This window comes from Syngnathus typhle, linkage group LG18, assembly GCF_033458585.1.
Source record: "Syngnathus typhle isolate RoL2023-S1 ecotype Sweden linkage group LG18, RoL_Styp_1.0, whole genome shotgun sequence".
In the NCBI taxonomy this organism is placed as follows: Eukaryota; Metazoa; Chordata; class Actinopteri; order Syngnathiformes; family Syngnathidae; genus Syngnathus; species Syngnathus typhle.
The window spans coordinates 9,394,529-9,526,083 of NC_083755.1; the positions used below are offsets into that span (position 1 = coordinate 9,394,529).

The 131,555-nt window shown below is 46.7% G+C and overlaps 18 protein-coding genes and 1 long non-coding RNA gene across 59 annotated transcripts; 13 read left to right on the forward strand and 6 right to left on the reverse strand.

Moving 5' to 3' along the window:
• The first annotated feature begins 11,722 nt into the window (after positions 1-11,722).
• LOC133143039 (uncharacterized) lies at positions 11,723-13,624 on the forward strand. The gene is made up of 4 exons (XM_061264778.1): positions 11,723-12,528; positions 12,595-12,651; positions 12,711-12,782; positions 13,121-13,624. Exons 1-4 carry the CDS (start codon positions 12,258-12,260, stop codon positions 13,567-13,569), a joined length of 849 nt encoding a protein of 282 aa, XP_061120762.1. The 5' UTR covers positions 11,723-12,257; the 3' UTR covers positions 13,570-13,624.
• Positions 13,625-14,294: 670 nt separating this feature from the next.
• Positions 14,295-19,168, forward strand: nploc4 (NPL4 homolog, ubiquitin recognition factor). The gene is made up of 16 exons (XM_061304825.1): positions 14,295-14,456; positions 15,287-15,367; positions 15,525-15,634; positions 15,716-15,919; positions 16,152-16,200; positions 16,317-16,411; positions 16,494-16,617; positions 16,796-16,975; positions 17,046-17,204; positions 17,296-17,422; positions 17,493-17,653; positions 17,713-17,784; positions 17,918-18,010; positions 18,110-18,226; positions 18,295-18,397; positions 18,624-19,168. The coding sequence occupies exons 1-16, from the start codon at positions 14,442-14,444 to the stop codon at positions 18,782-18,784; spliced, it is 1,851 nt and encodes a 616-aa protein (XP_061160809.1). The 5' UTR covers positions 14,295-14,441; the 3' UTR covers positions 18,785-19,168.
• Positions 19,169-19,663: 495 nt separating this feature from the next.
• LOC133171442 (phosphatidylinositol 3,4,5-trisphosphate 3-phosphatase and dual-specificity protein phosphatase PTEN-like) lies at positions 19,664-23,099 on the forward strand. Of its 2 annotated transcripts, XM_061304828.1 has the most exons (9): positions 19,666-20,202; positions 20,700-20,784; positions 20,860-20,904; positions 20,973-21,016; positions 21,202-21,440; positions 21,556-21,697; positions 21,764-21,930; positions 22,163-22,405; positions 22,545-23,099. In XM_061304828.1, exons 1-9 carry the CDS (start codon positions 20,124-20,126, stop codon positions 22,728-22,730), a joined length of 1,230 nt encoding a protein of 409 aa, XP_061160812.1. In that variant the 5' UTR covers positions 19,666-20,123; the 3' UTR covers positions 22,731-23,099. The 2 variants fall into 2 exon arrangements, with proteins under 2 accessions (XP_061160811.1, XP_061160812.1); XM_061304827.1 differs by having other exon boundaries at positions 19,664-20,202; positions 21,556-21,930.
• A 41-nt stretch (positions 23,100-23,140) lies between these two features.
• Positions 23,141-25,327, reverse strand: rnls (renalase, FAD-dependent amine oxidase). Its single transcript, XM_061304829.1, has 7 exons — positions 25,102-25,327; positions 24,452-24,557; positions 24,221-24,363; positions 23,979-24,137; positions 23,691-23,879; positions 23,454-23,632; positions 23,141-23,375 (listed from the first exon to the last, which is right to left on the reverse strand). The coding sequence occupies exons 1-7, from the start codon at positions 25,325-25,327 to the stop codon at positions 23,223-23,225; spliced, it is 1,155 nt and encodes a 384-aa protein (XP_061160813.1). The 3' UTR covers positions 23,141-23,222.
• A 71-nt stretch (positions 25,328-25,398) lies between these two features.
• Positions 25,399-28,876, forward strand: si:ch1073-416j23.1 (rac GTPase-activating protein 1). 8 transcript variants are annotated; one of them, XR_009718789.1, is made up of 16 exons: positions 25,511-25,630; positions 25,837-25,966; positions 26,058-26,260; positions 26,347-26,486; positions 26,549-26,621; positions 26,692-26,745; positions 26,870-26,962; positions 27,039-27,147; positions 27,251-27,327; positions 27,397-27,555; positions 27,619-27,714; positions 27,782-27,983; positions 28,046-28,151; positions 28,235-28,399; positions 28,479-28,696; positions 28,767-28,876. XR_009718789.1 is itself a non-coding variant. In XM_061304823.1 (16 exons), the coding sequence occupies exons 1-16, from the start codon at positions 25,562-25,564 to the stop codon at positions 28,813-28,815; spliced, it is 1,932 nt and encodes a 643-aa protein (XP_061160807.1). In that variant the 5' UTR covers positions 25,511-25,561; the 3' UTR covers positions 28,816-28,876. The 8 variants fall into 8 exon arrangements, 6 of the variants coding, with proteins under 6 accessions (XP_061160805.1, XP_061160808.1, XP_061160807.1 ...); XR_009718790.1 differs by having other exon boundaries at positions 28,770-28,876; XM_061304823.1 differs by having other exon boundaries at positions 28,490-28,696.
• Positions 28,877-29,197: 321 nt separating this feature from the next.
• LOC133171252 (transcription factor COE3-like) lies at positions 29,198-38,520 on the forward strand. Of its 9 annotated transcripts, none has more exons than XM_061304442.1 (18): positions 29,198-29,333; positions 31,855-31,943; positions 33,653-34,932; positions 35,105-35,261; positions 35,343-35,406; positions 35,473-35,528; positions 35,596-35,669; positions 35,735-35,803; positions 35,879-35,960; positions 36,073-36,190; positions 36,544-36,677; positions 36,744-36,870; positions 36,931-37,019; positions 37,107-37,172; positions 37,242-37,392; positions 37,457-37,624; positions 37,714-37,899; positions 38,101-38,520. In XM_061304442.1, the coding sequence occupies exons 3-18, from the start codon at positions 34,820-34,822 to the stop codon at positions 38,130-38,132; spliced, it is 1,686 nt and encodes a 561-aa protein (XP_061160426.1). In that variant the 5' UTR covers positions 29,198-29,333; positions 31,855-31,943; positions 33,653-34,819; the 3' UTR covers positions 38,133-38,520. The 9 variants fall into 9 exon arrangements, with proteins under 9 accessions (XP_061160426.1, XP_061160428.1, XP_061160427.1 ...); XM_061304444.1 differs by having other exon boundaries at positions 37,242-37,386; XM_061304443.1 differs by having other exon boundaries at positions 36,547-36,677.
• LOC133171249 (rho GTPase-activating protein SYDE1) lies at positions 29,446-33,378 on the reverse strand. Of its 6 annotated transcripts, XM_061304434.1 has the most exons (12): positions 33,177-33,370; positions 32,763-32,920; positions 32,090-32,705; positions 31,832-31,967; positions 31,514-31,758; positions 31,360-31,448; positions 31,151-31,288; positions 30,955-31,081; positions 30,724-30,887; positions 30,387-30,615; positions 30,077-30,325; positions 29,446-29,948 (listed from the first exon to the last, which is right to left on the reverse strand). In XM_061304434.1, exons 1-12 carry the CDS (start codon positions 33,259-33,261, stop codon positions 29,734-29,736), a joined length of 2,451 nt encoding a protein of 816 aa, XP_061160418.1. In that variant the 5' UTR covers positions 33,262-33,370; the 3' UTR covers positions 29,446-29,733. The 6 variants fall into 6 exon arrangements, with proteins under 6 accessions (XP_061160418.1, XP_061160416.1, XP_061160415.1 ...); XM_061304432.1 differs by having other exon boundaries at positions 30,387-30,887; positions 30,955-31,288; positions 32,090-32,329; positions 32,411-32,705; positions 33,177-33,377; XM_061304431.1 differs by having other exon boundaries at positions 30,387-30,887; positions 30,955-31,288; positions 32,090-32,332; positions 32,411-32,705; positions 33,177-33,377.
• A 2,109-nt stretch (positions 38,521-40,629) lies between the features above and the next one.
• Positions 40,630-44,850, forward strand: LOC133171256 (uncharacterized). Its single transcript, XR_009718695.1, has 2 exons — positions 40,630-40,927; positions 42,743-44,850. It is a non-coding gene; the product is annotated as an uncharacterized LOC133171256 (long non-coding RNA).
• On the reverse strand, positions 44,418-47,928 carry plaub (plasminogen activator, urokinase b). 5 transcript variants are annotated; one of them, XM_061304454.1, is made up of 11 exons: positions 47,707-47,928; positions 47,562-47,631; positions 47,365-47,466; positions 46,920-47,091; positions 46,703-46,794; positions 46,550-46,603; positions 46,440-46,472; positions 46,147-46,342; positions 45,887-46,035; positions 45,511-45,809; positions 44,666-45,073 (listed from the first exon to the last, which is right to left on the reverse strand). In XM_061304454.1, the coding sequence occupies exons 1-11, from the start codon at positions 47,785-47,787 to the stop codon at positions 44,915-44,917; spliced, it is 1,407 nt and encodes a 468-aa protein (XP_061160438.1). In that variant the 5' UTR covers positions 47,788-47,928; the 3' UTR covers positions 44,666-44,914. The 5 variants fall into 5 exon arrangements, with proteins under 5 accessions (XP_061160437.1, XP_061160438.1, XP_061160440.1 ...); XM_061304456.1 differs by lacking the exon at positions 46,440-46,472; XM_061304452.1 differs by having other exon boundaries at positions 46,147-46,603; positions 46,920-47,085.
• Positions 47,929-48,006: 78 nt separating this feature from the next.
• Positions 48,007-53,362, forward strand: LOC133171251 (protein HID1-like). Of its 3 annotated transcripts, none has more exons than XM_061304436.1 (20): positions 48,007-48,166; positions 48,354-48,524; positions 48,969-49,118; positions 49,220-49,384; positions 49,453-49,584; positions 49,885-49,991; positions 50,074-50,184; positions 50,318-50,492; positions 50,745-50,801; positions 50,896-51,036; positions 51,111-51,201; positions 51,289-51,440; positions 51,510-51,588; positions 51,697-51,861; positions 51,953-52,168; positions 52,305-52,405; positions 52,534-52,608; positions 52,688-52,779; positions 53,017-53,175; positions 53,248-53,362. In XM_061304436.1, exons 2-20 carry the CDS (start codon positions 48,459-48,461, stop codon positions 53,309-53,311), a joined length of 2,298 nt encoding a protein of 765 aa, XP_061160420.1. In that variant the 5' UTR covers positions 48,007-48,166; positions 48,354-48,458; the 3' UTR covers positions 53,312-53,362. The 3 variants fall into 3 exon arrangements, with proteins under 3 accessions (XP_061160420.1, XP_061160419.1, XP_061160421.1); XM_061304435.1 differs by having other exon boundaries at positions 48,379-48,524; XM_061304437.1 differs by lacking the exon at positions 48,007-48,166 and having other exon boundaries at positions 48,270-48,524; positions 52,305-52,390.
• A 235-nt stretch (positions 53,363-53,597) lies between these two features.
• On the forward strand, positions 53,598-56,471 carry trim16 (tripartite motif containing 16). 2 transcript variants are annotated; one of them, XM_061304450.1, is made up of 7 exons: positions 53,598-53,826; positions 54,098-54,457; positions 54,558-54,883; positions 54,947-55,118; positions 55,351-55,446; positions 55,537-55,911; positions 55,971-56,471. In XM_061304450.1, exons 1-7 carry the CDS (start codon positions 53,697-53,699, stop codon positions 56,192-56,194), a joined length of 1,683 nt encoding a protein of 560 aa, XP_061160434.1. In that variant the 5' UTR covers positions 53,598-53,696; the 3' UTR covers positions 56,195-56,471. The 2 variants fall into 2 exon arrangements, with proteins under 2 accessions (XP_061160434.1, XP_061160433.1); XM_061304449.1 differs by having other exon boundaries at positions 53,599-53,826; positions 54,095-54,457.
• Positions 56,472-57,703: 1,232 nt separating this feature from the next.
• tvp23b (trans-golgi network vesicle protein 23 homolog B (S. cerevisiae)) lies at positions 57,704-59,634 on the forward strand. 2 transcript variants are annotated; one of them, XM_061304343.1, is made up of 7 exons: positions 57,704-57,859; positions 58,262-58,344; positions 58,419-58,563; positions 58,674-58,763; positions 58,838-58,963; positions 59,174-59,302; positions 59,367-59,634. In XM_061304343.1, exons 1-7 carry the CDS (start codon positions 57,848-57,850, stop codon positions 59,391-59,393), a joined length of 612 nt encoding a protein of 203 aa, XP_061160327.1. In that variant the 5' UTR covers positions 57,704-57,847; the 3' UTR covers positions 59,394-59,634. The 2 variants fall into 2 exon arrangements, with proteins under 2 accessions (XP_061160327.1, XP_061160328.1); XM_061304344.1 differs by lacking the exon at positions 57,704-57,859 and adding an exon at positions 57,898-58,057.
• Positions 59,635-60,078: 444 nt separating this feature from the next.
• On the forward strand, positions 60,079-65,734 carry exoc7 (exocyst complex component 7). 4 transcript variants are annotated; one of them, XM_061304331.1, is made up of 20 exons: positions 60,079-60,301; positions 60,453-60,518; positions 60,615-60,799; positions 60,875-60,980; positions 61,069-61,294; positions 61,439-61,606; positions 62,079-62,171; positions 62,756-62,824; positions 63,339-63,484; positions 63,559-63,711; positions 63,797-63,895; positions 64,000-64,062; positions 64,131-64,197; positions 64,614-64,679; positions 64,750-64,870; positions 64,954-65,049; positions 65,135-65,198; positions 65,272-65,313; positions 65,372-65,505; positions 65,583-65,734. In XM_061304331.1, exons 1-20 carry the CDS (start codon positions 60,242-60,244, stop codon positions 65,683-65,685), a joined length of 2,127 nt encoding a protein of 708 aa, XP_061160315.1. In that variant the 5' UTR covers positions 60,079-60,241; the 3' UTR covers positions 65,686-65,734. The 4 variants fall into 4 exon arrangements, with proteins under 4 accessions (XP_061160315.1, XP_061160311.1, XP_061160312.1 ...); XM_061304327.1 differs by lacking the exon at positions 62,756-62,824; XM_061304328.1 differs by lacking the exon at positions 62,079-62,171.
• A 399-nt stretch (positions 65,735-66,133) lies between these two features.
• On the forward strand, positions 66,134-81,396 carry gprc5c (G protein-coupled receptor, class C, group 5, member C). Of its 6 annotated transcripts, XM_061304337.1 has the most exons (10): positions 66,134-66,602; positions 66,701-66,835; positions 67,158-67,307; positions 75,662-75,905; positions 76,013-76,155; positions 79,263-79,459; positions 79,565-80,535; positions 80,654-80,748; positions 80,831-80,905; positions 80,995-81,396. In XM_061304337.1, the coding sequence occupies exons 7-10, from the start codon at positions 79,578-79,580 to the stop codon at positions 81,028-81,030; spliced, it is 1,164 nt and encodes a 387-aa protein (XP_061160321.1). In that variant the 5' UTR covers positions 66,134-66,602; positions 66,701-66,835; positions 67,158-67,307; positions 75,662-75,905; positions 76,013-76,155; positions 79,263-79,459; positions 79,565-79,577; the 3' UTR covers positions 81,031-81,396. The 6 variants fall into 6 exon arrangements, with proteins under 6 accessions (XP_061160321.1, XP_061160320.1, XP_061160319.1 ...); XM_061304336.1 differs by lacking the exons at positions 66,134-66,602; positions 66,701-66,835; positions 67,158-67,307 and adding an exon at positions 73,432-73,567; XM_061304335.1 differs by lacking the exons at positions 66,134-66,602; positions 66,701-66,835; positions 67,158-67,307 and adding an exon at positions 74,342-74,459.
• LOC133171202 (inward rectifier potassium channel 2-like) lies at positions 69,026-70,661 on the reverse strand. Its single transcript, XM_061304334.1, has one exon. The coding sequence runs from the start codon at positions 70,659-70,661 to the stop codon at positions 69,432-69,434; it is 1,230 nt and encodes a 409-aa protein (XP_061160318.1). The 3' UTR covers positions 69,026-69,431.
• On the reverse strand, positions 72,122-74,492 carry kcnj16a (potassium inwardly rectifying channel subfamily J member 16a). Its single transcript, XM_061304342.1, has 2 exons — positions 74,371-74,492; positions 72,122-73,564 (listed from the first exon to the last, which is right to left on the reverse strand). Exon 2 carries the CDS (start codon positions 73,561-73,563, stop codon positions 72,520-72,522), a length of 1,044 nt encoding a protein of 347 aa, XP_061160326.1. The 5' UTR covers position 73,564; positions 74,371-74,492; the 3' UTR covers positions 72,122-72,519.
• btbd17a (BTB (POZ) domain containing 17a) lies at positions 76,166-78,508 on the reverse strand. 2 transcript variants are annotated; one of them, XM_061304333.1, is made up of 4 exons: positions 78,243-78,508; positions 77,551-77,836; positions 76,773-77,475; positions 76,166-76,689 (listed from the first exon to the last, which is right to left on the reverse strand). In XM_061304333.1, the coding sequence occupies exons 1-4, from the start codon at positions 78,319-78,321 to the stop codon at positions 76,309-76,311; spliced, it is 1,449 nt and encodes a 482-aa protein (XP_061160317.1). In that variant the 5' UTR covers positions 78,322-78,508; the 3' UTR covers positions 76,166-76,308. The 2 variants fall into 2 exon arrangements, with proteins under 2 accessions (XP_061160317.1, XP_061160316.1); XM_061304332.1 differs by having other exon boundaries at positions 77,551-78,508.
• Positions 81,397-81,648: 252 nt separating the features above from the next.
• oxld1 (oxidoreductase-like domain containing 1) lies at positions 81,649-83,405 on the forward strand. 2 transcript variants are annotated; one of them, XM_061304346.1, is made up of 3 exons: positions 81,649-81,790; positions 82,777-83,113; positions 83,220-83,405. In XM_061304346.1, exons 1-2 carry the CDS (start codon positions 81,749-81,751, stop codon positions 83,101-83,103), a joined length of 369 nt encoding a protein of 122 aa, XP_061160330.1. In that variant the 5' UTR covers positions 81,649-81,748; the 3' UTR covers positions 83,104-83,113; positions 83,220-83,405. The 2 variants fall into 2 exon arrangements, with proteins under 2 accessions (XP_061160330.1, XP_061160329.1); XM_061304345.1 differs by lacking the exon at positions 81,649-81,790 and adding an exon at positions 81,797-82,402.
• Positions 83,396-85,736, forward strand: pde6gb (phosphodiesterase 6G, cGMP-specific, rod, gamma, paralog b). Of its 2 annotated transcripts, none has more exons than XM_061304347.1 (4): positions 83,396-83,537; positions 84,781-84,948; positions 85,043-85,083; positions 85,172-85,736. In XM_061304347.1, exons 2-4 carry the CDS (start codon positions 84,803-84,805, stop codon positions 85,246-85,248), a joined length of 264 nt encoding a protein of 87 aa, XP_061160331.1. In that variant the 5' UTR covers positions 83,396-83,537; positions 84,781-84,802; the 3' UTR covers positions 85,249-85,736. The 2 variants fall into 2 exon arrangements, with proteins under 2 accessions (XP_061160331.1, XP_061160333.1); XM_061304349.1 differs by lacking the exon at positions 83,396-83,537 and adding an exon at positions 83,551-83,971.
• The last annotated feature ends 45,819 nt before the right edge of the window (positions 85,737-131,555 follow it).

Here is a 131,555-nt window from a genome sequence, read left to right on the forward strand (position 1 = left end):
GCCTTGAAGGATTTCTACCAGGTGAGTTTTATAACCATGACTTGTATGGTTGTGATAAGGAGTGTTTGATTTTTCAACAGATGAATCTCTTGGAGAGCTTAAAGAGGTGTTTGAACTGCTTCATTTTTTGGATTCTGAGTCAAGGCAACAAGCTAAAGATGGTAAGTGGGTGTTGCATTTCTCTGGATGGATTTCAAATGGAAACTATGCTTTGCAATGTATGTGTTACAGCTTTAATTCATTGCATCTGATGTGTTAATAGTTGTCATTTCCAATAGGCCAACAGGCAACTGACCAAATGGAAATGGCTGACATAGAAAGCAACCGCCAGCAGGTGAAAAATGTTACCTACATGACCATGGGCCACCAGAAGCACTCCAGCTACAACATGACCAAGGGCCACCAAAAGGATGACTCTGGCCACAACATGACCAAGGGCCACCAAGAGGATGACTCTGGCCATAACATGACCAAGGGTAGTCAGGAGGATGCCAGCTACAACATGACCAAGGGCAGCCAGGAGGATGCCAGCTACAACATGACCAAGGGCCACCAGGAGGACGACATCAGCTACAACATGACCAATGGCCACCAGGAGGACGACATCAGCTACAACATGACCAATGGCCACCAGGAGGACGACATCAGCTACAACATGACCAATGGCCACCAGGAGGACGACATCAGCTACAACATGACCAATGGCCACCAGGAGGATGCCGCCAGCTACAACATGACCAATGGCCACCAGGAGGACGCCGCCAGCTACAACATGACCAATGGCCACCAGGAGGATGCCGCCAGCTATAACATGACCAATGGCCACCAGGAGGACGACATCAACTACAACATGACCAATGGCCACCAGGAGGACGACATCAGCTACAACATGACCAATGGCCACCAGGAGGATGCCGCCAGCTATAACATGACCAATGGCCACCAGGAGGACGACATCAGCTACAACATGACCAATGGCCACCAGGAGGATGCCGCCAGCTACAACATTACCAATGGCCACCAGGAGGAAGCCGCCAGCTACAACATTACCAATGGCCACCAGGAGGATGCCGCCAGCTACAACATTACCAATGGCCACCAGGAGGACGCCGCCAGCTATAACATGACCAATGGCCTCCAGGAGTACGCCAGCTACAGCATGACCAAAGGCCACCAGGAAGATGACGCCAGCTACAACGTGACCAACGACGCCAGCTACAACGTGACCGAGGCCCACCAGAATGATGCCTCTAGATACAACATGACCAAGGGCCACCAGGGGGACGCCAGCTACAACATGACCAGGGGCCACATGGAGGATGCTGCCAGCAACATGACCGAGGGCTCCCAGAATGATGCCTCCAGCTACAACCTGACAAAGGGCCACCAGGAAGACGGCAACTACAACATGACCGAGGGCCACATGGAAGACGGCAGCTACAACATGACCGAGGGCCACATGGAAGACGGCAGCTACAACATGACCGAGGGCCACATGGAAGACGGCAGCTACAACATGACCGAGGGCCACATGGAAGACGGCAGCTACAACATGACTGAGGGCCACATGGAAGACGGCAGCTACAACATGACCAAGGGCCTCATGGAAGATGACGCCAGCTACAACATGACCAAGGGCCTCATGGAAGATGACGCCAGCTACAACATGACCAAGGGCCTCATGGAAGACGCCGCCAGCTACAACATGACCAAGGGCCTCATGGAAGACGACGCCAGCTACAACATGACCAAGGGCCTCATGGAAGATGCTGCCATCTACAACATGACCAAGGGCCTCATGGAAGACTCCAGCTACAACATGACCAAGGGCCTCATGGAAGATGCTGCCAGCTACAACATGACCAAGGGCCTCATGGAAGATGCCATCTACAACATGACCAAGGGCCTCATGGAAGATGCCATCTACAACATGACCAAGGGCCTCATGGAAGATGCTGCCAGCTACAACATGACCAAGGGCCTCATGGAAGATGCCATCTACAACATGACCAAGGGCCTCATGGAAGACGCCATCTACAACATGACCAAGGGCCTCATGGAAGATGCCAGCTACAACATGACCGAAGGCCTCGTGGAAGATGTTGCCAGCTACAACATGACCGAGGGCCTCGTGGAAGATTCAGCCAGCTACAGCATGAGTGAGGGGCTCCAGAGCGACATGGCTCTTGACTACATGAACCACAATGACGTGGACTACCAAAATGACGTGCGTTACATGAGCTACGACGACACAAGTGCCCTGAGCCTGGACTACATGAGCCACAGCCTCCAAGACATGAGTGGTGTTGTCTAGAACGAAGCCTTCAGCATTGACCAGTAGAGCTTCAGCAAGAGCAGTCGTTACCAGAATGATCACATGTATGTGTTGACATGTTGAGTATGAATCTCTAAAGTTGAAACATGATGGAAGAGCTCTACAAAAATAAATGCATGAAATCTATGACTTTGTCTGTCTTTTTTGAAATGTGGCCTTTTAAACATGCACAGGTGTATTACAAGGACTATTATGGAGCTCAAAGATGACATTGTGGATTGTACCTGAAAGGAGTAGGAAACCTTTTAACAATGGTTAACAGCTGTAACTCTGGGGGGGGAAAAAACAAACCCTCAATTGATTGTTCAGGATACATCAGTAAATAAGTTCTTCAGCTGAAATGGGTCGTTAACCTGTGCTACGTATGTTTGAAATGAAGTTGAATGCGGAGGAGTATCTATGTGCTCAAATGAAAACCACCACCTTCTGTTTAAGATAACATTAAGCAAGTCCATTTCAAGTATAGCCAATGGGTTCAACAAGTAGCTTGTTGCATAAGATCTACTGGCCAGTTTCACGTATAATGTTAGGAACCTTGTCTATTTGCTAGATAGCAGAGCTGCTACCTCAGTAGAAACATCCAAACTCCGATTTTCGGTGACAATTGAGGGCACTGTCCTGCAGCTCTTCATTTTCAATAGTCTTTTTCATTGCATTGTGTGTTGCAGCCTTGATGAAGTGGAAGGGGGGCTTTCCCATCTGTGTTCCCTTCTCAAGGTTTCTCATTTTGTTTTTTTTTCTGGAGTTTTTCCTTACCCTCCTGGGCGTTATGAATAATTGTCAACTTTACTCATGTAAAGCCCCTTAAGACTTGTCTGTGATCAAGGGCTATATAAATAAATTTGATTTTTAGTTTTTTGTTTTCCTTTCCATTGGATGTTCACTTCCCTACATACCAGAACCTGCTGAGTTCAGCCACTTGTCAAAGTGCATGATGTAATTCTATACGAATGACATTCTGCCCAAAACATTCAAATGGAACTTTGAGCTAAAGTGTGCATTTCAACTAAAAGGTTTTTGCTCAAATTCAAATGTATCTTAGTAAAGTAAGAATGTATTGGCTGTGTTCCAGCACATTGCAAGCTCCACACCAAGAGCAGTGGCCGGCATCTTGCTCCATATCATGCTGTGAGGTGGATATGCTAACCACAAGATGGTTGGTGCTGCCTCAATGATATTTCTTTTTTATTTCAATAGCTGAATCCAAGATGCATACAACATCCAAAAGGGCTTCATTTGAACAATTGTCGACTGACATTGCCATTTTTTTCTTTACGTTAGTGCTAATTGGAGCCAACAAACAGGTGTGGTCATTTTTTCCTGCTATAAAAGCTTGTAGTGTGTCCATTGCTCCCAATTGACATTGAAGCAATGGCTGCTGCTGCTTGGCTCGCGCTTGTTCTGCTGCATACTGTCTCGGTTGACAGAGGTACGTAGATTGTGTTGACCAACAATGATTTTGTTTCCAAAAGGTGAAATAACTTTGTGTTTGCAGGCTTTTGTGTTTCTGTTGGTGCTAAACAAGATGAGCTTCAAAAAGGTGAGAATATTGATGCTTCAAATGTTTGATTTGTCCAACATTATATTGATCTGCCACAGTATCTCCCAGCAATGAGTCCATCAAGAAGGTTTTGAAACTTCTCCAGTCTTTGGAGAACGTGTTAAAGCAGAAAAGGAAAGGTAAGAATATTTCAATACTACACAACACTGCTTATTGTTTAGAGCGATTTAGAGATCATTTCTCGTAAATGTGAATCTTTTTTTTTTTTTTTCTTTCTATTTTTAAATATACCCAAGTGGAACCTGACCAAGCAAACCCCAACATGAGCAACACCACGCAGGAAGAAAACATGGTCAACCAACAGCAAAGCTCAAACATGGGAAATGTCACCCAGAACACCCAAGAAGCCATGAACACCCAGCAGCTTGAGCACATGAGCAACGCTCAACAGCAAAGAGTCCTTCAACACAATGTGATACCCCAGCAGCGGGTCTCTTACCCGAGCAACACCCAGCAGCAGCAGCAGCAGGAGAAGGAGAAGGAGAAGGACGTCTACCAACAGCAGAGCTCCAACATGGCCAATGAGATTGTCATCCCACAGCAGCCGATCTCCAACATGAGCAACGGCCAGCAGCAGGAAAATGCGATGGTGAGCAATGTCCAACAGCAAAGCATCAGCAACCAGGAAGACAACCCAGTTGACTATGTCATGTCGGTAAATGTTTGATGGGTGCAGAATAAAAGCATGCAAAGCATAATCCTTTTTGGAAGTACTTCTGTCTGACATTTAACCTTCATGCATTTAAAAAAAAAAAAAAAGTAGAGTCCACTAAAATACATGGACAAGTCTGGGTTCAGGAAGTTGTTTTTTTTTTTGTTTTTTTTAAAGAAATGTTATCTGAGAGGGAAAGAGCAATACCCATTTATTTTAAGAGATTATGAGGGAAAAAGTACCCTTTTTTTGGGGGGGGGGGGTATGTCCCCCAGAGCTTCCTCTAGCACCACCAGTATTCCTGAAATTTGCTTGTTCAAGACACTAGCTGAAATACTTTAGCCACTTTGCTAGAAGTGGGATGTTTTTCTCTTGGAGAAAAATACCATCCAAGGCTAAAGTAGGAGGACCACCTTTATTTGCCAATTCTACCCCTCCCTCATGTCAACTTATTTTAGGTGTTAGCCAATAGACTTGACTAAGTGGTACATTCCAATGAGGAGCTTTGTAGTGAAGACCCTTTAGTGGGCAAACAGCCATGCACCATTATTTTCAGATGATTCTCATCCATAATGGCTTCTTTGAAGAATTGTATTATTTTAACATCCTTATACAATGCTGAACTTTGAGCCCTTTTAACCGGACAAGAAATGAAGCTGCTAATCCGAAGTTGGTTGCACTACAATCTTGTTTGTAAATATGGTGCTGATCATGGCTTCCAACCAGATTTGGGGCTTACCTTGTCAACTTGAGTCTCATTGTGCAATTTGGTTTTGCAGTAAATCGGATGACATTTTAGAGGATAGTGTGTAAATAGCCTTTGAAAGGAAGTGTATGCACAATTGCAATTTGTGTTTACCAAGGGAGGTAAGTTTTACACTACATTCCAATTGTTAAGTCACTTTAAGATTGGTAGTAACGTAAAACACTACAGACAAGTTGTAAAATTTGAAGCTCTTTAATGCTGCAGCAATAGAGACACAAGCACACTTTAAACATTAACTGTCAAAACATCTGTCAAGTCATCGTACAATTCGCCAGCCATGTCACCACTCTGGGGGGCCATGGTCATGTTGGAGCTGGAGGGCTTGTTCTGCAGGCCCGTGGTCATGTTGCTGGAGGAATCATTCTGATGGCCTTTGGTCATGTTGTAGCTGGCATAGTCCTCTTTGTGCACCTTGGTCATGTTGGAGCTGGAGGGCTTGTTCTGCAGGCCCTTGGTCATGTTGTAGCTGGAGGGCTTGTTCTGCAGGCCCTTGGTCATGTTGTAGCTGGAGGGCTTGTTCTGCAGGCCCGTGGTCATGTTGCTGGATGCATCATTGTGATGGCCTTCGGTCATGTTGTAGCTCGAGGCATCATTCTGGTGGCCTTCGGTCATGTTGTAGCTGGCGGCATCATTCTGGTGGCCTTCGGTCATGTTGTAGCTGGAGGCATCATTCTGGTGGCCTTCGGTCATGTTGTATCTGGCGGCATCTTCCATGTGGCCATTGGTCATGTTGTAGCCAGAGTCATCCTCTTGTTGGTCCTTGGTCATGTTGTAGCTGGAGACATTGCTCATGTTTTGGTCATCATTACTCATGTTGTAGTTGGCGATGTTCTGGTGGCCCTCAGTCATGTTGTAGCTGGCGGCATCCTCCATGAGGCCCTTGGTCATGTTGTAGCTGGCGTCATCTTCCTGGAGGTCCCTGGTCATGTTGTAGCTGGCGTCATTTTCCATGAGGCCCTTGGTCATGTTGTAGCTGGCGTTTTCCATGAGGCCCTTTGTCATGTTGTAGATGGCAGCATCTTCCATGTGGCCCTCGGTCATGTTGTAGATGGCAGCATCTTCCATGTGGCCCTCGGTCATGTTGTAGATGGCAGCATCTTCCATGTGGCCCTCGGTCATGTTGTAGATGGCAGCATCTTCCATGTGGCCCTCGGTCATGTTGTAGCTGGCGGCGTCCTCCTGGTGGCCCTCGGTCATGTTGTAGATGGCAGCATCTTCCATGTGGCCCTCGGTCATGTTGTAGCTGGCGGCGTCCTCCTGGTGGCCCTCGGTCATGTTGTAGATGGCAGCATCTTCCATGTGGCCCTCGGTCATGTTGTAGCTGGCGGCGTCCTCCTGGTGGCCCTCGGTCATGTTGTAGCTGGCGGCGTGCTCCTGGAGGTCCCTAGTCATGTTGTAGCTGGCGTCGTCCTCCTGGAGGTCCCTAGTCATGTTGTAGCTGGCGTCGTCCTCCTGGAGGTCCCTGGTGATATTGTAGCTGGCGTCGTCCTCCTGGAGGTCCCTAGTCATGTTGTAGCTGGCGTCGTCCTCCTGGAGGTCCCTGGTCATATTGTAGCTGGCGTCATCTTCCTGGAGGTCCCTGGTCATATTGTAGCTGGCGTCGTCCTCCTGGAGGTCCCTGGTCATATTGTAGCTGGCGTCATCTTCCTGGAGGTCCCTGGTCATGTTGTAGCTGGCGTCATCTTCCTGGAGGTCCCTGGTCATGTTGTAGCTGGCGTCGTCTTCCTGGAGGTCCCTGGTCATGTTGTAGCTGGCGTCATCTTCCTGGAGGTCCCTGGTCATGTTGTAGCTGGCGTCATCTTCCTGGAGGTCCCTGGTCATGTTGTAGCTGGCGTCATCTTCCTGGAGGTCCCTGGTCATGTTGTAGCTGGCGTCATCTTCCTGGAGGTCCCTGGTCATGTTGTAGCTGGCGTCATCTTCCTGGAGGTCCCTGGTCATGTTGTAGCTGGCGTCATCTTCCTGGAGGTCCCTGGTCATGTTGTAGCTGGCGTCATCTTCCTGGAGGTCCCTGGTCATGTTGTAGCTGGCGTCATCTTCCTGGAGGTCCCTGGTCATGTTGTAGCTGGCGTCATCTTCCTGGAGGTCCCTGGTCATGTTGTAGCTGGCGTCATCTTCCTGGAGGTCCCTGGTCATGTTGTAGCTGGCGTCATCTTCCTGGAGGTCCCTGGTCATGTTGTAGCTGGCGTCATCTTCCTGGAGGTCCCTGGTCATGTTGTAGCTGGCGTCATCTTCCTGGAGGTCCCTGGTCATGTTGTAGCTGGCGTCATCTTCCTGGAGGTCCCTGGTCATGTTGTAGCTGGCGTCATCTTCCTGGAGGTCCCTGGTCATGTTGTAGCTGGCGTCATCTTCCTGGAGGTCCCTGGTCATGTTGTAGCTGGCGTCATCTTCCTGGAGGTCCCTGGTCATGTTGTAGCTGGCGTCATCTTCCTGGAGGTCCCTGGTCATGTTGTAGCTGGCGTCATCTTCCTGGAGGTCCCTGGTCATGTTGTAGCTGGCGTCATCTTCCTGGAGGTCCCTGGTCATGTTGTAGCTGGCGTCATCTTCCTGGAGGTCCCTGGTCATGTTGTAGCTGGCGTCATCTTCCTGGAGGTCCCTGGTCATGTTGTAGCTGGCGTCATCTTCCTGGAGGTCCCTGGTCATGTTGTAGCTGGCGTCATCTTCCATGAGGCCCTTGGTCATGTTGTAGCTGGAGTCATCTTCCATGAGGCCCTTGGTCATGTTGTAGCTGGCGTCATCTTCCATGAGTCCCTTGGTCATGTTGTAGCTGGCGTCTTCCATGAGTCCCTCGGTCTTGTTGTAGATAGCGTCTTCCATGAGTCCCTCGGTCATGTTGTAGATGGCCGCATTTTCCATGTGGCCCTCGGTCATGTTGTAGCTGGCGTCCTCCTGGTGGCCCTTGGTCATGTTGTACTCATCATTGCTCATGTAGTTGGAGATGTTCTGCAGGCCCTTACTCATGTGGCTCTGCTGGTAATGGCTGAAGGAGCCGACTTCAGCATCAGTTTCCACTTTTGGGGGAGAAAAAAAAAGATCTACATTAGTTGCCAATTACAGAAAGCCAGCTGCAGACAGAATTGAATATCCTTTCACTGTGTTGCATTCAGTCCTTTGCCTGTGAGATTTTTAGTTGACACTCCGATTAGCTCACCTTTAGTTTGTTGCTTCAACATGGAATCCAAAGACTGGATAAGTTTCACAATCCTCTCCCGTGACACATCATTGGCAAACACATCTACAGCAATAAAAAAATGAATAAAGGCACAATTACAAACAATTCACCGTGTGGCACAGCATTGTTCAGCAGAAGTCGTCAACACCTTGCATAGCACCAACTACAAAGGAAAGATCTCCTTTCAGCATGCAGCCACACCAACATTACAGCGTGTTAACACAAGAACAAGTCACGAGCATTACCTCCGTGCATCAAGAGTGCCTGCACCAGAACCAGCAGCGAGAACCAAACAGCAGCCATGACTTCCGTAACACTTGTCCCTGATGAGCAGCCAGATGAGCTTTTAAAGCAGGTGACAGGTGACCACAACTATTGCTAATGGGCTCTAACGAGCCCATTAGGAGGTTGACGTTATGATTTCTTTTTTTTGGACTATTCTACCTAAGCAAGGCTCATGCAAATCAGCCCAATTAGCACCAGGTGTGGTCACTTGTCAGCTGCTATAAAAGCTCAGCTTGCAGGTTCTGTGGTATCTTTGCTCCTGACACGATGGCTCCTCTCTGGTTCCTGGCTCTGCTGCTGCATGCTGTTTCTGTGGACAGAGGTAGGTTAAGTAATGTCTTGTTTGTCACCCAAAGTGTTTGACCCCATTTGTGTGTGTGGGTCACTGTCTGCAGGTCTTTGTTCGCTCCCTGGATTGACCCAAAGTGAGTCCAATGCTTCGGATTTAGGTATGTTGGGTGTCATTCATTTGATTTGTTGCTAACCCTTGTGTTCTTTGAATAGATGATGCTTCACCAGGGTTGAAGGAACTTCTTGAGTCTTTAGATGGCATTCCGCGGCACTATGAACAAGGTGAGGAAAATGCTAACATTTGCTTTCAACTCTTTAGCTGAATGTTGGATGGGGGAAAAAGGAGCCAAATTAACTGCCTTGGCCTAAAAGTAAAGGCCTCTTTTGTTTGTTTGTTTGTTTGTTGGTGGATATAATCATAATGATCATAATACTGGCCTGGTGAAATCAAGTGGATTGTTTACTTCTAGCCTACAAATTGAACAAGTATAGAAATAGTTGTATTTTCAGTGGCATGCCATTAAAAAGTCCTCTGCATGTGTGTAGGACATCTGGCAGCAAAGGTTGACGGAGATGACCAGCCCAGCTTCAACATGACCAGGGGCCACATGGAGGATGACAGCTACAACATGACCAAGGGCCACCTGGAAAACTCCGCCAGCTACAACATGACAAAGGGCCAACTGGAAGATGCCGCCACCTACAACATAACCGAGGGCCACATGGAAGATGCCGCCAGCTACAATATGACCAGGGACCTCCAAGAAGATGACGCCAGCTACAACTTGACCGAGGGCCACATGGAAGATGCCGCCAGCTACAATATGACCAGGGACCTCCAAGAAGATGACGCCAGCTACAACATGACCAGGGACCTCCAGGAAGATTCCGCCAGCTACAATATGACCAGGGACCTCCAGGAAGATTCCGCCAGCTACAATATGACCAGGGACCTCCAGGAAGATCCCGCCAGCTACAATATGACCAGGGACCTCCAGGAAGATTCCACCATCTACAACATGACCAAGGGCCTCATGGAAGATGACACCAGCGACAACATGACCAAGGGCCTCATGGAAGATGCTGCCAGCTACAACATGACCAAGGGCCTCATGGAAGATGACGCCAGCTACAACATGACAAAGGACCTCCAGGAAGATGAAGCCAGCAACAACATGACCAGGGACCTCCAGGAAGACTCCGCCAGCTACAATATGACCAGGGACCTCCAGGAGGACGACTCCAGCTACAATATGACCAGGGACCTCCAGGAGGACGACGCCAGCTACAATATCACCAGGGACCTCCAGGAGGACGACGCCAGCTACAACATGACTAGGGACCTCCAGGAAGACGACGCCAGCTACAACATGCCCGAGGGCCACCAGGAGGACGCCGCCAGCTACAACATGACCGAGGGCCACATGGAAGATGCTGCCATCTACAACATGACAAAGGGCCTCATGGAAAACGCCAGCTACAACATGACCAAGGGCCTCATGGAAAATGACGCCAGCTACAACATGACCAGGGACCTCCAGGAAGATGACGCCAGCTACAACATGACCAAGAGCCTCATGGAAAATGACGCCAGCTACAACATGACCAGGGACCTCCAGGATGACGACGCCAGCTACAACATGACCAAGGGCCTCATGGAGGATGCCGCCAGCTACAACATGACTGAGGGCCACCAGGAGGACGCCGCCAGCTATAACATGACCGAGGGCCACATGGAAGCTGCTGCCATCTACAACATGACCAAGGGCCTCATGGAAGACTCCAGCTACAACCTGACCAAGGGCCTCATGGAAGACTCCAGCTACAACCTGACTGAGGGCCTCATGGAAGATGCCGCCAGCTACAATATGACCAAGGGCCTCATGGAAGATGCCGCCAGCTACAACATGACCAAGAGCCGCCAGGAGGATGTCACCACCTTCAACATGACCATGGGCCCTCAAAACATCACATCCAGCTATGCAAGGAGCCGCCATCACCAAAGTGATGCTAGTCATGAGAGCAGTGACCCGAGTTTTTTGTCAGCCTACCCGAATGAAGAAATTGATGTTGTGACTGTGAATGTATGATGTTGTGTTGTTGTCTTGGTTTCAGCATCAATAAAGCCATGGTAATGATCTACGTAATACTCTGATTTGTATCTTGCTTTAAAAAAAACAACTTGGTGTGGCATTAAACTATTTATACAAAATGTCCAGTTATAAAATCTAATTTCTTATAAAGTATAAGATTTGTTTTTCTATTTCAATACTAAAGCAATCCCATTACTGCAGAGCCTTCCTAGCGTTTGAAACACAAGGATTTGGGGCCAGTCAAAGAATCCGGTGAAGAATATCTAACAGGACATCTGTAATACGGCTGAATATTGCGAAGCACAAGAGCCACTGCTCAGTGTCATGGTATTAAAGTGTGAAGTTTTAAAGCCAAAAGCAGCCTGGGCTTCAACACCAACCATGGCTGATCATTTTGCTGACCACCACATTGATGGTAGTTCAGTGAAAAGGCGCTACAACCATTGAGTGCATATGAAGGTACTTAAGATACAGGTGGTATCATTGCAAATTCCAGAGGTCAAGTCACTCTGATTAAGGAATAAGTCTCCCAGGTGGCCATGCCATGCAGTGTTGCTAATGATTGACAATATTCACAACCCTGTCAATACAAAATGTTGGAATACGCCGTCCTCTCGACTGACTCAGTTGAATGAGCTACAAGTACTCCCCTGATCTGTTCATGGTTTATGCAGACCAAGTCAGGGACGGACGGTTCCATATGATGCTCAACAATTTGGCTATTTGTATGTTGCACCCAGGTTCAATCTCTTGCATTGCAGAGAATCTTGTCCATTTGTTTTAAAGACTGGGTAGACGTTACAAAGATCCGATCGACTCGATTGATATGGCAAATCATTTATTTCCATGCAAAATTGGCCATCGGTTGTAATGTCATCATTTGCAGATTGAGCAATGATGCTATTGATCAGATCAGATAAATGTAACATTTTAGCAAACGTATTCATTCCAGGGATGTTCTGTGCTGCCATCGTTGGGGCTTCCTCAGCATATACAATTAGTTTTTTTTCCCTTCAATTTGTATTTTTCTGAGGGATAATTAATCATTCATTTAATATGTTACTTGGAGGAGAGTTAAATTTGAGATCCTAACTATGAGGCAGATATGCTCACCACCCTACATCTATGCTTCCTTAACCACAACTTTCTTCCTATGTTTTTATCAAATGCAGAATACATTTTATTATTAATTTTTAAAAAAAATGTAGTTTGTCATGCAGCCGGTGCTAATTGGAGCCAATTAGCATCATCACTTGTCACCTGCTATAAGAGCTCATGTGGTCAGTTGTCTTCATTCACACCTGTAACAGAAGCAATGGCTGCTCTTTGGATCTCGGTTGCGCTGGTGCTTGCAGTTCTGATGAACGGAGGAGATGGTAAGTAACATTTAGGGGGCCCAAAACAGAATGGTTGTGTCCTCAAATGCGGCCCCTGTTTTCCAGCTGCAGCTGTTACACCAAATGTTAACAATACTGCGCTTCAAAAGGAAAGCGTGCAAGGTAAGAACATTGAGTCAAATCTCATTGCGTTATATTAACACTTGTTTTGTTTGCAACAGATGGGCGTTTGCTTGAGGAAGCTGTTAAACTCCTTCATGCTTTGGATTCTGTGTTGAAGCTGCAACGTAAAGGTAAGGCATTTCTTTTTATTTTTAGTTTCCCTCCCCAGTCTGGTAGTTTCACTGCCTTTTTTGAGCCTAGGCACACATTTGGCAATAGTGTTAAAAATGGTGCAGAACTGGCAAGATGATCAAATTCTGATTTCGCCGCTTGAAAAATAGAACCAGCACATGCTTTTCTTAAAGGTACAAATGGGTCATTTAATGATGAAATTAGTATTTCAGTAAATATAAACTAAAACTGCATGATTTGAGGCTTCTGCTAATTAGTAGAAGCACATGCTCTGCTAAAATGCTCAGTGTTTGGAAGTAAACTTTTTTTTTTTTTTTTTTTTTATTCCAACTGGCAGTCAGTGACAACTCCAGCCGTGACTACCAGAACATGAGCATGGCCCACCAAAAAGATTACTTCATGCAAGATGAGAGCTACAACATGGGTTATCGGAAACAGGACTCTGATCAGGATGAGCATCAGATGACCAAGGTCCACCAAAATGAAGTCCTGCAAAACTACCAGAACATGAGCAATGGTCACCAGAATGAAGCTGTGCAAAACTACCAGAACATGATCAAGATCTATCAGAATGAAACCATGCAAGACTACCAGAACATGACCAAGGGCTATCAGAATGAAACTATGCAAGACTACCAGAACATGACCAAGGTCTACCAGAAGGAAGCCATGCAAGACCAGAACCCCTTAAATAATAGTCGTCTGAACATGAGCAATGGTGACATGATGGAAAATCAGAATGACAGCATGGACGATGACTTGTACACAGTGTTTGTAAATGTTTGAAGTCCTTAATTGCAGTGAGTAACTACTGTGCGATGGAATAAAAACCTTTAAACAACTTCTGTAATTTCTTTTTGACAATATTCAGGTAATTCCATATTTAATTGTGGGGTAAATGTTTAGGAACGGAGAAATTCATATGGGTAATAACTACTGACAGAATTTTGGTATTTGACTATTTTTATTAAACCCATTAACAAATCGAATCTAACTGGCCAACGTAGCACATAATGACGACTGATGACCAGACATACAGGCAACATTTGGACTGTAGTTTATGAAGCGGTTCATGTAATGACGCCAGGTTACCACAAGACGGCAGTGCCCCCATTCACTTGCATGGAACCCAGCGTCAAATGAATATGTCCATTTCCTTTTCGTCATTGCTCTTTCCTTGAATGGAAATATAGGTTGGTGACCAGGCGTCCTTTTTCCCCCGGACATGTCCTACTTTTGAGCCTTAAAAAAACGTCTGGGGGGGGGGGAAAATGACCACGTATAGAGATTTTTGGGGGGGTAAAATAATGACCACATATATATTAAGGCTTTTTGGGAAAAAAAAAAATCTAAAGTAAGGGATTTATTTTGTTTGTTTTACAAGTGCATTGTGAGTCATTGAGTGCCCTACATTTATGCTCCCTGGATACATTCGGACTTGTCAAGTTTAGGATGGGACGGGAGTCACACTCCGGAACAGTAGGTGGCGGTAATGCGCCTCAAAGCTGGCGACAACCGCCTTAAAACAAATCACGAAGAAGAGGACGGGATGGAGTCTCGTTGACAAACACGGCGTCAAAGAGCGTTCAACTTTTCAGATTGGAGTAGGCAGGAGACTGACTAGACGACAACATCCAGCGGCCGGCTCGGGTGGCAGCATGGCGGAAACCATCGTAAGTTGAAAGCAACAAGGAAGCGAGACGTGTCTTCCTCGCTGGCTGTGGCCAAAGCGAGCTAGCTTAACCGGTTAGCAGCGATCAGCTAACGCCAGACAGACAGACGAACGTATAGTGATGAGGCAGCACAATTAGCTTGCTAGCCGGGCCGGCTCACCGGCGGCTAACGGCAGCTGAGTGTGGCTGCCAACGTTCGCCTTTGACTCCCCAACACAAATGTCAGTCAGGAGTTGGTTGGCCAAGTGGCATCGATGGACTAGTCCGGTGCTTGTGTGCTTCCTTGTGGCAATTTTGCTTTGGATTTGGTGGCATTAACCGCAATGGACGCCTCGTCAAAGGAGCTTGTTTGTATTATTATTATTTTTTGCGCAGTCGTCACTGCCATACAACTTTAGTGTTCAGGTATCTTTTTATTTGATTGTTTGTTGTGTATATTACAAATTGCCTTGATTTTTTTTTCCCCCTACGTGATTTCGTGCTGTTTTAAATCCAACCGTTTTACTAAGCAAGGTCGAGCGCATATGGAGCCTTTTGAATGCCGATTCCGATATTAAGCAATGAATCAGCAATGGACTGACGAAGACAACTTGGTCTTTTAATGCTTACATCAACAAAGAGACCAATTCCAGCCAGTCCATCTCACTAGAGATACAAGCAACAACAACAAAAGGCCATTATGACTATAAGGCATTGTTGACAGAAAGTTGGCTGTTAAAAGCTCTTCAATGTACGTCCCCTTTGGGCCAATATCTTGTCAGGAATTTTGGAAATGGATCAGATTATGGTCAAGCGCTTTTTTCTGACGGCTTTTGTGTTGTCGTTTGTAGATCATCCGGGTTCAGTCTCCAGATGGGATGAGGAAAATCGCTTCCACCAAGCGGGAGACTGCCGCGGCCTTTTTCAACAAGGTACTGGTGTTTCCTTTTCAAAGCACGCAACTTCAGCCACGTTCAATATCAGCGCGCTCGCTAAGCAGCTTTGCTCGTAATTTCCTTTGGCGGTGTGGTCAGCGCTTCGGCCGGCCGGCCCGCTGACCTTTGTTTGTGTTTCTGACGGCGTTGGCAGGTGGCCAAAGAGTTTGGCTTCAACTCCAACGGCTTTGCCGTTTACCTGAACCGCAACAAAACTGGAGAGATCCTCCCCCAGAACAAAAGCCTCAGCCTGCTGAAGATCAAGTGAGTGATGGACGGCCCGGCTCGGGCGGGCAGTCGCGACGGACCACGCGACGCTAAGCTGCCTTTCCTTATGTGCGCCAGGCACGGCGACATGCTCTTCTTGTTCCCCTCGGGCTCGCCGGCCGAGGTGATGGACACGGCCGCCCCGCACTCGTCCTCGTCGTTCCCTTCCTCGTCCTTTCCGACGCCCCGCCCCCAGTCGGCGCCGCCAGTCCAGGAGGACGACATCGACCGCTTCCTGACCAAGCAGGACGGCAAGATCTACAGGAGCCGAGACGCGCAGCTGTGAGGAGACGCGTGCGCGAGCGAGCGCTAGCTTTGCGCTAACGTGGCGTTGCGCAAGTTAGAGAACGTTGACGAGATCCTTCCCGCACCTGTACATTGGCGCTGCGTGGTGTCGACAACAAAAATGGCCATGCTTGGTTTGGGGCAGGGGCATCCTTGCCACTTTGATGGCAAATGGGGCCAAAGCGTTGCTTTTGTCTGAATTGAGCAAACTTGTCCCGTGTGGTCACAGATGTCGCCACGGCGCCCTGGGCAAGTGCGTGCACTGCGTACCCTTGGAGGTCAGAATGCCGACCGCCCGCCCGCCATTTTTATCTTTCCTTCTCTTTTATTTCTTCTCCTTTAATTCCTTCCCTTTGCCTCCACCTATTGGCGCGTCTCTCCTCTCCTCTGGCAGCCTTTTGACGAGGACTACCTGAACCACCTGGACCCGCCCGTCAAGCACATGTCGTTCCACGCGTACCTGCGAAAGCTGACCGGAGGCGCCGACAAGTGAGCGCCCGTCTCTCCTGGCCGTTTCTAACGGTGAGTCCACTAAAAGCAAGGCATCAACATGTTGATGCCTGCCGCACAGGGGCAAGTTTGCCGCCCTGGAGAACATCAGCTGTAAGATCAAGTCGGGCTGCGAAGGCCACGCCCCCTGGCCGGAGGGCATCTGCACCAAGTGCCAGCCCAGCGCCATCACACTCAACAGACAGGTCCGAGCCCGCCGTTCTTGCCGGCAAAAGCGAGCGGCTGGGCCAGCGGAGCAAAGTTGCCCGCTGTCGCTTTTGTTGCCGTCGCCCGCCGTTGCGTTTGACGCGGTCGCCCGCTGTCGCGTTTGCTGCCGTCGCCCACCCTCACGTTTGACGTGGCTGCTTTGTCTTTGCTGGGCAGAAATACCGCCACGTGGACAACATCATGTTTGAGAACCACACCATCGCCGACCGCTTCCTGGACTTCTGGCGGAAGACGGGCAGCCAGAGGATGGGCTACCTGTACGGCAGGTACACGGAGCACAAAGACATCCCGCTGGGCATCCGGGCCGAGGTGGCCGCCATCTACGAGCCTCCGCAGGTCAGCCGGCGCCGCCTCCCGCTCGGCCGGCCTAGACGGCTCCCCTCGGCTGACGTGCGCTTTGCTCCAGAGCGCCACCGCCAACAGTCTGCAGCTGCTGGATGACCCGCGGGCCGCCGCCGTGGACGAGATCGCCGCCAAGCTGGGCCTGCGCAAGGTGGGCTGGATTTTCTCGGACCTGCTCTCTGAGGACACCAGGATCGGGACGGTCCGCTTCACCAGAAACCAGGTGGGCTCCAGATTAGCGGCGAGAGAGAGCGACTCGAGAGAGGGAGCGACCCGAGCGAGCGAGCCTTTTCCGTTTTGCCCTTTCCCATCAGGACTCTCACTTCCTGAGCGCGGAGGAGTGCATCACGGCGGGCTTCTTCCAAAACCAACATTCCAACCCCTGCAAACTCTCTCGGGACGGACACTTTGGCTCCAAGTTTGTGACGGTGGTGGCCACAGGTGAGGTCGCACCGAAGGCACGGCTCCTCTGCTCGCTGTCGCCGACTGTCGCGGGCGTTGTTCCGTTCAGGCGGTCCGGACAACCAGGTGCACTTTGAGGGCTACCAGGTGTCCAATCAGTGCATGGCCCTGGTGAGGGACGAGTGCCTGCTGCCCTGCAAGGACGCCTCCGAGCTGGGCTACGCCAAAGAGTCCAGTCCCGAGCAATACGTGCCGGACGTCTTCTTCAAGGTAACGGCCTGGGGGCTGAGCGCTGGCAAACGGCGCTCAAGGACACATTCTGTCAACAGGACAAAGACAAGTTTGGAAACGACGTCACCTTCCTGGCGCGGCCTCTTCCCGTCGAGTATCTCCTCATTGACGTGAGTTCCTTAGCACCGTCGCCAGCGCTTTTCTGGACCTGCCTTTGCGGCTGGAGGGCAAAGGACGAGGCCGCTTTGTCAAAACGGTTGCCTCCATGTTGTCAAAACGTTGACCGCCTCCTCGGCATGGCAGATCACCACAACGTTCCCCAAGGACCCCCAGTTCACCTTCAGCTCCACTCAGCGCTTCCCCATCGAGAACCGAGAAATGCTCGGAGAAACGCAGGTAAGGGCGCCGCCTCGCCCTGCCCCACCCCACCCAGCCCTGCCTTTCTGTCTGGCGGCTCCAACGTGCGCCGGCTCCTTTCTCCTCTTCTCTCCTCAGAACTTCCACAGCCTGGCCACCTATTTGTCTCAGTGCACCTCCGCATCCTTCCTGGACACGGTGTCTGACTTTCATCTGCTCCTCTTCCTGGTCACCAACGAAGTCATGCCTCTGAGGGTGAGTGCGCCGAGAGCCCTCCCCCTGCCCAAGCACACACACACTCACCCCGGCACGCCTTCTTGCAGGACAGCATCGGCCTGCTACTGGACGCCGTCAAGACGTGCGACCGGGACCTCGCCGAGACCTGGAAGAAGTCAGAGCAGTGGGCCACCATCGAGCAGCTGTGCGGTAAGTTGGCGCCGGTGACGGAGAAGAAATAGGCAGCAACCCGCTTCCTACACAATTTGAGACTGAAATCGGGAAACGTGTCCCGTGGTGAGCCCGACCCGAGCAGACCCGTCCATTCAATGAGTGACAAATGGAGTGATATTTTGACCTTGCCCGAATCCATCACGAGAGCGCTGCCTTTGCCCGCCGTCATCAGAGTGACGTTTGTCTCCTTCTCCCCCCGCAGGCACGGTGGGGGGGCAGCCGTCGGCGTCGGTGGGGTTCGAGAACACGGGCGACCCGTCGGCCCCCCCGTCCTCCTCCGCCATGTGGTCGTGTGCGCACTGCACCTTCATGAACCAGCCCGGCACCGAGCACTGTGAAATGTGCAGGCTGCCCCGCACTTAGAAGCGCGCCTGCCCGCCCGCCCGACGGCCCCCCCCCCGCCGCCCTCTCGGGCCCTTCTGCCGGCAGCATTGAGCGCTTCCCGCTGGGATGGCTTGGGCCGCAAATGCGTACTGCAGCCCGTTTTGGCTCAACTGCGGCTCGGCCGCCGCTTCCTCGATTGGCCTTTTTGTTGTTTAGGTTGCCGTGACTATGGAATCTGAAAGGCTGCAAGGATTGGTTCTGGTGGCTTGAGATGCAGGTTGAAGTCCTTCCGTCATCTCCAATCAGTCAAACGAATGGAAATGGCGCTCATCTGTTCCAAACATATAATTGTTTCTTTTCCCCAACTGATCTCATTTTTGCCAGTTCTGCTATTTGGAAAAAAAATAAAATGACGATAACCAATTGATCGTCAGATGTCATTCAAAAAACACGATTACTTTTTAGGCCCTTTAATAATGGAACGATCTGAATTCCAGCAAAACATATGACTGATTTCCAACACATTGAGTATTTGTTTAGCTCGACAACTGAGAGAAAAGAAATGACAGAACAGATAGTAGTTCTTTCCAAATTGGCCTTTTTGTTTTGTTTTTTTCAAAAGAGGACCGCTTCATTGATTAGCATTTTGTCTGTGTTGTAATGTGTCCCTCCACAAGTGCAATCGAATTGAAGGGACTAATTGAATACTTAATTGTCTTTTCTGACATTTTGGACGGGGGACAAAAGCAGCTTCACTTGGCAACCATGCGAGCTCACACGCTTTTTCAGGTAGCGTCGTCAAGGTGCACGGGGCCACGTGATAACGGGAAATAACTCTCCATTTCCGTTTACAAAGCAAAAGCGTAACAACGCAAAAGAGCCGCGAGACCTTTATTGTGGAATTTCAGACAGGAAGCCTCTCTGGCATTGCTACCGCCACCTGGACTGGACTCGGTCGGCTTTGCTCGCTCGTCCGCCCGCCCGCCTGGCGTTTTGATCGCGGTCTCGTCCTGGTCTTGTCGTGCTCTGCTTAAATCACGGCGAGCGGGGCTGCCAACACTCGCTCCTTTTAACTTCGGATGTTGGGAACGTAAGAGGAGGAGGAGAGAGGAGGACCTGGAGGGCCAGGCTCCGAGTGCGAGCAGGCTGGAGGGCCGGACGCTATCCGGCGTTTCTGAGCCAGCAAAGAGCCGAGACGGCCGGGCCGCCGTCGGTCGGCTAGCGGGCCGGCTAGGTCGCGTCTTATCCTGCCGAGAGCCGGCGGGAACGGTCGGCGTCTGCTACTCTCTCCCACTTTGCCACGTTTGCTCGGCGACCGTCGGGCTTACGGTGGCCCGCGGCCGTCCCGCCGTCCTTCCCATTGCCATCCTTCGTCGCCATGGCAGCGCTCATCAAAGAGATCGTCAGCCGAAAAAAGAGACGGTACCAGGAGGACGGCTTCGACCTGGACCTCACGTGTATCCTTTGCCGTTGCATGCAACGTCTGCTTCCGGACAGGATGCTACCTGGCTAATGCTAGCAATGGCACTCACTCACTCACTCACTCACTCGGTTCGGCGGCTCATGTGCTAAGCTAACTGTAGCGCAAACAGGAAGATAAGATCGAACCGGAATCGAGGTGGAAAATGCTTTCTGGGCCACACCGAATCAAAAGATAGGCGTCCAGGGTAGGAGTCCAAATGACTGGACTGTTGGAAAATCAAACGTAGTAAGTGAAACTAAGAATGTCAAGAATGTCTTGCCTGCTCCCCTGCTCCCCTGCTCGCTCGTGTGCCTGCCGAATGGAACGCAGCAAGCGCTCATCAGCAACCATCCGGAGCTTTGGATTCGGGTGCGTTGCAGCAGGGAAGGAGGCAAGGCAGGGCAGGGCAGCGCAGGAGCGGACCGACCGCGGCCCCACTCTGTGGATGAACGGCTGGCAGCGCACAAACTTTGTCCTTAGCCGGCCCGACAGACATCTACCCCAACATCATCGCCATGGGTTTTCCCGCCGAGCGTCTGGAGGGCGTCTACAGGAACAACATTGACGACGTCGTGCGGTGAGGCTGCTCGCTTGTTTCGTTTTTTTCTCATCGTTCCCCCTCTCAACGTGTGGTGCCTGTGCGGCGGCGCAGGTTTCTGGACTCAAAGCACAAAAGCCACTACAAGATCTACAACCTGTAAGCGCAACACCCGCCGCCGGCGACGGCACGCACGCGGCTAATGACGCGTTGCTCCTCTTTGGCAGGTGCGCCGAGCGACATTACGACACGTCCAAATTCAACTGTCAAGGTGAGACGAGCCGTCACATGGCTTGCTTTCGCAAATGACGGGAAGAAGCCAGCTGGTGGTGGACGGGCGGCACCCTTGCGCTCGCTTGCCTTGCGTTTTTAAGTCACGGCGGGGTCTCCCGAACTTACGCCTTTGACCAACAAGCAAAGGACCAGCTCTGCGTGTGCGCTGTCCCCCCCCCCCAGTGGCCGAGTACCCGTTTGAGGACCACAACCCGCCGCAGCTGGAGCTCATCAAGCCCTTCTGCGAGGACCTGGACGCCTGGCTGAGCCGCGACGAGCGCCACGTCGCCGCCATCCACTGCAAGGCTGGCAAAGGCCGCACGGGCGTGATGATTTGCGCCTACCTGCTGCACCGCGGAAAGTTCCGCCAGGCTCGGGAGGCCCTGGACTTTTACGGCGAAGCCCGCACCAGGGACAAGAAGGTGGGAAAGCCTCTTGGTTTGTCGAAATTTGCCAGCGTTTTGGGAAGGAGGGCGAGCCGCTATGGACGCGACGTTTGACGTCTTGGCTGCGTGTGTGCGTGCGCCTTTGATTCAGGGCGTGACCATCCCCAGCCAACGGCGTTACGTGTGCTACTACAACACGCTGCTGAGGAGGAGACTTCACTACTCGCCCGTGGCGTTGCTCTTGCACAAGATGCTCTTTGAAACCATTCCCATGTTCACCGGGGGGACCTGCAGTGAGTCGGCGACCGCCCGCCCGCACCACCTTGTTCTGGCTCACACTGTGCTCTTCTGGCGCGCAGATCCCCTCTTTGTCATCTACCAGCTGAAGGTGAAGATCCACATGTCCAACCCGGCGTACACGCGGCGCGAAGACAAGCTGATGCTCTTTGAGTTCCCGCAGCCGCTGCCTGTGTGCGGTGACATCAAGGTGGAGTTCTTCCACAAGCAGAACAAGATGATGAAGAAGGTGAGGAGCGTACGGCATGGGCAACTTGCGCGGCGGTGGCCATTGTTCCAAAGGCGCCAAGATCCAGAATGAGGTTGAGGAGCGCTGGCAAAGCGACACTTGACCGGCGCCTGACGTGAGCGTTTGGGCTTGGATGGCGACGCCTTTTCCTTTGTGAAAACGTATTTTGAGTTTCCCCGGCACCCCTTGACCATTTGGACCGCTCTCTGTCCTTCCTCCTTTCGGCTCTCAGGACAAGATGTTCCACTTCTGGGTCAACACCTTCTTCATTCCCGGGCCGGAGGAGGGCCCGGAGAAGCTGGAGAACGGCCAAAGCGGAACCTCGCGGGACGCCGGATCCGACGGGCCCCGGCAGAGCCGGGAAGACGACGACGACGATGACTGCGGCGACTTCCTGATTCTGACGCTGCTGAAGAACGACCTGGACAAGGCCAACAAGGACAAAGCCAACAGGAACTTCTCGCCCAACTTTAAGGTCGGTACTCGATTCCGATCTTCCCTTGTTGTTGTTCATCACTGGACCTTTGGAGTGCAGGTGCCGTACGGTGGGCGGGCATCCTTCTGCGGGCTATTAAGCATGAACCCCCCCCCCCCCCCCCCCACCTGTCCTTCAGGTCAAACTGTTCTTCACCAAGACGGCGGAGGAAGGCGGCAGCGGTGGCAGCCAGGTGAACAGCGCGTCGGTGACGCCGGACGTCAGTGACAACGAACCCGATCACTACCGCTACTCGGACACCACCGACTCGGACACCGAAAACGAGCCCTTTGACGACGAGCGGGACCAGATCACCAAGGTGTGAGCAATCCGCTGGGGTAGCGGCCGCCCAAGACCCGGACGGTTGTCCCGTGATGGTGCCGTTTACCGGGGGGAGGCCTGCCTGCCTGCCTGCCTTCCTTCCTTCCTTCCTTCCTTCCTTCCTTCCTTCCTTCCTTCCTTCCTTCCGCCTTTCTCTCAGTCACAAACTTGAGCGCGTTTGATTGGACACTCTTGGACAGCAGCAGAGTCGCCGTCCCTCCGTCGGGGGCTCCCGAAGCCCACACGCGGCTCAGAGCCGAGCAAAAGATGATCTCAGGTTTGAGCCCAGCGGCTCGCCGCTCTTCGTTTGCATCTCGGGTTACCCCGAGGCAGCGAGCGCCGTCCGGTGAATAAAGCAAATATTTATAACGTGGACGGTGGGAGTGTTGCTTTGCGAGTGACACAGACAGGGAGTCAAAGGCCTTTGTTTTATTGACACGGTCCAGTACATGGACACACGCGGTTGCCCGGCAAGCCCTCAGAGCCGCGCTTGCGGTCACAAGAGGTCTTGGAAGGCACCGAGCGTGCTCAGCGCCGACACCAGGCAGCCGTCAAAGTTGGAGTGCGTGAAGGCGTCTCCGCCGCAAACCAGCAGGGGCCGCTCCGACAACGTCATGTGACCCGGGCAGCCTGCCACGGCGCTGGCCACCTGAGCGACACATCACCGGGCTTTTAATGCTGAAGGCTCAGCGCTCGCTCGCCAGGCCAGGCTAGGCTTTTGGCTCACCTGCGAGTACCTCCACTTGTGGCACTTGACGCCCGTTGGCTGAGGCAGCGCGGGGACCAGCCGCTCGATCTCGCGCAAGATGATGGGCCGCACTTCTTCGGCATCCCGCTCCAGGTGCCGCAGGCCAAAGGGCACGCCGGTGTGGACCACCAATGACGGCCCGGTGCCCGCATCCCCCTCTGGACACAAGCCACGGGTTATCGGCCGCCCGCCCGCCGGGCGGGGCGAGCGCCTCACCTGCACCGCGTTTGCGGGAGTCCACGGAAGCGTAGCAGATGACTTTGGCCTCGTCATCGTCGCCGTTGTTATAGTAGCGGACGGCCCAGGGCACGCCCACGTCGGCCCCGGGAGGGAAGAAGAGCGCCAAGGCGAAACGGGAGGAATACGTCACGCTGCGCAACAGCTCTCTCTGCTGGACAGATAAAACTGACGGCACAGGCGCAATCAAAGCCGGACGATTTTGGATATTTTCTATTCCCCATTGTGTGCCTGCCTGCCCGCCCAGATCGATTCAAGCGGGCTCACCGTCACCCAGGTCGCCTTCGAGCTGCAGAATTTGCGGAACGGGGATGGTCAAGAGCACAGAGTCAAAGTTGTGGCTCCCGCCTTGCTTCTTGCGGACCTCCCAGGAGGCGCCGTGGCGGTACAGACCGCTCACCTGATGCTCCAGGCATAAGTCGGCTCCTAGACAGCAAGGACGGACTAGTCAGGAGGTGCCGCTGTCCGGGTGGCCACGCAAAGAGCAGTGACGCCATTCATTCACCCACCCGACTGCTGCAGGAAGTGCTTAACCACGCTGCTCATGCCCAGCGGAGCCACGTAGTCCACGCGTCCGTCTTTGTGCCGCAAGCCCTCCACGGCGCAGTCGAGCGGGCGCAGGATGCCCGCCGCCAGCAGCTCCGAGTAGAAGCTGACAAGCGTGTTGGACTTTCCAAGAGCTTCCATTCCAAGTGAGACGGCTTTGGCGATACGAGTTTTGATTGTTGTGGACTGCTTACCTGTGGTGAGCGCGCGCATACTCGCGCGTGGTTGAGATATACTGGGCTCCGAGGTCGGCCGAATGGGACGACGGGTCGGGAGGGCGGAACGTTGACATCCTTCCACCTGTCGCGCGCGCGCACGCACACACACACGCGCTCAAGCACGTTTGCCTTGGGAACGTCAACGACACCAGTCGAGCACCATTCTTGGAGTGACAGTTAGTTTCATCGTTCGCTTTCTGTGGTTGCAGGCGCATGCAGCCTAGGGTCGTCACGTGATGTTTGTTGTTGACTCGGACTCACTGAGCGGCCAAGGTCGGCAAAAGTGCGTGCGCGCGTGCCACAAATGCCATTTTTCCGCCAAGGTGCATGGCAAGGACGTCTGCCAACAATCTTACTGGTTTCAAACGTCACTTTTCCTTGCGTTACACGTCTTAAAGAGAAACTGTTTGCACTCACGGAACCTCTTTGGGACTGAACGCCTTTGCAACTGTGACCAAAAACAACATTGGCTACGAGCTTGCTGCGAACTTTTGCTGCACACCGAGAATTCATCAGCCGTGCATTTCTCGCGCGCGCGGACGGAACCGGCCGGCGTGGGGGACAGAAAGAAAAAAGTGTACGTGCAAATGACAAGCGTGTGGGTCGCCGCGCGTGCATGTCCTGACCGACTCCGCGGGCTTTGTCCCAGACGACGATGTGGACTTTTTTGTGCTTGAGCTCCTTCCTGAGCAGGTAGGCGCACAGGCTGCCCGTCAGGCCTGCCCCCACCACCAGAACCCGACTGGACGCATCGAGCACCCGCGACGGAGACGACATGTTTCGATCCTTCCGCTCCGAGGAAGTAGCTCGGCGGCTACTGGAAGTGACGTCGAGACTGCGGTGGGGGCGCATATGTGGTCGGTTCCGCCGGCCGCGGCTCGGACGCAGGAAAGAAACATTTAACAGTCCATCAAGAATCACGCTGTTTTATGAAATGCATTCATCGGAATGATTTTCGGCGGTGCGCCAGTGTCAGACGTCACCTGCATAAATGACGTCACCGCCAAGGGGCCGTGATCACGTGTTCCCAACCGGAAATCCGCTTCACTTCCTGACCCGCCAAACGTGAGTTGTTTGATTGAGAGAATGCCATTGTTTGTCGTGTCAGAGTGTCCCTCGTCGTCGTCCAGCGTTCGGCTCCGATGGCGCAAGCAGGTACTCGCAAACGTCGACCGGAGGCGAGCTCGGGCGCACTCCTTCCCTCTGCTGTTTGTCGCAGCCTTTCCCGCATTCGAACTGCCTTTTTCAATTGAAGCGAACATTCGAATGAGCGTACTGTCGTCTTGAAGAGCGCTTTTTGCCTCCGTGCAACGCGTGCAGCACTTAATACTCAATACTTGTTGCGCACATTTTGGTGGAAGTTTTGGCGGCCCTGTCAAAGCGTGTCGCGTTGCAGAGGGATGGCCGAATCTCGAGGGATCGTGGAGGAGCTGCTCGCGCTCTGCATCCAGCGAATGACGATGGAGGAGAAAGCCATGAACACCGAGCTGGGTGAGTTCCGGCCGGCGCGCCCACCCAACCGCCCGCCCGCCCGATCATTGCCGCGGGGATCCCAGCCAAACCGAGCCCATGGCCTTGGCAGAGTTGATCGAGGTGGTGAAAAGCTTCGAGAGCGCCAGGAAGCAATGGCAGCGCGCCGAGACGGACCTCAAGAAGTACAAGGAGCTGCTGGTCAAGTCGGACGTGGCCAAAGCTGCGCTGGAGGTCAAACTCAAGCACGCCCGCAACCAGCTGGACGTGGAGATGAGGAAACGTTACAAGATGGAGGGCGATTATCAGTACCTGGTGAGGCGCACAGAGCGGCTGTTTTGCGGCGGGCGGGCGGCCATCTTTTCCTCACGGCCTTTGCCGTCCGTCCTTTGTGCCGACAGCAGAGGCAAATGCAGCTCATGTGCGACATCCTGGTAAACGACAGCAAATCCAGCGCCTGTCTCAACGAGGAGCAGAAGTCACTCCTGGCCGCCTTTGAGCACAAAGGCGCCAACAGGACCAGGCAGCGCGCCAGCAAACGGTAAAAGGGTCAAACGCCGGCCGGAGCGCCGGCGGCAGTAAAGCCACTCTCGCCCGTTTCAGCTTGTCGGCCATCGACGAGTCGTCCTTCTTCTCGCACTCGGACATCAGCTACGACCGCACGGACGATGACTTGGTGAGCCGGCCGGTCGATGCGCGGCGCGGCGGAAGCCGAGCCCGCTCACGTTGAGCTTTGGCGCTTTCAGGACCTGGACGCCTCCGCGCTCAAACCCCTGAGGTCACGGGCCCGAGAGCGGCGGGTAAGCCCGGGCGGGGGATGTCGGCAAAGCGCCCGTTTTTCTCCAGGAAAAGCCTTTGGCGGCGCTCCAGAGAAACGGCTCCCTCGGCCCATCTCCTTTTTCGACTTTGCGCCATCTCTCGTAGCGTTCGTCCATGCCGCTGACGGCGCCGGGAAAGCAAGGGCCAGGCGGGGGCGACCTTTCTGCTGAGCTGCTGGAACCCAAAAGCGTGGAGAAGGTGAGAAAGTCCAAGCGCGGGGAGCCAAGCCGAGGAAATGCCGAGAGAGCCCGACCCATTTGACTTTGCGCCTCAGGAGGTGGAGACGGCCGTGCGGGCGATAGTAAGGGACCCCGGCGCCAGGGCCCTCGTTGACGCGCCACCCATGCCGGAGCAGCCCGAAGAGGGCTTCGCCGGCGAGGGAGGTAAACGCAAGAGCGCCTTCCCTGCTCGTCCTCTGCTCTCCCGAATCTTCAGTTAAGCTCCAAATCAAAGCGCTTGATGAGCCGCGTCTTCTTGCTGGTGCAGAAGAAGCGCCTGAACCCGGCGGCCAGGCTGGAGTGCAGACGGAAGCGTGTCCCAAGCATGACTTTCTCTCCAAAACGGTGCCAGCCGAGCCGTGGGCGCACCCGAGTTGAAGCCAAAGCTTCACGCGCTCCTCCCCCGTCTGCTAGGTGATCCGGCCCGAGATGTGCTTGCCTTGCGGCAAGAGGATCCGCTTTGGCAGGATGGCGCTCAAGTGCAGAAGCTGTCGCCTGCTTTCTCATCCAGAGTGCAAAGCCAAGTGCATCCAGATGTGCGCTGCCCCCCGCCCGGCGGCGGCTGAGGCCACGGTCAGGATGACCTCCGTCCGAGGCCGGTCGGCCGCCGCCCGCGTTCACGTCTCTGCTCCTCAGGTCCCGCTGGAGGCGTTAGCTCCCAGCAAGCCTCCCAGGATTCCGCCGCTGCTCGTAGAGTGCGTGAAGGAGATCGAAAGGAGGGGCTTACAGGAGGTGAGCCGAGTCGGTCGGCAGGTCGGTCGGCCAGGTGCAGACTCCCGACTCCGCTTTCTGCCTCTAGCGAGGCCTCTACAGAGTTCCCGGCGGCGAGCGGCAGGTCAAGGACTTGCGCCAGCGCTTGACGACGGCTACAGCGCCGCCGCCGCGACTGAGCGAGGTGTCGGACATCCACGTGCTTTGCGGCGTCCTCAAAGACTTCCTGCGCAAGCTGAAGGAGCCGCTGCTCACCTTCAAGCTCCACCGCAACTTCACGGCAGCTTCAGGTGGGCCCGTCCCGTCCCATCGCTCGGCCCGTTTGCGTCCTAACTGCCGAGCTTTTGGCCAGAGATGAGCGACCAGCAAAAGAGCTCGGGCGCCATGTTTCGGGCCATCGCCGAGCTGCCCAAGCCCAACCGGGACACGCTGGCCTTCCTCATGCTCCATTTGCACAAGTGAGTCGGCTTGAGTGGCTGGCGCACGCACGCTAGTTTTTCTGCTTTGATTTGATTTTTTTAGTCTTGTCCTTGTGTCGCAGGGTGATGCGGAGTCCTCAGTGCCAGATGGACCGGAATAATTTAGCCCGGGTTTTCGGACCCACCCTGATGGGACACGCGCTGTCTGACCCGTCGCCGTCGACGATCGTGCGGGACACAAATATTCAGCCCAAGGTCAGCGAGCGAGCGATTGGCAGTAGACCCCAGTGAGCTGGCGCCCGCCCGACAGACACGTCATGTCGCCTTGTTCCTCAGGTCATCGCTCACTTCTTGTCCTTCCCCGAGGACTACTGGAGGCGTGTCCTCGTCGACCAGGCGGCCGCTTGCCATAAGCGCTCCAGCCGAGGCGAAGGAGGGGGTACGCCCGCCGCTCGCCCGACCACATCCGGCCTTGTCGGGGTTTCGGCTCGTTTCTTTGAGCCGCTGACGTCTCCCGAGCTGAACAAGCGCCGCGACGTGCCCGGCGAGACGCCCGCTCGAGGTCGCGCCGGCAACTTGGCAAAGTAAGCGACTCGCCCAACGCCATTCGGAGCCGTGCTTTGATTTCTCAAATGGGACGCTTGCTTCCCTTAGCAGCGGCAGCGCCGTGCCAGGACGGCGCTTTTTCACGTCACCCAGCTGACCCGCCGTCATCCAGCGTTACTCACAGTTGTAAGGAATGAAAAATAAATAGATGAAGAGCTGCTGCTGCTGTTGTTGTTGTTGTTGTTTGTGTTGCCCTGCGCATGCAGTCGCTGATGCTCGGTCGGATGCTTTTTAGTTGTCGTTACCCTGGGCCGCCAGTCTGTAGTTGTTATTTACTGAAACTGTTGGAATTTGAGAAAAGCTTCTTCTCGTTGAAATGTGAGAAAAGCTTCGTCTCGTCTTTGTTAAGCCAAAGTCAAATCGGCCGAGATGGTCGGGAGCGGAAACGCAAGCGTGCAAAGTCAGCTGCGTGTGCTTCATTGTGGTTCCTGAACACTAGGTGGCAACCGAGAGCTGATATACGCAAATGAGCCACAAAGAAGAGCGAGAAAGCGGAAGCGCACGCCGACGCCGATTTGGAAGACGACGTGAAATAATGAAGAAAAAGAGCCGAATCCGTGCTCCTTGGATTGGACTTTACCCTTGGTCACAATGGCTACCCGGATTCGGCTTAAGGTAACCCATTTCAAAGTTGAAAGTGAAAGTCCAGCCGGCCAGGCAGCCACCTGTTCGTTCAATAGTTGGGCAACGTATCGCGAGCATCCCAATCTTTGACGAACAGGTCAAATGTTGTGCATGAGTTTTATTTTGGGCCGTTTGCTTACAAGACCAAGTGCATAGTACAAAATGAAAGAATACTGCCTAGTACGTCAGCCGTCGTCCCACACTCGGTACCATCGTCGGTGAACAGCCTCCGTCAACTTGTTCGTACCCTGATTCATGTTCCGCATGAGTCGACTTCAATACTGAGACTCCAGTGACGCGGCGAGCGAGCGAGCGGCCAAGCCTTCCCAAAGGACTTCTTCATCGAGCCTGGTCGCCCAATCGGCCGGCCTCGCTCCTCCTCTGTCGGTATCTACGTGCAAATGTTGACGCGTTTGGCCAGCTCTCGGTCCAGGTCGTTAATCAGGCCGTCAAAGTCCTTCAGGCTGAGTCGGCAGTTAAACGGAGCATCAAAGTCCAGCAGGTCCTCGGCGCAGCAGCGTGGCGCTCGGCGGGCTCCCGAGCGCCACGGTTCTCCCCCGTCCTCCTCCTCCTCGTCGTCGTCGTCATCATCATCATCTTCGCCACCTGCAATCAAATAAGACGGGCACAACAATCCAAAAGTGCACGAGATGCCCTTTTGTCACAAGGAGAACCTTCACACTAAACCGGGACCTCAACCTGAACCTTCAAGACGTGGCAAAGTAAAACGTGACCTGGGTCGCTTTCGCTCCTCGCCACCTCGTCGTACTCGACGTCCCGACCGGGCGCGAGCCGCTGCCCGCTCCAGTCACCAGCGTAGCGGTTGGCGGGCGGCGGACTGTCCAAGCGGGCCACGGTGCCCCGGCCCCGGCGCCACACCGCTTCCAAAGCTCCGCCGTCTGGCCTCTGGCAGGTCGGCTTGGGCCGAGGAGCTGGGCAGATGTCGTCGTCGTCTGCTCCTGCTGGGATTCGGTGGGTCGGCACTGCGGAGGAAAGGCGAGGCCATCAAATTGTGCTGCGGGCGGGCGGGCGTTCTCCTCTTACCGGGCCAGAGCCGCAGCAGGTAATGCAAGGCCTCGATGTGAAGCTTGAAGTCGACGGCACGGGCCGAATCCCCCGACGCCTCCCCCCCTCCCGGCCCCCCTTTTGCCTCCGCCGCGCGTTTGAGCAGCACCGGGCCGAAGCAGACGGCCAGGTTTCGGTGCGTCATCCTGTTGCGAGGGCTGAAGTGGGCCACCAGGCTGAGATGGTCCAGCAGCAGAGTCAAAGTGGCCTGCAAGAGGAGAGAAGGCGGCCAACGCTCAGCAGGCAAAGGTGGCCTGGTCCGGCCCAGCCTGCCTTGGCCCAGCCCAGCCTGCCTGCCTTGGCCCAGCCGTCTCACCCTCTCCGGCACCGGCAGACATGAGAGCAGCTCCACCGTGGCCCAGCGGACGTCCGGGCTCGGCGGCGGGGCGGGCCGCCGGGTCATGGCTTCCCTCACCGCCTCGTACAAGGCGGCCGTGATGAGCGAAGACGGCAGCTCGCGCAGGAAGTCTTTGAGGATTCCTGCCCAGCCAAGAAGAGCGCGCTCTGGCCCGGGACCTTTCTCTTTTGCAACGGCTGACATCCTCACCCGTCAGGACGTTGACGTCGGGGTAGAGGTCCTCTCCGAGCCGGACGGCCGAGCCGTCTCTCTCGAAGCCATCCCTCAGCTGCTTCTTGACTGCGGCCGAGCCGCACAGTCGGTAGAGACCCACGGTCTGAAGGACCACGACGACGGTGGCAGGGGTCACGAGTCGTCTCTGGGACGGGGCGTTTCCGGGCCCTACCTTCAGTCCTCGCCGTTCGATCTCTGCCACCGTCTTCTGGACCAGCAATGGCACGCCGCCAACCGATCTTTCTTCCTCCAACAGCCGACGCAGTTCCACCCCGAAGACATGAGCGGGTCCGCTCGGGTTAGCGGCCCCCTGAAAAGAGCCCAAACGGAGACGGGTCGCTCACGTTTGTCGGTCGGTTGGTCGGTTGGTGCCGCTTCTACCTGGGCGTCTCGTCGCTCCTGCAGCGACACTTTGATGTCCAGACGGCCTTGGGGTTCCAGCTTGACGCTGAGCTGCCGAGCGCCACTTCCTGATATGGGCGCACGTCAGTCACCAGCGTCCGACTGACGCAGATGCGGTGGAGCCGTACTGCACCTTTGAAGAGCGGCGGCAGGGCCACGCCCCCCAGACAGCAAACCACGTTGCCCGGCCGAGCCGCTCGGTCAAAGCGAGCGGCGGGACTGAGCACCGCCACTCCGAGTCGACGCGCTCGCTCCAGCTCCAGGCGGAAGGTGTGGTCCAAAGGAACGGAGTGACCTCGCGGGCGAAGGAGGGAAGTCCTGGCTCGAGCCATTCCGTCAATCTGGATTGCCAGAAAAATTTCCCGGCTCTCGTCCCACCTGGAAAAAGACGAGGCGGAGACACAAATGCTCACACTGGAGGTTGGCACCTGGCCTGTGCTTTTCTGCTCACTCGTTTGTCTTTGTCCGCTCCAGGTCCAGAGCCAGAAGGTGAACGCTCAGCATGCCGCTCACTACGTGGCGGAAGGAGGCCGGGTGGCTTGGTTGCCGCGGCGACGCTTCAGGTGAGTCCCCGTCGCTGAGATAGCCTGGCGAGAGAACACGTCGGTCACGGCGAGGCGAAGGAGGAGTCGGCCAAGCCCGGGGCGAGGCGAAGGAGGAGTCGGCCAAACCATGGCGAGGCCTGGCCCGGCCCGAGCGAGCCCCTCACCTCCTTTAGTGGCGGAGCGCGCTGCGGGCGGGGCTGAGCTGTCCAGATGATATCGACTCAGGACGTCGGAGGCATTCCCGTCGCCGCCTCCCTGTCCCACCCGGGAGGAGCGGAGACTGATCTTGCGCCGGAGCTCCGGAAGTTTCCTCATCTTCAGGGAGAGTTTGCGCACGGCACCGGGAGACATCAGCCTGTCCATCACTCCCCCTTTCCTGGGCAGGGCGGGCCGAGGGTCCGCTCCTTCTGAGGAGCCGGGCGCCACCGCCGCCCTGTCAATTCTGTGCCCGACATGGAAAGACTTGACGGAAGGCCAGTCTTTACCTGCGCTCTCTGAGCTGGAGCAGCCCACGGCGCCGGCGGCGGCGGAAAGCGCCTCCTTCCCTCCCTGCGCTGGGTTGCCCGTCGTCTCCAGCCTGGCCCGCTCCTCCTCCGGGATGGGGTTGTACCAAATGTCGGTGGTGGCGCTTTGCGAGCCGCCCGCCTCGTCCGGCGCCGAGGACAGCACCCAGTCCCGACTGCTGCGCTCCAAGCTCTGCAGGTAGGCCCGCCTGCCGGGCAGCTCGTTGGCGGCGACGGCGGCCGTTGTCTTTGGATGAGTTGTTGCGCCGCCCGCTGGCTGGGAGGCCAAATACAGAGCTCAATGCTTTTTCAGACACTCTTCGGCGCCACTTACCTTGTCCTGCGCACACTCCGACTTTGCGCACACAGGGGCCGCTCCACGCCGAGCCCACGGCACGGCTAAGCGGCCCAGGGGAGGAGACCGGGGCCCCGCTGCCGCCGCCCCGGACGCACCAGAGTTGCGCGGCGTGACGTGGGGCTGCGCTGTGGCATCTGCGGCCCAGAGACGGGGAACGCTCACGGACGCGCTTGCTAACACGCCAGCGCTCGCATGTACGTGCGCGTCGGCGCTCTCGTTCTGGACAAGAATGGCTTTGTGCCAGCTCACAGTGTGTGTGAATGAAGGCTGCTCTGTTGCGTTCAGCTGACACACAGACCCCCCCCCCCTGGCCACACACAGGCAGTTGACACAGCCAGCGCGAGCTTGGCCGAGCCAGCTCATCTGTCCTGGAACGACCGGCATGCTCACCGTTGACTTGAGGCTCCGTCTTCCTGCGGGATCGGTTCTTGCCTCGCAGCCGGGAGAAAGTTCTCTTGAGCAGAGGCTGGGCCATGGCGCAGGCTCCCGCTTTCGGCTCTTTTGGACAGATTCTTTGGGCCTTCCTTCAGCCCTTCATGTTTCCTCGCTGCTGCAGAACAGGAAATGAATTCCAGGCATTCTTTCCCAAACTCCCCCTCCGCTTGAATTTCCTCCTCCCACTCCCAGCTGTGGCGGGGGGGGGGCGTTGTTGTGTTGGCTCATGATGGAGGCACGCTCATGGGAATTGCAGTCCAGTCACGAGTCACAGCGAGCTGTTGCCATGTGCGCACGTGCTGTATGGTGAAGGTCTGAAGTGAGGTCGCCTCATTTATTTGGATGACAACAAAAGTCCGTCTCAAAAGTGAAGAAGGGACATCGAGACGAGCGTTTGCCTTTGGTGATGTCATTCTCTTTTTGTCCGTTAGATGGCGCCAGAGTCCGCAGAGCAGAGGCTGAGTGAAGGCTTCAATCCGAGCCGGTGGCGGAAAGGTGCGAAAAGCCCGCTCGGTCGCAACTTTGGGCTGAGTCACTTAGAAGGGCCGACACGCTTGAGTCGTCCCCCGGGAGCCGCGCTCAGTCGTCCCCAGGAGCCGCGCTCAGAGTCATCCCCCGGACCCTCGCTCAGAGTCATCTCCCGGAGCCACGCTCCCTGTGTTCCCGCCTCGGCCGCATGAAGGCGAGCAAAAACTTGGCCTGGCCTGGCCACGGGTAAGTGCACAGACGCTCAGTCCCTTTTTCGCCAAAGCAAAGCAAAGTTTCACGTGCGTAAGCGTGCGCTTGCTGTGTTTGGTCCGTTTCCCTTGAAAAGCCCAAATCATCTCATTTTGCCGGTCACCTGCCATTTCTGATGCAATCGTTGTGTCGAATGGGATTAGTGTCTGCGAAAAAAACAATTCTTGTAAACGTATTTGATAAGATTTGAATTTGTGCACACGGCGGCGCCGTGCAAAATTGACCTCCCATTCGGTGTAAAAGAAGGCCTCCCTCCCTCGTCAAGGCGTCATTGTGAGATGGATGATAGTGATGGCAAGCTCGCAATGACAAAAATGTATTGAGTCTGGAAATGTCTTTTTTTTTTTTTTTCGTCTCGGGCGCTCTCTCCGCTTCTCGTCTTCTTGCGCTTGATGGCTGATCCGGAGCGAGATCCGGACCAATCAAGGTCGTGCCTCGCTCTGGCTCTGGCTCTCTCTCTTTCGCTCTCCATCACTTGGGCTGTCCTTATAAGGGCAGGCCCCGCCCCCTTTGCCACCACGTCACGGCCGTGGGCTTTTGGGGTTTTGGCGCCGGGTCCTGCGGGGCCACGGGGCTCAGAGTTCTTTTCCTTCTTGTCCGCGCTCCATCCTCTTCCTCGCTTGGTCTTTGGGGGGGCGGGGGGACTCTTTGCTTTCCGCTTCATTTTTTTTTCCATCTGGCTCTTGAATTCCCCAATGAAATTTTTCCTCGCCGCCGCCACCAGCACCTGGTGAAAGGTGAAATCGCAACAGCCCAATCCCGGCCAGCGGCCAAACATTTTTGCGGCCGGGACACCTTTGCTACTTGCAAAAGAAAAAATCAAAGCCGACGGACATTCTTCTCGCTGCCTCTCGGGCGCGATGTTTGGGCTTCAGGACGGGCTGGCGCGCGGCTCAGCGCCGAGCCTGAAGGAGGAGCCCTTGGCAGCTCGCTCCTGGATGCAGTCGAGCGGCATGCTGGATGCCATGCAGAGGTAAAAGCTCGCTGGCCGGCTCCCCATCCTTTCTTCCTTGCGTGCATCCTCGCTTGGTTGCTTGCTTCCTTGCTTGCTCGCTTCCTTGCTTGCTCGCTTCCCACTTTGCACATCTCCTCTCATCCCGGTGTGAATTTGCTCTGAATTTGCTTGTGCTTGCTTTTGACGCCAGTGGGACGGGCTTAGCGCGAGCCCACTTTGAGAAGCAGCCGCCGTCCAACCTGAGGAAGTCCAACTTCTTCCACTTTGTCTTGGCGCTGTACGACCGGCGGGGCCAGCCGGTGGAAATGGAGCGGGCCGCCTACGTGGACTTTGTGGAGAAGGAGAAGGTGAGGCGCTTTGGCCAGTGGCGCCGCCGCTGCCACCGCCCGTCTCCTTGAGCGAGCCGCTTCTCACGACGCCGCTTTCAGGAACCCACGGCCGATAAAACCAACAACGGCATTCATTACAAGCTGCAGCTGCTCTACGCCAACGGTGCGTCCCGTTTGCCCGCTTTCGCCGCTTGCCCGCGGCTCGCTCAACACTCTGTGCTCCGTGCAGGCGCGCGAGGAGAGCAGGACCTCTACGTGCGACTCATTGACTCCGTGAGCAAACAGGTGAGCCAGAATCAACATTGCAAATATTGGACTCTTTGGTGAGGAGCAAACGGCGTGTGCGTGGCAGGCCATTGTCTACGAGGGTCAGGACAAGAATCCGGAGATGTGCCGAGTTCTGCTGACGCATGAGATCATGTGCAGGTAGGTCGGCGGCCGCTCCGGTTGAAGCGCTTGCGGGCGGGCGACCCATTGTGTCTGTGCGCCAGCCGCTGCTGCGATAAGAAAAGCTGCGGAAACAGAAACGAGACGCCCTCCGACCCGGTCGTCATCGACAGGTAGGCCGCTTTGCAAGGCGGCTCGCTCGGTCGGTCGGCTCTTCTCTTCAAGTCGCCACTTGATTATGCTTGCAGGTTCTTCCTCAAGTTCTTCCTCAAGTGTAACCAAAATTGTCTGAAAAACGCCGGAAATCCCAGAGACATGAGGAGGTTTCAGGTGACGCCCACGGCTCAGCCCCGCCCACAACGGGGCTCATCTTTCACCCTCCGTCTGGATTTTTGCCGGGATCCCATTTGCGTTCAACCCGGCCGGCTGTTTGTGATTGCAGGTGGCGGTGTGCACAACGCTCAACGTGGACGGCCACGTCCTGGCTGTCTCCGACAACATGTTTGTGCACAACAACTCCAAACACGGCCGTCGAGCTCGGAGACTGGACCCGTCTGAAGGTACTCCAAAGCCGAGAACCACCCAGTACGGTCGGCTCGCGTTAGCGTCCCGTCCCATAGCCCACGTGCAAGCAAAGCAAAATCACAGCGGCTGGCGCGTTGTGGCTTAGGCGAGCCCAGCCGAGCCAGAGTCTCCCTCCTGAAGAGTTGGGTCTCCTAATTAAATTCGGTAACCACGGAGACAAACCACCCGCCGCATGAGTGCACTTTTCTCCTTCCTTTGGGAGGACGGAAAGTCGCCGGCACGCTCGTATCACGACAGGTTCCCCGCTTCGGCCAGCGCAGAACGCAAAAGCAATGAACCAAATGGCAGTCAGCTTCTTTGAAGGAGTTCCGCTTTTTGCCCCCCCAAGCAGCGTGTCCGTGCATCAAGGCCGTCAGCCCCAGTGAGGGATGGACCACGGGGGGTGCCACCGTCATCCTCATTGGAGAGAACTTCTTTGACGGCCTTCAGGTGGTCTTCGGGAGCATGCTGGTGTGGAGCGAGGTAAGCGGTCGGCCCTTGGCGGGCGCACCACCTCGCGTCCCGGCTAACGAGCGCTCTCCGCTCCAGCTCATCACACCGCACGCCATCCGTGTGCAAACCCCCCCGCGCCACATCCCCGGAGTGGTGGAGGTCACCTTGTCCTACAAGTCGAAGCACTTTTGCAAAGGGGCGCCTGGACGCTTCATCTACACAGGTAGGGAGGGAGGGAGGGAGGCCCGGGCGGCGGCTCCTCAAACTTGTTCTCCTCCGCCAGCTTTGAACGAGCCCACCATCGATTACGGCTTCCAGAGGCTACAGAAGGTCATTCCTCGTCACCCCGGAGACCCTGAGAGGCTTCCCAAGGTAAGCGATGGCGTGTGTGGCGCCTTTCCGATGCGCTAAGGTGTCCCACTTGGCTGCTCTTCAATTGTTTTTGCCACTGCTCGGCAGGAAGTGCTCCTGAAGCGAGCGGCCGACATGGCAGAGGCCTTGTACGCGGCGCCGCCCGGCAACCAGGTGACTCGCCCGCGCCGGCGCTGCGCGTCGGGACGGGCGGCCTTATTTGCGAGGCATTTGGCGGCGCAGGAGACCATCCTGAAGCGAGCGGCGGACGTGGCCGAGGCCCTCTACAGCGTCCCGCGCAGCCACGTGGCCCCCCCGCACGCCATGATGGGAGTTGGCTCCTTTGGCGGCGCCCAGCTGGGGCTGGACCTCAACGACGCTGCTCAAGGTCAAAGCGGGCCGGGCCGGCGGTCCACCCTGCCTGGATGCTGAGACCTTCCTTCTTCTCCTGTTGGCAGGCGGCTACGCTCCCGGCAGCGGCCAGCCGTCCCCCAGAGGGTATGCCCCCAGCCCCCCCAACCAGCAGAGCAACTACGGCGCCTACGGCAACAGCAGCATGCCCAACCTCGGCCTGGCGTCTTCACCCAACTTCCTCAACGGATCCTCCGCCAACACGCCCTACGGCAGTAAGTGGACGCCGCGGGTCGCCCGCCGCGGGTCGGGCCGCCTCGGTCCTGCTCCTCTGCTGACTTTGCCTCGTGCGTGGCCCTTTCAGTCGTGGCGACCAGTCCCACCGTGTCCGGCTGTAGCTCCGGCCACGGCGTCTTTGCCTTCTCTGCCAGCGTAAAAACCAAGAGCGCCTTTGCTCCCGTGGTGAGGCCCGGCGCCGCCGCCGCAGCAGCAGCAGCCACCCCGCCCCTGCCGCTGACCAACAACTGCGGACTCAACGCCGGACTGCAAGGTAAGCACGCACACGAGAATACTGGGCGGGCGTGGACCATGTCACGTGCTCTCTTCCGCTTATATGTGTGACACGCACGTGATGACGACGACTCCTTTTTGGGTTTGCCTTGCATGCCATGGCAAAGCAGCCCAATGGTTTCCTTTTTGATATCGCTCGTCATGCGTCTTTGGCCGTCAATTTGCGCTTGTGATCACGCAGCCATGTCAGGCCTGGTGGTGCCGCCCATGTAGAAGGAGGACGGACGGCGGGCGGGCTGGCGTACAAGCCAGTGAGAGGAAGCGGCAGCGCCGTGCGCTTGTCCGGGCCGGCGGAGCGAGCGCCCGTGTCACGTCGGCATGCCAACGAGGCAGGGCGACCGTTTTGGACCAGCTTGTCTCGACAAGCCTCCCTCTCTCCATCTCTCTCTCTCTCTCCCCCCCCCTCCCTCCCATCAACTTCCTCCTCTCGCACCTTTTCTCATTCATGGTGTTTTTCTAAGCAGCTTGGTAGCCTTGCCTTGCCCGTGCTCTTTCTGTCTGTTGTTTTCCATCCAGACAAAAAAAAGAAATGTGTACAACTGTGCCTCATTGAACCATTGGTGATGTTTTTCCTTATGCAGAATAAAAGTTCTTTATTTGACATTGAAACAATCTTCTTCACGTGTCGCGTCCAAAGCATCTTTGGATTTATGCGCCGTGTCTCGAAGGTTGAGATTTGCTCCCTTCGAACGCGCCTCACTCGGTCGGAGGCCCCCTCTTTGGCGGCGGCGGTGGCGGCAGCATCTGACCTCCTCCTTTGTGCCAATGTCCTCGGACAAAGCGCTCGAGGTCACGCACGCCGAGTGGAAGCGTGGTGAAGCATTTTTAGGATCTTGGCGAGTCACTTGTAGTTTCTTCGGCGATCGATCGAACCAATCGGCGAGGTGCGTCTTGTTGCCGGCGGGCAGCGCAGCGTCGCCACCCCAAAGCCCGATCAGGCAGGCGGGTGTGTTTGTTGACTCGAGTGAAAGAAGACAAACAGAGACAAAACAAACGAATTACCTGCAAACAAAGCCGACGGCGAACTCGCGGCTTAGTGAGCTAACGAGGCTTAACGGGGTCGACGCTCATCCGAGGGAGGGAGGAAGGGAGGTCGCGCACGCACTAGCACTGACTGAAAGAGGGAAGGAAAAAGGCACTTGTTAATGCTTGATCTCGATCAAAAAGAAAAAAAAAGTGTTATTATTTCTCTTGGAAAAGTTGTCTGTGATGGATGTCGCTGCCGCATTCCACTCGGGCCAAAATAAAGTCCATTATTTCTTATCATCTTTGTTACATTACAAGTACTTTTATCAGCATGCACTCTGATTGGCTGTCACTCAGTTTGCCTCTCCCCCCTCGTCGGCCACGGTGGCGCTCACACTCGTGGGAAGGTGAGGGGGGGGGAGGCGTTGAGTGACAGAGATATTACTGCTCAGGAAGATTTGAGCTGTGATTTCCTTCATGACAAATGACCCGCTAAGGACGAAGATGAGGAGGAGGATGACTATCTTCCTCGCTTGTGCTACGCTCGCCCCCATGGTGCAAGTGCATGGCAGCGCTGAAGCGCAAATGTCAAAGGGAGCCAGAGGTTAAAGGGCGCAGACGAAAGGAAAGGAAAGGAAAGGAAAGGAAAGGAAAGGAAAGGAAAGAGCTCGACTCGACTCTGGCCTCTCTTGCTCAATTTGTTCCTGTTGCCTGGAGGGCAAGAACCCTCGCCAGACAAATGCCCCGTCGCTCATCTTTTGGTCCCCCGAGGCAGACAAGAGAAAATCTCGGCTTATAGCTGCTTTGCGCCACTCGAGCATGCATCTCTCCTCCTTTGTCCATTTAGCTTTGATGACCTGCCACGAGATTTCCCAACAGTCCAATGGTGGCAGGCCGCCCGCCTGCCTGCCTGCCTGCCTGCCCGCCTGCCTCAATCGAGGGTCGGGAAACACACGGCTGGACATGCACGGGCTGGACACGCACGGGCTGGCTGGCGAAAGCAAACGGCTGCTGCGGACGTTGATGCTGTCGTGCACGGGCGTGGGCGGCGGGCCTACGCTTGGAGTCTTTGCTCCCATGCCCTGGCTGGCTCGGCGCCCTCGTTAGCGCCGGTTGGCCTGCGGCATTTCTTACGTCTTGACATGAGCAGCATGCAGTTAATCGTTGAAGGCTTCGGGGGGGGGGGGGGGGGGGGGGTGGCTGGGGCGTCAACAGACAGGAAGTGACAACAGCTGCTCTTTAATACATTTGCTCATTAAAATCAAAAGGTGTTAATGAAATGCCGCTAATTGATCTTTTAGATCACGTCTGAACTGAGAAAAAAAGTTGTCAATGTCACGTTTTACTGTGACTGACTCCCATTTGACAGCACCCGCGCGCGCGCACGCGCACCCACTCACACAATGGTGCACGTGCACGTAGCGGGAGAGGTGAAGGTTGCGCGAGCGAGCGAACGAGGAGGAAATGAAACGAGTTCAATTTGCGTCCAGGCTTACATGTGTGAATTGACGGCGTCTGACAAAAAGTTTGCTTCCAAAACAAATCCTCGATCCTTTCACCTCGTTTCAATTTGTGTGTACGCGCGCTGGGCTCAGGACTGTTTTCGTCTTGTCATTTGCTGTTTTGTTTTGAAATGCCGTTTCCCCCTCATTCCAGTTGACTTGCTCTTCCTCTCTTGTCCCCGCCCTGATTCCTAATTGTGACCCCATCCGCCCCCTATTGACCGCCCTCATGTGTCAAATGTTTTCCTGCAGGCCGTCCGTCAGCGACGCGTCCACAGCTCTGGAAGAAGCCTTGCTTGGGTTGACTTTTCCTTCTCTTTTGCCACAAGCCCCATGCATGGTGAGCAACTTTGCGCTGATAGTAGCCCTCCCTCGTTGGTCAAGAACCCTGTTGAAAGCGCTTTTTGGTCAACGTTTGCACTTCCTGTTTGCTCCTCGAACCCAAGTGGGTGTGGCTTTTTGACTCGATCTCCACCTTGACGGACTGACGGACGGACGAACGGCCCTCCCATTTCTACGCCTCTCCACGAGTCGTGTCAGGTTTGCGTCGATTTATTTCTTGGTTGCCGTGACTACAAGGGACTTATTGATTGTTTAAACAAGCTGGAAGACAATTTGAGGCCAAAGTCAACATTGGCAATCGAGCCCAACTCTTGCGCTCAAGCAGTCGTGATTTGAATGACGTTGGGCCGGGCGCGCGCTCGTTCGCACATGCAGACTCACTCGCGCACGCACAAGTCTCATTTGTGGCGTCAGCACAAAATGTGCTTTTTAAACGGCGCCCCCGAGGGACATGTCGTTGCTGGCATTTTGTTGAAGCCATAAAATGCCCCCACCCCAACCAATTTGACCTTTTATTGAAGATCCACACTTTTAGCACCCACCCGCACACTAAACTGCTGCACAGTCGCTTCTCCTGAGCCCAAAGTCGTTGCGGGCTCTACGCCGGGGTTCCGCAACATGTTGGATGGAGCTCAGGATGAAAGTCGCTCGGTTGCTCGCATGCAGAATCTGCGTCACGTGCATGTGCTAGCTCCTGCAAAGTGACAGGCGCAGGTCGGCAGAGACAAAAGAGGGCCGAGAGCTCCACTCGACCTTGAGCGACGGCCCGGAGGACAAGGCGCTCGTTGGAGGAAATGCGTTTTGGGCGGCGACAGACGGAGATGGACGCCAGGCGAGGCGAGCGCACCTTAATAAAATCGCAGCGGCTGATATGATCAAGCATGAAGTACATTACAAAGGTAATGTGAATTTAAAGCCACTTCCTTTCATTATCAAAAAGACTGAGCCGGCTGGCTGGCGCACTCCACTCGCCCAATTTATGAGGCCCACTTCCTCAATCTAATAGAAGGAATCAGGTGTTACTAATGGAGTGGCCGCCGAGCTAATAGACGACGCGGCCGCACATAATGTGGACTGATGCGCCGCCGCGGCAGAAAGACAAAAAGACGGAAAAGTTGGAGAGCGAGCCGAGCAGCTCATTCGAGACGACACTGCATGTGCAGACAGACAGACAGAAAGACAGACAGCGAGAGAGAGAGAGAGAGAGAGAGAGAGAGAGAGCATGGCCCCAACAAGCTGCAAGACGGCTCGAGCCCTGCGGCCTATACGAAAGCAAAGCGCACAAATGGGGCACGGCCCGCCTAGAAAAGAAGCAAGGCCAACAACAGTGATCTCACTTGAAGTTCGTTGTGTGGCCGCATCCAGCGACACCTACCCCCCCCCCCCTCCATTCACTAAGCACAAGTGCAAATTGACTTCCCCTCAGCTCAGCGTGAGTGTGTGTGAGTGTGCGCACCCGCACGCGTGATCACTCAACTAAAACTGCAGCACTAATTAAAAGTGTGCTGAGTGTGTGTGTTCTTGCCAGCGAGCGCTTTGGGCTCACTTTGGAGGAGGGAGCGGGGCCCGTCAGGTTGTGTGCGCGCGCGCGAGCCATGCGGAGCCAGCCGTTTGATTGGGTGTCAGTCAGTGCGCTCGTGAACTCTTAAAGGGTCAGCGCACACACTTTCCCTTTCTGTCATTTCTCCGTTTTTGTTCCTTCACTTGTGCCATTGCGCCTGCCTCGGACAGGACCCCGCCACCCCTCTGCCCGGTCGCACACACGCACTCATCCATCACTCACTTACTCAACCGACAAACCACGACACATACGCGCGCGAGCGGGCGTGCACGGCTGAGCGTCATTACCAGGTGGCAGTGAAGCAGAAAAGCTTGCTAATAGCAGGTCGCTGCCGTGCATGCGTGGGTGTGTGCGTGTGTGTTGACGAGTCTTTCGGTGTGACGTGTTGGACCCATGGTCCATGCACGCGTGTGGGAACAGTTTGAAAGAAGATTTCCATGATTTGTTTTCAGGCGTCCAAATGGCACATTCAAGCAAGGCGCTCACGATGAACCTCAGACGAATATGCTAGCGCTGCTCAACCAAGACTCGGACGCCACATGTCCCGGATGCACGCTGCCAACCTCCCAGGCCGCATCGCATCACGCACACGCCCGCACGCCCGCCCCTCCGATCTCCGTCCTTTTTACGAGCGCGCCTGCATGGCGAAATGACGCCCCGGGACGCACCTTTCCCCGCCCCTTACCCGGCTGCCATGGTTACTGCAGGTGAGCTCATTTCCTTCACTTTTATTGAGTCAAGTCCGTCTGTCTGCTTGACGAGCTCCCTTATTAGCTCGTTAGCTCATTAAAGGCGGCGGGGTCATTAAAGAGACAAACTGACCATCTTTCACACGCGCGGGCGCGCGCGCACATACATAGACAGAGCAGCTGTTCGGGCACGACATTAAAAGTCTCATTTTTTCATTTTATGGCTCTCGTTAAAGTTTTTAGGGAGCCGCTAATGACATCACACACGCGCACGCACTCGTTAGGTTTCAGGGAGTGTGCGACTGTTGACCTTTAGGACAAACGACTGACAAGAAGTTTCAGCGAACGTTAGGTGAGTGAAAAACACCATTTCTGCTCATTGAGCAATTGGCGCCCCGATCGCTCTCATCCAGACCACCCGCACGCTGCTGGCCCATCAAGCCCCCTGACGGCACGAGGGGGAGAGACTGTTGAGCGTCCAGCTGGCGTGTGACACAGGCAGCAAGTAGATCATCTTCGACGAGCAGAATTCCCACAGAGGGTTCTAATCGGCTTCACCGCGCCATGGGTTTCCAGCAACTGTCTCCCTCGTGCCTTCTGTTCTTTCCCTTGCTTTGCTTCGCTTCCAGGAGCGTCTTGTGTTCCCGTTTCACCATTGACCTTGAAAAGTTTCAACTTTTAGCATGACCGTCCGGTTTAAGCCATTCTGATTCCGGAGAGGTGTCCGAATGTATCCAGGGAGCATAAATGTATAGGGCACTCACTGACTCACAATGCACTTGAAAAACAAACAAAAGAAACCCCTTACTTTAGAATCTAAAGTTTAGATGGTCTTTTTTCCCTCAAAAAAGCCTTAATATATATGTGGTCATTATTCCCCCCCCCCCCAAAATCTCTATACGTGGTCATTTTTTTTCCCCCCATAGGTTTTTTTAAGGCTCAAAAGTAGGACATGTCCGGGGGAAAAAAGGACGTCTGGTCACCAACCTATATTTACACTCAAGGAAAGAGCAATGACGGAAAGGAAATGGACATGTTCATTTGACCCTGGGTTCCATGCAAGTGAATGGGGGCACTGCCGTCTTGTGGTAGCCTGGCGTCATTACATGAACCGCTTCATAAACTATCGCGTCAAAAGCCTGTATGTTTCATATCGTGTGACCTAGGTGTTTATTTAATTCTGCTTATGTGATGATATTTTAAACTAAACAAATGTACAGTGAAATACTCATGTTTAATTTCTAATAACCAAATTATATTTACATTCAAGAAAGAGCAATGAAGAAAAGGAAATGGACATGTTCATTTGACGCTGAGTCACATACAAGTGGATACTGCCATCTTGTGGTAGGTTAGCGTCATTACATGAACCGCTTTATTAAGGATAGGCAAAAGCCCATTATTAATTAAAATTATATAAAATTATAATACGATAATATTCAATGAAAATAATAATAACCAAAGTCCGTTTTATTGTCAGTTTCCTCACACAGAGATCGAAACTGCGTTTCCTATTATCCCACAGTGACAAGACATATTACATGTTATCCCTAGACATTTGGATATTTTGTTTTGCATCACTGATGCAGCATCAGTATTCTTTTCAAGTGGAAAAGATGAGAAGAAAGGATCTCCAGCAATTGTTTATTTTGAAAATGCAACCTCTATTTCTCCGATTCTCTGGTGTTTGTCCTCCCCAAATCCACTTTTCGGGGCTGCTCAACGGGTGTTCTACGTGTGCGCTGTGCCGCCATCTTCAGGCTAAGCACCGAACTGCACCCCGATTTGACTGGCGTCCTCTCGATGGGCTGACGCTAATTCTCGAAACAATACCGTAGGCGGAGGGAGCTAGCACACTTTGAAGGGGGAAATGGCTTGAAAAACGGAGTCGTGTCGAAAGAATTGAAGCAATTGGAGGTGTCGCCGCCCCGGTGGTCAAACGCCGGCGTGCTGCCGGATCCATTGCCTGTAGTTGCGGACTTTGGCGTAGACTCCGGGTCGGCGCTGGCGGGCGCAGCCTTCGCCCCAGCTCACCACGCCCACCACCACGAAACGCCCGTCCACTTGGCACGCCAGAGGACCGCCTGAGTCGCCCTGAACGCAAACGGCTCAAAGTTAGTCGGGCGTGCCAACATATAGGGCATTGGGGTGTTAATGAATTCATTTGAACGTTTGAGTGCAAAAGGCAGGCAGGCAGCCACGCAGGCAGGCAGGCAGGCAGCCACGCAGGCAGCCACGCAGGCAGGCAGCCAGGCAGCCACGCAGGCAGGCAGGCAGCCACGCAGGCAGGCAGGCAGCCACGCAGGCAGGGAGGCAGGCAGCCAGACAGCCACGCAGGCAGCCATGCAGGCAGGGAGGCAGCCAGACAGCCACGCAGGCAGCCACGCAGGCAGGCAGGCCGCCAGACACCCAGGCAGGCAGCCTCGCAGGCAGGCAGTCACCCAGGAAGGCCATCTTCTAATCTGCAATCCGCGCTGGCAGCCACAAAAAGGCCCGGACAAAGCGCTACGCCGCCGCCCGCGCGCGCTCACCTCGCAGGCGTCCTGTGTCCAGTCCTCGCGGCCGGCGCACAACATGTTGTCCGTGATCTTGTCCCCGTAATAATCGGCGGCGCCGCACACGCCGGCGTCCAACAGGTTGACGTGCGCCTGCCGCAGGAGCTGCGAGTGGTACCACAGGCCGTGCTTCTCTTTGCCGAAGCCGGCGATCTCGCACGGCAAGCCGGCGGGGAGGTCGCGGCGGCCCTCTGCGGTGGGCAGGCACACCTGGCGCACCCCGGCGCTCTCCCGGGCGCAGCGGCCGTTTGCTTTGGGCGTCAGCTTGAGCAGCGCTGCGAGCGTTCGGGCACACGCACGCACGTACGTCTTGAATTGGCACCGGGCTTTCGGTGACCTAGCGGAGGCTCACCTATGTCGTTGTCGTAATTGCCTCGCTCGTTGTCAAAGTCGGGGTGCAAGATGATTTTGTCCACGCGGAAGATCTGCTCCAGGGCCTCGCTCCGGTTGAGGGCGCTCTTCCCCAGCGCCACCAGGAAGCGCCGCTCGTTGGCGCGCGCCCTGCCGCCAAAGCAAATGGGCACCTTTCTTCCCTTTTGCTCCGTGCAGTAAAGCAAATGGGCACCCGATGGCTTTCTTCCCTTTTGCTCAGGAAGCGTGCGGGCGGCCTACCCGTCGGGAAAGCAGTGAGCGGCGCTGAGGACCCAGCAGGGGGCGATCAAGCTGCCCCCGCAGCGGAAGACCTTCTCTTTGGACTTGCCGCGCCACAGGATGGCGGCTAGCCACGGCTGCGACTCCACCGGCGCCGCCGCTCCGCCCACGATACGCATCTGCTTGCGGCGAGAACGACGCCCGCACGTGGCCCTCGCTGGCAACGGAGAGAAAGGGGCGCGCGGATCAGGGCGCGCCTGCCTGCCTGCGTGCATTCGGCGCCACACCTGGCGCAGGAATTGGGCCCAGCTTACCGGACGGGGGGCTCCGCGGGGGCCGAGTGCTTGCTGGCACCACAACAAGCGAGCCAGCCGGGCGTCACTCGGGAATCCGTGAACGAGAAAGGATGGGGGGCGGGGCTTACCTGCAGGTGTGGTGCCGGGGGCCTCGGTGGGCGCTGCCAACACCGACGGTTGCACTATAGGAGAGCGCCGAGGGGTTTTCACTCCAAGACTTTGACCGGCGTGCATACCGGCCAGTGGCGCTCCAGCCGGGTCAAAGGACGACAAGGACTTACGCGAGGCGCATGAAGGGACTTGGCAATATTCCCAAGTCAGCCGCTGCTCCTTCCACACGTGGCACCACGGGCGGCGCTTGAAGCGCACGTTCCTGATGGAGGCGCCGATTACTACGCGGTTGCTTGCATGTTAGCTGGATCAGCGCGCGAGACAGAGTCTTGTTTGGCTGCCGTCCTTTTAGAACAGGGCTGGCCAAAAGTTTGGCGGAGGGAGGACCTGCAGTAATTGTGTCTCCCGCCGTCCACGTCCAAGCTCAGGTAGCGTTGCCTGGTGTCGACGTCCCAGCGCTCGCACGGGCGACCGCTCTCCGATTGGGACCGGAAGCCTCGGTAGTAAAGCCCCACGCCCTCGTAGCAGTCGGCGCCGGAAGCCGCCGAGAAAGCTGCCGCTGGGACAGACGTCGCCACGTTAGACACGCAATGGCATCAGAAAGTCAAACACGGGCAAGCGGGCCAGGCAAGCGGGCCGGGCAAGCGGGCCGGGCAAGCGGGCCGGGCAAGCGGGCCGGGCAAGCGGGCCGGGCAAGCGATGTGGTTCGGCTCCACTCGAAACCCAAGTGTCGCTCGCCTGTTATTGGAGCCCGAGCCCTTCTGGCCGCCGTTATCGAGACGAGTGGCGTCCAATTGCGAGCGAGGTCCTGGCCCCTCCCTGGCGTTCTCACCCGTCTGGCAGAAGGTTCCCTCAAAAGCGTCGGTACACAAGCAGAACATGTGTCGGCCCGTCGTCAGGCTGGGTACGGACGTTCCTCCGTTCAAGCAGATTCCTGCCGACGAATGGCAGCACGCTTAACCGCAGCCCGATCGCGCGAGCCTCGGCCTCATTCCTGCTCTGACGCGTCCCGACTTGACGACGGCTCACCTGAGCTCCACGGCGACGACAAAAGCGTCTGCCTCGGCGGCCGTCTTCTCGCTCGCTCGGAGACCCCGGCCTGGAAGAGAGAGGGGAAAAACGGACTTTGGCTCCAAAGCCGGGCCACGGGCGGCGAGACGCGTCGGCCGCTTACGCCGGGGCCCCCTGCTGATGAGGAGCAAAAGATAGCGGCCAAGAGGACCAATGCCACAGCACGCCGCATGGCGTCCTCCATCCAAATCCACTCGACGTTTGGGCGGGGACGCCGGAGGCAGTTGCGTTACGCACAGATGCAAGCGCGCGCTACACACACACACACACACACACACACACACACACACACACTGTTCACCCCCTTTTGGGCCCCCTACTGAGACGCTTCATGTGACGTCACTGCGCTACTCTTAAACACTAAAAAGTTTTAAATCACGTGACTGCTTGTTGAAGTGTGTATGGCGGTGGCACAACTTTACATGCGTCCACCTGATGAGAGTGACGTCACCGTCGAGCGGATAAAAAAAAGAAATCGATCCCGGAAGTTTTCTGGCAGAGTTCCTGCTCGAAGCAACGGTGCTGCCTTCGAGGACGGTCGTAATTGGGACATTTTCCTGAAGGTAAACACTCCAGATGTCATATATATTCATGCACATTTCAGTATGACCTTTATTCCGCTACATGTAAAAAGAGGTGACTCAAAGAAATGGGGGGGGGGGGGGGGCGTTCATTGGTGCGATAAGACACGAGAAGGGTGAGCATCTGGGGGCTGCGGCTCCTCCACATCGTCGTCTATTGTCCGAGCAGGCCTTGAACGCCCCTTCCTCATCAGCGGACACCTGCTGCCTGCCAGTCGCTGCTGCACGCCACCTGTAGTCGAACCGAACCGAACTGACACTGCCAGGACGAGACATGGGCAACGGCGACAGCAAAGTTCACTTCAGGAAGGCTGTGATCCAACTCACTAGCACAACTCAGGTCAGACAGCTGCACCGGAGCGCAGCGCGGGGCTTCGGCTCGGTCACACGACGCCAACAGATGGCACAGCGATACGCGTCGCAATACGCGTCGCATGGCACGCGCGCGCGCATCAACACACTTTTGGTGGTCGGTGGCCGGCCGGTCGGCCGGCCACTCGCATCAACACACTTTTCGTGGTGGCTACGCGCAACAAGTCACTTTTTGCAGCCAGGCGCATGACGTACTCCACTACACGTGACTGACCCGTGCCTGTCATTTGAGTGACAGTCGCTGCACTTGCGTTCATGTATCCTGCATGATCAACACGCACGCAGTCGACAGTCGATGTTTTACTTATGTATTCATTTTGATGGAGCTCCTTGTCTAAAAAGTGTTTGAACAGCGGGATGGATGGTCTGTGGACATTTTCCAGGCCCGCTAATGTTCTGTCTGTGCGCCTAGGCCGTGGAAGCCTCGGACGACGTCTTCTGGGAGCAGTTCTGGGCCGAGCCGTCCGTGTCGGTCCAGGACATCTTTGCCTTGGTTCCGGCGGCCGAGATCCGAGCGTTGAGGGAGGAGTCTCCGTCCAACCTGGCCACCTTGTGCTACAAGGTGCCATCCTCTTGCTTTTCTTCAATGCCAACTGACGACAGTCGCTGGATATTTGCAAACGGCCGGCCCAGCTGACTTTATCGGGTTGGGCCTTCCTTCAGGCAGTGGGGAAGTTGTCACGGGCGGCAGGCACCGGCTGCCGCTCGGCGCGAGAGCGCATCTCGGTCCTGAACTGCGTCCGTCTCCTGACCCGCGTGCTGCCCTTCGTCTTGGAGGACGCCGACTGGCGAGGCTTCATGTGGGCCGGCCTGCCCGCCCGCAAGCAGGTGAGCCGACGCCCCCCTCCCCCGCCAATTGACAGCCCCTTCGAGACCCCTTTTCACGCCTCCCGCAGCGTTGCCGAGACGACGGCGACGATGCCGAGGCGGCCGACGCTCGCCCCCTGGGCGAGTCGCTCCTCATGGCGGTGGGCGACCTTCTCTTCTGTCCCGACTTCACCGTCCAGGCTTGCAAACGTGACGGGCGGGTGAGCCAGCCGCAATGCATTGTGCAAACGTGGCCGTTTTGCTTGCCGTCGCTCGCTGTTGGTTTTGCGTTGGAGCCGACAGACAGGGCGTGTTGTTTGCTCACACCGCAAAAGTCGCCGATCTCATTAGCATATTCAGAAGTCACTCAGTAAGGAGCGGCCATGTTTGACTAGCGGGTGGAAGTGTGAGCCGCTAACGCTGAAAAGTCCTTGCAGGCTAAATTTCTTCCGGAACTAGTAATAGGTGTGAGCCCTTGGCGTGGACGCAAAGTGCTAACGCGCGGGCGATGCGGGCCGCAGGAAGTTGGCGCCGACGCAGTGGACAGCTGCGAGTTGATCTGGGAAACGGGCGTGGGCTTCTCCCGATCGCCGCCGCCACCGCTCAACTCCAGCCACGACAGCAACAGGTGAGGCAGGCCCCGCTCGCCCCCATAAGGCCGACCCGTGCGCACGTTGGGCGTCAACGCGCTTTGCTTTTGTGCCTTTGAGGACGGAGCTTCTCAAGCTGCTGCTGACATGCTTCTCGGAGGTACTTTACCTGGAGCCCGCCCGCCGCAGCGCCGACCGCTGGCTGCTGTTCTTCTGCTCCGCCGCCAACAGGTGCGTTGCTCGCTCGCACACGCCACCGGTCTTCAGGACACTGTGTCGGCCCATTTGAGACGCGTGCTTGGCGTGCCCGCCCGCCCGCTGTGCCCGCCCGCCCGCTGTGCCCGCCCGCCTTGCCCGCCCGCAGACACACGCTCCCGCTGTTCACGTCACTGCTGAACGTGGTGTGCGCCTACGAGCCTTGGGGATGGGGCTTCCCCTACGAGCACCTGCTGTTGCCGGACCGGCGCTACCTGCTGGTGGAACAAGCGCTCCACGTTCTCCTGGTGGCCCTGGAGCGGCCCGCGGTCCACGAGACGCACGTACGTGCCGGCCGGCCGGCCGTGTTGGGAACGGCCGCCTCGCGCGGATGGCACAAGCCGAGCTGGAAAGGCACACGCGTTTTGCCTTTGAGACTTCCCAAGGTCCTTTTGCTCGGAACCTGAGGCCCACTCCATATTTCTATCTGGACAAAAGCAAAATACGGATTTGGCAAAGAGCGATGGATTCCCAACACGGCCGACGTCGAACCCGAGCGTCGAAGGCGCTTTTGACACCGGCATCTGGCCTTGCAGTCAAGTGCTCCTGAGAACCAGTTTGTCAACTTCCTGTGCAGGATCCATCGAGAAGAGGTGAGGGAGGGAGGGAGGGAGGTAGAGAGGGAGGGAGGGAGGTTTGGAGACGGGAGTTTCTCCCTTGACTTTGCTTGCTCGCTCCTTGTTTCAGGACTTGGGCTTCATCCTGAAAGGTGTGAGCCGGCTCCTCAACAAGCCTCTGATGCAGACCTACCTGCCCAACTCCTCTAAGAAGATCATCTTCCACCAGGAGCTACTCATCCTCTTGTGGAAACTGTGCCACTTCAACAAGGTGAGCGAGTCCCTGTCCGGACATGTCCTTCTGACGTGCCTCCAAACAACGGTCCGGCTCATGCTCTTGTGCAGAAATTCCTCTTCTTTGTGCTGAAGAGCAGCGACGTTCTGGACGTGCTGGTGCCCATCCTCTTCTTCCTCAACGAGGCTCACGCCGATCCCGGTGAGCAGACCGGCACGGCCCGGCCCGGCTCAGCTCGGCTCCGGGAGCCCTAGATTTGCGTTTGCACGATTTGCGTGTCATTGGCAGCCGGCGCGGACCTGGTCCACATGGGCGTGTTGATCCTGCTGCTGCTGAGCGGCGAGAGGAACTTTGGCGTGCGCCTCAACAAACCCTTCACGCTGCGCATCCCCTTGGACGTGCCGGTCTTCAGCGGGACGCACGCCGACCTGCTGCTGGTGGTAACGGGCGGGAGGCGGAGGGGGGAGAGCGTCAAAGCGTCCCTCGACGCCTTGCTGTGTCCTCCGCAGATCTTTCACAGGGTGATGACCAGCGGGAACCAGCGCCTGCAGCCGCTCTTCCACTGTCTGCTCACCGTCATCGTCAACGGTGAGCAGTGTCTCCGGGCGGGGCCGTGTCTCCGGGGTCCCATCTCGTCCGTCTGGCCTGTCGCCGACGTGTGTCCCCGGCATCACGCGTCCCGCGCCTTTGTCCTAGTTTCTCCCTACCTGAAGACTTTATCCATGGTGTCGGCCAACAAGCTTGTGCACCTCCTGGAGATTTTCTCCAGGCCCTGGTTCCTCTTTTCGGCTCCCGACAACCACCGGCTGGTCTTCTTCCTGCTGGAGGTCTTCAACAACATCATCCAGTACCAGTTTGACGGTCAGCGCAGAGCCTCCCTGGCTGAGCCCAGCCCGGCCCAGCCCAGATCAGCCCAACCCCCCTTCCCGCTGTGCCCCGGTGTCGCACGCAGGCAACAGCAACCTGGTGTACTCCCTGATCCGGAGGAGGAGCCTCTTCCAGCGGCTGGCCAACCTCAACGCGGACCCCGCGGCCATCCACGAGGCTCTGCTGTGCAAAAAGAAGAAGAAGAAGAACAGTGGCGGCGGCGGCGGCGGCGGCGGCGGCAGCGACTCGGACGAGCGCCCGTCTCGACCCCGATGTGACGTGAAGGATCCATGCGGCGCCCGTATGGCAACGTTTTTCTGCTTGATAAGGAGGCTGGCCCTCACCAAAGCACGGAGGCAACATGGCCCATTTAGATGATGGCTATGAAGGATTTCGAAAAAAAATGCACAAACGGCTCGTGACCTTTCCTCTCGCAGAGATCTCCACCGAGAGGTGTCACGTCGGTCATGACGCTGCGGCCGTTTTGGACGCCGCCGCACTGGGCGACATCGAGTCCAAGTCGGTGAGAGCCGGCGAGGTAATAGTCTTAAGAAAATGGGTGACTAAGTGTGCTTATCTGGAGAGCGAGCGAGCGAGCAACAGAGCTGCGGCAAATAGGGTGATTCCGCCACAGCCTCGGGATTGGCCAATGTCTTCTTGCGGCAGGGCAACACGCAGACGGAGAGCCGAGCGGCCGGCCAACTCTCGCCCTCGTCATCCTGGAGCGCCACCCAGGACTGGGTCGGTCCGCCTCGCCCCGTTTTCACCCTAAGTCAACGGTTTGAAATAGACAAAAAGCAAAAAGATTTGTCATTTTCAGGTGTTGTCGTGGAAGTCCAAGCTTCCGCTGCAGACCATCATGCGACTTCTGCAGGTTCTGGTCCCTCAGGTGGAGAAGATCTGCATCGACAAGTGAGGCCACCCGCTTGCGGCTTTGCTGCCATTCCAGTCTTCTCTCTTTGCCTTCGCATTTTGCTTTCATTGAAAGAAGGGAGCGCACTTCAACCCGTACACAACATGCCACAAGATGGCGCCAAAGGTCTACTTTAGTTAAGCGGTGAAAGCAGTTGAATTCGTGAACATGTGTGAATGGACTTGTAAACATTTCCATTGGCAGCAAACTGTCGTCGTCCTCTTCTTTGCGCTCAGGGCTCTGACGGACGAACGTGAAATCCTCAAGTTCCTCCAGCACGGGACCCTGGTGGGCCTGCTCCCCGTGCCGCACCCCATCCTGATCCGCAAGTACCAAGCGAACGCCGTCACGGCTTGGTGGCTGCACACCTACACGTGGGGCGTGGTCTACTTGCGGTGAGTCGTTGACCGCGGCGCGGATGCGTCCGTCCGTCCGTCTGTCTCACTTGTGTTTTCCGGTCGCCGTAGCAACCTGGATCCTCCCATCTGGTACGACACCGACATCAGACTCTTTGAGATCCAAAGGACTTAAGAGCGCATCTTTATGCAAAAAGTCTTGAAATAAAACCACCTGGCCCAGAAATGGGACTTTTTTTGGAATGTTGCATTGGTCGAAAGGAAGTTTGGCGCGGCGCGGCGTGGCGTGGCGTTGCGCGGCCCTTCTTGTGATTGAGAGAAGCGCCACCTGCTTGGCTTGCTGCGCGTTCCAGTGGAGCGCAGGAATGTTGCCGGCCGGTTTGGCAGCTGCTCTGGGGCCCCGCCCGCCCAGCCCGTCCGTCCTGGAGCCAAGGGGGCCGGGCTCCCCCCCTTTTGCGAGTGACGTCTTTGAGGTGTGGCTGCTTCTCCGCTCCTCTCTTCGCGTCAGCTGAGACCTCATACGAGGAAGTGGGAGACGGACGAGCTGCTCGTCCGGCGACATGGAGCCCGTGCAAGAGGAGCCCCGGCAGCGCGACGCCGACGCCGTCCCTGTCCCTGAACAAGGACCGGGCCAGGAAGAGCCCCAAGCCGCCCCGGGAGCGGGAGAAGGCGCTCTTCACGACGACTCGGGTGAGCGCGAGGGAGGGAGAGCTCCGCCGACGCGTGCATGCGCTCGTGATCGAACACAACTTTGCGCTCAATCGAGCTACTCTTCTCATGAGCCATGCAGCCGCGCTCGTTTTCCGCCACTGCACTCGTGTTCACTGCGGCACAACAACTGGGAGACAAGAGTGCACGCACACGAGTGGTCCAATTGGACGACGTCACTCGCAGGACCACAGTCTAAACCACGGCTAGGCAAATCTGCTTCACAACTGCTTGCTCGTTCCTGTTTTAGCAGAGGGGGCCGAGGAGGCAGAGGACCAGGACCAAGACCAAGACCAAGTGGCGGCCGAGGACGCCGTGGTGTGCGACTCGTGCATGGAGCGTCCCCAGCGGGCGCTCAAGTCGTGCCTGACGTGTTTGGTGTCGTACTGCGAGGCGCACCTGCGGCCGCACCTGGAGAACGCCAAGTTCCAGCAGCACCGGCTGGTGGCGCCGCTGCGCGACATCGAGCGCCGCACCTGCGAGAGCCACAAGTGGCCGCTGGAGCTCTTCTGCCGCGCCGACGCCCGCTGCCTGTGCCGCGACTGCCTGGCCGACGACCACCGCGGCCACGACGCCGTCCCCGTGGCGCAGGCCCGACGCCAGCTGGAGGCAGGTGGCCCCCAAAAGCGCGTCTTCAAACGGGAGTTTGCAGCCGACGGCTCGCTCGGCCTCCCACCTTCATCGCCCGCCGCCTCGTGTCTGTCCTCAGAGAGAGCTGAAGGACAAACTCGGCGAGATGACCAAAACGGTGAAGGCGGCGGAGAACGCCATAGACAAGCTGCAGCTCAACGCCGTGTCCATCCAGAACTCGGTGACCCAGGTGCGGGACGTGGTCAGGGCCCAGTTTGAGCAGCTGCGGGCGGCCGCCGAGCAGGCGGAGAAGCAGGTGAGCGACATCCTGGAGGTGGAGGAGAAGCAGGCGCTGGGCCAGGCCGAGGGCATCCGCGCCCACCTGGAGCAAAGGTGCGGCGAGCTTAACAAGACGCGGGCGCAGATGGACAAGCTCTCCCGCCACAAGAACGACGTCGACTTCCTGCAGGTGACCCCCCGGGTGCATGACGCTCACTGGGAGGAAGCGGGCAACAACTCTGCGTGTCTCCAGGAGTACTGCCAGTGGAAGGAGGAGGCGTCGGACATCTCGCTGCCCGGCGTCTACATCGGCCTGATGGACGGCCTCGAGGCGCTGAGCCGCGTCATCGCCGAGGCCACGCAGGAGCTGTGCCACACGCTGGCCACGACCTTCGTGGACAAGGTCAAGGAGACCTGCAACGCCGGTGAGTGAAAAACAAGCGGCAAAAGGCTTTCCGCCCGTTTGGAAGTCAGGAAGGAAGGAGGCAGCCTGAAGCTCAGCGGGCGTGTTCCGACAGGCCCGGTGGAATGTCGCGCCTGCGTGTCAGCGGCCGGCCGAGCGCAATTTGTCCTACTGCGGTTGGAGTGCTTGAATTTCAATTTGAAGAGAAAAAAAAAGAGCGCAACCTTAACGGCGTGAGTGGGCTTCCTTTTCAGACAAGGTGGGCATCAAGACCACGGTCCAGACCACGGTGGCGGCCAGGCACAGCAGCAGCCTCCCCCAGCCCGTCACGCGAGCCGACTTCCTCAAGTGTAAGTAAAAGAGGCGGCTCGGCTCGGCTCGGCTCGGCTCGGGTCGGCACGGCTCGGGTCGGCAATTCTTCTAATTTTCCCCTCACGCAGACGGCGCCCAGGTGAGCTTGGACCCGGACACGGCTCACGTCTTCCTGCGTCTGACCGAGGACAACCGCAAGGTGACCAACACCACGCCCTGGCAGCATCCCTACCCCGAGCTCCCCGAGCGCTTCCAGGACTGGCGGCAGGTGCTGGCGGTCGAGAGCTTCTACCTGGGCCGCCATTACTTTGAGGCGGACGTCGGCGGCGAGGGCACGCACGTGGGCCTCACCTACAAGAGTATCCAGCGCAAGGGCGGCGACAGCAGCGGCTGCATCAGCGCCAACAACTTCTCCTGGTGCCTGCACTGGAACGGCCGCAGCTTCTCCGCCTGGCACAGCGGCGTGGAGACGCCCCTCGCCGTGGCCAAGTTCACCCGAATCGGTCCGTACTTCGATTTTGCCTTTGTCCTGGCTTTGCCGGCTAAAGGCGTGTCTCCGCAGGCGTGTACGTGGACTCGGCCGGAGGCCTCCTGGCCTTCTACGGCGTGGACCAAACCATGACGCTCATCCACCGCTATGAGGCCAACTTCCTGGAGCCCCTCTATCCCGCCTTCTGGTTGCCCAAGAAGGAGAACGTGGTGCTTCTGGTGCCGCCCGGCGAGCCCTTGCCACTCAAGAGCCCCTCTCTGCCCTCGTCCCCCACAAACGGCGTCCCTCTTCCGTGACGGCCGAGACGGGAGGGCGGCGGCGGCGGTGGCGTCTCTTCCTCGCTCGCTCGATTGAGCGTGCGCACGTGCACAATTGCTGACAAACCTTCAGATACATCAAGCTCCAGAAATAAAGTTCCAATGCACATTTGCAGAGTTTCCGTGTCCGCTGAGGTGCCTGTTTGACATCAACTCATTGAAAAGTCCTCTCTCCCAAACATATCATATTTATTTTGAGCTCAGGATAACGTCGAATGACTGAAAATGATTCCAATAAAAATGATACAGCATGGGATTTCCTTCTTTTAATATGTGCACTTAACTTTCAGATGTAGCCAAAAGTTGTCAAATGAATCATAGAGACGTGGCAAAAGACAATCAGGCGTTGGTTCATCTTCCGAACCGATTGGAGGTTCACGTGCGTGCAGGAGCCCAATCAATTGCCCAAATCTTACCACGTCAAAACAATCGTTTTCTACCGAAGGACTTTGTCGTATCATTTCCAAATACGATTTGACGTTTTCATTTTTCGATGACGCCAAATGCCCTGGGGTCATGACGCCAGCAGGCCGGGTGTGGTCTTGTGACGCGTCCAACTTTAAAGTCTGTTATTGATCCATTTTTGCATTTGGCACTTGTCTCTATTCTTGCACTCTTGTACGTTGCCGTGACAAGTACATTTCCCCGCTGTGGGATAAATCAAGTTCTATCATCAACTTATAAGCAGGACTGTGTCGGATCTCTTCCCATGTCGGGCGCTAACTCTCAAGGGGTTGGGCTAACGTGTTGCGTTCTCCAAATGGCTGTGTCCAAATTTAAAGGCTGTGTCCTCGAGGGCCACCTTTTAATAATAATTCATTCAATTTGCATAGCGCTTTTCAGCTGCATGACGTCACTTCCTAAGCGACACTACACAAATTCTCGAAAGACAATCATCAGGATGGGTCTTCAAGGGCTCCTCCTTGTAAAGTCTCCATGGACCGCATAAACCGTGGCCCATTTGGACATGCTTCATGTATATTTCGACATCGGTTGCGATCGGGTGGCACCGAAAGTGACGTCGTGCCACCTTCAGAGGACGCAGCCTGGGAACTTGTGTCCGGAGAGATCAGGTGGCACCAGAAGTGACGTCATGCCACCTTCGGAGGACGCAGCCTGGGAACTTGTCTCCGGAGAGCATCAATGCAGGGCACTCGGAATTGCATCCTTTTTCCCTTGCCCTTTTTTTCAAGTCGATGCCGCTTCATCATGACAATATGCGACGAGGAGCCAAAGCAGAACGAGCGAACTACTTTCTAGTATCGACTCGAGCGATTAGTAAGGGTGCGCATTCGGACACAGCCGAGGACTCCCGGGCACCTTCACGCTTTTCAATCACCATTCCAAACAACATCATCTTACAATTAGGCATTCTGTCAAACAGAAAGCCATCACAACTGTTTCTACTTGCATTGAGTCCAATGTGCCAATTCGTTCTTTTGTTTGATATATTTTTTGCTTTGTTGATTGATACTGTCAATTGCATTTGTTTAATGAAGTAATCGGGCGTCGACTCCATGTGATTCCCGCACAGGTCACGTGACTTTATCCGAGTGGATCACGTGAGCACGCCGACCGGTGACGTATCTTTCAACTCGCACGTCAGCAGGAAGTGTTCGCTCCAGCGTCGACATGCTAGCAGGGGTAAGTGAGCCAGCCAGCCAGCCTTTCTTTCTTTCTTTCTTTCTTTCCTTCCTTCTGCATATCCAAAGGCAACTTTTCGTGCGTGTTCGATGAAAAGCGACGGTTGAAGATCATCTCCTAACTCGCGAATGCACCTTCAACATATGAAGAAGCGAGTTGGCAGAGGCTTGCTGAACGTCACGGCACACACTTGAAACGGTGTGTTGTTGTCGTCAATGCTATGGTCGAAGCTTTTATGCTTGGGTCGCTTTTTGACCCAATAAGAAAACAAACGTCGAGCCGTTCAACTCTGAGCTTTCATGATGAAGTAGCCCAAAAACGAGAGGCCCTTCATTTGGACGTGCCGAGGCAAGTTTGTGAAGTTGAGCTCATTTGTCCCATTCGTCCTCGTCACCCCTTCAGGAGAACAACGATGAAGATGTCGCTCTGTTTGACGCCGAGGAGGACGCCGCCGGACGGCGGTTGTCCAAGAAGACAAACGTCAAGTCAGTCAATTTGCTCGGTCGAGACGCCCGAGTGGCATTTTGCGCATTGACCCTGATGACGACAATGATTGCAGGCATCCGGTGGCGTCCTTCTTCCACCTGTTCTTCAGGGTCAGTGCCATCTTGGTGTACTTGCTGTGCGAGAGGTTCGGTGACGGCTCCATCGGTGGGATGGTGACCATCATCCTTCTGCTCTCCTGCGACTTCTGGACCGTCAAGGTGCGCGTGTCCGTGGGGGGGATTGCTTTGTGTGTCTCAGGCGTCCTTGACGACCGCTCCAAATCGGTATCGTCTCGGCCCTGAAGAAAATGGTTCTCGCTTTCGCGCAGAACATCAGCGGGCGTCTGATGGTGGCGCTGAGGTGGTGGAACCGAGTGGACCAGGACGGCCAAAGCCACTGGGTGTTCGAGGCGCGCAAGGTGACGTGATGGCAAGGCATGGCACCCCCCCCCCCGCCACCGGCCGCAGACCAAAACGTTTTGCTTTTGTTCAGGGGCCGAGAAAAAAGCAGAGCTCCAACTCAGAATGGCACATCTTCTGGCTGGGTCTGATCGTGTGCCCGCTCGTGTGGGCGATCTTCGCCTTCAGCGCCCTCTTTCAGCTCAACATCAAGTGGCTGGTGAGGCTGCCGCCAAGGGGGCTTGATTTCTCTTTGTTGTCTTCTCAGTATTTGCCCGCTGCTGCGAAGGCTTCAATGCTGACATCTTTACCTACCAATGTCCCTTTTCTACCTTTGTTGAGAGTTGCCACCTGTGGACTCGCAATCCTTTGTGGAATGATTGCGGCGGCGTCGTAACTGTTGCAATGTGCTTGTCCCACGCGTGTGCAGCCTGTGGTGGTGATGGGCCTGGTGCTGCAAGGGGCCAACCTCTACGGATACGTCAGGTGTAAAGTGGGAGGGAAGACCGACTTCAAAAACATGGCTACCAACTACTTGGGCAGGCAGTTTCTCAAGCAGGTGATTGTTGAAGCCTTTGTTTTTTCCCCTTTCAGTCAAATCACATTTGTGTTTTTCACCTCAGACTCTGTCCAAAGAGGAAGAATCTTAACGTGCGTGCAGTAGCTCTCCGGCTTCAACGTTGCATTTCATCACAAATGTGGCACACGTTTTAGTTGAGTTTTTTTTTTTTTTTTTGCGGTTGTTGGTCTCTTGTCTTGGGTAGTTGTGCTTTTATTTCTGTCTGCCTCCCTCCCTCCCTCCCTTGACGCTTCAGTTTGTACGATCAAGTTGCCATGTAGTCCAGGACATTATTTATGTATAAATAAAAACTTACAAAAACTGCAGAAACATTTCAGGACTTGTCTTTATACAAATCGTAGAGATGCGTCAAACCGAATTGAGTTGTTCGTGTACACTACAGTAACGAGTCATCCGCAGGACTAGCGTCCCCATGTGGACGACTTGGTCACTGCATTCATGACGGCCACTAAAAGAGTTTACGATCGCATTTGAATCACTTTTGTAATAAAGCTGAGCCAGAGTCAAATCAAATCAACCAATTGACTCAAGAGTGACACTATTTCAAACGTAAAGGCGAGCTCCAAGTGTTTCCTGTCGGAAGAACACTTGCGCTTTCAAAATAAAAATTAAATCGTAAACTCGACTCCAAATGCGAATAGAAATACCGCAGCACTGATGGTGTCCAAAATGGTTTTCACTTGAAATTGAGCACGAGTTCGACACAAGCAGGCGGGCAGCCAATCTTAGGTTTCAGAAAGTCCAAGGCTATGTTTTACTTTGAAGTCAGATCCGGAAGTTTGCAAAGCCGCAGCGAACCCGAGCGCCTGTCCTCTCGCGGCGACGCGATCTTTAGGTTGAGTTTAGTCATGGAAATGGACTAGTTCGTTGCTTGTTACTTGACAGGTGGGCGTCCTTTGACGGCGGCTTGTCGCCAAGATGATCCCAACCGAGGATGCGTCGGCCAGGAAGAGGGAAATTGAGGAGAAACTCCAGCAGGTCACGCTAGCCTAGCCTCTTGCTCGCACCCAAACAGACGTCTGTGCGCTGTCGCTTTGGCTGTTGTTTCTTTCTCTCTCTTTATTTTATTTTCTCGTCCGTTTGATTTGAGCTGCAAAAGTGACGTGACATCTTGTGTCTGCTTGGACAGGAACAAGAGACTCTTTCGTTCATCCGCGAGAACCTGGAGAAGAGCGATCAGCTGACCAATGGAATGGTCAGACACGCAAATGACCACAACACGCTTTAGCTTCATGTTTTGACGGATGCATTGCTTGTGCGCTCGCTGCACGTGTGCGCGTGCTTTTGACAGGTGTCCATTCTGTCGTCGTTTGAGAGTCGCCTGATGCAGCTGGAGAACTCCATCATTCCCGTGCACAAGCAGACGGAGAATTTACAGCGTCTGCAGGACAACGTGGACAAGACGCTGTCCTGCATGGACCACGTCATCAGCTATTACCATGTGGCCAAGGACACGGACCGCATCATCAGGGAAGGGTGAGGGCAGGTCAGAGGATGGGGCTCTTGCCGACGGGGTCCTAATGTTGCCCGCCCGCCGCCTTTGCGTGCCAGACCGACGGGGCGCCTGGACGAGTATCTGGCCTGCGTCGCCAAGATCCAGAAGGCCGTGGAGTACTTCCAGGACAACAATCCCGACAGCCCCGAACTCAACACTGTGGTACGAGCCTAGCCGCTCTGCAGTCTCGAACGAAGCGGCCGGCCGGGAATGTGGCGTTCACCTCGCGACTGGAATGCGCCCGCTGCAGAAAGGGCTTTTCGAGAAGGGCAAGGAGCTCCTGGAGGCGGAGTTCCGCAGCCTGCTGACCCGCTACAGCAAGCCGGTGCCGCCCGTCCTCATCTTGGACGCCATCGGCGCGGCTGACGACGAGCTGGAGCTGCAGGAGGACGTGGTCCTGGAGCACCTGCCCCAAGCCGTCCTCCACGACATCATCTGCATCGGCGCCTGGCTGGTGGAATACGGACGCAATCAAGGTCAGGCGCAAGCGAGAAACGAGCCAATTGGCCCTTTGCCAAACCTGGATTGTGCCCGCAAAACGGCTGGCCAGCGTGCCAGCGTGCCAGCGTGCGGTCCGTTTCTCGTCTTGGCTGACGCCACCTTTGTTTTGTGTCTGGCAGATTTCATGACGGTGTACTTCCAGATCCGCTCCAGCCAGCTGGACCGCTCCATCAAAGGCCTGAAGGAGCACTTGCGCAAGAACAGCGCGTCTTCGGCCGTCCTCTACTCGCCCGCCGTCCAGGCCAAGCGCAAGGACACGCCCACCAAGAAAATTCCCAAGAGGCCCGGTAAGGTGCCGCTTGGCACGTTAGCCTTATTGGATGTGGTGGGGCGGGGCTGGTGGCATGAGGAGCGCAAAGTGTGTCGAGGGAGCTCAACAACGGGTGGGCGCCAATGAGGCTGGGGCCCCATTCTGTCCAATTGGATTGAAACGGGCGGCGGCGGTGGCGGCGGCTCCCCGTGATGCCCGCCTGCTGAAAGCGAGAGGCCCTTTTTCCCCCGTCGCTCCCCTCAAGCGCAGCGCGCTTTGCCACATCCGATATGGCGTACCTGCGCCTGCTTGTTGCCGGCGTTGGCCTTGCGTCTTGCCGCGGTGGCATGCCCTCTTTGCCGTCCGCCTGTGCCGTCCGTCTTTGCCCGTCTTTGGTTTGCGCCTGTCTTGTTGATCTCTGACCGGGCGGCTGTGCTTTCTCTACTTGCGGCTGTCGGGACCCTCCTGACCTTGCTCCCCCCCTCCTCTTCCTGCTCTCGGGGTGCCAGGAACCATTCGCAAGGCTCAGAACCTTCTGAAACAGTACTCACAGCACGGGCTGGATGGCAAAAAGGGGGGGTCCAACCTGGCACCTCTGGAAGGTAACTGGCGCCTGCCCGCCTGTGGCCCGCCTGTGGCCCGCCTGCGGCCCGCCTGCGGCCCGGCTGCGGCCCATACGCGGCCCGCACGCGGCCCGCACGCGGCCCGCACGCGACCCGCACACGACCCGCACACGACCCGCACGTCCCCCTTCCTTCTCCTCGTGCTGGCGTCGGGGCGTGACGACGGCGCTCGTAACGCAGTCCCTTTGGACTCCCTGGTCTCCAGGCCGCCGCCTCTTTTGTTCCTCCCCTTCCCACTTGCCAGTCCTGCTTCCTCCTGTCTACCTCCTCCCCGTTGCTGTTGTTCCTCCACCTTTCCCCCGTCTTGTCATCCCCTCCTCTTGCCGCCTGGCCTTTTTCTTGGCCGTGGCGGTCCCTTCATTGCGGTCCCTTCATTGCGCTGCGGGTCCTGGTTGCGCCTGCCTCCATCTTGCTCTCTGTTGCGCCAAGCGAAGGGGGCTCTCGTTGCTGTTGCAACGCGCGTCCCCGTTCGCCCTTCCCTCCGGCGGCCGGGTGCTCGGTGGCGGGGCGCTGTCCACTTTAGTTTGGACCTCGTCGCGGTCTGACGAGGTCCGTCTCGGCAGGTTCCGATCACGACCCGCGGGTCAGATTCATCTCTGAGGCTCTGGCCGACAAGCACGGCGGCCCCCCAGGTGAGTTGTGAGAGCACCCGGCTGGCCCTTTGGGGCTGCATGAAAACAAAGAGAGCAAAAGCATTCCTTCCTCTGAATGAATGGCCAGGAGAAGAATTGCATTTGGCAATGCACGACTCACTTTTGTAACTTTTTCATGTGTATTCCACGATTCATGTAACGAGCGGCCGTAAAGATAGTCCCGTTCTCGTCAACGTGCGGCGCAAACGACGAGGGTCGAGTCCGAGCGACCAGCAAAAAGGCAACTTTGACAAAACGTTTGCGCTCCGGCCGCGTGGGCTCCATTGCAATGATCCGACTTTGCTTTAACGCGTACGCCGACGGAGCGCTCGTCCGTCGGTACAACGCAAAGAAAACCGTTAACGAGGAGAAGGTCGTGCTTTTGCGAGGCCGCGGCCCACTGGCGTCGGTCTGGCGCGTCCTGGCCCACTGGCGTCGGTCGGTCCGCCTGGCGCGTGCTGGCTAAAATGCAGTCATGCGCTCGCTCGCTCGCTCGCTGGCGCTCCCTCCCCAGGCAAAGACGATGGTCTGGACGCGGAGATGGACGCGTACGTCCACTGCATCAGCGCCTTCGTCAAGCTGGCGCAGAGCGAGTACGCCCTCCTCAGCGACATCATCCCCGAGCACCACCAGAAGAAGACCTTCGACTCCCTCATACAGGTAGGCGGGCCGGGCCAGGCCGGGTTAGTGGCGCTCGAGTACGTTGGCGCCCACGCTAAGCCCGAGTACGGCAGGAAGCGCTGGACAACGTGATGCTGGAGGGCGACGGCATCGTGGGCGCCGCCCGCCGCGCCATCCTGCGCCACGACTACTCGGCCGTGCTCGCCATCTTCCCCGTCCTCAGACACCTGAAGATCAACAAGGCCGACTTTGACGCCACGCTGCAGGTAGGTCGGGCGCTCGGGGACCCGGACCGACGCAGGCTGACGCTCTCTCTCTCTCTCACTCGCTTGCTCCCTTTTGCCTGTGGAGGGGACGGCGGCGAGCACTAAGAACAAGCTGCCGGCGCTCATCGCATCCATGGAGAGCATCGGCGCCAAAGCGCTGGAGGAGTTCGCCGACAGCATTAAGGCACAAAGTCGCCGTTGTCGTCAGTCCTCCTGGTCTATGTTCCCCCTGCCCCTGCTCCTTTATGTCCTCCCGCGCTTGAGCGCCTCATCTGGGCGTGTCCTCAGAACGATCCCGACAAGGAGTACAACATGCCCAAGGACGGCACGGTGCACGAGCTGACCAGCAACGTAAGCCAAACCTTTGACCCTTTTGAGCCATCCTCCCTGGATGACTGACTCTTTGGCTCCCCCTGCAGGCCATCCTCTTCCTCCAGCAGCTTCTGGACTTCCACGAGACGGCCGGAGCCATGTTGGCCTCGCAAGGTAGGCGCCGTGGCTCCTGCGTGAACGCGTGGGTGAATGAATGCCTGGGTGAATGAACGCCTGGGTGAAAAAACCTTCTCCACCTCCATCCATCCATCCATCCATCCATCCAAATGTCATGGCCATGTCATGTCTCTCTGCTTGTCCTGTTGCATAACACTCCCTGCGACGCCCTTGCCCATGTTTCTACGTCCTGTACACTAACTTCTTCTTCTTCTTCTTCTGCTTGTCTGTTGGGCCGCCCCCCCCCCTTTTTTTTTTTAGTCCTGGGGGACACTTACAATATCCCTTTAGACCCCCGAGGTAAGCACACATCCCAGAGGCTTTTCATGGTTCTGCAGCAACATGGATTTGGGCTCAAAGGTCAATGTTAGTGCAGCAGCCACAACACCAATGTATGTGTGTGTGTTTTTCAGAGTCCACTTCTTCATCCAGCAGCTACACGTCGGACTTCAACAAGCGTCTCCTCAGCACCTATATCTGTACGTACGTACGTACGCAAGCACGCACGTGTGCGCACACAACCTGTCCAGCGCGTTTGTGTGCGTTTAGGTAAAGTCCTGGGGAACCTTCAGCTGAACCTGCTCAGCAAGTCCAAAGTGTACGAGGATTCGGCCCTCAGCGCCATCTTCCTTCACAACAACTACAACTACATCCTCAAGTCTCTGGAGAAGTCAGCACACGCGCACGCACGAGTGTCTCGTGGGGCCTGCCGGCCGGCCGCTTATGTGCATGCGTGCGTGCGTGCGTTCGAAGGTCGGAGCTGATCCAGTTGGTGACGGTGACTCAGAAGCGAGCTGAGGGCTCCTACCGAGAACTCATTGAGCAACAAATCCACCTTTACCAACGCAGGTACTCGTCACCCTCTCGTTCATCTTCTGCTGCTCCGTCCTCTGGTGTCTTCTTATTCATCCTCCCCGTCGTCTCTTCTTCTCAGTTGGCTGAAAGTGACAGAGCACCTGAGCGAGCGGAACCTCCCCACCCTCCAGCCGGGCGCCAAGGTAGGGCCGCCCTCCGTCTCCTGGCCTCTCGATACTGCGTCGCCATGGTAACCCCCACCCCTTCTTCTTTCAGCTCAAAGACAAAGAACGGCAGGTCATCAAGGACAAGTTCAAGGTGGGTACGGTGAGCAGGGTCAGTGCGTGCGTGTGTGTGAGACGACGGCGTGTGGCAGGGCTTCAACGAGGGCCTGGAGGAGCTGTGCAAGATCCACAAGGGTTGGGCCGTTCCCGACAAGGAGCAGCGGGACTTCATTCGACTGGCTCAGAAGAGAGCCGTCACGCACGCCTACACGGGCTTCCTGCACAGGTGCACGCACGCACGCACGTTGCAGGCTTTGTTTACACTCCAATGTGAACATTTGCTGCGGGATCCTCGGCTTGCAGGTGCGCCAACCTGCCGTTCACCAAGAATCCGGAGAAGTACCACAAGTACCGTCCGGAAGAGGTGGAGGACATGATCGACAGGCTCTTCGACACCTCGGCTTGATCCGTCGTCGCCTGTAACGTGTTCAATAAACCAACAAAGAGTCAAAGTGTCCCTTGCGTCCTTTGGATTCTTTTCTGGCTTTTGCAGAAGAGGAGAGAGAAGAAAAAATGGAAAACATGATGCCATCACTTGGACGAACGAAATATGTACGCCAAACACAGCCCGAGGAGACGCTGACCAAATCTGCGGCTGCTCAACATGCGTCAAGAGGCCCCTCTGCGCCCCCTTCTGGCAGGCGGAGGAACTCGTTGCTCCGCGTGTGCGCACACCTGCGTTTGGGGAAGAGGAAATAAACAGGATCTAAACCTCTCACAACATCCTCGATGACACTCGCATCAAAAACATGCACACTTAAACTCACAATACACACATGCGCTTAAAAATAAACACACGCACAGAATTCCCATGCATTCATCTTTTGCATCACTTCCTGCTTCCTTCCGTCAACAAGAGCAAAGGCGCTGAGTCAGCTTCTTATCACTGTCTCCTGGGAAGTTTACAACGGCAGGACATTTCCTCACAATGTTTATTTTTTTTTAAAGACTAGGAATTGTGTTTATTGGCCAAACGTCGATGCAAACTTGAGCGCTAATTCAAATCAGTTGGCCGCTAATGTTAGCGTGTTGCTCTGTCAATCGTTGGGCAGGAAAGCCCAACGATGAATGAGCAAAGAATGAGCAAGGAAATGCTCATTTGAAACGAGCATTTGAGAGTTCAGCAGGTTCAACTTTCGTGTCTTTTCAACAAGCTAGGAACGGACAAACCCACATCATACTTGGTTTAAACCTTAGCTTTTAACAATTAAAATAGAGACACCCCCCCCCCCCCCCAATTGGCTCCGAAATGGTTTGCTCCAGCTAATCCCTCCGATCTCTCCGGAGCCAATCAGATACAGCTGTCTTCCGAACATTTGCCGTGTAAGTAGCATTTTAACAAAAATCAAGATATGTTTTTCACTTCGCAATAGAATCACAATCATTCTTACCCATTGTTATTTTTTTGTTCCACTTAATAGTATGTGACTGTAAAGTATATGTTGGGAGGTGGCCCTTAGCGGCCCAAAGCGGCTCTTAGCGGCTCTTAGCGGCTGAAGCTAGCAAGCATTTGACTGTTGACATCGCATTGAGTTCACAACTAAGTGTTCCAAAAGGTTAGTTTCTCTTCACGGGCAATGAATGAAACGAGTCATTTTACAAGCCTTCGTATCAAAATGGAGTTGCCAAAACGACCAGCATGCATGGCAATGTATATACGCAAACTATGACAACGTGAATTCTGTGCAAGTGGGCTCAAGGTTCCCCGCGTTTAACAGATTCTGATTTATTAACAATACCACAGTGTAAGATTCTGTGGTACCATTTATTGATGTGGGGTTCCATTCTTTGCCTCCCAAATTTGTGAATAGAAGTACAAAAATAGGGGTTCCTCATTTTTATTCCTTCATTCATTTTGATCTATTTCCTTTTGGACAGAGCGGAATCAGGATCTACCCTCCATACCAGTTGGTGGCGCTCATGCACCTCGAGTTTGTTTGCCACCTGCCAAGTGCAAACCAATGGAAGAGAAAGCAATCACCGCTTTTCAAATGATGACCGGTAGTTCAAGCACATCTCTTCACTAAGGTAGGAGCTTCTTCCTCAGAGTTGCTGAAAATGTTCTCCAAACACTCCAAAGCTAAGACTCCTTGCTAGCAATCTTAAGAGAGCATTACGGGCCCTGGTCTCCGTGCAATGAATTGCGTTCAATGTGGCCCAAGTGATTGCTAAACAAAAATGTCAGCCAGAAGGCCCCTCTCCCAAACTTAGTTGGATCCACGGTAGATACCAAAGCCAAAGGTGTGGCGGCGGCGGCTGAGGGTGGCTCTGTTGATCGAATCCCGGTCGTTGAGTGCTGCGTGACAAAAAAAAGAAAAGAGAAGCGTGGCTGGCTTCTTCTCTTGTGTGTCAGACAGCATGTTCTTGTCAAGAAATTCGAAGTACAAGTGTACACGCTTAGACTTGTTATTTGGAAGTCCATCGGAAGCTTCCCGCCGCCGCCGCCGCCTTCCCAACGACCCCCGCGTTTGTCGTCTTTTCCACACGTGGAGGTCACTGTGACAGGAAGCGACGGCAGGAAATCTTTTTCCTGCCGCCGGCGTAAATTTAGATCGCAGCTGTTAGAGGTGGAAAATATTCAAGGCTGACGGGAGGCAAACGCTTTGTGCTTCCTGGTCAGCGGCCCCTATTTACACCGCAAACAAATCCCAGTGAAATGGCGTGCCCCCAACGTCCCCCCCCCCCCCCCCTTCTCGCTTAGGGTGGTAGCATCCAATTGGTGTGTGAGTGCAGCTACTGGCAATTTGCAATCCCATCTTGAAGGCCCAAGCAATCCCGATCACGTCATATTTCATGTTTGACGCCTCAATTCCACCAGTCTGGAATCTATTGAGATGCCTTTGCCTATAATCCTCTGCCCTGTCTTGTTGCCGGCAAATTTGAGTTTATGATGATGATGATGATGATGCGGGTCATCTTCCTCGCAAGCACACTTTTGACTTTTTCCAGCCGCGCTCCACAGTTGTCCGTCCGAGCAGCTGTGAGGGGGGAAAAAAGGCGTGGTGGCAGACCACAATAAACACGCGTCCGCTTTTAGCGCCCGGTTGCCACGTGAAAGCGTTTGGCGGGAAGGGGCGGGGCGGGGCCGGGCCCTCGGCCAGCGCCGCACCTGTGAAGAACAACGAGGGATGGCGGGAAAGCCGGAGAAGATCAGCTTTTGGCTGACGAGAACTAGCATCAACGGAGCTGTCGAGTCTGCGTTGGACATCGTCGGAAGGAAAGCGCACTCGAAACACGGCCCTCGCGGGCGGACGGACGGCCTCTGGATGGCCCTCGCCGCGAGAAAGAGCAGCCGAAGAACCACCGGCATGATGAGCGAGGGAAGGACAACAACGAGCAAACGGAAGGAACAAGAGAGAAAGCAGCCCAGCCCAAGGATGGCCAGGCCAAAACAAAGCAAGAAGGTGTCCTGAGCTTCCGTGTGTCACGTATTTGTCGTTGCTGCAGCGCATGAAAGCTGCCGTCCCTCACTCCCTCCCTCCCTCCCTAGGGAGCTGCATCCACCTCCTGCTCCTGCTGCTGGTGCTGCTGTTGTTGTCGTTGGTCTCCTGTGTAACGCGATCCAAATGTCAAGTTGAGAGTGGAGAAGGCAAACGTGGTCAGCTGTCGCCTTGTCTCATCAACACAGCAGAAGCTGACACTCGCCTTTGCCAGACCGGACCGTTCTGATGATTGTGTCTGACGGTTGAGCAAAAGCCAAGCGGACGTCTGCGTCACGGGAACAAAGCAATCAGTCACCACAAATGGCCGATTCCATTTTTATTGAAAACACAAATGATAGATAAAAAAAATACAAGAAAAAGTGCTATTACGCCCGGTAGAAAAGTGTGAACGTTAGGAAGGTGGCCAATGTGCGACAACCTGCGATAGGCGCCAGCAAAGCTTTGCTTTTGTACCGTTCGCCAAACCAGAGAAGAAACGTCAAACTTCATTCATAAGTCATATTTTGCATGAAGGAGAAAAGGCTGAGGAGCAAGAAAAGCCACCAGAGGTGGAAGGAGCAAGAAGACAAACAAGAGGAGAAAAGTCAACTACATGCCGAGGAGAGCCAGCAAGCCAGAGAAATGCCGCCAGCGGCAGCAGCGGCGGCAGCAGCAGCCGGCGGCCAACGGCGGTCTTTTCCAGTCCCATTTGCCGCCCGCCTGGCGCACTTCACAACTCCGACTCTCGCCCCAGCGGCTCGGGCTCGGGGTCCTGGAGGGCGTCGGGGCCAACGCTGCCGCCGTTGCCTTCGTCCGTGTCCTCCCGAGCCTCGGCCGCCGCCAGCTCATTCTCGTAGCAGAAGGAACCCGCGGCGGAGGCCGCGTACTTGTCGCGCCCCAACTGGCGGGCGCTGCAGCGCGGCGTGCCGGGCACCTCGTAGGTGGCGTGGAAGCGCGAGTAGTCCACCCGGTAGCGGTCGTTCTCCGGGAAGAGCACGGGCTCAAAGCGATGGCCCCACAAGATCTCGGAGGCCAGGTAGGAGCTGCGGAACTGCGTGGTCATGGCCGTGGCCTCCACCATGCCCTCCAGGATCACCACCACCTCCAGGTCGCAGGCGCGCAGCTCCCGCTCGCCCACGTCGTACAGAGGACTGTCCTCGTCGATCACGTGCACCACGGTGATGGGCGACAGCAGGAAGATGCGGTCCACGCCGCTGTCGAAGCCCACGTCGATGTCCGTCTGCTCCAGAGGGATGTGCTCGCCCTCGGCGGTGGTGCGCGAGCGCAGCAGCTGCGCCCGCACGTGAGCCTCCACCAGGTGACTCCGTCGCAGGTTGCCCACCCGCCACATCAGGCACAGCTTGTCGTCCCTCACGGCCACAGCCGCGTGGTGGCTGAACGCCAAGGTCTCGTTCCTCTTCTTGGGCTTGGCCATCTTGGCCATGATGGCGCCGACCACAAAGGCGTCGATGACGCAGCCCACTATGCTCTGGAAGACCACGGCCAAGACGGCCGCCGGGCACTCGTCCGTCACGTAGCGGGACCCGTAGCCGATGGTGGTCTGCGTCTCCACCGAGAACAGGAAGGCGGCCGTGAAAGTCCTGACGTTGGAGACGCACGGGTGGCCGCCGCTGCCGCCGCCGCCGCCGCCGCCGCCGCGGACCTCCAGGTCACCGTGGAGGATGGCCAGAAGCCAGAAGACGCAAGCAAAGAAGAGCCAGGAGAGCAGGAAGGCTGAACAGAAGATGAGCAGCATCCAGCGCCAGCGCACGTCCACGCAGGTGGTGAAGATGTCGGCCAGGTAACGCTGACCCTTCTCGCTCACGTTGACGTAGTGGACGTTGCAGTGGCCGTCCTTCTTCACAAAGCGGCTCGCCCGCCGCCGCCGCCACGCGCGCGCTCTGCCGCGAGCCGGCTCCGGGCCCGCCGCCACCTCCTTCTCAGACGCCGGACCGCCCATGGGCAGGAAGGGTGGTGGGAACGCTGGTCCGCTCAGTCGCCGGGGGTCACGATGGCGCCTTCACTGCTCCGTCATGGGCAGCGCCTGCAAAAGAGGACGGACGCCTGGTTAGCAAGGAGAGAGACTTAAGCTTGTGTTTGTGTTAAGGCCTGATTTGCAAGCCCATGGAACTAGCGTGGATGCTTTAAGCCCTCTGCAAAGTTGCACGTTTCTCAAAGGGAACAAATGGCAAAAGAGGCAATCGTTTTTTTGTTTTTTTTTTGGACGAAGCCAGTGCGAGTGGCAATATTGGAGGCCTTCTTTTTGTCCCTTCACTCGAGCTTCAAGCTCCTTCCAGAGCGTGGGCTCTTGACATGTTTCAATACTCCGGCTTTGGCCTGACTTCTTCTCCTGTTTCATTCGTCTTTGCTGCAGCTGTCAAATGGTGTTGTGTTATTTTCACTCAAAAGCTCTTCTCAAGGATGGAAATGTTCCTTTTCCAATTCAAGTCAACTTAGCCTTCAAGTAAGAGTGTATTGTTTGAAGGAGTCAGTCATCTGATTAATCCTACTGCGCACGAGTCGCCGCCACCGCATCTTGGTCATGCACGACACGAACGTGTGCGCGTGCGTGTCAATGCTGCGCAAGTGCCGCCGACAAATGTTGACAACAGGTGCCCGCGCGCGCGCGCGCGCGGGCAGCGAGAGTGCGGCGGACTCACGGTGGCGGAGTTGGATCGAAAACTTGCTGGTGCACCTCAAAGCCGCCAAATTTGATGCGGGTGCTTGTTGTTGTCGTCATCAGCAGCAGCAGCAGCAGCCTCCGCTTCGGTGCCGATCGCGCGCGCGCACGGAGGTCAAGTCCGCTCGCTCGCTCCGGCCGTGAAGTGTCATCCGCTCGCTATCGTGCGCTTTCCCTGTGTCTCTCGGGTTCGGTCCGGTCCGGAGCGTTTTAAACGCAAGGCTCCGACTGGGCACGCCCCCCGCGGTAACCCGGAGCCACCTACTTTGTTTCGGAGCTCACTATAGGAATCTTTAGCCTCCCTTCATTACTTATTTGAAATAATGCTTCCAAACGGCGGCACTTGAAATAGTGCAAACATTGGATGAAACGTGAGCGATTGCATTTGTGAAGGAAGGCATTTCTTGCTTCTTGTCACTAGCCAAGAGAATGGCAATGGAAATTGTATGCTGACGAGGGCACGCGTGGCTGCGTGGCTGCGTGGCTTCGCCCGCCGCCCGCCTGCCTACCTGCACGTTTTGTGCCAGACCCCGTCCGCCGATGGCTACTGTTCCCCTTCAATTTGTTCATCATATTGTTTTTATGAAGGGGAAGCAATTGCGCATGCGCTCATTTGCATGTGTCAAGGTTGGTTTCGTCGTCTCCTATTGTAGTCGATGGAGCTCATGGCAGTGCCTGTGTACGCCACACGGGGGCGCGGTGGTGTGAAGGAATTGAGTCGAACACGCAACGCAAGCAGGTCATGTTTTCATGTCAACGGAGCGGACTTTTATTTAGTGTCAACAGGCGCGATGGTTTTGTGTGACTACAATGCAACTTTCACTTTGTTCTTCGTTGGCGTTCCCATTTTGATGATGACAAAATTCCAGCTCACGCTGGAATCTCCACCAGAGAACAAAGACGATTGCGCAGAACATCCGCGTGCCTTTTTTTTGGACAAGAGCCTCTCTTCGATGTTATGTATGTAAAGAGAACTTTTGTAGCAGAGAGTGAAGACGCGTCTCTCGTTCAACCTTGTACACGTTTTCTGGTCGCGGGCTCCTATGCAGCAAATATTTCTCTGAAGTAGAAGGCAGGCACACCGGACGGAGCTCTTCTCGGAGGAGATGGACCTCGGAGTTAGCCTCGGCGTTTTCGGCTAGCGTGCCCGGGCGGCGGCGGCATCATTTTTGCCGGCCCGGTCTCTCGGCGAGGGTGACCTCTTGAGCCCATAGGCCTGGGCGCTGATCTGGGGCGCCGGGACCTCGGCGGTCCGGTTGAAGAGCAGGTAGTCGACGGCGTAGCGGCTCCCGCCAGCCCGGATCATCTCCTGGAAGACGTGACCCCACCGGATGTCGTCCTGCGTGTAGGAGGTGCGCGTCTGGTGCAGCGTGCCCGTGCTGTCGTCCGTGTAGGTGAAGGAGACCAGCACCTCCAGGTCGGAGCGCCGCAGCTCGGCCGCGCTCATCCCGTAGAGCGGGCTGCCCTCTTGGATCCGGTGGCAGACGGCGGTGGGAGTCACCAGAACAATGTCAGGCTGCTGGATGAGCAGGTCCCGGTAGCTGACGTCCACCCTGCCGGTGGCGTGGACCTCGGCGCGCAGTATCTGAGCGCGCGCCGTCCCCTCCACCAGGTGGTTGCTGCGGAAGTCACCCACCCGCCAGGAAAGGCACAGGTGTCCGTCGCGAAGGTTGACCACGGCGCAGTGGCTGAAGCCCACCGTCTGCGCCCGCTTCCTGGCCGAGGCCATCTTGGCCACGGCGATGCCGATGACAAAGGTGTCGATGAAGCAGCTGACCACGTCCTGGACGGTGACGACGACGATGGCCACGGCGCAGTTCTCCGACATGCCCCGGGCGCCGTAGCCGATGGTGGTCTGGGTCTCCAGGGAGAAGAGGAAGGCGGCGGTGAAGCTGCGCACCTGGTAGACGCACGGCTCCGTCTCGCGGTCCTGGACGTCGCCGTGAGCCAAGGCGATGACCCAGAAGAGGATCCCGAAAAAGAGCCAGGATAGGATGTAGGAGAGTGCAAAGAGCAGCAGCATGGCCCTCCAGCGGAGCTCCACCAGGGTGGTGAAGATGTCGGCCACCAAGCGGAGCCACTCGTGGGGCAGGTTGCGGAACACCACGTTGCAGCCGCCCTCTTTGCGCATGTAGCGCCGCTTGCGGCCCGCCGCTTCCGCCGTCACGGGTCCGTACGCCATCCTGGTGAGTGCAAACCAGGCAAACCTCACACGTTGGTCGCATCCATTTTTGGACTTTTGCCTTACTTCTCTGTCTAATTGTGCATGATTTTCTAGGACTGCCTGCCCCGGGGCCAGAGAGTGGGGTTCCATGCATGTACTGCATGTACTGCATGTACTGCATGTACTGCATGTACTGCATGTACTGCATGTACTGCATGTACCGGATGTACTGCATGTTGCGGTTGCGCCAGGATGCCGTGCCTGGCCTTTCTTTGAGGCGTGTTTTGACCTCCGAGCGAGCGAGCGACTACCCCCGCCACCGTGTGTACAAAACACACGGTGACCTTCCACGCAAGCTTTCCGCCAAGCTGGGCATGGCGTGCTTCCCTCAATTACGGCGTCATTACATGCTTGCCTGTTGCCCCCCAGGCAGTCTCTCTCTACCTCCCTGCCTCCCTCCCTACCTCCCTTCCACCCGCCCCCGGCCTCCTCAGTCAGGCCACGGCCACCTTCCACGACGACCTTCGAGCGTTTCTCCCAAAGGTGACAACGGGCGTTGTCGCTCCGCTCGCTTCGCTGATCACGCGAGCCGTTAGCATTTGATGAACACGCCATTAGCGAGCGGTCGACGTGACGACAGGCGCGGACATGTGTTAGCGGTTACTGATGAACGCAAATCCCTCCCGGCAAGACCCGATATTGCTCCCGATATGGCAGGCGAGTCATTTTTGACCAGAAAGCAAGTATGGAGCTTGAAACGCAACCCTGTGACAAAATGCCTGGTCTCGCCCGAATCTAGCAAAAGAGAAGGAAGAGAAGCGCTACCTGAGCTTTGCGTGTGCCTCCGCGGGCAGCCAGGCGGGCTGGAATGAAGCGGCGCACCACCTGTTGACGCAAAACACAGCAGAATGCAGGTGACCTGGCCACGCCTCCCGCCTGCCCGCTTCCGAGTGCCCGCCCGCTTCCGACTTTGTCCTCGAGGCTTTTGATGGGAGGGTCTGTCGGTCGGTCGGTCGGTCGGTCGGCCGGCCAGCCAGTAGTGCTCTGACGGAACCTTTATTCAGAAGCTTCAAGTAGAAGCAAAAGTTCCCTCGGGTGCCTTTTCTGATGGCGCTTTTGGTGCTCGCTCGAGTCGAGCAGCGTCACCCGCCGGCCAGCCAGCCAGCCAGCCAGCCAGCCAGCCAGCGCCCGGCCGGGCGGGCGGCCCACGTGCGGTCAAAGTCGCATTCCACCGTGTAATCATTCAGCCAGCGTTTGAAGATTGCAAACCTACCAGGTTGTCCGGGTGACATGAGGGCCGGCCCGGCCGGGACCTCATCTGCTGCGTGCGCACGCGTCGCCCATTTTATTGTTCCAACAGTGTTCCAGCCGCCTGTAACATTTTCCGATGCTCTAATATTTTCCATGATCCGTGGCTGTCACGGCCGCCTTTTAATGGGCTCATTAGACAAACGCACACGCGCGCGTTCCCAACAAAAGGCTACATTTAACGAGGCGCATTTTAGCCTCGCGCCGCGGGGGGCCAAACTTGGGCACGCCGCAGCGAGGTCACGCTGAGTCGTTTAGTTTATTTCGTTGAACTTGAAATCGCTCCTGTCAGATGACTGACAGACGAGTATCGGTGGAGGAGAACGAGCGGCCGGCCGGCGGACGTCGCAGGCACGGACGCATGCGCACGGCGTGCGTGACCGACCACCGGAGGCGCCGATGGAGTCCAGATGCGAGGCCGTGCACGTCCGGGCGCCGGGCCGCGACCTGAGCCTGCATGCGTGTGTGCTTTTGCCTCTGCGGCCACCTGCTAACGTGCTAGCCGCTCATTACAAGCCGAGCGTAAACGAGTGGAATGAAAGTGCCGCTTGTGTTTGTTTGGCAACTTTGTTAACTTGTTTACCAGCTAACAAACTAGCTTCTTCCGCTCAGCTCAGTACGCCTCATTAGCATCTTCCTGTGTGTGTCTGTCGCAAATGTGTGCGTGGGTGCCTGCACAGTTGCCTGGCTTGGGTTTGCGCAAATACTTTTGGTGTGTGCTATGGGACTATTTCCTGTTACTTTGTGCACCTGCGTGCTCAAAGTCTGACCCCAGAAAGTGTTTATGTCTTTTTATTTTATGAGCCAGCCTCATTATTGGGAGGTGGTCAGCTGCAGACGCAAATGGCACGGCAGCCGGCACCTCGGAGCGCTTCCGGCTTAAGCTCCCGACGCGGGGGCTCGGAGACTGACGGCGCCAATGCCGACTCCAAATAACGCCGAGTCCCGCCAAGTCCCGTCTGCCGCTGAGGGCGGCCAAAGGCAGCGCCGACAGTGCCATGTGTCCGCCAAACTGCGTCGTCGCGGCCAGAGTGGAAAAGTGGCACAAGCAGGTAACCTTCATTGTTTATTCCTTCTTTGCTCTAAGCACGCAAACACAATCGGGAATCATTCTGACGATGAAAGCGGTCACGAGACCACGCTCATTTTTGTCATGCAGATGGCCGTCGGCCTTGTGCTGATGTTTGGGTGGGCACCTTTCTTCAAAGGCGTCCTTCTGTTGGGACCCATCGAGTGACGGACGGACGGCTGGGCCCCTTTTCAAGCAAGCGCCAGAGACGTTTGGTGTGCGCGCGGCAGCCGGTAAGAAACATTTATGTATAGAATAGAAGGTTTGATGTTTATTCAACGGAAGGAGGGAGGGAGGGGATCTACAATCAAGCGAATGGATCGGACGTCAATAATAGCACCAGACGTTCAGTTAACACGGAGAGGTGAAGACACTCAAGGTGTGGATCAGTTCTTGCTGGCCACCAGGCTCTGGTACATGGGTTTGACCACCACGTGGAGCATCAGGGAGCCGTCCACCAGGTAGTCGGAGGTGCGGCGGTGCAGGTCGGCGTCGGCCAGGAAGTCGCCGTTCTCCTCGGTGCTCTGGTGGAAGTCGTAGACGTGCTTGACGTGCAGCCGGCCCTGCTGGCGCGCCACCACCAGAAGCGTCTTCTGGAAGCTCACCCCGGCAAAGTCGGCGCTGGAGGTGGCGGGCGTGACGATGACTCGGGGGCGCCCACCCTCGGCCCCCCGCGCCGGCTGCATGGCGCCCGTCTCGCCGCCGCCGTACGTGGGCCTCATGCTGAGCGGCAGCCAGCGGGGCGAGAACAGCACGTTCCAGGTCACCTGCCGCAGGAAGGAAGCCGGTCGGTCGGCCGGGTCGCGACAACGCGCCTTGGGATCGGCTTTCACGGCCGGCGGCCACCTACCCGCTTGCCGGAGTCATGGCCGCTGGGCCCCAGCTGCGTCTGGAAGCTGGTGCTGCGGTCGTCGCGAGCCGGGTTGCTCACCGCCCAGGCGGACCCCCACGGCGGCGCCAGGTAGTTGCGCGGCACAAACAGGCTGCAGTTGAGGTCAAAGTACTTGGCCATGTGCACGGGGGAGGCGGCGTGGAACTGGTAGGACAGGTAGAGCAGGTCCCGGACCGACTCCCGGTAGCGGGCCAAGACGGCCGACTGGCTCTGTAGGCGGAAGAGCTCCCGGGGCGGCATCATAGCGTAGCGCACGGCTCGCAGCGCGTTCTCCGCTGTCAGCCCGTCGGGGCGGTTGCGCGAGATCCACTCCTCTAGCCCGGAGAAGAGCTCCATCTCGCTGTGCACCACCAGGTCGGAGCGCCGCAGGAGCGTCATGAGCAGCCGGGAGCTCAGGCCGCTCCACTCGCCGCTCCGCAGGACCGACGACAGGTTCCACGCCAGGTAGCGGAGGCAGTCGTCCCGCAGCGCCACGTCGCCCGCCTCCGCCGCATACTCGTACCAGCCCGCCACGTGGCCCGAGGGCGATTCCCGGGCCAGGTTGAGGCTCATGTAGCGGCTCAGGCCCTGCCGCAGCGCCGCCACCTGGTACTTGGTGGCCAGCCGGTGGAGGGCCGTGGCCTGCTCCGGCCGCAGGGAGATCTCGCCGCAGTACAGGTACCTGCGGGCAAAGGCTGGCTCTCAGAAGAGGAAGGAGGCCGGAGCGCCGGCGCCGCCTGCCGTCTTTTCTGCCCACCTGATGAACTTTTCAAAGACGGCGGCGCATTCCGGGCTCTCGCGCAGCGTCAGCGCGCTGCCGTTATGCTCCCGCAGCAGGTCGGCCAGCACCGGACTCTGCAGCGACACAACCAGCGCGTGGACCGCCATCAGCTTGACCTCGTCGCCGTTGGGCGTCTCCAGCCGCAGCGTGGCGTCGCTGCCGTTGCCCTGGAGCAGTAGCGCCTCCAGACGCCCCACCAGCCCCAGAGAGTGGCTCAGGGTGTCAGCAGCGGGGTCCGGGCCGCCGTCCGCCTTCAAGGTGCCTGAGCCCAGGCACGGGAGGTAAAATGAAAAGATTGAAAGTGGGATTAAGCCGCAGGCCTCTGTGTCCAGATTGGCCGGAAACACATGTGCGTCTGCCGTAAGTAGGGCGCCGGCCGATCGGCTCATCGATCGATCGGTCGGTCGGTCGCCTGACAAGCCATTGTGGGTCAGTTGCACGCGGCGCTTATTGATTGCCGCGTTTGTCCTGCGCCCATCGTTCCTAAGCAGAAGAGAGCAGTTGGCGGCCCGTGGCACGGGCTAAGAAAGTTCTCGGATCAAGCTAATGTGCGCGAGCGACGGCGTTGTCTGAGCAACGCCGGAAGAAACCTCCTACGACTTACTTTTACAGACGACCCCGGTACAAGACAGTTTTCATCATGGGCCTTCAGAATTTGAAAATCTCACCCGTTACCGCCGCTGCCTGAAGCAGCTGCAGCAGCTGCAGCACCACCACCACCACCACCGCCGGCTTCATCTTGTTCATCTTCTCCGGCGCTTCTTTGTGTCCGAGCGTGCCGAGTACGATGCCGATGCTGCGTCAGGGTGATGATGACTTTGAATGTGGGTCATCGGCCCCGCCTGCTTCATGGGTGGAGCCTGGGCTGGCACGCCCGGCCGGCTCCACCCCGCCCCGCCCTGCCTCAGAACGTGACCCCGGCTGGACTTTTTGTTCATCAAATGGCCTAGCTCAGTGGCCTAGTGGTAGAGTGTCCGCCCTGAGGCTGGAAGGTTGTGGGTTCAAACCCCGGCCGGGTCATACCAAAGACTATAAAAATGGGACCCATTGCCTCCCTGCTTGGCACTCAGCATTAAGGGTTGGAATTGGGGGGTTAGATCACCAACTGATTCCCGAGCGCGGCACCGCTGCTGCTCACTGCTCCCCTCTCCCCCAGGGGATGGATTAAAATCACACGGGGATGGGTTAAATGCAGAGGACAAATTTCACCACACCCAGGTGTGTGTGTGACGATCATTGGGACTTTAATCTTTTAATCTTTTTAAATCCCTTATTAGCATTATTTGTCACCATTGGTTGTTGGAAATGAGTCAAAAGAGCAGCAATGAAAATGGGATGCAATGCAAGACAGCTTTTGCACGCAGGTGTCTTCCAGCTAGTGAGCTTTCTCCAGCCACCAGGTGTCGCCACACACTTGCTGCACCTTGAGCCCCTGGGGCTTGAGCTGGAGCTTGTTTGTGGTTGCCCTGGCCGGCCCGCCGCCACCGCTCTTCCTCAAAGCTCTCCTGAGAGTTTGTCGTTGGCACTTGCTCTCTTGCTCGCGAGCTCGCCTCACTTTGTATCCAGCCTGCGCTTGTCTCCCTGCGCTTGCTCTCCTCCATCGACAATCTGCGCTGGGCAATCAGTCAGGTACGTCAAGGCGTCGATCACTCTGACTCCATTTCTTTTTCAATCTTTTTTCAACTAAGCGCCGACTCATGAGGAAGAGGCCTTGACTAAATATCACCGGCGGCCATCGTTTCTTTCCGGCTGTGTCGGCTCCTGAGGCCAGGTCACCGCGTGCGTGACTCATCCACCGTACAGGACTCCGGTGAAGGACCGGACCGGACCAAAGCAAAGGCCCCATCGCAGCGCACCAAAGTCTGTCGTGTTGACTTTTGACAAGGTCGACTCCTTTGTGCACTTTCACCTGGGTGAAATATTTGACTAGAGTTAAACATTAATATCTTTCTCTCACCTCCTGCGTGCGTGCCTGCGTGCGTGCCGACAGGCCGACGCTCGCGATGGAGCGGAACGCCAGCCGACCCGCTGGTTGCGGTCCGCAGGTGTCCTCGCTCTACTTCAAGCTGTGTGACCTGCAGGCGGCCTGGGGCGTGGCGGCGGAGGCCTTGGCGGCGGCCGGCGCCGTGCTCAGCCTGCTTCTGTTGGTGACGCTGCTCGCCAGCGTACCCTTCGTGCGGGAGCCCCAGCGTAGGAGCGGCGTGGCCCTGCACGCTATCTTCCTGGCGTGCACGGGCGGCCTCTTCGGCCTGACCTTCGCCTTCGTCGTGGGCGAGAACTTATCCACCTGCGTGTCGCGGCGCTTCCTGTTTGGCGTCCTCTTTGCCGGCTGCTTTTCCTGTCTCCTGGTTCAAGGTGTGCGGCTGAACGCGCTGGCCCGGGGCAAGCGCGCGCCGCCGGCACTGAGTTCCTGCCTGGCCGCCGCGGCTCTGTGGGCGGTGGAGGTGGTGGTCAACGCCGAGTGGCTGATCATCACGGTGGCGCGCCAGCCGGCGACGGACGGGCCCGCCGACGCAGCCTGCAACCTGACCAAAGCCGACTTTGCCATGGCGCTCATCTACGTGATGGCGCTCCTGGTCGCTACGCTGTGCGCCGGCCTTGGCGTGGTGGCGGCCGGAAAAGAGCAGCCGTGGAGGAGGGAGGGCGCCCTCATCCTGGCCTGCGCCTTCCTCTCGGCGGCCATCTGGGTGGCGTGGATCGCCTTGTACGTCCGGGGGAGCGAAGGCGGGCCCGGGTGGGACCAGCCCACCCTGGCCGTAGCCCTGGTGGCCAACGCCTGGATCTTCCTGGCCACCGTCGCCATCCCTCAAGTGTGCTGCTCGGGAGGAGACGGGGAACCCGACTTTGGCCAGGACGCGCACCCGGGCCGCGCCGTGGGCTACGAGAACGTTGTCCGGGGACGCAACGTTTTCGCCGACAGCAGGGAGAACAAAGCCTTCGCCGCTGACGAGCCCGCGCAAGGTAGGCTCAAATGCTGTTCTGTTCTTTGAAGCGACTCCGAGGCTCTGGTGCCTTGGATCCTCGCCTCGCCTCTTTCAATGCTCGTGCCGCCTTTGCCGCTCACCCTAGCCGATTGCAGATGCCGAGGCGGTGTCCCCGTACAGCGGCTACACGGGTCAGCTGAGAAATTCCGTGTACCAGCCCACCGAGCTGGCCATCATCTCCGAAGCCCGCGTGAGTACGCTGCTCCCGCCCGCCCGCTTTGTCTGGAATCTTTTTGGACTCTCCTTTGGGGCTTTTTGTTTGTCGGCGGCAGAATCCTCCGGGAGGAGGGCCCTCCCATTCCGCCATTCCCAGAGCGTCTGCCCTCGCAAATGCTTACGGAAACAACGTAAGGCCGCATGGGCTTCCTGTTCCATCATATCTGCACGCGTGTGTGTGTCTGTCTGATCTTGTGCTTCCTCGTTTCTTCTTCTTCAGGATCACGCGTCGTCGCTAAGGAGGACAGAGTGGTAACACCCGCTCGGCGTGCTCTTCTGGCCCCTCCCTCTGCCTGATGATAGTCCGGACGCCGATCCGTTCACCGCTCGCGTTGGACGGAGGCAAGGGCTGCGGACTCATAATACTTATGTCTGTTGTGGGCCGCTGTGTCTGAACTCCGCAAGACAGAAGTGCAGCGCGCCACGCCACATTCAAGTTTAGCACACGCTTGTGGAGATTCTCCTGCAAACTCCACGCTAGCTTCAAGGACAATTGGCAGCACTGCATTTTAGGCCACTCCACGAGACGGTAATATAGCTGCAACACGGCCCCACGCCTCATCTTTTTCACTGTCAGAATTTATTCATTTGGTTCTTTGCAAAATAAAAGCGCCTCAGCTCATTTCCCGTCGTCCCATGGGAGCCGGGCTCCGGCCTCGGCTTAACAGGGGGTTGGAGAAACGGGTCGAGGTCGTTGGGGGACGTTTGATTGATTGCTGCTAACCTCTGCAAACGCTCTCGCCCCTTTGTGTGTGTGTGTGTCTCTTGAGTGCATTTCACTTCCACTTTTGCAAAATGACAAGTCGCGGCGCTCTCGGAACAACAACTCTTGCTTTCAGTTTGACCAGGAACCTTCAGCGATTCTTTGGCGGCCCGCTTGTGGGAGGAGGAGCACACGAGTCGTGCACAATGTTCTCTTTGTCAGGTCAGCACAAAGCTAAGGCTGTGAGAAAAACCTTGAGCCAGGACACCTGATGGAGCGCCACATCTGCACAGGCGCCGTGCTTCACGACACGGTGAATGTTTGGCATACTTGTTTGTCGACAGCCTTGGCGCGGCTTCAGGCCGACTCCCAAATGAGTGAGGAGAAAAGCAATGGGGCGAAAAAAGCTTGCAGGCCCGTGTGAGAGTGTTTAAAGTCCCGTATGGGAGAGGCTTGTTTTACTTCTATCTCTCTTGCCTCTCCTTTTGCCTCTCTTCCCTGCTCCTCGCTCCCACTCTCTCTCGAGACATAAATTGGGAGTCTTTTCGTGTATCAAAGATGTGCCACAATGACACGGAGAACAGGATGGCCTTTCCTCAACCGCTTGTCCATTGGTTAGCTAGCGCCGCTATTAGTCGATTCTGATTGGTTCGTATTCCACCCTTGCGGCCAATCAATGCTTTTGTTTACATGCTTCGTAGTTCGCACTCGCGGCCAATCAATGCTTTTGTTTACAAGGGTTTGCTTCCGGGAGAACGGAAAGACGCTCTCGTTTACGGATTAGAGACATCAGTTAGATTTTTCTCTCCTCAAGACCATAGTTTGGAGAGCAACACGTCCAAATACTCAGTTTTTTGTTTTGTTTTATCTCACGATGGTATACTTGGTGGCGAACGCGACAAGGTCGTCCGCGTCTTTACGCAAGGTTGGTAGCCACCGTTAGCCTGCTACGTAACTGATGGAATCTCTTTTTCCCTCCCCTATTCTTTGCGAATCGATGCTCCTCCCGTGAAGCTGCTCGTTGCTCAAGACGAGCTTCAACCCATTTTCTCGATTTCAAAGCAGCAGGCGAAAAGCTCAAATGACATGTCATACTAGATAGCAATTAAGGTCTGTAATATCATTTTCGTAAATTTGACACGATTTGGCTAAAACGAGGCTCTGTCCAAATGCTGAGTCAAGAATTGAAATGGAAAATCGAATGCAGTATATTGGAGAAAATGATTTTTGTAGGGGTGGGGGGGGGGGGGGCTCGCATGTCGAGCCGACGACTCCCCTCACCTTGTTGTTGTTTTGCAGTTGTGGGTGGCGTCGCGGGGGTGGGCTCCACTCGGCCGGAGCGCCCGCAGCAGGTGCTTTGACGCGAGCCTCCCCCCCGCGCCGCCGTCCCCCCCGGAGAGCGCCCCCTGTCGTCCGGATCCCCGCGCTCCTCCTCCTCCCCCCGCCCACTGCTGCATGAGCGGCTGCCACAACTGCGTGTGGATCGAGCACGCCGAGCAGCTGGTGGCCTTCTACAGCGACGACAGCGGCAGCGAGCGAGCGCTGGCCGCCGTCGAGGAGAACGTGCTGGACGACAACCTCAAGGCCTTCTTGAAGATGGAGATCCGACTCCTCAAAAAGACGTGAGCCCAGGCAGGTATGTTGGAAGCGCACGTGACACACGCGGCACACTCCACTTTGGAAAACCGTGAGGCGACCGCTCACCATTGGGCATTCGCTTGGGTGGGTGTGTGTGTGTGCAGAACTTTCCGGCACGGTTTGGGATTTCCTGTCTGCGAGCAAGGCGGTTGTCGCCGGAACGCGGCGACGAGACGCCCGACGGCTCGTCATCAAGTCTGGTCGCGAGGCGCCTCGACCCGTAAAGCTGGCGTGCGCATGCGGTACCATTGATTGCATCTGTCTCGTTAATTAAACGGTGCCACATCCAAGTCGCTCGCTGGCCGTGGTGTTGTCGATGGCTCGTCGCAGCGGCAAGGTGAGAAGGCGTCGTGGAGGATTACGACGTGACGGAAAATGACAGATTAGCCACATGGTCGGGGCCTCGAGCAGCGTTAGCTCAGGTCAGTCGGCGCCAGTTGGCCTCCTCCTGTGTCTCTCCGCCTTTCTGTCCGTCTGTCTTGGCAATTGCCATCCCATCTTGCTGCCTGTCTACCAGACGATTAGGGTCAGGTCCCGCTACGTCCGAGTGGATTTGTCATTTTTGTCAGGGTGCGTATTCTTTTCAGATTGCAAGCGCCTCGTCCAAAGCGTGTTGGTTGAGCTCCACCCATTTGCTGTTCTCGTATCTGTCTGTCCATCTGGCATAGCTGTCTAGTCTATGCTTGCCGGTCTGTCCGTCGGTCGGTCGGTCGGTCTGGCCAGCCCCGCTTGCCTATCGAGGCGTGTCCCCGCTAATCCCGCCCGCCCGCTCGCCCATATAAAAGGCAGCCGTCGTCGTGTCGGGCTCATCTGCCGTCCTGTCCTCTGGCCCCCGGTCACGCGAGCAAACAAGCACGTGAGTAGAACGCGTCCGTCCGTCGGTCCACCCGGGGAACTTTGGGGCAAATGTGAGCTCAAATCATCCTGCGCGCTTTCGGATTTTGCGATAATATGCTTTGACCAACCAAAACCAATCGAGAAGACCTTTGTAGCTTCTTGTAACGATATAACAAGAAAATGCAGGTCCAAAAGACCTCAAGGGACATTTTATTGGCAATGCTTGACTTCAACAGTGACATTTCATGTGATTTGCCCCAAAAGATGGTGTCAAGAAATGTGACACTACGGTCGGTCGGTTGCCGTCTTTTGAAATGTCAAAAGTTGAACAAGGTTTTTACAACGTCAAATACTTCCATGGTCAGTGTTGGACGATTTAACGGCAGCGTAGAGAGAAAGAGCACACCATTCGACGGCAACGTCGAGAGAAAGAGCACACCTTTTAACGGCAACGTCGAGAGAAAGAGCACACCTCGGGCCTCTCCCGCCGGCCTGGCTCTCCAGGCCGTCATTTCAAAGTGCTTTGTGTTCCGCAGCTGGACGTCATCGCTTAAGTGCGCCAGTGTGTGCTCAGCACTTGGGCGCTAACCAGCTCTAAGGCAGATTAGGAAAGTGAGCCCGGGATTAGGATTAGCCCCCATTCTATCGCGCGGTGCCGGGGTCACGCTGACCCAATGTTGCGTCGTCGTCATTGGCGAGCAATCTGTCCGCCTCAAGACAACACGAAGACGTCAACACGCTCCTCGATGGCAGAAACGCTACCTCGACGTCGCCGAGGTTCCGTCTCGCCCTCGGCGCCTACGAGTGCTGCGTTGACGTGTTCCGCAGAAAAGCGTCCGCGGCGGCGGAGATGAATCTGGAGACGCCCAAACCTGACGTCAAGTCGGCCACGCGGGTGAGCGGCGGCCCGGCCACCCCGCGCAAGGGTCCCCCCAAGTTCAAGCAGAGGCAGACGCGGCAGTTCAAGAGCAAGCCGCCCAAGAAGGGCGTTCAGGGGTGCGTCCACCCGCATGGAGCGTGCTCACGCCAATATCCATTGCTGTTGTGCGCATTGTGGTCACGCTCCCTTTTTGTCCTTCTTTGCGTGCAGCTTCGGCGACGATATCCCCGGGATGGAGGGTTTGGGAACCGGTGAGTCCTCCTGCTTTTGGGGCTCCTCTGCTCAATCTTTTGCTCAATCTGCTCAATTGTGTGTGCTACCCCTGCCTGTTTCTTTTAGACATCACGGTGATCTGCCCGTGGGAGGCCTTCAATCATCTGGAGCTGCACGAGCTGGCCCAGTACGGAATCATCTGAGCTCAGCTGGAACTCGCCAACGCTGAGCTACAACAAACACAAGCCTCCCAAAATACACACACACACACAGGAAAAAAAAAAAAAAAAATCTATTTTTTATCGTTACCGGCAGCCGCTCGTGTTTAGATGGCATTTTGTGTCAGGCGCCCTGGCGTTGAGGCTCAAACGTCCTCCGTCCAGCTGTCGTCCGTCTGTCTTGGCTCACGGTCGACTCGCTCGACGTGTTGGCTTCTATCTTTTTTTCACGCTTAATTGACTTTGAAGTGACTTCATTGCGCTTTCCTCATCGTTGACGCGTTTGCAGTCGTTTCCTTGTATGTGCTTTCACTTTGCTTGCTTTTCCTCGGCAGCATTGCAAACAGGCACGTGCACTCATAGGAGGCACTGCCTCACCTTGCCACCAGGGGCGGTAAAGGGCTCAACATGGTTTCCTCAGCTGTCACCATAAGTTGTTAAAAAATGAATCCTATAATAAAACATCATATCTGTCCTGTGGTCCATGCTTTTAATGCAATTGGGGTGTGTTTCCTATACATTAGGATCATTTTCATTTTCAAAATAGCTGTATTTCTTGTTCAAATAACAACGGGAGACGAGAATCATGGAGGCTGACGTAGTGACAGGTAGTGCCTCTCAGGGCGTGCGTGCGTGCGTGCGTGCGAGAGTGTGCACCACTCCCACACTATACTGAGCGCGTGCAAACGGCGCGTGCTTGCTTGCAGTCAGCGAGCGCGTGAAAAGACGAGCCTTGAGGCAGCCAGTACCTTTGCCCCAAAGATGGGGCGATAGTGAGCCTGCGGCTAATAGTTCACGACACGAGTCAATTAAGAAGAAAAAACAACATTCGGTGCTAACGCCTTGCTATTTGGCTCTATTTTCCCTGACAATGGAGGAGATCATCTCGAAAATAAGAAACTTTTCAAAAGCTGACTTTCAGTCAAAGCAAGAAACCATAAGTAAGGGAAGCCCAACGGCAGATTGGCGAGGATTCATTCAAACGACGGGCCTCCCGGGACGGACTACAACACGTTCCTTTCAAAAGGATTGGTACGACTGGCTTTGTGGTTGTGCTGCCCAAAATCCACTTTACTGCTTTCCCTGTCATCGAGATCTTCGTCCAGAAGAATGGACTTCGTTGACAAGTAAAGGTAAGAATGCTGCAGTGGTGTGTTTAAATGTACAGTGGTGTGTTTCAAATGTCATTCAATGGAATCAAGAATGGGATAGCAACCATGTATGCATGTAAATCGGACTTGTGAGTCCGTGCCTTAGCGTCATGCAATACGTTTGTAAATCGGACTCTGAGTCAGTGCCTCCCTCCCTCACCAACCCTCACCGCACGTCACTGCACACCACCCCATTTCAATTTCTCTCAAAGTCGGACATATTGTAAGACTTGACCATTTTTTTTGTTCAAAACTGTTCATTAGATAATTGTTTTCCTCCCAAACTCAAGACCAGCTTTTTCGACAATACTGCAGTGATTCAAAGGTTGAAGTAAAAGTTTTGAAACCTTTTGTGTGGTCGACCGATCGCTGATAAAGATAAAATTAAGTTGATTTTCAGACCAGAAATAGACGTTTAAAAAAGGTTGATTTTTAAACCAAAAATTGACTAAACAAGGTTGATTTTTAAACCAAACATAGATGTATTAAATAGGTTAAATTTTAAACCAAAAGTAGACGTCTAAAATAGGTTGATTTTTAAACCAAAAATAGACGTCTAAAAAAGGTTGATTTTTAAACCAAAAATAGACGTCTAAAATAGGTTAATTTTTAAACCAGAAATAGACGTCTAAAATAGGTTGATTTTTAGATCTAAAATAGGTTGATATATAGACCTAAAATAGACACCTAAATTAGGTTGATTTATAGACCCTTAGGTTGATTTATAGACCTAAAGTAGACGTTTAAAATAGGTTTATTTATAGATCTAAAATAGGTTGATTTATAGACCAGAAATAGACGTCTAAAATAGGTTGATTTTTTAGATCTAAAATAGGTTGATATATAGACCTAAAATAGACGCCTAAATTAGGTTGATTTATAGACCCTTAGGTTGATTTATAGACCTAATGTAGATGTTTAAAATAGGTTTATTCATAGATTTAAAATAGGTTGATTTATAGACCAGAAATAGACGTCTAAAATAGGTTGATTTTTAGATCTAAAATAGGTTGATATATAGACCTAAAATAGACGCCTAAATTAGGTTGATTTATAGACCCTTAGGTTGATTTATAGACCTAAAGTAGACGTTTAAAATAGGTTTATTTATAGATCTAAAATAGACCAGAAATAGACGTCTAAAATAGGTTGATTTTTAGATCTAAAATAGGTTGATATATAGACCTAAAATAGACGCCTAAATTAGGTTGATTTATAGACTTAAAGTAGACGTTTAAAATAGGTTTATTTGTAGATCTAAAATAGACCAGAAAAAGACGTCTAAAATAGGTTGATTTTTAGATCTAAAATAGGTTGATATATAGACCTAAAGTAGACGATTTATAGACCAGAAATAGACGTCTAAAATAGGTTGATTTTTAGATCTAAAATAGGTTGATATATAGACCTAAAATAGACACCTAAATTAGGTTGATTTATAGACCCTTAGGTTGATTTATAGACCTAAAGTAGACGTTTAAAATAGGTTTATTTATAGATCTAAAATAGGTTGATTTATAGACCAGAAATAGACGTCTAAAATAGGTTGATTTTTTAGATCTAAAAGAGGTTGATATATAGACCTAAAATAGACGCCTAGATTAGGTTGATGTATAGACCCTTAGGTTGATTTATAGACCTAATGTAGACGTTTAAAATAGGTTTATTTATAGATCTAAAATAGGTTGATTTATAGACCAGAAATAGACGTCTAAAATAGGTTGATTTTTAGATCTAAAATAGGTTGATATATAGACCTAAAATAGACGCCTAAATTAGGTTGATTTATAGACCCTTAGGTTGATTTATAGACCTAAAGTAGACGTTTAAAATAGGTTTATTTATAAATCTAAAATAGACCAGAAATAGACGTCTAAAATAGGTTGATTTTTAGATCTAAAATAGGTTGATATATAGACCTAAAATAGACGCCTAAATTAGGTTGATTTATAGACCCTTAGGTTGATTTATAGACCTAAAGTAGACGTTTAAAATAGATCTAAAATAGGTTGATATATAGACCAGAAATAGACGTCTAAAATAGGTTGATTTTTAGATCTAAAATAGGTTGATATATAGACCTAAAATAGACGCCTAAATTAGGTTGATTTATAGACCCTTAGGTTGATTTATAGACCTAAAGTAGACGTTTAAAATAGGTTTATTTTTAGATCTAAAATAGGTTGATATATAGACCTAAAATAGACGATTTATAGACCAGAAATAGACGTCTAAAATAGGTTGATTTTTAGATCTAAAATAGGTTGATATATAGACCTAAAATAGACACCTAAATTAGGTTGATTTATAGACCCTTAGGTTGATTTATAGACCTAAAGTAGACGTTTAAAATAGGTTTATTTATAGATCTAAAATAGGTTGATTTATAGACCAGAAATAGACGTCTAAAATAGGTTGATTTTTTAGATCTAAAATAGGTTGATATATAGACCTAAAATAGACGCCTAAATTAGGTTGATTTATAGACCCTTAGGTTGATTTATAGACCTAACGTAGATGTTTAAAATAGGTTTATTTATAGATCTAAAATAGGTTGATTTATAGACCACAAATAGACGTCTAAAATAGGTTGATTTTTAGATCTAAAATAGGTTGATATATAGACCTAAAAAAGACGCCTAAATTAGGTTGATTCATAGACCCTTAGGTTGATTTATAGACCTAAAGTAGACGTTTAAAATAGGTTTATTTATAGATCTAAAATAGACCAGAAATAGACGTCTAAAATAGGTTGATTTTTAGGTCTAAAATAGGTTGATATATAGACCTAAAATAGACGCCTAAATTAGGTTGATTTATAGACCCTTAGGTTGATTTATAGACCTCAAGTAGACGTTTAAAATAGGTTTATTTGTAGATCTAAAATAGACCAGAAATAGACGTCTAAAATAGGTTGATTTTTAGATCTAAAATAGGTTGATATATAGACCTAAAGTAGACGATTTATAGACCAGAAATAGACGTCTAAAATAGGTTGATTTTTAGATCTAAAATAGGTTGATATATAGACCTAAAATAGACACCTAAATTAGGTTGATTTATAGACCCTTAGGTTGATTTATAGACCTAAAGTAGACGTTTAAAATAGGTTTATTTATAGATCTAAAATAGGTTGATTTATAGACCAGAAATAGACGTCTAAAATAGGTTGATTTTTTAGATCTAAAATAGGTTGATATATAGACCTAAAATAGACGCCTAGATTAGGTTGATGTATAGACCCTTAGGTTGATTTATAGACCTAACGTAGACGTTTAAAATAGGTTCATTTATAGATCTAAAATAGGTTGATTTATAGACCAGAAATAGACGTCTAAAATAGGTTGATTTTTAGATCTAAAATAGGTTGATATATAGACCTAAAATAGACGCCTAAATTAGGTTTATTTATAGACCCTTAGGTTGATTTATAGACCTAAAGTAGACGTTTAAAATAGGTTTATTTATAGATCTAAAATAGACCTAAAATAGACGTCTAAAATAGGTTGATTTTAAGATCTAAAATCGGTTGATATATAGACCTAAAATAGACGCCTAAATTAGGTTGATTTATAGACCCTTAGGTTGATTTATAGACCTAAAGTAGACGTTTAAAATAGGTTTATTTGTAGATCTAAAATAGACCAGAAATAGACGTCTAAAATAGGTTGATTTTTAGATCTAAAATAGGTTGATATATAGACCTAAAATAGACTCCTAAATTAGGTTGATTTATAGACCCTTAGGTTGATTTATAGACCTAAAGTAGACGTTTCAAATAGGTTTATTTGTAGATCTAAAATAGACCAGAAATAGAAGTCTAAAATAGGTTGATTTTTAGATCTAAAATAGGTGGATATATAGACCTAAAATAGACGCCTAAATTACGTTGATTTATAGACCCTTAGGTTGTTTTATAGACCTTAAGTAGACGTTTCAAATAGGTTTATTTGTAGATCTAAAATAGACCAGAAATAGACGTCTAAAATAGGTTGATTTTTAGATCTAAAATAGGTTGATATATAGACCTAAAATAGACGCCTAAATTAGGTTGGTTTATAGACCCTTTGGTTGATTTATAGACCTAAAGTAGACGTTTAAAATAGGTTTATTTATAGATCTAAAATAGGTTGATTTATAGACCAGAAATAGACGTCTAAAATAGGTTGATATATAGACCTAAAATAGACGCCTAGATTAGGTTGATTTATAGACCCTTAGGTTGATTTATAGACCTAACGTAGACGTTTAAAATAGGTTCATTTATAGATCTAAAATAGGTTGATTTATAGACCAGAAATAGACGTCTAAAATAGGTTGATTTTTAGATCTAAAATAGGTTGATATATGGACCTAAAATAGACGCCTAAATTACGTTTATTTATAGACCCTTAGGTTGATTTATAGACCTAAAGTAGACGTTTAAAATAGGTTCATTTATAGAGCTAAAATAGACCTAAAATAGACGTCTAAAATAGGTTGATTTTAAGATCTAAAATCGGTTGATATATAGACCTAAAATAGACGCCTAAATTAGGTTGATTTATAGACCCTTAGGTTGATTTATAGACCTAAAGTAGACGTTTAAAATAGGTTTATTTGTAGATCTAAAATAGACCAGAAATAGACGTCTAAAATAGGTTGATTTTTAGATCTAAAATAGGCTGATATATAGACCTAAAATAGACGCCTAAATTAGGTTGATTTATAGACCCTTAGGTTGATTTATAGACCTAAAGTAGACGTTTCAAATAGGTTTATTTGTAGATCTAAAATAGACCAGAAATAGAAGTCTAAAATAGGTTGATTTTTAGATCTAAAATAGGTGGATATATAGACCTAAAATAGACGCCTAAATTAGGTTGATTTATAGACCCTTAGGTTGTTTTATAGACCTAAAGTAGACGTTTCAAATAGGTTTATTTGTAGATCTAAAATAGACCAGAAATAGACGTCTAAAATAGGTTGATTTTTAGATCTAAAATAGGTTGATATATAGACCTAAAATAGACGCCTAAATTAGGTTGATTTATAGACCCTTAGGTTGATTTATAGACCTAAAGTAGACGTTTAAAATAGGTTTATTTATAGATCTAAAATAGGTTGATTTATAGACCAGAAATAGACGTCTAAAACAGGTTAATTTTTTATATCTAAAATAGGTTGATATATAGACCTAAAATAGACGCCTAGATTAGGTTGATTTATAGACCCTTAGGTTGATTTATAGACCTAACGTAGACGTTTAAAATAGGTTCATTTATAGATCTAAAATAGGTTGATTTATAGACCAGAAATAGACGTCTAAAATAGGTTGATTTTTAGATCTAAAATAGGTTGATATATAGACCTAAAATAGACGCCTAAATTAGGTTGATTTATAGACCCTTGGGTTGATTTATAGACCTAAAGTAGACGTTTAAAATAGATCTAAAATAGGTTGATTTATAGACCAGAAATAGACGTCTAAAATAGGTTGATTTTTTAGATCTAAAATAGGTTGATATATAGACCTAAAATAGACGCCTAGATTAGGTTGATTTATAGACCCTTAGGTTGATTTATAGACCTAACGTAGACGTTTAAAATAGGTTTATTTATAGATCTAAAATAGGTTGATTTATAGACCAGAAATAGACGTCTAAAATAGGTTGATATATAGACCTAAAATAGACGCCTAAATTAGGTTTATTTATAGACCCTTAGGTTGATTTATAGACCTAAAGTAGACGTTTAAAATAGGTTTATTTATAGATCTAAAATAGACCAGAAATAGACGTCTAAAATAGGTTGATTTTTAGATCTAAAATAGGTTGATATATAGACCTAAAATAGACACCTAAATTAGGTTGATTTATAGACCCTTAGGTTGATTTATAGACCTAAAGTAGACGTTTAAAATAGGTTTATTTATAGATCTGAAATAGGTTGATTTATAGACCAGAAATAGACGTCTAAAATAGGTTGATTTTTTAGATCTATAAATAGCTTGATAAATAGACCTAAAATAGATGCCTAGATTAGGTTGATTTATAGCCCCCTAGGTTGATTTATAGACCTAATGTAGACGTTTAAAATAGGTTTATTTATAGATCTAAAATAGGTTGATTTATAGACCAGAAATAGACGTCTAAAATAGGTTGATATATAGACCTAAAATAGACGCCTAAATTAGGTTGATTTATAGACCCTTAGGTTGATTTATAGACCTAAAGTAGACGTTTAAAATAGGTTTATTTATAGATCTAAAATAGACCAGAAATAGACGTCTAAATTAGGTTGATTTTTAGATCTAAAATAGGTTGATATATAGACCTAAAATAGACGCCTAAATTAGGTTGATTTATAGACCCTTAGGTTGATTTATAGACCTAAAGTAGACGTTTAAAATAGATCTAAAATAGGTTGATTTATAGACCAGAAATAGACGTCTAAAATAGGTTGATTTTTAGATCTAAAATAGGTTGATATATAGACCTAAAATAGACGCCTAAATTAGGTTGATTTATAGACCCTTAGGTTGATTTATAGACCTAAAGTAGACGTTTAAAATAGGTTTAATTATAGATCTCAAATAGACCAGAAATAGACGTCTAAAATAGGTTGAGTTTTAGATCTAAAATAGGTTGATATATAGACCTAAAATAGACGCCTAGATTAGGTTGATTTATAGACCCTTAGGTTGATTTATAGACCTAACGTAGACGTTTAAAATAGGTTTATTTATAGATCTAAAATAGGTTGATTTATAGACCAGAAATAGACGTCTAAAATAGGTTGATTTTTAGATCTAAAATAGGTTGATATATAGACCTAAAATAGACGCCTAAATTAGGTTGATTTATAGACCCTTAGGTTGATTTATAGACCTAAAGTAGACGTTTAAAATAGATCTAAAATAGGTTGATTTATAGACCAGAAATAGACGTCTAAAATAGGTTGATTTTTAGATCTAAAATAGGTTGATATATAGACCTAAAATAGACGCCTAAATTAGGTTGATTTATAGACCCTTAGGTTGATTTATAGACCTAAAGTAGACGTTTAAAATAGGTTTAATTATAGATCTCAAATAGGTTGATTTATAGACCAGAAATAGACGTCTAAAATAGGTTGATTTTTAGATCTAAAATAGGTTGATATATAGACCTAAAATAGACGCCTAGATTAGGTTGATTTATAGACCCTTAGGTTGATTTATAGACCTAACGTAGACGTTTAAAATAGGTTTATTTATAGATCTAAAATAGGTTGATTTATAGACCAGAAATAGACGTCTAAAATAGGTTGATTTTTAGATCTAAAATAGGTATATATATAGACCTAAAATAGACGCCTAAATTAGGTTGATTTATAGACCCTTAGGTTGATTTATAGACCTAAAGTAGACGTTTAAAATAGATCTAAAATAGGTTGATTTATAGACCAGAAATAGACGTCTAAAATAGGTTGATTTTTAGATCTAAAATAGGTTTATAGACCTAAAATAGACTTCTAAATTAGGTTGATTTATAGACCCTTAGGTTGATTTATAGACCTAAAGTAGACGTTTAAAATAGGTTTAATTATAGATCTCAAATAGACCAGAAATAGACGTCTAAAATAGGTTGATTTTTAGATCTAAAATAGGTTGATATTTAGACCTAAAATAGACGTTTTATAGACCAGAAATAGACGTCTAAAATAGGTTGATATATAGACCTAAAATAGACGCCTAAATTAGGTTGATTTATAGACCCTTAGGTTGATTTATAGACCTTAAGTAGACGTTTAAAATAGGTTTATTTTTAGATCTAAAATAGGTTGATATATAGACCTAAAATAGACGATTTATAGACCAGAAATAGACGTCTAAAATAGGTTGATTTTTAGATCTAAAATAGGTTGATATATAGACCTAAAATAGACGCCTAAATTAGGTTGATTTATAGACCCTTAGGTTGATTTATAGACCTAAAGTAGACGTTTAAAATAGGTTTATTTATAGATCTAAAATAGACCAGAAATAGACGTCTAAAATAGGTTGATTTTTAGATCTAAAATAGGTTGATATATAGACCTAAAATAGACGCCTAAATTAGGTTGATTTATAGACCCTTAGGTTGATTTATACCTACAGTAGACGTTTAAAATAGATCTAAAATAGGTTGATTTATAGACCAGAAATAGACGTCTAAAATAGGTTGATTTTTAAACAAAAAATAGATGTCTAAAATAGGTTGATTTTTAAACCAAAAATAGACGTCTAAAATAGGTTGATTTTTAAACCAAAAATAGACGTCTAAAAAAGGTTGATTTTTAAACCAAAAATAGACGTCTAGAATAGATTGATTTTTAGATCTAAAATAGGTTGATATATAGACCTATAATAGACACCTAAATTAGGTTGATTTATAGACCCTTAGGTTGATTTATAGACCTAAAGTAGACGTTCAAAATAGGTTTATTTATGGATCTAAAATAGGTTGATTTATAGACCAGAAATAGACGTCTAAAATAGGTTGATTTTTTAGATCTAAAATAGGTTGATATATAAACCTAAAATAGACGCCTAGATTAGGTTGATTTATAAACCCTTAGGTTGATTTATAGACCTAACGTAGACGTTTAAAATAGGTTTATTCATAGACCTAAAATAGACGATTTATAGACCAGAAATAGACGTCTAAAATAGGTTGATTTTTAGATCTAAAATAGGTTGATATATAGACCTAAAATAGACGCCTAAATTAGGTTGATTTATAGACCTAAAGTAGACGTTTAAAATAGATCTAAAATAGGTTGATTTATAGACCAGAAATAGACGTCTAAAATAGGTTGATTTTTAGATCTAAAATAGGTTGATATATAGACCTAAAATAGTCAAAACTAAACTGTCGAGGTAGGGTCATTCAACGAAGTTTCCCAACCCTTATTAATTTGCAAAATCTTGATCTTGGCTCAATTTACTAGACGTTTAAAATAGGTTTATTTATAGATTTAAAATAGACCAGAAATAGACGTCTAAAATAGGTTGATTTTTAGATCTAAAATAGGTTGATATATAGACCTAAAATAGACACCTAAATTAGGTTGATTTATAGACCCTTAGGTTGATTTATAGACCTAAAGTAGACGTTTAAAATAGGTTTATTTATAGATCTAAAATAAGTTGATTTATAGACCAGAAATAGACGTCTAAAATAGGTTGATTTTTTAGATCTAAAATAGGTTGATATATAGACCTAAAATAGACGCCTAGATTAGGTTGATTTATAGACCCTTAGGTTGATTTATAGACCTAACGTAGACGTTTAAAATAGGTTTATTTATAGATCTAAAATAGGTTGATTTATAGACCAGAAATAGACGTCTAAAATAGGTTGATTTTTTGATCTAAAATAGGTTGATATATAGACCTAAAATAGACACCTAGATTAGGTTGATTTATAGACCCTCAGGTTGATTTATAGACCTAACGTAGACGTTTAAAATAGGTTTATTTATAGATCTAAAATAGGTTGATTTATAGACCAGAAATAGACGTCTAAAATAGGTTGATTTTTAGATCTAAAATAGGTTGATATATAGACCTAAAATAGACGCCTAGATTAGGTTGATTTATAGACCCTTAGGTTGATTTATAGACCTAACGTAGACGTTTAAAATAGATCTAAAATAGGTTGATTTATAGACCAGAAATAGACGTCTAAAATAGGTTGATTTTTAGATCTAAAATAGGTTGATATATAGACCTAAAATAGACGCCTAAATTAGGTTGATTTATAGACCCTTAGGTTGATTTATAGACCTAAAGTAGACGTTTAAAATAGATCTAAAATAGGTTGATTTATAGACCAGAAATAGACGTCTAAAATAGGTTGATTTTTAGATCTAAAATAGGTTGATATATAGACCTAAAATAGACGCCTAGATTAGGTTGATTTATAGACCCTTAGATTGATTTATAGACCTAAAGTAGACGTTTAAAATAGGTTTAATTATGGATCTCAAATAGACCAGAAATAGACGTCTAAAATAGGTTGATTTTTATATCTAAAATAGGTTGATATATAGACCTAAAATGGACGCCTAGATTAGGTTGATTTATAGACCCTTAGGTTGATTTATAGACCTAACGTAGACGTTTAAAATAGGTTTATTTATAGATCTAAAATAGGTTGATTTATAGACCAGAAATAGACGTCTAAAATAGGTTGATTTTTAGATCTAAAATAGGTTGATATATAGACCTAAAATAGACGCCTAAATTAGGTTGATTTATAGACCCTTAGGTTGATTTATAGACCTAAAGTAGACGTTTAAAATAGGTTTAATTATAGATCTCAAATAGACCAGAAATAGACGTCTAAAATAGGTTGATTTTTAGATCTAAAATAGGTTGATATATAGACCTAAAATAGACGCCTAGATTAGGTTGATTTATAGACCCTTAGGTTGATTTACAGACCTAAAGTAGACGTTTAAAATAGATCTAAAATAGGTTGATTTATAGACCAGAAATAGACGTCTAAAATAGGTTGATTTTTAGATCTAAAATAGGTTTATATATAGACCTAAAATAGACGCCTAAATTACGTTGATTTATAGACCCTTAGGTTGATTTATAGACCTAAAGTAGACATTTAAAATAGATCTAAAATAGGTTGATTTATAGACCAGAAATAGACGTCTAAAATAGGTTGATTTTTTAGATCTAAAATAGGTTGATATATAGACCTAAAATAGACGCCTAGATTAGGTTGATTTATAGACCCTTAGGTTGATTTATAGACCTAACGTAGACGTTTAAAATAGGTTTATTTATAGATCTAAAATAGGTTTATTTATAGACCAGAAATAGACGTCTAAAATAGGTTGATTTTTAGATCTAAAATAGGTTGATATATAGACCTAAAATAGACGCCTAAATTAGGTTGATTTATAGACCCTTAGGTTGATTTATAGACCTAAAGTAGACGTTTAAAATAGGTTTATTTATAGATCTAAAATAGGTTGATTTATAGAGCAGAAATAGACGTCTAAAATAGGTTGATTTTTAGATCTAAAATAGGTTGATATATAGACCTAAAATAGACGCCTAAATTAGGTTTATTTATAGACCCTTAGGTTGATTTATAGACCTAAAGTAGACGTTTAAAATAGGTTTATTTATAGATCTAAAATAGACCTAAAATAGACGTCTAAAATAGGTTGATTTTAAGATCTAAAATCGGTTGATATATAGACCTAAAATAGACGCCTAAATTAGGTTGATTTATAGACCCTTAGGTTGATTTATAGACCTAAAGTAGACGTTTAAAATAGGTTTATTTGTAGATCTAAAATAGACCAGAAATAGAAGTCTAAAATAGGTTGATTTTTAGATCTAAAATAGGTGGATATATAGACCTAAAATAGACGCCTAAATTAGGTTGATTTATAGACCCTTAGGTTGTTTTATAGACCTAAAGTAGACGTTTCAAATAGGTTTATTTGTAGATCTAAAATAGACCAGAAATAGACGTCTAAAATAGGTTGATTTTTAGATCTAAAATAGGTTGATATATAGACCTAAAATAGACGCCTAAATTAGGTTGATTTATAGACCCTTAGGTTGATTTATAGACCTAAAGTAGACGTTTAAAATAGGTTTATTTATAGATCTAAAATAGGTTGATTTATAGACCAGAAATAGACGTCTAAAATAGGTTGATTTTTTAGATCTAAAATAGGTTGATATATAGACCTAAAATAGACGCCTAGATTAGGTTGATTTATAGACCCTTAGGTTGATTTATAGACCTAACGTAGACGTTTAAAATAGGTTCATTTATAGATCTAAAATAGGTTGATTTATAGACCAGAAATAGACGTCTAAAATAGGTTGATTTTTAGATCTAAAATAGGTTGATATATAGACCTAAAATAGACGCCTAAATTAGGTTGATTTATAGACCCTTGGGTTGATTTATAGACCTAAAGTAGACGTTTAAAATAGATCTAAAATAGGTTTATTTATAGACCAGAAATAGACGTCTAAAATAGGTTGATTTTTTTAGATCTAAAATAGGTTGATATATAGACCTAAAATAGACGCCTAGATTAGGTTGATTTATAGACCCTTAGGTTGATTTATAGACCTAACGTAGACGTTTAAAATAGGTTTATTTATAGATCTAAAATAGGTTGATTTATAGACCAGAAATAGACGTCTAAAATAGGTTGATTTTTAGATCTAAAATAGGTTGATATATAGACCTAAAATAGACGCCTAAATTAGGTTTATTTATAGACCCTTAGGTTGATTTATAGACCTAAAGTAGACGTTTAAAATAGATCTAAAATAGGTTGATTTATAGACCAGAAATAGACGTCTAAAATAGGTTGATTTTTAGATCTAAAATAGGTTGATATATAGACCTAAAATAGACGCCTAAATTAGGTTGATTTATAGACCCTTAGGTTTATTTATAGACCTAAAGTAGACGTTTAAAATAGGTTTATTTATAGATCTAAAATAGACCAGAAATAGACGTCTAAAATAGGTTGATTTTTAGATCTAAAATAGGTTGATATATAGACCTAAAATAGACACCTAAATTAGGTTGATTTATAGACCCTTAGGTTGATTTATAGACCTAAAGTAGACGTTTAAAATAGGTTTATTTATAGATCTGAAATAGGTTGATTTATAGACCAGAAACAGACGTCTAAAATAGGTTGATTTTTTAGATCTATAAATAGCTTGATAAATAGACCTAAAATAGACGCCTAGATTAGGTTGATTTATAGACCCTTAGGTTGATTTATAGACCTAATGTAGACGTTTAAAATAGGTTTATTTATAGATCTAAAATAGGTTGATTTATAGACCAGAAATAGACGTCTAAAATAGGTTGATATATAGACCTAAAATAGACGCCTAAATTAGGTTGATTTATAGACCCTTAGGTTGATTTATAGACCTAAAGTAGACGTTTAAAATAGGTTTATTTATAGATCTAAAATAGACCAGAAATAGACGTCTAAATTAGGTTGATTTTTAGATCTAAAATAGGTTGATATATAGACCTAAAATAGATGCCTAAATTAGGTTGATTTATAGACCCTTAGGTTGATTTATAGACCTAAAGTAGACGTTTAAAATAGATCTAAAATAGGTTGATTTATAGACCAGAAATAGACGTCTAAAATAGGTTGAGTTTTAGATCTAAAATAGGTTGATATATAGACCTAAAATAGACGATTTATAGACCAGAAATAGACGTCTAAAATAGGTTGATATATAGACCTAAAATAGACGCCTAAATTAGGTTGATTTATAGACCCTTAGGTTGATTTATAGACCTAAAGTAGACGTTTAAAATAAGTTTATTTTTAGATCTAAAATAGGTTGATATATAGACCTAAAATTGACGATTTATAGACCAGAAATAGACGTCTAAAATAGGTTGATTTTTAGATCTAAAATAGGTTGATATATAGACCTAAAATAGACGCCTAAATTAGGTTGATTTATAGACCCTTAGGTTGATTTATAGACCTAAAGTAGACGTTTAAAATAGGTTTTTTTATAGATCTAAAATAGACCAGAAATAGACGTCTAAAATAGGTTGATTTTTAGATCTAAAATAGGTTGATATATAGACCTAAAATAGACGCCTAAATTAGGTTGATTTATAGACCCTTAGGTTGATTTATAGACCTAAAGTAGACGTTTAAAATAGGTTTATTCATAGATCTAAAATAGGTTGATTTATAGACCTAAAATAAGTTGATTTATAAACCTAAAATAGTCAAAACTAAACTGTCGAGGTAGGGTCATTCAACAAAGTTTCCCAACCCTTATTAATTTGCAAAATCTTGATCTTGGCTCAATTTACTGGACGTTTAAAATAGGTTTATTTATAGATTTAAAATAGACCAGAAATAGACGTCTAAAATAGGTTGATTTTTAGATCTAAAATAGGTTGATATATAGACCTAAAATAGACACCTAAATTAGGTTGATTTATAGACGCTTAGGTTGATTTATAGACCTAAAGTAGACGTTTAAAATAGGTTTATTTATAGATATAAAATAGGTTGATTTATAGACCAGAAATAGACGTCTAAAATAGGTTGATTTTTCGATCTAAAATAGGTTGATATATAGACCTAAAATAGACGCCTAAATTAGGTTGATTTATAGACCCTTGGGTTGATTTATAGACCTAAAGTAGACGTTTAAAATAGATCTAAAATAGGTTGATTTATAGACCAGAAATAGACGTCTAAAATAGGTTGATTTTTTAGATCTAAAATAGGTTGATATATAGACCTAAAATAGACGCCTAGATTAGGTTGATTTATAGACCCTTAGGTTGATTTATAGACCTAACGTAGACGTTTAAAATAGGTTTATTTATAGATCTAAAATAGGTTGATTTATAGACCAGAAATAGACGTCTAAAATAGGTTGATTTTTAGATCTAAAATAGGTTGATATATAGACCTAAAATAGACGCCTAAATTAGGTTGATTTATAGACCCTTAGGTTGATTTATAGACCTAAAGTAGACGTTTAAAATAGGTTTATTTATAGATCTAAAATAGACCAGAAATAGACGTCTAAAATAGGTTGATTTTTAGATCTAAAATAGGTTGATATATAGACCTAAAATAGACGCCTAAATTAGGTTGATTTATAGACCCTTAGGTTGATTTATAGACCTAAAGTAGACGTTTAAAATAGATCTAAAATAGGTTGATTTATAGACCAGAAATAGACGTCTAAAATAGGTTGATTTTTAGATCTAAAATAGGTTGATATATAGACCTAAAATAGACGCCTAAATTAGGTTGCTTTATAGACCCTTAGGTTGATTTATAGACCTAAAGTAGACGTTTAAAATAGGTTTAATTATAGATCTCAAATAGACCAGAAATAGACGTCTAAAATAGGTTGATTTTTAGATCTAAAATAGATTGATATATAGACCTAAAATAGACGCCTAGATTAGGTTGATTTATAGACCCTTAGGTTGATTTATAGACCTAACGTAGACGTTTAAAATAGGTTTATTTACAGATCTAAAATAGGTTGATTTATAGACCAGAAATAGACGTCTAAAATAGGTTGATTTTTAGATCTAAAATAGGTTGATATATAGACCTAAAATAGACGCCTAAATTAGGTTGATTTATAGACCCTTAGGTTGATTTATAGACCTAAAGTAGACGTTTAAAATAGATCTAAAATAGGTTGATTTATAGACCAGAAATAGACGTCTAAAATAGGTTGATTTTTAGATCTAAAATAGGTTGATATATAGACCTAAAATAGACGCCTAAATTAGGTTGATTTATAGACCCTTAGGTTGATTTATAGACCTAAAGTAGACGTTTAAAATAGATCTAAAATAGGTTGATTTATAGACCAGAAATAGACGTCTAAAATAGGTTGATTTTTAGATCTAAAATAGGTTGATATATAGACCTAAAATAGACGCCTAAATTAGGTTGATTTATAGACCCTTAGGTTGATTTATAGACCTAAAGTAGACGTTTAAAATAGGTTTAATTATAGATCTAAAATAGACCAGAAATAGACGTCTAAAATAGGTTGATTTTTAGATCTAAAATAGGTTGATATATAGACCTAAAATAGACGATTTATAGACCAGAAATAGACGCCTAAAATAGGTTGATTTTTAGATCTAAAATAGGTTGATATATAGACCTAAAATAGACTCCTAAATTAGGTTGATTTATAGACCCTTAGGTTGATTTATAGACCTAAAGTAGACGTTTCAAATAGGTTTATTTTTAGATCTAAAATAGGTTGATATATAGACCTAAAATAGACGATTTATAGACCAGAAATAGACGTCTAAAAAAGGTTGATTTTTAAACAAAAAATAGACGTCTAAAATAGGTTGATTTTTAAACCAAAAATAGACGTCTAAAATAGGTTGATTTTTAAACCGAAAATAGACGTCTAAAATAGGTTGATTTTTAAACCAAAAATAGACGTCTAAAATAGGTTGATTTTTAAACCAGAAATAGACGTCTAGAATAGATTGATTTTTAGATCTAAAATAGGTTGATATATAGACCTAAAATAGACACCTAAATTAGGTTGATTTATAGACCCTTAGGTTGATTTATAGACCTAAAGTAGACGTTCAAAATAGGTTTATTTATAGATCTAAAATAGGTTGATTTATAGACCAGAAATAGACGTCTAAAATAGGTTGATTTTTTAGATCTAAAATAGGTTGATATATAGACCTAAAATAGACGCCTAGATTAGGTTGATTTATAGACCCTTAGGTTGATTTATAGACCTAACGTAGACGTTTAAAGTAGGTTTATTTATAGATCTAAAATAGGTTGATTTATAGACCAGAAATAGACGTCTAAAATAGGTTGATTTTTAGATCTAAAATAGGTTGATATATAGACCTAAAATAGACGCCTAAATTAGGTTGATTGATAGACCCTTAGGTTGATTTATAGACCTAAAGTAGCCGTTTAAAATAGGTTTATTTATAGATCTAAAATAGACCAGAAATAGACGTCTAAAATAGGTTGATTTTTAGATCTAAAATAGGTTGATATATAGACCTAAAATAAACGATTTATAGACCAGAAATAGACGTCTAAAATAGGTTGATTTTTAGATCTAAAATAGGTTGATATATAGACCTAAAATAGACGCCTAAATTAGGTTGATTGATAGACCCTTAGGTTGATTTATAGACCTAAAGTAGCCGTTTAAAATAGGTTTATTTATAGATCTAAAATAGACCAGAAATAGACGTCTAAAATAGGTTGATTTTTAGATCTAAAATAGGTTGATATATAGACCTAAAATAGACGCCTAAATTAGGTTGATTTATAGACCCTTAGGTTGATTTATAGACCTAAAGTAGACGTTTAAAATAGATCTAAAATAGGTTGATTTATAGACCAGAAATAGACGTCTAAAATAGGTTGATTTTTAGATCTAAAATAGGTTGATATATAGACCTAAAATAGACGCCTAAATTAGGTTGAATTATAGACCCTTAGGTTGATTTATAGACCTAAAGTAGACGTTTAAAATAGGTTTAATTATAGATCTAAAATAGGTTGATATATAGACCTAAAATAGACGCCTAAATTAGGTTGATTTATAGACCCTTAGGTTGATTTATAGACCTAAAGTAGACGTTTAAAATAGGTTTATTTTTAGATCTAAAATAGGTTGATATATAGACCTAAAATAGACTATTTATAGACCAGAAATAGACGTCTAAAATAGGTTGATTTTTAGATCTAAATTAGGTTGATATATAGACCTAATATAGACGCCTAAATTAGGTTGATTTATAGACCCTTAGGTTGATTTATAGACCTAAAGTAGACGTTTAAAATAGGTTTATTTATAGATCTAAAATAGACCAGAAATAGACGTCTAAAATAGGTTGATTTTTAGATCTAAAATAGGTTGACATATAGACCTAAAATAGACGCCTAAATTAGGTTGATTTATAGACCCTTAGGTTGATTTATAGACCTACAGTAGACGTTTAAAATAACAGGTGAGCCACGCCTTCATCCATCAGCTGATAAAGACGCGTCACAAACACATCAGTGACACTCTGATGAAGGCGGAAGATTCCGCCGAAACATGTCAGGTATATGAACCTAAAACAAATTTGTTTGATATAGAAGAACCAGAGAAGTAATTGAAAAAGAAAAAACAAGATGAACCTAGTACAACTATAGACGTTTAAAATAGATCTAAAATAGGTTGATTTATAGACCAGAAACAGACGTCTAAAAAAGGTTGATTTTTAAACAAAAAATAGACGTCTAAAATAGGTTGATTTTTAAACCAAAAATAGACGTCTAAAATAGGTTGATTTTTAAACCGAAAATAGACGTCTAAAATAGGTTGATTTTTAAACCAAAAATAGACGTCTAAAAAAGGTTGATTTTTAAACCAAAAATAGACGTCTAAAATAGGTTGATTTTTAAACCAAAATTAGACGTCTAAAATAGGTTAATTTTTAAACCAGAAATAGACGTCTAGAATAGATTGATTTTTAGATCTAAAATAGGTTGATATATAGACCTAAAATAGACACCTAAATTACGTTGATTTATAGACCCTTAGGTTGATTTATAGACCTAAAGTAGACGTTCAAAATAGGTTTATTTATAGATCTAAAATAGGTTGATTTATAGACCAGAAATAGATGTCTAAAATAGGTTGATTTTTTAGATCTAAAATAGGTTGATATATAGACCTAAAATAGACGCCTAGATTAGGTTGATTTATAGACCCTTAGGTTAATTTATAGACCTAACGTAGACGTTTAAAATAGGTTTATTTATAGATCTAAAATAGGTTGATTTATAGACCAGAAATAGACGTCTAAAATAGGTTGATTTTTAGATCTAAAATAGGTTGATATATAGACCTAAAATAGACGCCTAAATTAGGTTGATTTATAGACCCTTAGGTTGATTTATAGACCTAAAGTAGACGTTTAAAATAGGTTTATTTATAGATCTAAAATAGGTTGATTTATAGACCTAAAATAGGTTGATTTATAGACCTAAAATAGACAGCTAAATTAGGTTGATTTATAGACTCTTAGGTTGATTTATAGACCTAAAGTAGACGTTTAAAATAGGTTTAATTATAGATCTCAAATAGACCAGAAATAGACGTCTAAAATAGGTTGATTTTTAGATCTAAAATAGGTTGATATATAGACCTAAAATAGACGCCTAAATTAGGTTGATTTATAGACCCTTAGGTTGATTTATAGACCTAAAGTAGACGTTTAAAATAGGTTTATTTTTAGATCTAAAATAGGTTGATATATAGACCTAAAATAGACGCCTAAATTAGGTTGATTTATAGACCCTTAGGTTGATTTATAGACCTAAAGTAGACGTTTAAAATAGGTTTATTTATAGATCTAAAATAGGTTGATTTATAGACCTAAAATAGGTTGATTTATAGACCTAAAATAGTCAAAACTAAACTGTCGAGGTAGGGTCATTCAACAAAGTTTCCCAACCCTTGTTAATTTGCAAAATCTTGATCTTGGCTCAATTTACTAGACGTCTAAATTAAAAACATTAAATATGATCATATTTTGGAATTTTGAAGTCTGAAAAAGCCGTAAGTTGTATAAATAATGCACAGAAGTTGTTTGGGTTTAACAAGCATACTGATCCGTACATGTGAATTGGTTATTCCTGTACCACTGATAAAGATAAAAATAAGTTGATTTTCAGACCAAAAATAGACGTTTGGAAAAGGTTGATTTTTAAACCCAAAATTGACTAAACAAGGTTGATTTTTAAACCAAACATAGATGTATTAAATAGGTTGAATTTTAAACCAAAAATAGACGTCTAAAAAAGGTTGATTTTTAAACAAAAAATAGACGTCTAAAATAGGTTGATTTTTAAACAAAAAATAGACGACTAAAATAGGTTGATTTTTAAACTAAAAATAGACGTCTAAAAAAGGTTGATTTTTAAACCAAAAATAGACGTCTAAAATAGGTTGATTTTTAGACAAAAATAGACGTCTAAAAAAGGTTGATTTTTAAACCAAAAATAGACGTCTAAAATAGGTTGATTTTTAAACCAGAAATAGACGTCTAAAATAGGTTGATTTTTAGATCTAAAATAGGTTGATATATAGACCTAAAATAGACACCTAAATTAGGTTGATTTATAGACCCTTAGGTTGATTTATAGACCTAAAGTAGACGTTTAAAATAGGTTTATTTATAGATCTAAAATAGGTTGATTTATAGACCAGAAATAGACGTCTAAAATAGGTTGATTTTTAGATCTAAAATAGGTTGATATATAGACCTAAAATAGACGCCTAAATTAGGTTGATTTATAGACCCTTAGGTTGATTTATAGACCTAAAGTAGACGTTTAAAATGGGTTTATTTATAAATCTAAAATAGACCAGAAATAGACGTCTAAAATAGGTTGATTTTTAGATCTAAAATAGGTTGATATATAGACCTAAAATAGACGCCTAAATTAGGTTGATTTATAGACCCTTAGGTTGATTTATAGACCTAAAGTAGACGTTTAAAATAGATCTAAAATAGGTTGATTTATAGACCAGAAATAGACGTCTAAAATAGGTTGATTTTTTAGATCTAAAATAGGTTGATATATAGACCTAAAATAGACGCCTAGATTAGGTTGATTTATAGACCCTTAGGTTGATTTATAGACCTAACGTAGATGTTTAAAATAGGTTTATTTATAGATCTAAAATAGGTTGATTTATAGACCAGAAATAGACGTCTAAAATATGTTGATTTTTAGATCTAAAATAGGTTGATATATAGACCTAAAATAGACGCCTAAATTAGGTTGATTTATAGACCTAAAGTAGACGTTTAAAATAGGTTTATTTATAGATCTAAAATAGACCAGAAATAGACGTCTAAAATAGGTTGATTTTTAGATATAAAATAGGTTGATATATAGACCTAAAATAGACGCCTAAATTAGGTGTATTTATAGACCCTTAGGTTGATTTATAGACCTAAAGTAGATGTTTAAAATAGATCTAAAATAGGTTGATTTATAGACCAGAAATAGACGTCTAAAATAGGTTGATTTTTAGATCTAAAATAGGTTGATATATAGACCTAAAATAGACGCCTAAATTAGGTTGATTTATAGACCCTTAGGTTGATTTATAGACCTAAAGTAGACGTTTAAAATAGGTTTAATTATAGATCTCAAATAGACCAGAAATAGACGTCTAAAATAGGTTGATTTTTAGATCTAAAATAGCTTGATATATAGACCTAAAATAGACGATTTATAAACCAGAAATAGACGTCTAAAATAGGTTGATTTTTAGATCTAAAATAGGTTGATATATAGACCTAAAATAGACGCCTAAATTAGGTTGATTTATAGACCCTTAGGTTGATTTATAGACCTAAAGTAGACGTTTAAAATAGGTTTATTTTTAGATCTAAAATAGGTTGATATATAGACCTAAAATAGACGATTTATAGACCAGAAATAGACGTCTAAAATAGGTTGATTTTTAGATCTAAAATAGGTTGATATATAGACCTAAAATAGACGCCTAAATTAGGTTGATTTATAGACCTAAAGTAGACGTTTAAATAAGATCTAAAATAGGTTGATTTATAGACCAGAAATAGACGTCTAAAATAGGTTGATTTTTAGATCTAAAATAGGTTGATATATAGACCTAAAATAGACGCCTAAATTAGGTTGATTTATAGACCCTTAGGTTGATTTATAGACCTAAAGTAGACGTTTAAAATAGGTTTATTTATAGATCTAAAATAGACCAGAAATAGACGTCTAAAATAGGTTGATTTTTAGATCTAAAATAGGTTGATATATAGACCTAAAATAGACGCCTAAATTAGGTTGATTTATAGACCCTTAGGTTGATTTATAGACCTAAAGTAGACGTTTAAAATAGATCTGAAATAGGTTGATTTATAGACCAGAAATAGACGTCTAAAATAGGTTGATTTTTAGATCTAAAATAGGTTGGTATATAGACCTAAAATAGACGCCTAAATTAGGTTGATTTATAGACCCTTAGGTTGATTTATAGACCTAAAGTAGACGTTTAAAATAGGTTTAATTATAGATCTCAAATAGACCAGAAATAGACGTCTAAAATAGGTTGATTTTTAGATCTAAAATAGGTTGATATATAGACCTAAAATAGACGATTTATAGACCAGAAATAGACGTCTAAAATAGGTTGATTTTTAGATCTAAAATAGGTTGATATATAGACCTAAAATAGACGCCTAAATTAGGTTGATTTATAGACCCTTAGGTTGATTTATAGACCTAAAGTAGACGTTTAAAATAGGTTTATTTATAGATCTAAAATAGGTTGATTTATAGACCAGAAATAGACGTCTAAAATAGGTTGATTTTTTAGATCCAAAATAGGTTGATAAATAGACCTAAAATAGACGCCTAGATTAGGTTGATTTATAGACCCTTAGGTTGATTTATAGACCTAACGTAGACGTTTAAAATAGGTTTATTTATAGATCTAAAATAGGTTGATTTATAGACCAGAAATAGACGTCTAAAATAGGTTGATTTTTCGATCTAAAATAGGTTGATATATAGACTTAAAATAGACGCCTAAATTAGGTTGATTTATAGACTCTTAGGTTGATTTATAGACCTAAAGTAGACGTTTAAAATAGGTTTAATTATAGATCTCAAATAGACCAGAAATAGACGTCTAAAATAGGTTGATTTTTAGATCTAAAATAGGTTGATATATAGACCTAAAATAGACGATTTATAGACCAGAAATAGACGTCTAAAATAGGTTGATTTTTAGATCTAAAATAGGTTGATATATAGACCTAAAATAGACTCCTAAATTAGGTTGATTTATAGACCCTTAGGTTGATTTATAGACCTAAAGTAGACGTTTAAAATAGATCTAAAATAGGTTGATTTATAGACCAGAAATAGACGTCTAAAATAGGTTGATTTTTAGATCTAAAATAGGTTGATATATAGACCTAAAATAGACACCTAAATTAGGTTGATTTATAGACTCTTAGGTTGATTTATAGACCTAAAGTAGACGTTTAAAATAGGTTTATTTATAGATCTAAAATAGGTTGATTTATAGACCAGAAATAGACGTCTAAAATAGGTTGATTTTTTAGATCTAAAATAGGTTGATATATAGACCTAAAATAGATGCCTAGATTAGGTTGATTTATAGACCCTTAGGTTGATTTATAGACCTAACGTAGACGTTTAAAATAGGTTTATTTATAGATCTAAAATAGGTTGATTTATAGACCAGAAATAGACGTCTAAAATAGGTTGATTTTTCGATCTAAAATAGGTTGATATATAGACTTAAAATAGACGCCTAAATTAGGTTGATTTATAGACTCTTAGGTTGATTTATAGACCTAAAGTAGACGTTTAAAATAGGTTTAATTATAGATCTCAAATAGACCAGAAATAGACGTCTAAAATAGGTTGATTTTTAGATCTAAAATAGGTTGATATATAGACCTAAAACAAACGATTTATAGACCAGAAATAGACGTCTAAAATAGGTTGATTTTTAGATCTAAAATAGGTTGATATATAGACCTAAAATAGACTCCTAAATTAGGTTGATTTATAGACCCTTAGGTTGATTTATAGACCTAAAGTAGACGTTTAAAATAGATCTAAAATAGGTTGATTTATAGACCAGAAATAGACGTCTAAAATAGGTTTATTTTTTAGATCTAAAATAGGTTGATATATAGACCTAAAATAGACGCCTAGATTAGGTTGATTTATAGACCCTTAGGTTGATTTATAGACCTAACGTAGACGTTTAAAATAGGTTTATTTATAGATCTAAAATAGGTTGATTTATAGACCAGAAATAGACGTCTAAAATAGGTTGATTTTTAGATCTAAAATAGGTTGATATATAGACCTAAAATAGACGCCTAAATTAGGTTGATTTATAGACCCTTAGGTTGATTTATAGACCTAAAGTAGACGTTTAAAATAGGTTTATTTATAGATCTAAAATAGACCAGAAATAGACGTCTAAAATAGGTTGATTTTTAGATCTAAAATAGGTTGATATATAGACCTAAAATAGACGCCTAAATTAGGTTGATTTATAGACCCTTAGGTTGATTTATAGACCTAAAGTAGACGTTTAAAATAGATCTAAAATAGGTTGATTTATAGACCAGAAATAGACGTCTAAAATAGGTTGATTTTTAGATCTAAAATAGGTTGATATATAGACCTAAAATAGACGCCTAAATTAGGTTGATTTATAGACCCTTAGGTTGATTTATAGACCTAAAGTAGACGTTTAAAATAGGTTTAATTATAGATCTAAAATAGACCAGAAATAGACGTCTTAAATAGGTTGATTTTTAGATCTAAAATAGGTTGATATATAGACCTAAAATAGACGATTTATAGACCAGAAATAGACGTCTAAAATAGGTTGATTTTTAGATCTAAAATAGGTTGATATATAGACCTAAAATAGACTCCTAAATTAGGTTGATTTATAGACCCTTAGGTTGATTTATAGACCTAAAGTAGACGTTTAAAATAGGTTTATTTTTAGATCTAAAATAGGTTGATATATAGACCTAAAATAGACGCCTAGATTAGGTTGATTTATAGACCCTTAGGTTGATTTATAGACCTAACGTAGATGTTTAAAATAGGTTTATTTATAGATCTAAAATAGGTTGATTTATAGACCAGAAATAGACGTCTAAAATAGGTTGATTTTTAGATCTAAAATAGGTTGATATATAGACCTAAAATAGACGCCTAAATTAGGTTGATTTATAGACCTAAAGTAGACGTTTAAAATAGGTTTATTTATAGATCTAAAATAGACCAGAAATAGACGTCTAAAATAGGTTGATTTTTAGATATAAAATAGGTTGATATATAGACCTAAAATAGACGCCTAAATTAGGTGTATTTATAGACCCTTAGGTTGATTTATAGACCTAAAGTAGATGTTTAAAATAGATCTAAAATAGGTTGATTTATAGACCAGAAATAGACGTCTAAAATAGGTTGATTTTTAGATCTAAAATAGGTTGATATATAGACCTAAAATAGACTCCTAAATTAGGTTGATTTATAGACCCTTAGGTTGATTTATAGACCTAAAGTAGACGTTTAAAATAGATCTAAAATAGGTTGATTTATAGACCAGAAATAGACGTCTAAAATAGGTTTATTTTTTAGATCTAAAATAGGTTGATATATAGACCTAAAATAGACGCCTAGATTAGGTTGATTTATAGACCCTTAGGTTGATTTATAGACCTAACGTAGACGTTTAAAATAGGTTTATTTATAGATCTAAAATAGGTTGATTTATAGACCAGAAATAGACGTCTAAAATAGGTTGATTTTTAGATCTAAAATAGGTTGATATATAGACCTAAAATAGACGCCTAAATTAGGTTGATTTATAGACCCTTAGGTTGATTTATAGACCTAAAGTAGACGTTTAAAATAGGTTTATTTATAGATCTAAAATAGACCAGAAATAGACGTCTAAAATAGGTTGATTTTTAGATCTAAAATAGGTTGATATATAGACCTAAAATAGACGCCTAAATTAGGTTGATTTATAGACCCTTAGGTTGATTTATAGACCTAAAGTAGACGTTTAAAATAGATCTAAAATAGGTTGATTTATAGACCAGAAATAGACGTCTAAAATAGGTTGATTTTTAGATCTAAAATAGGTTGATATATAGACCTAAAATAGACGCCTAAATTAGGTTGATTTATAGACCCTTAGGTTGATTTATAGACCTAAAGTAGACGTTTAAAATAGGTTTAATTATAGATCTAAAATAGACCAGAAATAGACGTCTTAAATAGGTTGATTTTTAGATCTAAAATAGGTTGATATATAGACCTAAAATAGACGATTTATAGACCAGAAATAGACGTCTAAAATAGGTTGATTTTTAGATCTAAAATAGGTTGATATATAGACCTAAAATAGACTCCTAAATTAGGTTGATTTATAGACCCTTAGGTTGATTTGTAGACCTAAAGTAGACGTTTAAAATAGGTTTATTTTTAGATCTAAAGTAGGTTGATATATAGACCTAAAATAGACGATTTATAGACCAGAAATAGACGTCTAAAATAGGTTGATTTTTAGATCTAAATTAGGTTGATATATAGACCTAAAATAGACGCCTAAATTAGGTTGATTTATAGACCCTTAGGTTGATCTATAGACCTAAAGTAGACGTTTAAAATAGGTTTATTTATAGATCTAAAATAGACCAGAAATAGACGTCTAAAATAGGTTGATTTTTAGATCTAAAATAGGTTGATATATAGACCTAAAATAGACGCCTAAATTAGGTTGATTTATAGACCCTTAGGTTGATTTATAGACCTACAGTAGACGTTTAAAATAGATCTAAAATAGGTTGATTTATAGACCAGAAATAGACGTCTAAAAAAGGTTGATTTTTAAACAAAAAATAGACGTCTAAAATAGGTTGATTTTTAAACCAAAAATAGACGTCTAAAATAGGTTGATTTTTAAACCGAAAATAGACGTCTAAAATAGGTTGATTTTTAAACCAAAAATAGACGTCTAAAAAAGGTTGATTTTTAAACCAAAAATAGACGTCTAAAATAGGTTGATTTTTAAACCAGAAATAGACGTCTAGAATAGATTGATTTTTAGATCTAAAATAGGTTGATATATAGACCTAAAATAGACACCTAAATTAGGTTGATTTATAAACCCTTAGGTTGATTTATAGACCTAAAGTAGACGTTCAAAATAGGTTTATTTATAGATCTAAAATAGGTTGATTTATAGACCAGAAATAGACGTCTAAAATAGGTTGATTTTTTAGATCTAAAATAGGTTGATATATAGACCTAAAATAGACGCCTAGATTAGGTTGATTTATAGACCCTTAGGTTGATTTATAGACCTAACGTAGACGTTTAAAATAGGTTTATTTATAGATCTAAAATAGGTTGATTTATAGACCAGAAATAGACGTCTAAAATAGGTTGATTTTTAGATCTAAAATAGGTTGATATATAGACCTAAAATAGACGCCTAAATTAGGTTGATTGATAGACCCTTAGGTTGATTTATAGACCTAAAGTAGTCGTTTAAAATAGGTTTATTTATAGATCTAAAATAGACCAGAAATAGACGTCTAAAATAGGTTGATTTTTAGATCTAAAATAGGTTGATATATAGACCTAAAATAGACGCCTAAATTAGGTTGATTTATAGACCCTTAGGTTGATTTATAGACCTAAAGTAGACGTTTAAAATAGATCTAAAATAGGTTGATTTATAGACCAGAAATAGACGTCTAAAATAGGTTGATTTTTAGATCTAAAATAGGTTGATATATAGACCTAAAATAGACGCCTAAATTAGGTTGATTTATAGACCCTTAGGTTGATTTATAGACCTAAAGTAGACGTTTAAAATAGGTTTAATTATAGATCTAAAATAGACCAGAAATAGACGTCTAAAATAGGTTGATTTTTAGATCTAAAATAGGTTGATATATAGACCTAAAATAGACGATTTATAGACCAGAAATAGACGCCTAAAATAGGTTGATTTTTAGATCTAAAATAGGTTGATATATAGACCTAAAATAGACTCCTAAATTAGGTTGATTTATAGACCCTTAGGTTGATTTATAGACCTAAAGTATACGTTTAAAATAGGTTTATTTGTAGATCTAAAATAGACCAGAAATAGACGTCTAAAATAGGTTGATTTTTAGATCTAAAATAGGTTGATATATAGACCTAAAATAGACGCCTAAATTAGGTTGATTTATAGACCCTTAGGTTGATTTATAGACCTAAAGTAGACGTTTGAAATAGGTTTATTTGTAGATCTAAAATAGACCAGAAATAGAAGTCTAAAATAGGTTGATTTTTAGATCTAAAATAGGTGGATATATAGACCTAAAATAGACGCCTAAATTAGGTTGATTTATAGACCCTTAGGTTGTTTTATAGACCTAAAGTAGACGTTTCAAATAGGTTTATTTGTAGATCTAAAATAGACCAGAAATAGACGTCTAAAATAGGTTGATTTTTAGATCTAAAATAGGTTGATATATAGACCTAAAATAGACGCCTAAATTAGGTTGGTTTATAGACCCTTAGGTTGATTTATAGACCTAAAGTAGACGTTTAAAATAGGTTTATTTATAGATCTAAAATAGGTTGATTTATAGACCAGAAATAGACGTCTAAAATAGGTTGATTTTTTTAGATCTAAAATAGGTTGATATATAGACCTAAAATAGACGCCTAGATTAGGTTGATTTATAGACCCTTAGGTTGATTTATAGACCTAACGTAGACGTTTAAAATAGGTTCATTTATAGATCTAAAATAGGTTGATTTATAGACCAGAAATAGACGTCTAAAATAGGTTGATTTTTAGATCTAAAATAGGTTGATATATAGACCTAAAATAGACGCCTAAATTAGGTTGATTTATAGACCCTTAGGTTGATTTATAGACCTAAAGTAGACGTTTAAAATAGGTTTAATTATAGATCTCAAATAGACCAGAAATAGACGTCTAAAATAGGTTGATTTTTAGATCTAAAATAGGTTAATATATAGACCTAAAATAGACGATTTATAGACCAGAAATAGACGTCTAAAATAGGTTGATTTTTAGATCTAAGATAGGTTGATATATAGACCTAAAATAGACGCCTAAATTAGGTTGATTTATAGACCCTTAGGTTGATTTATAGACCTAAAGTAGACGTTTAAAATAGGTTTATTTTTAGATCTAAAATAGGTTGATATATAGACCTAAAATAGACGATTTATAGACCAGAAATAGACGTCTAAAATAGGTTGATTTTTAGATCTAAAATAGGTTGATATATAGACCTAAAATAGACACCTAAATTAGGTTGATTTATAGACCCTTAGGTTGATTTATAGACCTAAAGTAGACGTTTAAAATAGGTTTAATTATAGATCTCAAATAGACCAGAAATAGACGTCTAAAATAAGTTGATTTTTAGATCTAAAATAGGTTGATATATAGACCTAAAATAGACGCCTAGATTAGGTTGATTTATAGACCCTTAGATTGATATATAGACCTAAAATAGACGCCTAAATTAGGTTGATTTATAGACCCTTAGGTTGATTTATACCTACAGTAGACGTTTAAAATAGATCTAAAATAGGTTGATTTATAGACCAGAAATAGACGTCTAAAATAGGTTGATTTTTAAACAAAAAATAGATGTCTAAAATAGGTTGATTTTTAAACCAAAAATAGACGTCTAAAATAGGTTGATTTTTAAACCAAAAATAGACGTCTAAAAAAGGTTGATTTTTAAACCAAAAATAGACGTCTAAAATAGGTTGATTTTTAAACCAAAAATAGACGTCTAAAATAGGTTGATTTTTAAACCAAAAATAGACGTCTAAAATAGGTTAATTTTTAAACCAGATATAGACGTCTAGAATAGATTGATTTTTAGATCTAAAATAGGTTGATATATAGACCTAAAATAGACACCTAAATTAGGTTGATTTATAGACCCTTAGGTTGATTTATAGACCTAAAGTAGACGTTCAAAATAGGTTTATTTATAGATCTAAAATAGGTTGATTTATAGACCAGAAATAGACGTCTAAAATAGGTTGATTTTTTAGATCTAAAATAGGTTGATATATAGACCTAAAATAGACGCCTAGATTAGGTTGATTTATAGACCCTTAGGTTGATTTATAGACCTAACGTAGACGTTTAAAATAGGTTTATTTATAGATCTAAAATAGGTTGATTTATAGACCAGAAATAGACGTCTAAAATAGGTTGATTTTTAGATCTAAAATAGGTTGATATATAGACCTAAAATAGACGCCTAAATTAGGTTGATTTATAGACCCTTAGGTTGATTTATAGACCTAAAGTAGACGTTTAAAATAGGTTTATTTATAGATCTAAAATAGACCAGAAATAGACGTTTAAAATAGGTTGATTTTTAGATCTAAAATAGGTTGATATATAGACCTAAAATAGACGCCTAAATTAGGTTGATTTATAGACCCTTAGGTTGATTTATAGACCTAAAGTAGACGTTTAAAATAGGTTTAATTATAGATCTAAAATAGACCAGAAATAGACGTCTAAAATAGGTTGATTTTTAGATCTAAAATAGGTTGATATATAGACCTAAAATAGACGATTTATAGACCAGAAATAGACGTCTAAAATAGGTTGATTTTTAGATCTAAAATAGGTTGATATATAGACCTAAAATAGACGCCTAAATTAGGTTGATTTATAGACCTAAAGTAGACGTTTAAAATAGATCTAAAATAGGTTGATTTATAGACCAGAAATAGACGTCTAAAATAGGTTGATTTTTAGATCTAAAATAGGTTGATATATAGACCTAAAATAGTCAAAACTAAACTGTCGAGGTAGGGTCATTCAACGAAGTTTCCCAACCCTTATTAATTTGCAAAATCTTGATCTTGGCTCAATTTACTAGACGTTTAAAATAGGTTTATTTATAGATTTAAAATAGACCAGAAATAGACGTCTAAAATAGGTTGATTTTTAGATCTAAAATAGGTTGATATATAGACCTAAAATAGACACCTAAATTAGGTTGTTTTATAGACCCTTAGGTTGATTTATAGACCTAAAGTAGACGTTTAAAATAGGTTTATTTATAGATCTAAAATAAGTTGATTTATAGACCAGAAATAGACGTCTAAAATAGGTTGATTTTTTAGATCTAAAATAGGTTGATATATAGACCTAAAATAGACGCCTAGATTAGGTTGATTTATAGACCCTTAGGTTGATTTATAGACCTAACGTAGACGTTTAAAATAGGTTTATTTATAGATCTAAAATAGGTTGATTTATAGACCAGAAATAGACGTCTAAAATAGGTTGATTTTTTGATCTAAAATAGGTTGATATATAGACCTAAAATAGACGCCTAGATTAGGTTGATTTATAGACCCTTAGGTTGATTTATAGACCTAACGTAGACGTTTAAAATAGGTTTATTTATAGATCTAAAATAGGTTGATTTATAGACCAGAAATAGACGTCTAAAATAGGTTGATTTTTAGATCTAAAATAGGTTGATATATAGACCTAAAATAGACGCCTAGATTAGGTTGATTTATAGACCCTTAGGTTGATTTATAGACCTAACGTAGACGTTTAAAATAGATCTAAAATAGGTTGATTTATAGACCGGAAATAGACGTCTAAAATAGGTTGATTTTTAGATCTAAAATAGGTTGATATATAGACCTAAAATAGACGCCTAAATTAGGTTGATTTATAGACGCTTAGGTTGATTTATAGACCTAAAGTAGACGTTTAAAATAGGTTTATTTATAGATATAAAATAGGTTGATTTATAGACCAGAAATAGACGTCTAAAATAGGTTGATTTTTAGATCTAAAATAGGTTGATATATAGACCTAAAATAGACGCCTAAATTAGGTTGATTTATAGACCCTTGGGTTGATTTATAGACCTAAAGTAGACGTTTAAAATAGATCTAAAATAGGTTGATTTATAGACCAGAAATAGACGTCTAAAATAGGTTGATTTTTTAGATCTAAAATAGGTTGATATATAGACCTAAAATAGACGCCTAGATTAGGTTGATTTATAGACCCTTAGGTTGATTTATAGACCTAACGTAGAAGTTTAAAATAGGTTTATTTATAGATCTAAAATAGGTTGATTTATAGACCAGAAATAGACGTCTAAAATAGGTTGATTTTTAGATCTAAAATAGGTTGATATATAGACCTAAAATAGACGCCTAAATTAGGTTGATTTATAGACCCTTAGGTTGATTTATAGACCTAAAGTAGACGTTTAAAATAGGTTTATTTATAGATCTAAAATAGACCAGAAATAGACGTCTAAAACAGGTTGATTTTTAGATCTAAAATAGGTTGATATATAGACCTAAAATAGACGCCTAAATTAGGTTGATTTATAGACCCTTAGGTTGATTTATAGACCTAAAGTAGACGTTTAAAATAGATCTAAAATAGGTTGATTTATAGACCAGAAATAGACGTCTAAAATAGGTTGATTTTTAGATCTAAAATAGGTTGATATATAGACCTAAAATAGACGCCTAAATTAGGTTGCTTTATAGACCCTTAGGTTGATTTATAGACCTAAAGTAGACGTTTAAAATAGGTTTAATTATAGATCTCAAATAGACCAGAAATAGACGTCTAAAATAGGTTGATTTTTAGATCTAAAATAGGTTGATATATAGACCTAAAATAGACGCCTAGATTAGGTTGATTTATAGACCCTTAGGTTGATTTATAGACCTAACGTAGACGTTTAAAATAGGTTTATTTATAGATCTAAAATAGGTTGATTTATAGACCAGAAATAGACGTCTAAAATAGGTTGATTTTTAGATCTAAAATAGTTTGATATATAGACCTAAAATAGACGCCTAAATTAGGTTGATTTATAGACCCTTAGGTTGATTTATAGACCTAAAGTAGACGTTTAAAATAGATCTAAAATAGGTTGATTTATAGACCAGAAATAGACGTCTAAAATAGGTTGATTTTTAGATCTAAAATAGGTTGATATATAGACCTAAAATAGACGCCTAAATTAGGTTGATTTATAGACCCTTAGGTTTATTTATAGACCTAAAGTAGACGTTTAAAATAGGTTTATTTATAGATCTAAAATAGACCAGAAATAGACGTCTAAAATAGGTTGATATATAGACCTAAAATAGACACCTAAATTAGGTTGATTTATAGACCCTTAGGTTGATTTATAGACCTAAAGTAGACGTTTAAAATAGGTTTATTTATAGATCTGAAATAGGTTGATTTATAGACCAGAAATAGACGTCTAAAATAGGTTGATTTTTTAGATCTATAAATAGCTTGATAAATAGACCTAAAATAGACGCCTAGATTAGGTTGATTTATAGACCCTTAGGTTGATTTATAGACCTAATGTAGACGTTTAAAATAGGTTTATTTATAGATCTAAAATAGGTTGATTTATAGACCAGAAATAGACGTCTAAAATAGGTTGATATATAGACCTAAAATAGACGCCTAAATTAGGTTGATTTATAGACCCTTAGGTTGATTTATAGACCTAAAGTAGACGTTTAAAATAGGTTTATTTATAGATCTAAAATAGACCAGAAATAGACGTCTAAATTAGGTTGATTTTTAGATCTAAAATAGGTTGATATATAGACCTAAAATAGACGCCTAAATTAGGTTGATTTATAGACCCTTAGGTTGATTTATAGACCTAAAGTAGACGTTTAAAATAGATCTAAAATAGGTTGATTTATAGACCAGAAATAGACGTCTAAAATAGGTTGATTTTTAGATCTAAAATAGGTTGATATATAGACCTAAAATAGACGCCTAAATTAGGTTGATTTATAGACCCTTAGGTTGATTTATAGACCTAAAGTAGACGTTTAAAATAGGTTTAATTATAGATCTCAAATAGACCAGAAATAGACGTCTAAAATAGGTTGAGTTTTAGATCTAAAATAGGTTGATATATAGACCTAAAATAGACAATTTATGGACCAGAAATAGACGTCTAAAATAGGTTGATATATAGACCTAAAATAGACGCCTAAATTAGGTTGATTTATAGACCCTTAGGTTGATTTATAGACCTAAAGTAGACGTTTAAAATAGGTTTATTTTTAGATCTAAAATAGGTTGATATATAGACCTAAAGTAGACGATTTATAGACCAGAAATAGACGTCTAAAATAGGTGGATTTTTAGATCTAAAATAGGTTGATATATAGACCTAAAATAGACGCCTAAATTAGGTTGATTTATAGACCCTTAGGTTGATTTATAGACCTAAAGTAGACGTTTAAAATAGGTTTTTTATAGATCTAAAATAGACCAGAAATAGACGTCTAAAATAGGTTGATTTTTAGATCTAAAATAGGTTGATATATAGACCTAAAATAGACGCCTAAATTAGGTTGATTTATAGACCCTTAGGTTGATTTATAGACCTAAAGTAGACGTTTAAAATAGGTTTATTCATAGATCTAAAATAGGTTGATTTATAGACCTAAAATAAGTTGATTTATAAACCTAAAATAGTCAAAACTAAACTGTCGAGGTAGGGTCATTCAACAAAGTTTCCCAACCCTTATTAATTTGCAAAATCTTGATCTTGGCTCAATTTACTGGACGTTTAAAATAGGTTTATTTATAGATTTAAAATAGACCAGAAATAGACGTCTAAAATAGGTTGATTTTTAGATCTAAAATAGGTTGATATATAGACCTAAAATAGACACCTAAATTAGGTTGATTTATAGACGCTTAGGTTGATTTATAGACCTAAAGTAGACGTTTAAAATTATTTGTATTTGGTGATTAACTGTGTCAAAGGCTTTACGGAAATCGACAAAGACTGCTCCTGTGATGTGGCCTTTATTAAGAGAAGTGCGTATATATTCTGTGAGTAGTAGCTGTGCAGATAGTGTAGAACGAGCTGATCGGAAGCCAAATTGTGAGTTGTTGAGAAGGTTGTTTGTTTCAATATGTTCTATAAGTTGTTTTGACAGGGTTTTTTCTAAAAGTTTTGATATAGGTGGGAGGATTGATATGGGACGGTAGTTGGATAGGGTTGTTCGGTCGTCTGATTTAAATATGGGGGTAATTTTTGCTTTTTTCCACGCAGTCGGAAATATGGAATGTCTTATGCAGAGATTGATTAAATGGAGGATTAGGGGTAGGAAGCTACTGGCATGGGTTTTGTAGAAGTCTGTGTTTAGTTCATATATGTCTTTGGCCTTTGAGTTATTGAGTGAGCTGAGAATACTGGATAACTCTGAGAGCGTAATCTCAGAAAAGGTTAGCTTGTCTGATGAGGGAGTTATAGGTGTGGGTGGAAACGGAGGATCAAAGTGTTCTGTTAGTTCTTTAATAGAGGTGATGAAGTAATTATTAAATGCATTTGCAATCTGTTCCTGATCAGTAGTGAGTGTATTTTGTAAAGATATTTGTATGTTGTTATTTGTATTTTCATAAATTTGCCCAGTGATGGATTTTAGTGTCTGCCAGAGGATTTTGGGGTTCGTGGCGGCCTGAGTGATTTGCTTCTGGAAGTAAGTGGTTTTAGCTTTACTTATCTCTAAGGTGCATTTATTTCTAAGATGTGTGAGAGCTGTTTTATTTTCAATAGTTTTTATTGACCTATACAATTTCAGTGCAGTGGTTTTCTGTGCGATTAGATTGAGAATATCTGAGTTTATCCATGGTAATTTATTCTGTCGTAGACTGAGTTTTCTGGTAGTAGTGTATTTTTTCCGTATGGCTTCTATAAGATTCTGGAAATCTGCTGAGATTTGTTCTGGGTCGGTGAGTGCTAGTTGATTGCTCCAATCAATATTCTTTATTTCGGTTTCATACTGTGGTAGCTTAGATCTTGGTATATTTGAAATAGTGCACTGTTGATGATTTTTCCGAGGTTTCGGGTTTTTCCTAACTGTGTATATGAGACAATGGTCTGATACAGCTACGTGGATGACTCCTGATATGCTATATTTTGCGGGTTGATTAGTGAAGATGAGATCAAGAATAGAGCTGCGAGTGTGACATATTCTAGTTGGTTCTTTTATCAGTTGGTGGAGTCCTAATTTTTCTGCCATGCTTTTTAGCGGTTTGGATGATTTGTCTTTGTAGTCTAGGTTCAAGTCGCCAATTATGATATATTCCTTTGTTTTTATATTTTTTATAATGTTGGATAGATTTTTAATATAATCTGTGGGGTTTGAGTTTGGCGGCCTGTAACTGGCAATAACTGTGATTGCATGTTGGTTGGTAAAGCTGATGACCAGTTGCATTGTTTCAGTTTCTGTTGTGATTGGGGTTACTGTGTGTGCATATAGTTTGTATACTAGTAATAGAATACCACCACCAGGTTTATTTGGCCGGTCTCTTCTGTGTAGTTGATAATTGTCTATGGAGATAAACGAGTCTGGTGTGATTGGAGAAAGCCACGATTCTGTAATAATGAGAAGATGTGGTTTGCCTTGTTCAGTGAGTATTTTTATTTCATCAAGCTTTGATGTGATGCTTCTTGCATTGAGATGGCATATTTTAAAACCTTTAATCTTGCTTAATTGGGATATGGTTTGAATTTGTTTTATGTGATACTTATTTTTCCGTTTTGTCATTTGTACGTTATTATGGGTGCTAGATTGGGTGCCGGCATCTATTTGACTGGAATAAGATTGCGTGTTGGGCTGGGAGCGAACTCCAGAGGCATGTAGTTTTGGGCTAGGGTTTAGTGGGATATTTATGAGGTTATTATGATTGGTTAATTGTGCCTGAGATCGATAGCTGATGGTGGATACTCTAAAGGAAGTGTGGACATGAATTTTTTGCAGTGGAAAGGTAGTGTGTGATAGTGGTGTGGATTTTCCTTTGGTGAAGGTTGGGGGGGTGGAATAAAGGGGCCATGTGTGAGGACTAGCGTGTGGGGAGGCTGAGGGATCTTGGTTAGTCCGAGGTCTGAGGGGAGGTGAACTGTTGTTGTGAGGGAGAGAATGGATCGGACTATCCTCGCGTCACGACTCATGGAGCCAGTCCAGGGATTCCAGATATAGGTTGATATATAGACCTAAAATAGACGCCTAAATTAGGTTGATTTATAGACCCTTAGGTTGATTTATAGACCTAAAGTAGACGTTTAAAATAGGTTGATTTTTAGATCTAAAATAGGTTGATATATAGACCTAAAATAGACGCCTAAATTAGGTTGATTTATAGACCTAAAGTAGACGTTTAAAAGAGGTTTAATTATAGATCTAAAATAGACCAGAAATAGACGTCTAAAATAGGTTGATTTTTAGATCTAAAATAGGTTGATATATAGACCTAAAATAGACGATTTATAGACCAGAAATAGACGTCTAAAATAGGTTGATTTTTAGATCTAAAATAGGTTGATATATAGACCTAAAATAGACGCCTAAATTAGGTTGATTTATAGACCCTTAGGTTGATTTATAGACCTAAAGTAGACGTTTAAAATAGATCTAAAATAGGTTGATTTATAGACCAGAAATAGACGTCTAAAATAGGTTGATTTTTAGATCTAAAATAGGTTGATATATAGACCTAAAATAGACTCCTAAATTAGGTTGATTTATAGACCCTTAGGTTGATTTATAGACCTAAAGTAGACGTTTAAAATAGGTTTAATTATAGATCTCAAATAGACCAGAAATAGACGTCTAAAATAAGTTGATTTTTAGATCTAAAATAGGTTGATATATAGACCTAAAATAGACGATTTATAGACCAGAAATAGACGTCTAAAATAGGTTGATTTTTAGATCTAAAATAGGTTGATATATAGACCTAAAATAGACTCCTAAATTAGGTTGATTTATAGACCCTTAGGTTGATTTATAGACCTAAAGTAGACGTTTAAAATAGATCTAAAATAGGTTGATATATAGACCTAAAATAGACACCTAAATTAGGTTGATTTATAGACTCTTAGGTTGATTTATAGACCTAAAGTAGACGTTTAAAATTGGTTTATTTATAGATCTAAAATAGGTTGATTTATAGACCAGAAATAGACGTCTAAAATAGGTTGATTTTTAGATCTAAAATAGGTTGATATATAGACCTAAAATAGACTCCTAAATTAGGTTGATTTATAGACCCTTAGGTTGATTTATAGACCTAAAGTAGACGTTTAAAATAGATCTAAAATAGGTTGATATATAGACCTAAAATAGACACCTAAATTAGGTTGATTTATAGACTCTTAGGTTGATTTATAGACCTAAAGTAGACGTTTAAAATTGGTTTATTTATAGATCTAAAATAGGTTGATTTATAGACCAGAAATAGACGTCTAAAATAGGTTGATTTTTTTAGATCTAAAATAGGTTGATATATAGACCTAAAATAGACGCCTAGATTAGGTTGATTTATAGACCCTTAGGTTGATTTATAGACCTAACGTAGACGTTTAAAATAGGTTTATTTATAGATCTAAAATAGGTTGATTTATAGACCAGAAATAGACGTCTAAAATAGGTTGATTTTTAGATCTAAAACAGGTTGATATATAAACCTAAAATAGACGCCTAAATTAGGCTGATTTATAGACCCTTAGGTTGATTTATAGACCTAAAGTAGACGTTTAAAATAGGTTTATTTATAGATCTAAAATAGACCAGAAATAGACGTCTAAAATAGGTTGATTTTTAGATCTAAAATAGGTTGATATATAGACCTAAAATAGACGCCTAAATTAGGTTGATTTATAGACCCTTAGGTTGATTTATAGACCTAAAGTAGACGTTTAAAATAGATCTAAAATAGGTTGATTTATAGACCAGAAATAGACGTCTAAAATAGGTTGATTTTTAGATCTAAAATAGGTTGATATATAGACCTAAAATAGACGCCTAAATTAGGTTGATTTATAGACCCTTAGGTTGATTTATAGACCTAAAGTAGACGTTTAAAATAGGTTTAATTATAGATCTAAAATAGACCAGAAATAGACGTCTAAAATAGGTTGATTTCTAGATCTAAAATAGGTTGATATATAGACCTAAAATAGACGATTTATAGACCAGAAATAGACGTCTAAAATAGGTTGATTTTTAGATCTAAAATAGGTTGATATATAGACCTAAAATAGACTCCTAAATTAGGTTGATTTATAGACCCTTAGGTTGATTTATAGACCTAAAGTAGACGTTTAAAATAGATCTAAAATAGGTTGATATATAGACCTAAAATAGACACCTAAATTAGGTTGATTTATAGACTCTTAGGTTGATTTATAGACCTAAAGTAGACGTTTAAAATTGGTTTATTTATAGATCTAAAATAGGTTGATTTATAGACCAGAAATAGACGTCTAAAATAGGTTGATTTTTTAGATCTAAAATTGGTTGATATATAGACCTAAAATAGACGCCTAGATTAGGTTGATTTATAGACCCTTAGGTTGATTTATAGACCTAACATAGACGTTTAAAATAGGTTTATTTATAGATCTAAAATAGGTTGATTTATAGACCAGAAATAGACGTCTAAAATAGGTTGATTTTTCGATCTAAAATAGGTTGATATATAGACTTAAAATAGACGCCTAAATTAGGTTGATTTATAGACTCTTAGGTTGATTTATAGACCTAAAGTAGACCTTTAAAATAGGTTTAATTATAGATCTCAAATAGACCAGAAATAGACGTCTAAAATAGGTTGATTTTTAGATCTAAAATAGGTTGATATATAGACCTAAAATAAACGATTTATAGACCAGAAATAGACGTCTAAAATAGGTTGATTTTTAGATCTAAAATAGGTTGATATATAGACCTAAAATAGACGCCTAAATTAGGTTGATTTATAGACCCTTAGGTTGATTTATAGACCTAAAGTAGACGTTTAAAATAGGTTTATTTTTAGATCTAAAATAGGTTGATATATAGACCTAAAATAGACGATTTATAGACCAGAAATAGACGTCTAAAATAGGTTGATTTTTAGATCTAAATTAGGTTGATATATAGACCTAAAATAGACGCCTAAATTAGGTTGATTTATAGACCCTTAGGTTGATTTATAGACCTAAAGTAGACGTTTAAAATAGGTTTATTTATAGATCTAAAATAGACCAGAAATAGACGTCTAAAATAGGTTGATTTTTAGATCTAAAAAAGGTTGATATATAGACCTAAAATAGACGCCTAAATTAGGTTGATTTATAGACCCTTAGGTTGATTTATAGACCTACAGTAGACGTTTAAAATAGATCTAAAATAGGTTGATTTATAGACCAGAAATAGACGTCTAAAATAGGTTGATTTTTTGATCTAAAATAGGTTGATATATAGACCTAAAATAGACGCCTAAATTAGGTTGATTTATAGACCCTTAGGTTGATTTATAGACCTAAAGTAGACGTTTAAAATGGGTTTATTTATAGATCTAAAATAGACCAGAAGTAGACGTCTAAAATAGGTTGATTTTTAGATCTAAAATAGGTTTATATATAGACCTAAAATAGACACCTAAATTAGGTTGATTTATAGACTCTTAGGTTGATTTATAGACCTAAAGTAGACGTTTAAAATAGGTTTATTTATAGATCTAAAATAGACCAGAAATAGACGTCTAAAATAGGTTGATTTTTTAGATCTAAAATAGGTTGATATATAGACCTAAAATAGACGATTTATAGACCAGAAATAGACGTCTAAAATAGGTTGATTTATAGACCCTTAGGTTGATTTATAGACCTAAAGTAGACGTTTAAAATAGGTTTATTTTTAGCTCTAAAATAGGTTGATATATAGACCTAAAATAGACGATTTATAGACCAGAAATAGACGTTTAAAATAGGTTGATTTTTAGATCTAAAATAGGTTGATATATAGACCTAAAATAGACGCCTAAATTAGGTTGATTTATAGACCCTTAGGTTGATTTATAGGCCTAAAGTAGACGTTTAAAATAGATCTAAAATAGGTTGATTTATAGACCAGAAATAGACGTCTAAAAAAGGTTGATTTTTAAACCAAAAATAGACGTCTAAAATAGGTTGATTTTTAAACCAAAAATAGACGTCTAAAATAGGTTAATTTTTAAACCAGAAATAGACTTCTAGAATAGATTGATTTTTAGATCTAAAATAGGTTGATATATAGACCTAAAATAGACACCTAAATTAGGTTGATTTATAGACCCTTAGGTTGATTTATAGACCTAACGTAGACGTTTAAAATAGGTTCATTTATAGATCTAAAATAGGTTGATTTATAGACCAGAAATAGACGTCTAAAATAGGTCGATTTTTAGATCTAAAATAGGTTGATATATAGACCTAAAATAGACGCCTAAATTAGGTTGATTTATAGACCCTTAGGTTGATTTATAGACCTAAAGTAGACGTTTAAAATAGGTTTAATTATAGATCTCAAATAGACCAGAAATAGACGTCTAAAATAGGTTGATTTTTAGATCTAAAATAGGTTGATATATAGACCTAAAATAGACGATTTATAGACCAGAAATAAACGTCTAAAATAGGTTGATTTTTTAGATCTAAAATAGGTTGATATATAGACCTAAAATAGACGCCTAGATTAGGTTGATTTATAGACCCTTAGGTTGATTTATAGACCTAACGTAGACGTTTAAAATAGGTTTATTTATAGATCTAAAATAGGTTGATTTATAGACCAGAAATAGACGTCTAAAATAGGTTGATTTTTAGATCTAAAATAGGTTGATATATAGACCTAAAATAGACGCCTAAATTAGGTTGATTTATAGACCCTTAGGTTGATTTATAGACCTAAAGTAGACGTTTAAAATAGGTTTATTTATAGATCTAAAATAGACCAGAAATAGACGTCTAAAATAGGTTGATTTTTAGATCTAAAATAGGTTGATATATAGACCTAAAATAGACGCCTAAATTAGGTTGATTTATAGACCCTTAGGTTGATTTATAGACCTAAAGTAGACGTTTAAAATAGATCTAAAATAGGTTGATTTATAGACCAGAAATAGACGTCTAAAATAGGTTGATTTTTAGATCTAAAATAGGTTGATATATAGACCTAAAATAGACGCCTAAATTAGGTTGATTTATAGACCCTTAGGTTGATTTATAGACCTAAAGTAGACGTTTAAAATAGGTTTAATTATAGATCTAAAATAGACCAGAAATAGACGTCTAAAATAGGTTGATTTTTAGATCTAAAATAGGTTGATATATAGACCTAAAATAGACGATTTATAGACCAGAAATAGACGTCTAAAATAGGTTGATTTTTAGATCTAAAATAGGTTGATATATAGACCTAAAATAGACTCCTAAATTAGGTTGATTTATAGACCCTTAGGTTGATTTATAGACCTAAAGTAGACGTTTAAAATCGATCTAAAATAGGTTGATTTATAGACCAGAAATAGACGTCTAAAATAGGTTGATTTTTAGATCTAAAATAGGTTGATATATAGACCTAAAATAGACACCTAAATTAGGTTGATTTATAGACTCTTAGGTTGATTTATAGACCTAAAGTAGACGTTTAAAATAGGTTTATTTATAGATCTAAAATAGGTTGATTTATAGACCAGAAATAGACGTCTAAAATAGGTTGATTTTTTAGATCTAAAATAGGTTGATATATAGACCTAAAATAGACGCCTAGATTAGGTTGATTTATAGACCCTAAGGTTGATTTATAGACCTAACGTAGACGTTTAAAATAGGTTTATTTATAGATCTAAAATAGGTTGATTTATAGACCAGAAATAGACGTCTAAAATAGGTTGATTTTTCGATCTAAAATAGGTTGACATATAGACTTAAAATAGACGCCTAAATTAGGTTGATTTATAGACTCTTAGGTTGATTTATAGACCTAAAGTAGACGTTTAAAATAGGTTTATTTATAGATCTAAAATAGACCAGAAATAGACGTCTAAAATAGGTTGATTTTTAGATCTAAAATAGGTTGATATATAGACCTAAAATAGACGCCTAAATTAGGTTGATTTATAGACCCTTAGGTTGATTTATAGACCTAAAGTAGACGTTTAAAATAGATCTAAAATAGGTTGATTTATAGACCAGAAATAGACGTCTAAAATAGGTTGATTTTTAGATCTAAAATAGGTTGATATATAGACCTAAAATAGACGCCTAAATTAGGTTGATTTATAGACCCTTAGGTTGATTTATAGACCTAAAGTAGACGTTTAAAATAGGTTTAATTATAGATCTAAAATAGACCAGAAATAGACGTCTAAAATAGGTTGATTTTTAGATCTAAAATAGGTTGATATATAGACCTAAAATAGACGATTTATAGACCAGAAATAGATGTCTAAAATAGGTTGATTTTTAGATCTAAAATAGGTTGATATATAGACCTAAAATAGACTCCTAAATTAGGTTGATTTATAGACCCTTAGGTTGATTTATAGACCTAAAGTAGACGTTTAAAATAGATCTAAAATAGGTTGATATATAGACCTAAAATAGACACCTAAATTAGGTTGATTTATAGACTCTTAGGTTGATTTATAGACCTAAAGTAGACGTTTAAAATAGGTTTATTTATAGATCTAAAATAGGTTGATTTATAGACCAGAAATAGACGTCTAAAATAGGTTGATTTTTTAGATCTAAAATAGGTTGATATATAGACCTAAAATAGACGCCTAGATTGGGTTGATTTATAGACCCTTAGGTTGATTTATAGACCTAACGTAGACGTTTAAAATAGGTTTATTTATAGATCTAAAATAGGTTGATTTATAGACCGGAAATAGACGTCTAAAATAGGTTGATTTTTCGATCTAAAATAGGTTGATATATAGACTTAAAATAGACGCCTAAATTAGGTTGATTTATAGACTCTTAGGTTGATTTATAGACCTAAAGTAGACGTTTAAAATAGGTTTAATTATAGATCTCAAATAGACCAGAAATAGACGTCTAAAATAGGTTGATTTTTAGATCTAAAATAGGTGTATATATAGACCTAAAATAAACGATTTATAGACCAGAAATAGACGTCTAAAATAGGTTAATTTTTAGATCTAAAATAGGTTGATATATAGACCTAAAATAGACGCCTAAATTAGGTTGATTTATAGACCCTTAGGTTGATTTATAGACCTAAAGTAGACGTTTAAAATAGGTTTATTTTTAGATCTAAAATAGGTTGATATATAGACCTAAAATAGACGATTTATAGACCAGAAATAGACGTCTAAAATAGGTTGATTTTTAGATCTAAATTAGGTTGATATATAGACCTAAAATAGACGCCTAATTTAGGTTGATTTATAGACCCTTAGGTTGATCTATAGACCTAAAGTAGACGTTTAAAATAGGTTTATTTATAGATCTAAAATAGACCAGAAATAGACGTCTAAAATAGGTTGATTTTTAGATCTAAAATAGGTTGATATATAGACCTAAAATAGACGCCTAAATTAGGTTGATTTATAGACCCTTAGGTTGATTTATAGACCTACAGTAGACGTTTAAAATAGATCTAAAATAGGTTGATTTATAGACCAGAAATAGACGTCTAAAAAAGGTTGATTTTTAAACAAAAAATAGACGTCTAAAATAGGTTGATTTTTAAACCAAAAATAGACGTCTAAAATAGGTTGATTTTTAAACCGAAAATAGACGTCTAAAATAGGTTGATTTTTAAACCAAAAATAGACGTCTAAAAAAGGTTGATTTTTAAACCAAAAATAGACGTCTAAAATAGGTTGATTTTTAAACCAGAAATAGACGTCTAGAATAGATTGATTTTTAGATCTAAAATAGGTTGATATATAGACTTAAAATAGACACCTAAATTAGGTTGATTTATAGACCCTTAGGTTGATTTATAGACCTAAAGTAGACGTTCAAAATAGGTTTATTTATAGATCTAAAATAGGTTGATTTATAGACCAGAAATAGACGTCTAAAATAGGTTGATTTTTTAGATCTAAAATAGGTTGATATATAGACCTAAAATAGACGCCTAGATTAGGTTGATTTATAGACCCTTAGGTTGATTTATAGACCTAACGTAGACGTTTAAAATAGGTTCATTTATAGATCTAAAATAGGTTGATTTATAGACCAGAAATAGACGTCTAAAATAGGTTGATATATAGACCTAAAATAGACGCCTAAATTAGGTTGATTTATAGACCCTTAGGTTGATTTATAGACCTAAAGTAGACGTTTAAAATAGGTTTATTTATAGATCTAAAATAGACCAGAAATAGACGTCTAAAATAGGTTGATTTTTAGATCTAAAATAGGTTGATATATAGACCTAAAATAGACGCCTAAATTAGGTTGATTTATAGACCCTTAGGTTGATTTATAGACCTAAAGTAGACGTTTAAAATAGATCTAAAATAGGTTGATTTATAGACCAGAAATAGACGTCTAAAATAGGTTGATTTTTAGATCTAAAATAGGTTGATATATAGACCTAAAATAGACGCCTAAATTAGGTTGATTTATAGACCCTTAGGTTGATTTATAGACCTAAAGTAGACGTTTAAAATAGGTTTAATTATAGATCTAAAATAGACCAGAAATAGACGTCTAAAATAGGTTGATTTTTAGATCTAAAATAGGTTGATATATAGACCTAAAATAGACGATTTATAGACCAGAAATAGACGTCTAAAATAGGTTGATTTTTAGATCTAAAATAGGTTGATATATAGACCTAAAATAGACTCCTAAATTAGGTTGATTTATAGACCCTTAGGTTGATTTATAGACCTAAAGTAGACGTTTAAAATAGATCTAAAATAGGTTGATTTATAGACCAGAAATAGACGTCTAAAATAGGTTGATTTTTTAGATCTAAAATAGGTTGATATATAGACCTAAAATAGACGCCTAGATTAGGTTGATTTATAGACCCTTAGGTTGATTTATAGACCTAACGTAGACGTTTAAAATAGGTTTATTT

What these genes read in the sequence shown, in the direction of transcription:
- LOC133143039 (XM_061264778.1), top strand. Translation starts at nt 12,258, where the DNA reads ATGCTCACCACCCTACATCTATGCTTCCTTAACCACAACTTTCTTCCT. An exon ending in TCAAAAGGAAAGCGTGCAAG is followed by an intron (nt 12,652 to 12,710) that starts GTAAGAACATTG and finishes TGTTTGCAACAG; the next exon opens with ATGGGCGTTTGCTTGAGGAA. An exon ending in GTTGAAGCTGCAACGTAAAG is followed by an intron (nt 12,783 to 13,120) that starts GTAAGGCATTTC and finishes TCCAACTGGCAG; the next exon opens with TCAGTGACAACTCCAGCCGT.
- nploc4 (XM_061304825.1), top strand. An exon ending in TCCGCTTCACCAGAAACCAG is followed by an intron (nt 17,205 to 17,295) that starts GTGGGCTCCAGA and finishes CTTTCCCATCAG; the next exon opens with GACTCTCACTTCCTGAGCGC. An exon ending in AAATGCTCGGAGAAACGCAG is followed by an intron (nt 18,011 to 18,109) that starts GTAAGGGCGCCG and finishes TTCTCTCCTCAG; the next exon opens with AACTTCCACAGCCTGGCCAC.
- LOC133171442 (XM_061304827.1), top strand. Translation starts at nt 20,124, where the DNA reads ATGGCAGCGCTCATCAAAGAGATCGTCAGCCGAAAAAAGAGACGGTAC. An exon ending in CACTACAAGATCTACAACCT is followed by an intron (nt 20,905 to 20,972) that starts GTAAGCGCAACA and finishes CCTCTTTGGCAG; the next exon opens with GTGCGCCGAGCGACATTACG. An exon ending in CCCGCACCAGGGACAAGAAG is followed by an intron (nt 21,441 to 21,555) that starts GTGGGAAAGCCT and finishes CCTTTGATTCAG; the next exon opens with GGCGTGACCATCCCCAGCCA.
- rnls (XM_061304829.1), bottom strand. Translation starts at nt 25,327, where the DNA reads ATGCGCCCCCACCGCAGTCTCGACGTCACTTCCAGTAGCCGCCGAGCT. An exon ending in GGACAAAGCCCGCGGAGTCG is followed by an intron (nt 24,558 to 25,101) that starts GTCAGGACATGC and finishes CGCGCGCGACAG; the next exon opens with GTGGAAGGATGTCAACGTTC. An exon ending in TATGCGCGCGCTCACCACAG is followed by an intron (nt 24,364 to 24,451) that starts GTAAGCAGTCCA and finishes CACGCTTGTCAG; the next exon opens with CTTCTACTCGGAGCTGCTGG.
- si:ch1073-416j23.1 (XM_061304819.1), top strand. Translation starts at nt 25,562, where the DNA reads ATGCCATTGTTTGTCGTGTCAGAGTGTCCCTCGTCGTCGTCCAGCGTT. An exon ending in ATGACTTTCTCTCCAAAACG is followed by an intron (nt 27,328 to 27,396) that starts GTGCCAGCCGAG and finishes CCCGTCTGCTAG; the next exon opens with GTGATCCGGCCCGAGATGTG. An exon ending in ACACAAATATTCAGCCCAAG is followed by an intron (nt 28,368 to 28,448) that starts GTCAGCGAGCGA and finishes CTTGTTCCTCAG; the next exon opens with GTCATCGCTCACTTCTTGTC.
- LOC133171249 (XM_061304429.1), bottom strand. Translation starts at nt 33,261, where the DNA reads ATGGCCCAGCCTCTGCTCAAGAGAACTTTCTCCCGGCTGCGAGGCAAG. An exon ending in AGGAGCGACGAGACGCCCAG is followed by an intron (nt 31,289 to 31,359) that starts GTAGAAGCGGCA and finishes GGCTCTTTTCAG; the next exon opens with GGGGCCGCTAACCCGAGCGG. An exon ending in CGACGTCAACGTCCTGACGG is followed by an intron (nt 30,888 to 30,954) that starts GTGAGGATGTCA and finishes TTGGCTGGGCAG; the next exon opens with GAATCCTCAAAGACTTCCTG.
- LOC133171252 (XM_061304438.1), top strand. Translation starts at nt 34,820, where the DNA reads ATGTTTGGGCTTCAGGACGGGCTGGCGCGCGGCTCAGCGCCGAGCCTG. An exon ending in GACCCGGTCGTCATCGACAG is followed by an intron (nt 35,804 to 35,878) that starts GTAGGCCGCTTT and finishes TTATGCTTGCAG; the next exon opens with GTTCTTCCTCAAGTTCTTCC. An exon ending in CGACGCTGCTCAAGGTCAAA is followed by an intron (nt 37,393 to 37,456) that starts GCGGGCCGGGCC and finishes TCCTGTTGGCAG; the next exon opens with GCGGCTACGCTCCCGGCAGC.
- plaub (XM_061304451.1), bottom strand. Translation starts at nt 47,787, where the DNA reads ATGGAGGACGCCATGCGGCGTGCTGTGGCATTGGTCCTCTTGGCCGCT. An exon ending in CATCAGCAGGGGGCCCCGGC is followed by an intron (nt 47,632 to 47,706) that starts GTAAGCGGCCGA and finishes TCTCTCTTCCAG; the next exon opens with GCCGGGGTCTCCGAGCGAGC. An exon ending in AGTCCCTTCATGCGCCTCGC is followed by an intron (nt 46,604 to 46,702) that starts GTAAGTCCTTGT and finishes GCTCTCCTATAG; the next exon opens with TGCAACCGTCGGTGTTGGCA.
- LOC133171251 (XM_061304436.1), top strand. Translation starts at nt 48,459, where the DNA reads ATGGGCAACGGCGACAGCAAAGTTCACTTCAGGAAGGCTGTGATCCAA. An exon ending in CGAGGCTCACGCCGATCCCG is followed by an intron (nt 51,202 to 51,288) that starts GTGAGCAGACCG and finishes TGTCATTGGCAG; the next exon opens with CCGGCGCGGACCTGGTCCAC. An exon ending in GCTCACCGTCATCGTCAACG is followed by an intron (nt 51,589 to 51,696) that starts GTGAGCAGTGTC and finishes CCTTTGTCCTAG; the next exon opens with TTTCTCCCTACCTGAAGACT.
- trim16 (XM_061304449.1), top strand. Translation starts at nt 53,697, where the DNA reads ATGGAGCCCGTGCAAGAGGAGCCCCGGCAGCGCGACGCCGACGCCGTC. An exon ending in CAAGGAGACCTGCAACGCCG is followed by an intron (nt 55,119 to 55,350) that starts GTGAGTGAAAAA and finishes CTTCCTTTTCAG; the next exon opens with ACAAGGTGGGCATCAAGACC. An exon ending in GGCCAAGTTCACCCGAATCG is followed by an intron (nt 55,912 to 55,970) that starts GTCCGTACTTCG and finishes GTGTCTCCGCAG; the next exon opens with GCGTGTACGTGGACTCGGCC.
- tvp23b (XM_061304343.1), top strand. An exon ending in GCGACTTCTGGACCGTCAAG is followed by an intron (nt 58,564 to 58,673) that starts GTGCGCGTGTCC and finishes GCTTTCGCGCAG; the next exon opens with AACATCAGCGGGCGTCTGAT. An exon ending in GCAGGCAGTTTCTCAAGCAG is followed by an intron (nt 59,303 to 59,366) that starts GTGATTGTTGAA and finishes TTTTCACCTCAG; the next exon opens with ACTCTGTCCAAAGAGGAAGA.
- exoc7 (XM_061304331.1), top strand. Translation starts at nt 60,242, where the DNA reads ATGATCCCAACCGAGGATGCGTCGGCCAGGAAGAGGGAAATTGAGGAG. An exon ending in GGAATACGGACGCAATCAAG is followed by an intron (nt 61,295 to 61,438) that starts GTCAGGCGCAAG and finishes TGTGTCTGGCAG; the next exon opens with ATTTCATGACGGTGTACTTC. An exon ending in TCTCCTCAGCACCTATATCT is followed by an intron (nt 64,680 to 64,749) that starts GTACGTACGTAC and finishes GTGTGCGTTTAG; the next exon opens with GTAAAGTCCTGGGGAACCTT.
- LOC133171202 (XM_061304334.1), bottom strand. Translation starts at nt 70,661, where the DNA reads ATGGGCGGTCCGGCGTCTGAGAAGGAGGTGGCGGCGGGCCCGGAGCCG.
- kcnj16a (XM_061304342.1), bottom strand. Translation starts at nt 73,563, where the DNA reads ATGGCGTACGGACCCGTGACGGCGGAAGCGGCGGGCCGCAAGCGGCGC.
- btbd17a (XM_061304332.1), bottom strand. Translation starts at nt 77,963, where the DNA reads ATGAGCCGATCGGCCGGCGCCCTACTTACGGCAGACGCACATGTGTTT. An exon ending in GTCTTTGAAAAGTTCATCAG is followed by an intron (nt 77,476 to 77,550) that starts GTGGGCAGAAAA and finishes CTTTGCCCGCAG; the next exon opens with GTACCTGTACTGCGGCGAGA. An exon ending in GCCATGACTCCGGCAAGCGG is followed by an intron (nt 76,690 to 76,772) that starts GTAGGTGGCCGC and finishes TTCCTGCGGCAG; the next exon opens with GTGACCTGGAACGTGCTGTT.
- gprc5c (XM_061304337.1), top strand. Translation starts at nt 79,578, where the DNA reads ATGGAGCGGAACGCCAGCCGACCCGCTGGTTGCGGTCCGCAGGTGTCC. An exon ending in CCATCATCTCCGAAGCCCGC is followed by an intron (nt 80,749 to 80,830) that starts GTGAGTACGCTG and finishes TGTCGGCGGCAG; the next exon opens with AATCCTCCGGGAGGAGGGCC. An exon ending in CAAATGCTTACGGAAACAAC is followed by an intron (nt 80,906 to 80,994) that starts GTAAGGCCGCAT and finishes CTTCTTCTTCAG; the next exon opens with GATCACGCGTCGTCGCTAAG.
- oxld1 (XM_061304345.1), top strand. Translation starts at nt 82,352, where the DNA reads ATGGTATACTTGGTGGCGAACGCGACAAGGTCGTCCGCGTCTTTACGC. An exon ending in CGTCCGCGTCTTTACGCAAG is followed by an intron (nt 82,403 to 82,776) that starts GTTGGTAGCCAC and finishes GTTGTTTTGCAG; the next exon opens with TTGTGGGTGGCGTCGCGGGG.
- pde6gb (XM_061304347.1), top strand. Translation starts at nt 84,803, where the DNA reads ATGAATCTGGAGACGCCCAAACCTGACGTCAAGTCGGCCACGCGGGTG. An exon ending in CCCAAGAAGGGCGTTCAGGG is followed by an intron (nt 84,949 to 85,042) that starts GTGCGTCCACCC and finishes CTTTGCGTGCAG; the next exon opens with CTTCGGCGACGATATCCCCG. An exon ending in GATGGAGGGTTTGGGAACCG is followed by an intron (nt 85,084 to 85,171) that starts GTGAGTCCTCCT and finishes TGTTTCTTTTAG; the next exon opens with ACATCACGGTGATCTGCCCG.